General features: G+C 36.5%; 10 protein-coding genes and 4 pseudogenes across 11 annotated transcripts; 11 read left to right on the top strand and 3 right to left on the bottom strand.

The window, feature by feature from the left end:
• The first annotated feature begins 11,387 nt into the window (after positions 1–11,387).
• Positions 11,388–14,261, top strand: LOC116133547 (receptor-like kinase TMK2). Its single transcript, XM_031419235.1, is given in 4 exon segments — positions 11,388–12,170; positions 12,172–13,002; positions 13,004–13,412; positions 13,876–14,261. Coding segments are annotated over 4 exon segments (2,409 nt in total).
• Positions 14,262–33,880: 19,619 nt separating this feature from the next.
• LOC116133546 (secreted RxLR effector protein 161-like) lies at positions 33,881–34,306 on the bottom strand. The gene has a single exon (XM_031419234.1). The coding sequence runs from the start codon at positions 34,304–34,306 to the stop codon at positions 33,881–33,883; it is 426 nt and encodes a 141-aa protein (XP_031275094.1).
• Positions 34,307–38,591: 4,285 nt separating this feature from the next.
• LOC116133544 lies at positions 38,592–48,271 on the top strand (annotated as a pseudogene).
• A 9,804-nt stretch (positions 48,272–58,075) lies between these two features.
• Positions 58,076–61,089, top strand: LOC116133552 (receptor protein kinase TMK1-like). The gene is made up of 2 exons (XM_031419241.1): positions 58,076–60,425; positions 60,566–61,089. Exons 1-2 carry the CDS (start codon positions 58,178–58,180, stop codon positions 61,012–61,014), a joined length of 2,697 nt encoding a protein of 898 aa, XP_031275101.1. The 5' UTR covers positions 58,076–58,177; the 3' UTR covers positions 61,015–61,089.
• A 6,033-nt stretch (positions 61,090–67,122) lies between these two features.
• LOC116133542 (receptor-like kinase TMK3) lies at positions 67,123–71,657 on the top strand. The gene is made up of 3 exons (XM_031419232.1): positions 67,123–67,168; positions 70,352–71,068; positions 71,182–71,657. The coding sequence occupies exons 1-3, from the start codon at positions 67,123–67,125 to the stop codon at positions 71,655–71,657; spliced, it is 1,239 nt and encodes a 412-aa protein (XP_031275092.1).
• Positions 71,658–72,336: 679 nt separating this feature from the next.
• On the top strand, positions 72,337–75,661 carry LOC116133541 (receptor protein kinase TMK1-like). Its single transcript, XM_031419231.1, is given in 4 exon segments — positions 72,337–73,402; positions 73,405–73,589; positions 74,312–75,200; positions 75,282–75,661. Coding segments are annotated over 4 exon segments (2,520 nt in total).
• Positions 75,662–76,437: 776 nt separating this feature from the next.
• On the top strand, positions 76,438–78,997 carry LOC116133540 (receptor-like kinase TMK3). The gene is given in 3 exon segments (XM_031419230.1): positions 76,438–77,742; positions 77,745–78,531; positions 78,615–78,997. Coding segments are annotated over 3 exon segments (2,475 nt in total).
• A 682-nt stretch (positions 78,998–79,679) lies between these two features.
• Positions 79,680–81,007, top strand: LOC116133539 (annotated as a pseudogene).
• Positions 81,008–82,359: 1,352 nt separating this feature from the next.
• On the top strand, positions 82,360–82,847 carry LOC116133538 (receptor-like kinase TMK3). The gene is made up of 2 exons (XM_031419228.1): positions 82,360–82,554; positions 82,611–82,847. Exons 1-2 carry the CDS (start codon positions 82,360–82,362, stop codon positions 82,845–82,847), a joined length of 432 nt encoding a protein of 143 aa, XP_031275088.1.
• A 2,688-nt stretch (positions 82,848–85,535) lies between these two features.
• On the top strand, positions 85,536–87,051 carry LOC116133557 (U-box domain-containing protein 21-like). The gene has a single exon (XM_031419248.1). The coding sequence runs from the start codon at positions 85,650–85,652 to the stop codon at positions 86,976–86,978; it is 1,329 nt and encodes a 442-aa protein (XP_031275108.1). The 5' UTR covers positions 85,536–85,649; the 3' UTR covers positions 86,979–87,051.
• A 3,266-nt stretch (positions 87,052–90,317) lies between these two features.
• On the bottom strand, positions 90,318–98,089 carry LOC116133574 (phosphatidylinositol glycan anchor biosynthesis class U protein-like). 2 transcript variants are annotated; one of them, XM_031419270.1, is made up of 14 exons: positions 97,466–98,089; positions 97,325–97,372; positions 97,190–97,250; positions 96,838–96,870; positions 95,706–95,830; positions 95,015–95,149; positions 94,051–94,127; positions 93,681–93,922; positions 92,638–92,694; positions 92,369–92,537; positions 91,664–91,721; positions 91,494–91,579; positions 91,346–91,402; positions 90,318–90,738 (listed from the first exon to the last, which is right to left on the bottom strand). In XM_031419270.1, the coding sequence occupies exons 1-14, from the start codon at positions 97,632–97,634 to the stop codon at positions 90,664–90,666; spliced, it is 1,392 nt and encodes a 463-aa protein (XP_031275130.1). In that variant the 5' UTR covers positions 97,635–98,089; the 3' UTR covers positions 90,318–90,663. The 2 variants fall into 2 exon arrangements, with proteins under 2 accessions (XP_031275130.1, XP_031275131.1); XM_031419271.1 differs by having other exon boundaries at positions 95,706–95,810; positions 97,466–97,559.
• Positions 98,090–107,653: 9,564 nt separating this feature from the next.
• On the bottom strand, positions 107,654–119,139 carry LOC116133537 (annotated as a pseudogene).
• A 14,510-nt stretch (positions 119,140–133,649) lies between these two features.
• Positions 133,650–137,252, top strand: LOC116133489 ((+)-neomenthol dehydrogenase-like). Its single transcript, XM_031419190.1, has 5 exons — positions 133,650–133,892; positions 133,985–134,240; positions 135,411–135,488; positions 135,579–135,764; positions 136,671–137,252. Exons 1-5 carry the CDS (start codon positions 133,858–133,860, stop codon positions 137,046–137,048), a joined length of 933 nt encoding a protein of 310 aa, XP_031275050.1. The 5' UTR covers positions 133,650–133,857; the 3' UTR covers positions 137,049–137,252.
• On the top strand, positions 137,238–139,306 carry LOC116133536 (annotated as a pseudogene).
• Positions 139,307–144,179: the final 4,873 nt, after the last annotated feature.

Here is a 144,179-nt window from a genome sequence, read left to right as displayed (position 1 = left end):
CACTTGATCATGACACGAGATTCTGCTTCTTGCTCTTCCATGATATTAAATTTCCTCCGACAAAGACACAATAGGCTGATGTGGATCTTCTATCTACCTTGGAACCTGCCCAATCTGCATCTGAGAAACATTCAATATGAGAGTGACTATGATTGGCATATAATATAACGTGTCTAGGGGCTCTTTTCAAATAACACAAGATCTGCTCCACAGCCACCCAATGATGAACTGTTGGGGAGGCCATAAACTGACTGACAACATTTACTGAATATGCAATATCTGGACGAGTCACTGTAAGATAGTTCAACTTCCCAACCAATCTTCTATATTTCTCAGGATCTCTAAATAGTTCACCATCTTTCGTAAGCTGCACATTAGGAACCATCGAAACACTACATGGCTTTGCCCCCAATTTCCCTATCTCAGTTAATAAGTCGAGCACATATTTCCTCTGAGAGAGGAATATACCTCGTTTGCTCCTTGTAACTTCAACCCTCAAGAAATACTTCAATATCCCTAAGTCTTTTGTGTGGAACTGGGTATGGAGAAAAGACTTAAGAGATGTGATGCCCACACTGTCACTCCCAGTAATAACAATATCATCCACATACACAACTAGAAGAATGATGCTATTTTCAGACTTTTTGTAGAAAATAGAATGGTCAGTTTTACATTTCAGCATACCAAATCTCTCAACAGCCTGACTAAACTTTCCAAACCAAGCACGAGGACTCTGTTTTAAACCATACATAGATTTGCGAAGATAACATACTTTCCCATACTCCCCCTGAGCAATAAACCCAGGAGGTTGCTCCATATATACCTCTTCCTGAAGATCGCCGTGAAGAAAATCATTCTTGATGTCTAGCTGATGCAAAGGCCAATCATAAGTAGCTGCCATAGAGAAAAACAGCCAAATAGAGGTAAACTTAGCCACAGGGGAAAAAACAGCCGAATAGAGGTAAACTTAGCCACAGGGGAAAAAGTATCAGAATAATTAACTCCGTAAGTCTAAGCATATCCTTTAGCAACCAAACGAGCTTTTAGTCAAGCAACTGATCCATCTGGATTAACTTTAACTGTAAACACCCATTTGCATCCAATTGCCTGTTTCCCTGAAGGTAAATCTACCAATTTCCAAGTACTATTGTCATCTAAGGCATTCATTTCCTCTATCATTGCATTACGCCAACCAGGATGAGAAAGGGCTTCATGAACAGTTTTAGGGATAGTAATAGAATCAAGAGAAACAATAAAGGAGCATGATGAATGTGACAAATGATCATAAGAAACACAAGAAGAAACAAGATAAGGACACTGTCGTTTACCTTTTCGCAATGCAATAGGAAGATCATCACTTGAAACTGGATCGGATGATGAAAAAGTTAGTGCCGGACATGAAACAAGAGGAGGTGGACGACGAGAGTAGACTTTGACAAAAGCAGGATCAGAGATAGGAGCCCATGTAGGAAGCGTAGGAATAGTGACAGGGTCAAAGACAGGAGCTAGTTCAGATATTGGTGCAGGGGAAGTGAAGGTATAAACTAACAAATCATCATTGTCATCATCCTTCGGACGATCTGCAGGAGAAGAGGGAAAGTATGGTGTTTCTTCTAGAAAGGTAACATCAATGGAAACAAGATACTTATTAAGACTTGGACAATAACACCGATATCCTTTCTGAAGTTGAGAATAACCAAGAAAGACACATTTTAATGACTTGGGATCTAATTTAGTGACTGATGGTCGAACATCCCGAACAAAGCAAGTGCTACCAAATACCCTAGGTTCAAGAGGAAATAATGCTTTGTTAGGAAAAAGAATATTGTACGGGGTCTCACCATAAAGGACAGAAGACGACATGCGATTAATCAAAAAACAGGCGGTGGAAACGGCATCAGCCCAGAATGGTTTAGGAACATTCATTTGGAATAATAAGGCTTTGGCAGTTTCAAGAAGATGTCTGTTTTTCTGTTCTGCTATTCCGTTTTGAGATGGAGTATCAACACATGAAGTTTGATGAAGAATGCCATTCTGGGTCATGTAATTTTGAAAAGAAACTGACAAATATTCTTTTGCATTATCACTGCGCAATGTATGAACAAAAACATTGAATTGAGTTTTAATCTCAGTACAAAAAGCACAGAAATAAGAAAAAAAATTAGAACGATTTTTCATTAAGAATAACCAAGTCATACGAGAATAATCGTCCACAAATGTAACAAAATATCTAAAACCAATTTTAGACAGAAGTGGACAGGGACCCCAAACATCAGAGTGAACTAATTCAAAAGGAGAATTAGCTCTTTTATTGACTCTAGGACTAAAACTGACACGATGATGTTTAGCAAACTGACATGACTCGCACTCTAATGTAGACACTTCATTAAACTGAGGACACAATCTCTTCAGTGAAGGAAGAGATGGATGGCCCAAATGACAATGTGCTAGAAACGGGGATGCAACACTAGAACAAGCGACATGTGTAGATTTTGGTCTGTCGAGAATGTATAAACCTCTAGATTCATGTCCTTTACCAATAATCTTCTTCGTCGTAAGATCCTGAAACAAGCAATAATCAGGAAAGAATAAAACACAACAGTTAAGAGCATGAGTAAGTTGGCTAACAGAAATCAAATTGAAAGAAAAATCTGGTAAATGTAAGACATTTGACAAGGGAAGCTATGGAGTAGGGGTAACTGTGCCAGACCTAAGAACGTAGGATGGTGACCCATCTGCTAAAGTCACATTCAAAAGGGTTTTTGATTGATAAGTAGCAAAGAGACTGGGATTACCTGAGATGTGATCTGTTGCACCAGAGTCAATGATGAATTTATAGGATGAGGAAATGAGACATGTATTTGGCTTACCTGAGTCAGCCATAGCCGTGACAGGAGTAGGTGAAGCCTTTAATGATTCTTGGTACAATGAAAACTTGGCAAATTCATCTACAAAGATAAGAATTGACTGATCCGAAGTATCATTGGTGGATGCAACATGGGCAGAGGGATTTCTTCTATTTCTGTTCTGAAGCTTTCTACAATCACGCTTCATGTGTCCTGGCTTATGGCAATAGTGACACACAATTCCTCCCATATTACTATTTGACCCTCCTTCTTTGTTGCCACTTCCAAATTGTGATCGTCCAGATTCATAGTCATTCTTTTGACTGACGAGAACACTACTAAACTGAACGAGTGGGGTACCTTTTGCGCGAAGTACCCTACTAAAGACATCCTGCAATGAAGAGATCTCTGGACTGGCTAGAACTTGAGACTAAGCAGTCTCAAATTCAGAAGGAAGACTTGCAAGAAAACTCATGACTGCCATTTGCTCTCGTTGTTTTTGATGAACTTTGATGTCAGCACTGAAGGGTAACAATATGTTCAACACTTCATAAGTCTTCTTAAGCTCCATAAAATAAGCTGTAAGAGACTTATCTTGTTTCTCTGCATGGTAGAATGCCTTACACACTTCATAAATATGAGAAACATTCCCTTTTCCAGAATACAGAAACTCCAAATAATCCATCAGTTCTTTAATAAACTCACAATGATTAATTAGGCCAAGTACCTCACCATCAATAGAGTTTTGTATTTTTAGAATCAACCGAGCATCATCCTGGAGCCATGTCTTTTTCGAATCATCCTCAGGTGGATCATCAGTCATATGATCATCTTTATCAATACTCCGCAAATATAGTATAATAGTTTTACGCCAATCATGGTAATTAGTTATACCAATGAGCTTATGTTCTGTAATTTTCGATATCGTCGGTATCATTTCCATCACTGGCTTTGTATCAGACATGTCTTAAATAGATGATAATCCCAATGCACACCAACAAACGGTTAAAACAAAGCAAACTAACTAAATTTCAGTGACACACCAAATCAATCAACAGTCACCACCAACCAAAGGCCACAGCAAGTAAAAAACCAATAACCAAACGAAAACAAAGTGCCAAAAGATCACAACTAAGTCCTCAGAAATATCCAAACAAAGAACAACAGTGAACCAGTAAGAGATTACCCAATCCAGCATGAAAATGTGCTGTACAAGTACCGGTGAAGCAAACAAAGAGAATCAGAGGAGAAGTCAGCTGTGCACATGCTCTCACGTGCCGGCACGTGGTACTGTTCACTGGAGTTTTGGGTGGCACATGGAGCTCATGCGCTGTGATTCTGATGGTCGGAACTCAGGGTTTTGTCGATCGACGGCTTCTGAATCTCCCTTGGGTGGCGGTGTTGAACAAATCTCAGCCTAAACAGGTTTTCCCAATTTGAAACCCAAACCCTAATTTCACAATTTTGAGACCCAAACCCTAATTATCTTTTAAGGCTCTGATACCATGTAAATAAACATAATGAATTGTCACACTTTACATTCATAGCTTAAAAGGATACATATTTATATACACTTGTAGTGTTCTAAACTAGGTAGGTGACCAATCTAAATTAGGATAGAAGTGATCCCTACAATCAAGGATTTTAATGTGATCCCTATAATCTAGGAAGTCATATACATCTGTAACAAATCCAAACCTAAGGACTCCATAAATGTGAGTCCCCTCAGGGCTAATGAGCAGAAGACTAGCTCTGGCTCTTCTTCTGTTTGAAGACTCATCAACATAGAGACTCTAGGTTGACAAGTTTCGAACAGTTTCCTAGACAACTTCACTAGCTGGCTGTTCAGATTCTTGATCTGGCTGATGAGAGAACTCCGAAATAAAGTTAGCAACAACTTGCCCTTTAATTCCTGCTTTCGATCTGTAATGCAGATTGAACTGGCTTAGTTCAATAGCCCAGTTAAGCAACTTGCCTGAAGCCTCTGGCTTCTGAAGGACCTGCCTGATTGGGTAGTTGGTTAATACATGAATGGTGTGAGCATGGAAGTAAGGTCGCAGCTTCCTGGAAGCGATCAGCAAGGCCTAAGCTAATCATTCCATCTCTGGATACTGTGTTTCAACGTCTAGTAGCCGTTTGCTCGTGTAATACACTAGTCACTAAATTTTACCCTCTTCCCAAATAAGAGCTATGTTGATCGCATACCGAGAGACGAACAAGTAGAAAAATAATATTTCCTTGAGAATAGGCTTGGACAGAAGATGTGGTTTTCTGAGATGGTCTTTTATGCTTTGGAATGCTCGCTCACGCTCTAGAGTTTATTCAAATCTCTTGTTGGCCCTGAGTATATTGAAGAACGGCAAACAATGATCTATTGCTTTCGATATGAAGCGATTGAGAGTTGTTATTCTCCCATTCAAGCTCTAAACTTGCTTTCGATTAGTGGGACTTTTCATATCTAGGAGAGCTTGGATCTTCTCAAGGTTGAGTTCAATTCCCTGATGGTTAACCATATACCCTAGGAATTTCCCTGAGGATACTTCAAAAGAACACTTAAGAGGATTAAGTTTCATTCTATATCTCCAGAGTATATCAAATATTTCCGTGAGGTTAGCTATGTGATTTGAAGCGAAATGCGATTTGACCAACATGTCATCGACATAAACCTCCATTGATTTTCTAATATGCTAGGAAAACAGACGGTTAACTAAACACTGGTAGGTCACCCTGATAATCCGTAAATTATACAGTTTTCATTTGATCTTTTTGTCGGATTTCAGGTACTTTCCAGTGCATTTTTACCTGAATTGGTGCTTAATTCTTTACTTTTCGTGTTTCAGGTTAAAATGGACTTTTTGAGCGAATAAAGACAAAATTTGATAGTTTTGACTCAGAATTGAGCGGATTTCAGAAGATAGGAGAGTTCCGGAGCAGGACAACGCACGATGAAGCTTGTTTCCAAGGAAGAGAGCCGAAAATCGAAGAATCGAACGAAGAAGCAAGCAGAGTGGCAGTTCTGTAAATTTCAGAACCTTTGAAGGAGCTTCGCCCCGGCGAAGAAATTGTCTTCGCCGCGGCGAAGTAAGACAGAGACGATGTGGGATTTCTTCATTCTTCGCCGCGGCGAAGAATTCTTCTTCACCGCGGCGACAGTCAACTTATTCAGTTTTGTAAACGCACAGTTTCGTGTTGTGCGTGTTTTTGGCTGGGTTTTTGGACTAAGTATAAAAGAAAAACTTAACCTTTTGGCAAAGGATCTTCAGCTTTTTAGGTTTAGCCGTTTTTACACTTTTCTTAGAGTAAAGCTTTTAGTTTTTCGGATTGTTGAAGGGAAGATTCAGATTTTGACTGGAAGATTCATCTTTTGGGGAGATTTCTTATCTTTCATCTCAGTTTCATTATGTTTAACTTGTTTATTTCTATTTTTCGTTTTTGTATTGTTAATTTAGCTATGAACTAATCTTCTATGGGTTAGGGTTTTGATTGTAGTTTGGATTTTATATGGGTTAAGTATTTGATTGTGTTATTTCCATGTGAATAAGCTTTGGTTGTGTGTTACTCTGAAATTAAATGCTGTATGTGATGAACATGATGAGATTGAGAAATAATTCATGTTAGGCTTCTTGGGTAATCACCATTATAGTATTGGATGCTAGAGATAGATTCAAGAATTAATGAAATCAATTTAGGATTCTTGTGCTTAATGAATTTAGAATTATTAACCTTCAATTTGTTAGGTGCGGATTGTTAATAAGGATGAATAGGAAAACATAGCCCGAGAGGGTATGTTGACATAGTAGTGAATCCGATTTACAACCATTGCATGTGAATGTGAAAATAGTGTAACTCTTAGGTTTAACCCATAAAAATCCAAACGAAGTCAAAACCCTACCCGTTTTACTTAATTTGATATTCTGTGTTTCATTTGCTTTCCTTGTTAAAAATTAATTCTTTGTTAAATTTGATTTTTGTTTTCTTTCAATTACAATTTGCTCCCACCAATCCAAGATTTTTGATTGCTTCAACTTGTTAACGTTAGGAACTTAGTGCCTTGCTACTAGTCCTCGTGGGAACGATATCCTACCCATCACTCTATTACTTGAGCGACTAGTGCACTTGCTAATTTTGCATGTTGTAGTAAACATGCATCACACCCCAGCGTTTTTCAGATCGAAGGGCATGACTTTGTAGCAGTACAATCCTCAATCTATAATATATGAGGTATGCTCCTTGTCAAGCATGTACATCAGGATTTGATTATATACCGAGTAAGCATCTATGAAACTTAACAACTCATGCCCGGAAGTGGTATCAACGAGCTGATCTATTCTGGGCAAAGGGAAACTATCCTTCGGACAAGCTTTATTGAGATCCGTGAAAGCAAAATAGGTTCGCCACTTCCCGTAAGATTTCTTCACCAAAATAGGATTGGCGACTCAAGTCGGGTAATGAGCCTCCCGAATAAATCCGATTGAGAGGAGCTTATCCACCTCAACTTTAAGAGCAGCATAACTCTCTAGGTCCATAGGTCTTCTTTTCTGGAAAACTGTCCTGACCTCATTATCGATGTTGAGTACATGACATATTACATTCGAGCTGATCCCGATCATGTTAGCATAAGTCCATGCAAAAACATCTATATTCTGACTGAGGAAGCTCGTTAGCAAGCTGAGAGTTAAGATTGCTTCCGATTCTCAATGCATGAGTCAGCTCGTTCTGGTTGACTAGTACCTTATATAGAGTCTCAACAAGCCCACTGTGGGAATACTCCTCCTGAACATGAGGATCTATGCTATCTTCCACTAGACTTGGCTATGGTTCGATCCTACTGATCGGTATAGCCTGCTTAGGAATGCCTATTGGCTTTCCTTTCCCTTTGCATGCCATCTGCAATGCTTTTACATAGTAGTCGCAAAATTCACACCGAGACCTTTTAACTTCCCCACACCCTATTAAAGTGAGAAATTTCATCTTCAAATGATAGATGGAGGTGACAGCTTTGAAGTTCGGTACAGAGGTCGTCTCAATATGCCATTAAAAGCAGACAAACAGTCTACCACAATAAATTTTTTCATCTTAGTCATTTCGTGGGTCTCACCCAAAGTGATAGGAAGTGCAATCATTCCCTTGGGAATCAGATGATCTCTAGTAAAGTCATAGAGGGAGATAAAGGCAGGCTTCAAATCTACCTCTTCTAATTGCATTTCCTCGAATGCTCGCAGGAATAGGATGTTCACGATGCTCCCATCATCCACCAATATTCTGTGGACTTCGCACCGACATATTTCAACCGCAATGATGAGTGCATCCTCATGAGGGTGATGCATTCGTACTACTTCTTTCTCCGAGAAGGTAATCTCCTCCTCTCTGTGCACCTTAGCAGGTCGTGGTGTTGTATTTAATACACTCACGAGATCATGACAAGCCTTTCAAGCATACTTCTCCTGAGCACCTCGAGAATTCCCCATGAGGTGAGGTCCTCCAAATTAATACCAACGAAATTAAGACCCTTACGATCACGATGCTTCTTCCCATTGTCCTTTTGATCCTTCTCCCGAGTAGGAGTAGGACTATCAACATACTCCAATGAGGTCTTCAATAGCCTGCTTAAGAGCTCAACATTTATCGGTATGATGCCTATTATTTCGATGATAACGGCAATACTTCTTGTTGTTTCTTATTGGATGAGGATTTTCCATGGGCTTTGGCTCTCCGAGCAGACTACCTTTTTTTGATTTATCCAGAATAGCTGATACCGATGCATTTAATGGAGTGAACAAATTCTTATTACTATCGCGACAAGGGACCTATGCATAAGATTTCTTGGGCTTAAACCACCATTTCTTTCCCTTTCCTAATCGTCATTAGCCTATTTTCAATCAAGTCTTTTACTACTCTCTCTCTAGCTTTCCTCCCTCCGATTAGGAGCGCTGGTCGAAGGACCGGGGTCGTGGCGATGCAAAGTAGCCATTGAATTTTCAATCCTGATATATTTCTTAGTGAGGTTGTTAAAGCAAGTGAGGGAAATATCATCGTCAGATTGTAATTTCTTCCATATGTCGGTTTGTGGGCGAACTCCTATAATAATAAGAGTTCGAACTAAATCTTCGGGTGTATTAGCCACCTTATCTAGCTCCTTGTGGAACCTGTCAATATAGGACTATAGGGATTCATTCCTCTTCTGTTGTATGTTGCTAAAAATAGCTCAACAACATTGAGAACTTTCTATTAGCCTAGAAGTGTCTCAAAATAACGAACTCATCGAGTTGATAGATTCTGGTGGAAGCAATCTAAACCAGCGCTTAGCATGGGCAGTCAGAGTCACTACTAAGCAGCGACATTTCGCCAAGTTAGAAACTTGGTGAAGCTCCATGAGGTCGTTAAACTCATAGAAATGATCCTGCGGATCAGAATTCCCATCGAATGCTTGCATATCGAGCATTCTAAATCTTGACAAGAGAAGAGCGATCAAAACCACTGGGGAAAAGGGAGACGCCTTAGCGACCTACCCCCGCTTGTTCTGTTGAGCTCTAAGCTGATCTAAAGCTCGTTGTAACTCCTCAATCTGAGGAAGCGAAGCCACTTGGGGATCACTTTCTGCAATATGGGTTTGCTCCTCATGATTGTGATTAAGGAAAGACCACAGATCAGACTCTTCCATGCCTCGGTCGAAGCCTTCGGCATACCTTGGCACATGCTAGCTGGAGCCATGTGAAGGCACTAAATGGCTTGGGGAGTTATCCCGACCTCCGCGGTGGTCAGAATCAACTCACGGATGGTAGGTATCTCCCTCGCGGTGATGGTCGGAACCATCATTCCAGTGATAATAGGAATCTTCATGCCATACACTCTTGTGGGGGTGCCCATGCGATGTGGCGTGAGATGGCTCATGATGTGACATACCGCCAAGTACGACCGATATTCACTGGCCCCTTCGAGCCTTTTGGCCCATTATCAGCCACCTACTTTCCCTTGCTCTTATGCATTGTAGTGCGCGTGGTATGAGCTTTTGGCCATTTCCATGCCTTAGTGCGACCTACAGGTGTTTTTGGAGGTGGTACCGCCTTGTCAAAATTGGGCGGTATGACTTGATCCAAACGATCTAACATTCGATTAACCGTTTGGAGAGTATTATTAAACCTCTCCAAGTAATTCATCACAGTTGGATTGAGCTAGGAGGTCAAGGGAATGTCTGCGGCGGTACCTTGGGGAACTAGCTAGAGGTATTTCGGGAGAAGTAATACCCTGTACTTGGGGGATCTCCTCATTGTTGATGCTAATGTTCTCGGTTTCGAGACCATGAGTCATTTGTTCACAAGTGGAACTGAGTGATCAGAAAGTTTGAATGAGAGCGGATATAAAATCTGGAGCACTTCCTCTAGCGTCAAACTGTTAATGCGTGATTTTGACACCAACAACTCGCACATGCAAAGTGTTAAGAAAGTCTTAGAAATTATACGTGATTGATTATGAGAGTTGATCAATGTAATTGAATGCAAAGACTGAATAATGAATGAGAAATGATTTTTAAAGTAGTTCGGATGTTTAAAGTGATTCCTACGTCCACTGTTTCTTTTATATATGAGAGATTACAAGAGGTCGCGTATAGTGAACAGCGAGCATAGGTATAATAACTGAGTATTCAGAGAGAATATCAAGTCAGTTTCTTTCTCGTAGGTTATCTTTGCTCTGAAAATAAAGATTACAATCAGAATCAAAATGAGGGTTCACGATCCCAAAAATGAGAGGGGGAGTCCTCTATTTATAGTAATGAGATTCAAGGTAATGATTACAAATCTGTAAGTTGGTTGATGCCGTGCAAGTCATTCCTTACCTCCCATTGGCTAATAACTTAGGAAATATCCTCAAATTATCTAAGGCTTGGACAGGTGTGCAATCCTTAGTCACTTATAGACAAAACCTGAATATGATAAGTTGATGATAGTCGTATTTTTTTCTGTCTTGGGGCAACGCGGCAGCTTTTGGATGGTGCAAAACCTTCATGAACTCTAATTGGTGCTTGCTGGTGTAAACTTATGTCAACCCTGATTTTTTAGGTATAATACTTAGTATTCTACTTTATTATATATATTTCGCTAGATGACGTTAGTGATTGTGTTTCCGCTACATAACCGTTGAGAATGAGAAATAATCCAATTGATAGTTTTGTACACTAGTGAACAGGACAAACACGTATGCAATTTATTCAACCCTGTCACAATGCTATTGTACCCACAGTGTCCTGGAATTTCAATTCGGCAATGGTTTATTATCGGATTCTTGAGTGGCTAAAAGAATATATTATCAGCTATACTTAGGTAACTAAGTTCAGAATCTTGGAACACCTTGTATTTGGAGGAAACCTAAGCCAAATAATTTATCTCGAATTTTCCAACCTTAAATTTTAAAAACTTATGAATGCTTTCCACTTCTAAATTTCCCGAGAAAATGAAAGAAAGCTATATGTTTATTTCCCTCCTCCTCTGTCTTCTTTCTTTCAATCTCTCAGTTCACACAGAGTCCAACCGAGACTCCATACACATGGAAGCACTAAAGGCCAGCCTGGGAAACTCGAGCATTTTGAAGTGGTTCGACCCGGAACCGTGTAAATGGAATTACATTACATGCAGGCAAAACCGAGTGATTAGGATCCAAATTAACTACTTAAGCCTGGGAGGAAGCCTTCCTCAAGACCTCCAGTACCTTGACGCTTTGGAAATTCTTGAGGTGGCGAGCAACCGACTCAGTGGGCCAATCCCAAGTCTTGCTGGTTTAAGTTATCTTAAACATGCGCAGTTTGACAAAAACTTCTTTTCACATGTGCCCTTTGATTTCTTTAGAGGATTAACGTCATTACGATCTATAAGTTTTGATTTTAATCCAAATATCTCTTCCTGGGAGATACCTGAGAGTTTGAAAGATGCCAGAGGTTTGAAGAGCTTTTCTGCAAATGTTGCTTGTATTTCTGGGACAATTCCGGACTTCTTTTGGGCGGATACATTTCCTCGTTTAAGGCACTTGCATTTGGCTATGAACAATCTCCATGGGAAAATTTCATCGAGTTTTGCCAAGTCTTCGATTCAAACCCTTTGGTTACATGACCAAAATAGCGATTTCAAGCTCCATGGATCAGTTGCAGTGTTGCGAAACATGACTTCTTTGACTCAAGTTCGGCTTGCTGGTAATTCTTTTACTGGTCCTTTGCCAGATTTATCTAAGCTCATTAGTTTGGAAGAATTGAATTTGAGATATAATTGGCTGACGGGTGTTGTTCCTTTGTCTTTGGCTAACCTTCCTAAGCTTAGTAATCTCGATCTATCTGGCTCATAATTTGCTTCAAGGTCCAACTCCAGCCTTTGTTAATTCTAAACTTGATTCGGATATAGGAAAAGACGCAAATGGATTTAACAGTTTTTGCTTAGATGATCCTGGTGTTGCTTGTGACAGTGGGGTCGAAGTTTTGTTGTCCATTGCAGAGTCTATGGGTTATCCACTGGTGTTTGCAAAGAGTTGGAAAGGAAATGACCCTTGTGATTCCTCTCGGATATGGAAAGGGATCTCATGTGATGATAAAGGAAACATTAAGGTTGTTAATTTAAAAAATTTGGGGCTTTCAAGTAAAATTTCTTCCAATTTTGCTATTCTTGCATCATTGGAACAATTGATACTTTCCAATAATTCACTTACAGGTCCTATACCAAATGAACTTACAGGTTTGCCGAATCTTGTTAAGTTAGATGTGTCTAATAATCATCTTTCTGGTGAAGTGCCATCTTTTAGACTAAATGTGAACGTTAACACTGATGGGAACCCTGATATAGAAAATTATAGACATGTCCCTCATCCGGAATCACCTGAGAAACCTCCCAGTGAAGTTGGTTCGAGTGGAAGTTTGAATACTAGAATGATTGTTTGTTTTGTAATTGTTGCCGTTTGTGTTGTGATTATTTTTAGTTTAGGTGTCTTGTTTACCAGAAAAAGAAAGCATTCCAGGTTCTGGAAATATTTGAAGAGTGCAACTAACAATTTTAGTGAAAAAAATATATTGGGAAGAGGTGGTTTTGGAATTGTTTATAAAGGCGAAATGAGTGATGGGACAAAGATTGCAGTAAAAAGGATGAAATTCGGAGTGGTAAGTGAACAAGGCTTGACAGAGTTTTAAGTCTGAGATTGAAGTTCTTACCAAGGTTCGACATTGCCATTTGGTGGCACTGCTTGGATATTGTTTGGAAGGAAATGAGAGGATTCTTGTTTATGAATTCATGCCCCAAGGAAGCCTTAGCAGGCATCTGTTCAATTGGAAAGAAGAGGGACTGGAACCACTTGAGTGGAGTAGAAGGCTAAGCATTGCTTTGGATGTTGATAGAGGTCTTGAATATTTACATAGTTTAGCAAATGATGGTTTCATTCATAGAGATCTTAAACCATCCAACATTCTTCTTAGAGATGATATGCATGCTAAGGTTGCAGATTTTGGATTGGCTCTTCTTGTTCCAGATAAAGGAAAGGATTCAATTGAAACAAGATTAGTTGGAACTCCTGGGTATATTGCTCCAGAGTATATAGGTAAATAGTTTTTTGTTTTTGTTTTTATCCAATAGAATTGATAAGTGGCGTAGCATTTTCTTACATATTTTGCAACTATTTTGTTTTCTTATACTGTTATGCAAGTTCCTAATGAGTAAATTGTTTCTTGTAGTCAATTTTATTAAATGCTTTTCAGAAACATGTAATTGTTTTTGAAAATTTATAAACGGTTCCACAAACTTGAAACTCAATTTTTCTTTGTGCTTTAGAATTCGATTGGAAACTTTCTGAAAACCGCTCTATGTCTGTGAACTAAGAATTCCCTTGCATCATCTCTGTTCTTTGATCACTCAACCACTAGGTCCAAAACTGCTCTCAATTTAAAAACCAAACGTTTCCAACAAGTCACCTCTCAAATAATTCTTCATGGTCTAATTTCACTTAATTTTTAATATTTCATAAAATATGTTTTCACAGTTTTTAGTTCCATATGATTTAACAGTGACAGGACGAGTTACTACGAAGGCTGATGTGTTCAGCTTTGGAGTAATCTTGATGGAGTTAATCACAGGTAGGAAAGCCATTGAAACGTCTCATCCAAAGGATATTGTTGTTCCATGGTTCCGCAGAATGCATACTAACAAGTCTACTTTTCCAAATGCCATCGATGAAACTGTCGCGTTAGATGAGGAAACTCTTGCAAGTGTAAGCACAGTGGCTGAGTTGGCTGACCATTGTTGCACAGGCGAGCCCTGCCAAAGGCCTGACATGAATCACATCGTTAACGTACTCTCATGTCTAATCGAGCCGTGGAGGCCAGTCAAACCTGTTTATGATGACATTTATGGAATTGACATTCACAGGGACAGATCGCAATGCCCCTACTAAACAGAGACTAGATGCTTATGGAATTTTTTGAAAATAAAGAAAAAAAGTCAATTTTGTTGCAGTGCAAATCTTTTGCGGCCTGCATATGTATTGTCCAGAAGTTCAGTCTCTTATAAAGAAGCAATAAATTGGCTTTATACTTCTCCTGAGGATATGGTGTACATATCGCACGGTTCCGCAAAATAAATGCATTCGACAAGCGCACATGTATTGTGAATGACGACCATTGATCAAACGATTGAGGAGAAAACTCATGCAAGTGTGAGCAGGCCGAGATTAATTGCTCCACAAATTAGCCCTACAAAGGGCTTGGCATGAATCATGTCGTCAACATTATTTGATCTCTAGTCTGAGTTGTGAAGGCAAGTAGAACCAATTTATAATGACATGTATGGAATTGACCTTCAATGCTAAGGGTGGACCTCACTGACCCACAAATTAAAATATAAAATAGAAAATTGTTCCAATTCATACTCTTTTAATTTCAGTAAAACAATCTTCACAAAACTTCAAAAAAAAATATTTCTTCACTAATTAAGCAGTTAATATCATTTAATTTGATGGTTCAGCCTCTCTTTATTATCTTTCTTTGTGATAATTCAGCATCAAGTTGGGAGACAATTCAATTGAAGGGCTTGTACTGGAGTGGACGAACAACATGTGAATCTACACATACCGCCGGCTATATCTCAGCATTGTAATTTCCTCTCCAATCTAACGCTATAGCTTGTTTTTTTGTATGGAATATCTAAGCTTAGCGGCTGAATTAACTTTTCTGAGCTAACTAGAAAAGTGTAAGAGTCTTGGAACTCCTCGGATTCGGAGATTAAGTGAGCCAAATAACTAAATTATGCTAACTTGAGTTTTCCATATGTTTGCATTTAAAAAATAAAAACTTTAGATTTCTACAACTTCCTTCCAGTTTTCCCAAGAAAATGAATGAGGGCTATCTCAGTATTAATCTCCTCCTACTGTGTTTCCTTCCTTATACTCTCCAAGTTTAGTCCTAGTCGAGCCAGACGCCTTTTCCATGGAAACACTAAAAGCCAGCCTAGGAAATCCGAAAAACCTGGGATGGCCCGACCCGAATCCATGTAAATGGAGATACATTACGTGCTGGAATAACCGTGACAAGTGAAATTGGAGGGCAATCTTTTTTCATATTTCCTGATAAATAAGACACGAGGAATTTATGTATTGTAGAGTTGTGGTGCTGTTATAGTAATTCTTTCATCGAAGTGGGTTAGTGTTCTGTGTATGGTACAAGATCTCGTTCAGTGCACAAGGTGGGTGACTCCGTTCACGAGCAATGACAAGATGCGAAGGATCTGTCCTTCATTCGATCTTTTGGGTTCTAAAGACGTATGGTTACAACTCACTTTTAAATTTTTTTTTAAAGAGGAGGGAGTCCAACTATTTATTTACACCATAACAACCAACTAAATTGATGATACCGGACAAATAAACTTCTAACATTTAAGATGATATTCAATTCTTCTCTCCTCGGGAGATACCTGAAAGTTTGAAACTTGCAAAGAATTTGCCGAGTTTCTCTGCAAATTATCAAAAATTATGGGGACTATTCGAACCATTTTTGGGGGAGATACATTTCCTGTGTGTAACGATTCTTTGATCAGAAACATGCTTTAAATCTAATCAATCAAACACAAAGGCTAAACCAAGCAACCACAAAGAAATCAGACACACAATATACCATGGTTCACCTATTCAAGAATGAATCGGGTACGTCCACGTTGAGCTCCACAACTGATGGGGCTCTCTGCACTAATTGATTCCACAGATCCAATTACAAACACAATCAAGATTCACTCACTCCTTACTTCACTCAAACTCCCTTAGTAAATCTAAACAGAACTGCAATCTTCACCCTAGGAGAAACTCTATCTTGGTATCCCTAGCCCGAGAGTAAACAGACGCTCTATGAGTGATTTACAAAGAAATCCTCACTTGGTTACAGCAGATTTTACAGAGAAGTATATCAAAGAATCTTAGCTCTAACAATGGCTAAAGTCGAATACAGGAGAGAGAATAAGTGTTGTGTGATCTGTTGACCAAACCCAATTTTTAGACTGTTTTATATGGTTGGATGTGTGGCTTAATAATAGGCGTTGGATCAGCTTTATAATCAATGGCTCGGATCTTGGATGGTTGAATAGTGCGGTACCATTTGGATAAGTGAATTAGCTAAAGCACAAGACGTCACCGTTTCTGGCTTCATCATCAACAAGCCATTTGCATTCCGACCAAGTGTGTGTATGTGTTTATGTTATAAGGACCCAAAGACCATTGCCTGTATAGTATCGGGCTCGCTGGGCGGAAGGATGGGATATGAAAGGTGCTGCCAGGTTGAGGTTCCCAAATTTCTTAGATCCTTTGCCAGGAATTGGTGGTCCAATGACTAGGGCAAAGACCAAGAGGATGAAAGAGGCTTTGCAAGGCTTGATCATGGAAGTGCAATACGAGGTCTGTACTAGAAGACTCTAAAATAAATTCGAAGATTTCAAAGCCACACCAAGGATGGTCTATTATCTTTTTATGCAAGGGGTAGATTCGAACGCGAGTTGATGCAAGGATTATTATGGAATTATTTTCATTTTAATCGTAGGCTTTTTATGTTTAATATCATTAGATTCTTGGTCCTTATATTAAGGTTTATTGAGCCCAATGCTTGTACTGAGCCCAACCCTTCAATATGGGTTCTTTACGTTTTGTTGCTATAACAAGCAGCCATGTTATTTGGGACATATTTCATTCAAGTTATTCACAAAGCATTGCTTGCCTTGTGTTCTTGAATCTCGACTTACAAAGAGTGATCAACCTTGAGGCTCTCAAGATTAGGGTTAAAGACTTAGTTCCAGGGTTCTAACGACACCCAACACTTTTTTTTTTTTTTTTTTGGGAAAAGGAGTATTTTAGAAGAGACAAAAAGTGTACAAAAGCGAGGGGCTAACCCCAAGAGGATACTGATAATCTCAGTCAAAAAAATACATGGAAAACCCACAAAGCCACAAACGGCTTAAAAAGAGCACGCAGGCTCCCTAAAACACAAAACAGAAGATGCCATAAATCACAGAGCCACAATTGGCATAAAAGAGCACGCAAGCTCCTTGCAAAGCTAAACAGGAAGATGCCACACCATCGCACAGCTGGGTCGAGATCTCGTACTTAGGTGTTAACCCAAAATCTTGCTTGGACTAGATCACAAATAGCTAAAGTAGATCTCTGCGAGAGCTACAGTGCTAATGAACACTATTTCCGTTCAAATCATAGGAAATAAATTGTGGCTGAGAGGACCAACCGGGAAAGAAGGTGTCTGAAGTCACCTTGTGTTCTAAGTGCAAGCTAATCCACTGGAGCAAAGGGAGCCAAGAGAGAGTAGGCCATGTAGTGAGCATCCTAGTAGTGACCTCCCACCAAACATAACTTGAGAATTCACAGCTGAAAAAAAAATGGTCATGGGTCTTGTAGCTGAACTCACAAACACACAGGGAGTCGTAATGACACCATGAGAGCTGAGCCGATCCATGGTGTGAAGCCGACCAAGAGAAGTAAGCCAGAAATGAAAGAGTGGCGTGGAATTGCCATGAACCCACAAGAGATATGAATTCGAGTTCACATCCTATTTGTCTCGCAACACATTCCAGGCTGAATCAATAGAGATGCCCAGAGTGGGTGGCCCTTCTACACAAGATGGTCAGGAAGACTCGCTGAAGGCTACATTGTAATGAGTCCCAGATATGCTGAAGTCGGCACTGCCTAAAGGAAAATCCACAAACCATCTCGATAATGTTTGAAACCTGAGCATCCCATGGCAAACCAGTGGAAGTCAAAGTTCTAAAAGGGAGTAGTCACACAAAGGTCCCTGCAGCAGCCAGTAATCTCGCCATAACATGGTGTCCCCACCACACCGTACAAGTCACAATAAACCCCGGCACCAAACCCCGCTAAGTAAAATCTTCCTCCAGCCCATAAAGCCCTAGATTAACTTGAATATGCCAAAAAAACTGACCATGGAGGAGAACCAAACGGGCCCAAGAGGACCATACAGAAGACCTATCATTAAGTATGTCTCTACATGTTTTAAGAATAGCTGCTCTATTCTAATCTTGATCCTCTTAATCCCCAGCCTACCCTCTCTCAATGGATAGCAAACAGAAGACCATGCAACCTTGGCACCAAAAAGGGACAAAGAAGTACCCCTCCAAGAAATGATGCCAAAATACTCTCAATCCGTCTAACAGTAGCTGCTGGCAAAAGAAACATTGATGACCAATATACCTGTATGAGAATAGCACCGACTTGATCAGTTGTTAGTCGACCTGCGTAGGTCAAGGATGTAGACGTCCATAGCCTAATCCGGAACAAAATTCGCTGTATAGAGGCCTACAATCAGAACGTCGAAGCCAGAGTAGAGATCAGAGGAACCCCTAGATATCTAACCTGTAACTAGCCCAACTGGAAACCCATGATAGACTGTAACCCAATCTGCTCCTCATCTGTAACCCCAGAAGAAACAACTGACTCTTCTCTGCATTAGTCACCAACCCAAGACCTTGGCAAAATAATCCGAGCCGATTTGATCAAGCATAGAGGAGCATCTGCCGAAAAAATACCATCAAACATCCACAAAACACAATGAGTAATAGACCGCTCCATGATATAAACCTAGGCTGTGAGGTTCATCCTCCACACGTTCCAGAAACACTGTGCATCCCAGAATTCCTTGAGTTATCCGGTTGGTTGCCTGATACAATGCGTCAACCTCCAGTACAGAGTTCAATTACATATTGGTTCATACGCTTTTGGTTGGCGGAAACAGTTATTTATCTCCCCTCTTGTTTTCGGTTCTTGATTCGAAGAACAAAAAATTTGAATTCATCCTAGTCATAGTCTTCTGCGTCTTGTGATACGTTCTTGTCTTTGTGATTTGTTGTTCTTAGTCTCCTTGAACTTCCTTCTTTTAATTTTTCGTGCTTTAGTGTCTGTGCAATCCACTGTTCTCAAACAAAAAAAAAAAAAAAAGAACAGTGGCAATCAGTTTATAGTTTCCCACTTGTTTCTTGCAAGACAGTAATCAGCAAGTCTTGTGTGGCTTCATCAGCTTAGACATTCTGATCCAGCCCTTTATTGTGTTCTAGTGCTTGTCAGCTGAGGTAACAGCGTGTTTGTGTATTTGCCTCAATCAATTAGCATCAACTAGACTTTCACAGTCGAGCTTCCTTGAGAGTCTATTGAATCACTGATCTAACGAAGAAAGCTCATTGGAGTCACATCACCGTTGCTCGGAAGTGGTGAACTTGCTTTGTGCAGAACATGGCTGGGGCTGGATGTAAAGGCAAGATAGATCATCAGCAGAAACCAAAATGTGTGAAACACGAGTGATAACAATCTGATTGAGTGCAAAACCGGAGGGAGTGTGTGAGGAACAACACCTTTTATTTTATTTTATTTAAGGTCGAAACCATGAGTAAGGAAGGAGGAGACCACAAGAGGTCGACATGAAATCTTCATCAAGGCTGTTATGACCAATTAAATTGAGATGGAGATGAATGATTTGGAGTCCTTTTTGATTCTAAATCACATAGAAGACATGAGTTCAACAAAGAAGACAAAGCTGATTCCGAAGTGGAGAGAACAAGTTAAAACGGGACAAGAAGGTTGAATCCAAAGGAGATAACAATATAGGCAGTATAAAGATGGCAATTCTGACTTTTCAAGGAAAGAATGATCCTGAGCTATACTTGGAGTGGGAAAGAAAGGTTGAGCACGTATTGATTGTCATAATTACTCTGAGGAGAAGAAAGTAAAGCTAGCAGTCGTAGAGTTTACAGATTATGCAGGTATATGGTGGGATCAATTGGTGATCAATAGGCGCATGAATGGTGAGAGGCCTATTCGGTCATGGGAAGAGATGAAGTTGGTAAGGCGCAAGAGATTTATACCTAGCCATTACTATAAGATTTGTATAGGAAGTTGCAAGGGCTGGTTCAAGGTTCCATGAGTGTAGAGGATATTATAAGGAGATTGAAATCGCCATGATTAGAGCAAACTAGAGGAAGACAGAGAAGCAACAATGGCTAGATTCATTGTTGGATGAACAAGGAGATTGTTGACGTCGTTGAGTTGCAACATTACATAGAGATAGAGGAGCTACTGCACAAAGCCTTAAAGTGGAGAAGTAATCAAGTCCAAGAGGTTCAGATATGGTTCATCCTCTAGCTCTCCGTGGAGATCAAATTGAAAGGACAACAAAGCTGTCTTTAGAACAAAAGAAGAAGCAAAGTCAAAGAATTCGGTTGCTGTTCCTAAGGAAACCAAAACTGAAACTCTTACTAAGTTACATGATATTAAGTGTTTTAGGTGCCAAGGATTCGGACATATTGCTTTCGAATGCCCAAACAAAAAGGTTATGGTTGTACGGGCAAATGGAGAAGTCAAAAGTACTAGCTCAAGTGACGATGAGATGCCACCTGGAGGATTGTTCTGATGTTGAAGTGGAAGAACCTGTGCTTGGTGATTTACTTGTTACAAGGAGAGCCCTGAGTATATAGCCTAAGATGAAGGACATGAGGAGCAACGTGAGCATATTTTTCAACACAAGATGCCCGTGAAGGATAAGGTATGTACGTTGATTATTGATAGTGGGAGTTGTACTAATGTGCTAGGATTTGTTGGTATAAAAGTTGAATTTGAAGTGGAAAAACATCCTAAATCGTACAAGCTACAATGGTTGAATGACTGTGGAGAAGTGAAGGTAAATAAGCAAGTTCGGGTTCCTTTTTCAATTCGCAAGTATGAGATAAGGTTCTTGTGATGTGGCACCGATGTATGCTGGTCATATATTGCTTGGCCGACCGTGGCAGTTTACAGGAAGGTGTCGCATGATAGGTACAAATCGTTATTCTTTTGTAATAACAACCGAAAAGTTGTATTAGCCCCTCTCAAACCTTTGCAAGCTTATGAGACCAGATTAGAATAGCAAGAGAGTGCAAAATGAGAGAGAGACAAAAGTGTGAGCAAGAGGAAATAGAAAGAGAGCAAGTGAGGTCGAGAGGAAAAATGAGAGAAAAGTGAGCTAAAAGGAAGAAAAATAAAAGAATGAGTGTACTTGCTGAAAAAACTGAGTTGAGAGTGTAATGATGGCGACGCAACAAGTACTTGATCTTATGTACAAGATGTTTATTTTTCTACTAACGACCTTAACTCATCTTTGCCTATTGTTGTCCTGCTTTATTGCAAGAATTTGAGGACCTATTTCCTAAGGAGATTCCCCATGGATTACCTCCTTTAAGAGGAATTGAGCATCAAATAGACTTCATACCTGGTTCCACCATACCAAAGCACCTGCTTGTAGAGCAATCCCAAGAAAACGAAGGAGATACAAAGGCAAGTAGATGAGCTATTGCAAAAGGGATAGTAGGGAGAGTCTCAATCCATGTTGCGATCCTGTTCTCTTAGTCCCAAAGAAGATGGAACATGGCGCATGTGTGTGGATTGCCCAACTATTAACAAATAACGGTAAAGTATATACATCTTATCGCTAGATTAGATGATATGCTTGATGAATTGCATGGCTCTCAATTGTTTTCTAAAATTGATTTAAAGAAGGACTGTTATCAAATTCGTATGAAAGAGGAGATGAATGGAAAACTGCATTTAAAACTAAATATGGATTGTATGAGTGGTTAGTATGCCTTTCGGTTTAACTAATGCACCTAGTACATTCATGAGGTTATGACCATGTCTTGCATGCTTTCATGGGAAAATTTGTGGTAGTTACTTTGATGATATTTAGTTTATGCAAAAATTTGGATGAACATGTGAACACCTGCATGCTAGGTTTATGTGTTGAGGAGCACCAATTGATGCTAATTTTAAGAAGTCCACGTTTTGCATGAAATCTGTTTTTTTTCTTGGATTTGTTATTAGTTCGCAGGGTATTAGTTTTGATGAAGAAAAGGTAAGGGCAATAAGGGACTGGCCTACACCAAGAATGCAAACGAGGTGAGAAGTTTCCATGTTTAGCAAGTTTTTATCGAAGGTTTGTTAAAGATTTTCGTTCTATTGCTACACCTTTGAATAAACTTATTAAAAAGAATGTTGTTTTTAAGTGGGATGATGTGCATGACTGGCTTTCAAAATTTGAAAGATAGCTAACAATGCACCTTTGTTGTGTTTACCTAACTTTGATAAAGCTTTTGAGATAGATGTTGATACATCCGAGATTGGAATAGGAGCTGTTTTGATGCAATTCCAAACCAATTGCTTATTTTAGTAAAGCTAAGTGGGGCAGCGTTGAATTATCCTACTTATGATAAGGAGCTTTAGCATTAGTGAAACTCTTCAACATGCAGCATTACTTGTGGCCAAGGGAATTCATCATTCATTCCGATCATGAGAGCTTGAAGTTCTTGAAGACCCAAGGTAAGCTTAATAAAAGACATGCTAAGTGGTGGAGGTTCATAGACACGTTTCCTTATGTAATCAAATTCAAGCATGGGAAGGAAAACTTTGTGGCTGATGCTTTTCTAGGAGGTACGTATTACTACTTCATGCAAACTAAATTACTTGGTTTTGAATTGCTTAAGGATTTATATGCCAAGATTTTGATTTCAACCAAGTATGGAATGCATGTCATAAGTATGCGTTTGGTGATTTTTATAGGCATGAAGGATTCTATTCAGAAAGATAAATTATTTGTTCCTATTTGTTCTATTCGTGAGTTGCTTGCTAGGGAAAGTCATGGGGGAGGTTTGATGGGTCACTTAGGTGTTCTAAAACTTTAGATATATTACGTGAGCATTTTTTGCTAATATGAGCATGATGTGCAATCTTTTTGTGATAAGTGCATTACATGTAGGCAAGCAAAATCTAAAGTTAGACCATATGGCTTGTATACCTCTTTACCTGTGCCTAATCAACCTTGGTGATATATCTTAGATTTTATTTAAGTGTAACCAAAGACTCAAAGTGGTAAGGATAGCATATTTGTGGAAATACCCCCAACTAAGATTTGCTCGTCCTCGAGCAAAAAGGAATAAAACTCAAAGACAAAAAAGCAACAACAACCCAAAAACACAAAACACAAAACAACAAAACTAAAATGACCAAACAAAACTTAGACTCAAACTCAACACAAGAATTGCCTGAATTTATGCAAGTCTCTAAGGTTTTGAAAAATTATTACGAAAATGTTCACCACTCCAAGAAGTTATAGTTGCATCGACTATCTTTCTCTATTAGCCCCCCGAGTAGGTGATCCCCACTTCAGTCACGTTCCGACTCCCGGATTATTTTATGCAGAAATGTAAAGTTTTCAAATGGTGGTAGACTTCATAAGCCTAAGTATGGAACTACTCTCCACTAATGTAGACTAGACATCACTAAGGATCAAAGGTCTTTGCAAGCTTGTAACTTTAGGCTAGGGTAGTGGGCTCCAAGGAAATGATAGGATAAACAAAGTAAGAGAACTCGGTTTTCCTCATGCAACACTAAGAGCACATCAATCTCCACTTTCTTTCTCAACCACTAATCAAAGTGTCAACCATTTTACAACTCTCACTTGTGCATTTCTTATTTTTGAGTTTGAATCGAACCAAGAAAATTTTTTTCTTCATTTTTTTTTTTTTTTTAATTAACAAATATTTACAACACCATTGAGGTCTCTTGCCCCTTCTTCGTGCCATTTTTGCAACCCCCAAACTTAAATTTTGGTCCATCACTTTTCACACACCTCTCAAAGCTCTTGTGTGTCATACTTAGGTCCATAATTCTCCTAAGGAATGATAAAGTGTTTAGGGTATAGGGATTGGACAATTTTTTTGGTTTGCAAGGAAAATAAGGCAATGATGATCTCATAAGGCTCAAATGGGTGACTAGGAAAGATTCATTCATGGGTCGGCTGGAAACTCAAACGTTCCGAAAAATACCTAAATCTTTTCCTCAACAATGTCTAATCCTAGAATTTCGCCTCAGGCACATCTTAACTAGTTCTAGATGTCACCAACATATCAACTTTACCTACCACATAAAATGAATCTAAGCATGCCGAATAATGAAAATGGTTTGAACCACTTAACAAACTTCAATCAAAATTCAGTCAATAACAAAACTTGAAGCAATGCTTAACTTTTTCCAAAATAATATCCCAACAATTCTAGTTTCATCATGACTTATGCAATTCATCTAGGCAACAACAACACAACACACACTAAACTTAACAATCAAAGAACTTAAAACAAAAAGAAACACACAAACAAACTAGACACACAAATTCTCAAAATTTCCCATACCCCCAAACTTAAAATGACATTGTCCCCAATGTCACATCATGCACATCCAAGGATAGAAAAAACAAAAGTAAAGGTTACGAGATACTCCCCTGATTAATCTGTAAAGGCCGATTCTTTGCAAATCCTGGCATCCATTCCTGGCTTCCTCATCATCATCATCTGTCAAACAATTGAAGGTCTATGGTGCCAAATTGTTTAATACCCTCACCGATTATATGAAAGAATTACATCCTAATCTCACCCTTATTGAACTAACCTAAAATCTAAACAAAAACAAAAGAGCTAAAACCAAGAAATCAACATCAATTCCTACTTACAAAACATAAGAAATAAAAAAAAGAAAAAGTGCTTCAGGCTTCAATCTTCTTCTACTTCTTCCCCTTCACACAACTCCCAAATTTGCTAAACACTTCAACACAACAAACCCAACTTCCTCAACACTAAATTAAATCAAAATCAACAATTTCTACCCCACAATCAACTCAATCCTCAAGTTCTCAACCAACATCCACAATCAACAATTCAAACATTTTTCAACAGAAACAATCCACATTGAAAGTGAACAAATAAATTGCATAAAAACTCTTAACCTTACCAAGTCCAAGCTTTCCACCTTCAATTCGCTCCAATTTCATTGAAAATCACAAAGAAAGCTCCAAATTTTCAAAACCTAGGTTGCTAAAAATTTCTTCAAAATGGGTTAAACTGGGGCAATTGAGAGGTGCATGATTGTTTAAAGAGGTAAGCGAGTGGAATGGTGCAAGATTTTGAGGAAAAAGTGAGAAATTGAAGAAGAGACGAGAGAATTCTTTGGAGGCTAGGGTTTGAAATCACAAAATGGAGAGATGAAGGTGGGTTAAAAAAATTCTCAGTTTTGCCGCGGCAAAGTTCTTCGTTCAACATAAATTAAACCCTAGGTTTTGCCGCGGTGAAGACAAATTCTTCGCCGAGGCGAAAAAATAGAGTTGTATCATTTTTTAGGTTACTTCGCCCCGGCGAAGTCTAGGACTTTTCAACTTCATTTCATACGACGTGCTTCACCACGGCAAAGAATACTTCTTCGCCCTGACGAAGTCTAAGCATTTTCTTTCCTTTTCCTTAGCTTCAAACTTCCCCTCCCAAGAGTGCTTGTATAGTCAAAAGCTCGACTTTCCCATGGTCCTTCATCAATCTGAATCCTTGGGGGTGCTTCACTTCCCATTGCCACCTCTTGGTTTTCCTTTGGAATTTCGGACATTATTATAAGCTCTTTTCGGAACTTCAAGTTCGTAAATGCGTACTGAGATGAGATGGTGATTGGTTGAGTCCAATGTTTGGAGTCTCTTCCAACACCAATTTGACTTGTGCGCATTTACACCAATTCCTCAAATTGTTCCTTGTGAAGTGAGTTGCTTGGTTGAAATTCCCCTAAGTATCTTGCACACCATTTGCTTTGAGATTTTCCTCTTCATTAGTCTTGTCTTCATGTTCTTCCAACTTCTTTATTGTGAGGTTGCTCCAACATTATACTCTCCTCAATGTTATGACATTTAATTGTTCTTCAGGATTTGTGACCATGTGTGCTCGGCAAAAACCTTGAGATCTCTCTGTCAATTGTTCAACCAATTGCCCCACTTGAACCTCCAATTTCGAATGGAGACTCCTTGATTTCTGAAGTTTGAGCATGTCTCATTCTAAAACTTGTGGTTTCTTGCATAAACTATTCGAACATATCTTACAATTTGACACTCTTTGCTCACATGGTTGATGATTCACCATTGGTTGATGGTTTGGCACTGTCCTTTGATTTGATTGACTGCTTTGATTGCTCCAGGACAAATTTGGGTGATTCTCCCAACCAAGATTGTAGGTATTGGCGAAGGGTCATTTTGCAGCCTTTGCGAACTAACCATGTAATTCACTTGCTCGGTTGTTGAAAGACTAACTGGTTTCCATCTTGGTATTCCCCTCCCTTGGATTCCTGCACAAAATCAGAATTATAAAAGGTGAGTGAATAGAATTTACTTCATACCTCCCAATTGGTTTCAAGTGATGCAATTTGTGCAGATAATATGGCACACATCGACTTCATGTAGACCCATTGTTCTTTTCGGCATTGCTCTCTCATTAGGTCTTTGGTAGTTTTGTTGACCATCAGCTCAAGCATTTCATAAGCATCTTCTGGGTCTTGTTATTTAAGGCTCCGCCTGCTACCACATCTACCATCGTTTGAATTGTGATAGCAACCCATTGTAAATGTTTGGATTTGTCTCCAAAACGGTAGACCATTAGTGGACAATTCCTTACAACTCCGTGTACCTCTCTGAAGCTTCATATATTGATTCATCGTTCCTGCACAAAAGAGGTATGTCATTTCTCATACTTAATACTATACAATATTACGATAACTAGAAATGAAATAAAAGCTTCAATTTACCACTACACTAGATACTATCAATATTAATAATCAACTGTCCCCGACAACGGCGCCAAAAACTTGATGCTGATTTCATAACCATGCAATGTACAAGTATACTATCGCACAAAGTAATAAAGTGATGAGTGAGTATCGTCCACGAGGATAGTGTTACTAATACCGATTTCTCTAATTTAAGTCTTAATTGAAGCAACAATAAATTGGATTGATAGAAAATTAAAATATAAATAGAAATAAAAATAGAAATGAATGATAATGAAATAAAAACAAACCCAACAACTAACTACTTAAACAATGCTAAAAAATGCTAGGTGTTGATTTCACCTAGATATGCTAACCCAATTCATAGAATCTATTACCCAAGTTCTAATTCCTAATTGAAAATCGAATTCCCTAAGTTGTAAAATTACCATCTCAGCTACATTCCCTACTTATCCCTATTAAGCTTCCACTCCCACAAAATGAAGATTAATAGTTCAAAGTCTTTTAAGCTTTATGGAATTCTATCCAAATTTCATAGATCGCTAAACCTATCTCTAGCGTTTGCTTATCTACGGTATTTATCCCAGAGGCACAATCACAATCCTTCTCCAGTCTCATTGTGAACAACACACATTTAATGGTGATCAGCATCCAAAAGTCATTAAGCAAAGAGATAAACACTCAATCTTGAAATTAAAATTCAAAGTAAATCAATTCATAATTGAATAATTGTATCAAGATTACATCAAACCCTAGCTAAACCCTCAGTTCATACTTAAAATGAAATAAAATTACAAAACAAACTGAATCAAGATTTATCATTGAAAAACAAGCAAAAGATGAGAAATCTTCTCTAATTTGAAGCCCAAATCTTCAATAATCTTCTCCTTCCATGAGTTGCCTCCCAAATGACAACCAAGACCCTTTTCCTCTCTTTTCACACTCAATTTAACCTCTCTCACTTAAGTCAAGCTCTCAAGCCAAAACGTCGTCTTTTATTTTACATCGATGTAGGTTTCACCGCGGCGAATATTTTCAGGCCAAATTTGAGCCTATAGAGTCTGAATCTGGAAAAGTGTTAAACATATGAATTGTAGCCCTTTCAATTTATTTCTGGTAGTTCAAGAATCAGAAGAATAAAGGTCTACGCTCAAGTTATGGCAGAAATACTGAAGCACGTCTAAGACGTTTTTCTCATTTCCCAGCGTACTTTTCACAATTTCAAGCCACGTTTTCACCCTTTTCCAGTAAGAATTAGGAAAAACCCAAAACATGAAAGTTATAGATCTTCTTCTTACTTTCCAAACTTCTAAATTCAGGTCATCCGAGTTTCCAAACTCAAGTTACACAATTTACGCTCAAACTGTCATTTATGCTAAAAATCATCGTTTAGGCCTGCAAAGACAAATTAATGAATTAGGTAGCAATTATGGCCCAAATTATATAAAAGTATCCTAAATCCTATCAAAATTCAATGCAAATCATAGTGTAAAATATGATTATCAATTGTTGATAGGTTTAGTAAAATGGCTCATTTATTGCATGTTCTAAAACCAATGACGTAACACATATTGCTGATTTGTTCTTTAAAGAAGTGGTTTTGTTTGCATGTTTGCCTAAGACAATTGTTAGTGATAGAGTGTTAAGTTCCTAGTCATTTTTGGCGCACTTTTGGAATAAATTAGGAACCAAACTGTTATTTCTACTATTGCACATCCTCAAACGATGGTCAAACTGAAGTAGTTAATAGACACTCACTACTTGTTGCGTGCTATCATTCAAAAGAACTTAAAGCAGTGGGAGAAAGTGTTTGCCACAATTGAGTTTGCATATAAATACTGTTCATTCCACTTCTTCATTTGCTCCTTTGAAATTGTTTATGGCTTTAACCTTTAACACCTATGGATATTTTACCTTTGCCTATAATGAGCATGCTAATCTTATGGTAAGAAAAGGAAATTTTGTGAAAGATTTACATGCCAGATTTCGGGCCAACTGTGAAAGGGAATAGCAATATGCTAAGCAAGCCAATAAGGGGTGTTCGAAGGTTGTCTTCCAACCTGGAGATTGGGTTTGGGTGCACATGCGAAGGAGAGGTTTCCCACACAAAGGAAATCAAAATTGCGCCTTGAGGAGATGGACCTTTTCAAGTCTTGGAGCGGATCAATAATGCATATACTGATTTGCCATCGACTATGGTAATGTTAGTGCACTTTTAATGTTGCTGATTTCTTTGTTTGATGTAGTGGATTCGAGGACAAATCCTTTCGAAAAGAGGGGAATAATGGAGATCGAGTGCTGACCAAGTTGATGTTCCCAAATATTCTCAAGATCCTTTGCAAAGAATTGGCGATCCAATGATAGGGCAAAGACAAAGAGTATGAAGAGGCTTTGCAAGGCTTGATCATAGAGTGCAATACAAAGAGGCTATACTAAAATACTCTAAGACTAAATTTGAAGATTTCAAAGCTTCACCAAGAATGGTCTATTAACTTTTATGCAAGGAGTAGATTCGGAAGATCAAGTTGGATGCAAGGATTAATTTAGGAATTAATTTTTGTTTATTTATCGTGGGCTTTTTTTGTTTTAATTATCATTAGATTCTTTAGTCTTTTATTTATTTAAGGTTTATTTAGGTCCAATTCACTTGTACTTAGGCCCAACCCATTTTTCAATTAGCTAGGGTTTTCTTTTACGGTTTTTGCTTATAAAAAGGGTGGCCATGTTATTTTTGGACAGATTATTATCAATTGAAGTTTATTTCAAAAAGCTATTTGCTTTGCCTTCTTATGTTCTTGATTAAATGCTTGAATCTCGACTTATCAAAGGGTGATCAACCTTTGGGGCGTCTCAAGATTAGGGTTTAAGGACTTAGTTTCCTTAGGGTTCTAATTCGTCATCCTCACACGTTCCTAGCAAACCAACTTATTCCTATTCCATTGATTCAGGGTTCCTAGAGTAATTTCGCCTAGAGGGTCTTCATCAACCATTTACCTTTAGGGATTGCATCTCCTCCTCTTTGCATTTCCATTTCTCTTTCTCTTTGGATCTTATGGCCTCATCATATGTTTCTGAATCAGATCTCTAGACTTCTGTACCTGCAAGCAAAGTTGTGTAGGTTAAGTCTACATATGAAAACCTAGCAGGGGTTCTAATTTCCCTTCTATGACTGTCTTTTGCTAGTTGGTAATGGGTAGATCTTCTTGTTGAGGTCTTCTCATCTTCAGCTTGTACTGGTCATGTGAAGTGATTTCTGCTTCTGTTCGGTTCTAAACCCTGGTGGATGGTTCAGTTGCTGTGGTGTTGGCTCCACCTCAAGTGAGTAACATCAAGTTGATTTTGACTAAGGACATTGTCATTTGGATCAGTTCTAGCCCTATTATTAGACTTCCATGGAAAACATTCTCGTTAACACTACATCTCTACTAAATGACATTAACCCCTAGTGTATCTCATCCTACAGCCTATAACCCTTGGTCCCTCTTGGTATCCTAGGAATACACACTTATAGACCTAGGTTCTAACTTCCCATCACTATGTGGTGCATAAGCTGCACACCCAAATACCCTTAGATGACTTAGGCTTAGTTCTCTCCCTGACCACTTCGTTGGGCATTTAAAACTCTATAGCAATTGAAGGGCTTATGTTTATTAGGTATGCTGTAGTTGTTAGGGCTTCTCCCCATAAGGATTGGCAGTCCAGATGTAAACATGAGACTCTCACCTTTTCCAGAGGGGTTCTATTCATCCTCTCAGCAACTCCATTTTGTTGAGGGGTTCTCCTTACAGTCCTATGTCATGGATCCCTAGTCACTACAGAACTTATCAAATTCTACATTACAAAATTCCAACCCATTGTCTGTTCTAAGAGCCTTGACCTTCCTATCAATTGGTTTTCCACTACAATTTCCAGCTTTTGAATTATTTAGGCCTCATCTTTTGATTTTAGAAGGTATACCCAGACTTTTCCTAAAATCATCCACTTGGAGAGAAAGTAGCTATTCCTCCATGGGACCTAACCTATTCAAGTCCCCATAAGCCAGCATGAAGGTAATCTAGGAAGTTTGTAGCTAGGTGAACCCCTTTTGTGAAACTGCCCCTGTTGCTTACCTAACACACATGTTTCACAAAAGTCCAAAGGTGTTATATTGTCCTACCAAAAGTCCCAGTTGACCTAAGATGTTTAGGCCTTTTTGACTCTGTGCCAACCTCATATGCCATTTTTGTGTCACACTTAATTCTGATGATTAGTTACTATTGTTCCTATCACAGTAATAGTTCCCACACAAATACAAACCATTTCTTTTTAGACCTCTCAGCACTATGTTGTTATTCCTATATACATTGATGCAAACATTTTCTGCCTTATACAACAGCCAGCTCACTCTAAAGTTCCTAAGGATTTAGTTTTCTTTTTAGTTCAGGAATGAACCAACCTTAGACAGCATTATCAGTTTACCATCTTCCATTTTAAGGTTATGTTACCTATTCCTCTAACCTTACAAGCATTTTTGTTCCCCATAAAGACAGTCTCATGCTCGATCTCTAACCTTGAAACCACTCCTTATTGGGGCTCATATGGAAGGACAACCAAATCTATGACCCACTCTTGGATCAGGTCTGACTTAGACACTGTAGGACATCTGAGACAACATGCTATCACTAGTGAAGCTACATTACTCTTAGTGTTTCCCTGTTTTTGCTTCTTAATCCACTCGAAACATTTTCTTTAAATGTCCAGTCTTATTGTAGTGAAAACACTTTCTAGTCTCCCCTCTTGTGTTACCAGAACCCTTCCCCTTTTTCTATTCTTTGGGCCATTACTACGATGCATACCATTTACAGATTGACCTAAGTCTGATCTACCCTTTACAAACAATTATTTCCATTTCTCTTTTGGGCCTTTAATTCTAACTCCGTAGCCTTTAATCCAGCAATTATCAGGTCAAGACTAGGCATAGTCCTATTATATTGAAGTGCATTTTTGACAACTTGTGTACTCATCAGTTAAGGAATTAAGCAGATCATAGCAAAGCTATGTCCCCTAATTCTTGGTCTTGTTCCTTTTAGAATCAAAGTCATCTTCAAAAATTTCTCCAGATTACTTCTAAAGACTTAGAGTTATCCATTTTGTAAGAAAACACGCACCCTTTAAGAAAACTAAGTTTGGAGCAGACTGTAATGAATAAAGTGTTTCGAGTTTCCCCACGGTGAGAGGTGTCCATGCCATCTACCTTCCTCAGCACGTTGTCAAACAGGTTCATCCACGATAGGTTGTGCGCTTCCTCATCCCTTCAACCTTTTCTTCATTTCTTCTGCCCACTTGGTAACATCCTTTTGCAAAGCAATCGCAACTTGTTATGGGATAGCAATGCTTTCACTTCTTTTTCCAACTACTGAAGTCGATTTTCCCATGATATTGGGAAATCTCCATTTGTGTGGTACTCATGGTGTAGTGTTGGGACTTGATAAGGTATTTGAATGGAATACGGACCCTAGATATCTAGAATAGACAGATTAAAGAATCCCCAAAAAATAGATTTCGACGAAATCTTGACTTAAATCAAGATCTAACTATCCTTAAGTACTAGGAACACAAGGTGCAAGAAACCCCCAATTTTCTACGAACCCTAGATCAAGAAAATCAATTTGATCGACACGAAACCTTAGAAATTAAGGCTCTGATACTACTGTTCCTTCATTCGATCTTTTGGGTTCTAAAGACGTATGGTTACAACTCACTTTTAAATTTTTTTTTAAAGAGGAGGGAGTCCAACTATTTATTTACACCATAACAACCAACCAAATTGATGATACCGGACAAATAAACTTCTAACATTTAAGATGATATTCAATACTTCTCTCCTCGGGAGATACCTGAAAGTTTGAAACGTGCAAAGAATTTGCCGAGTTTCTCTGCAAATTATCAAAAATTATGGGGACTATTCGAACCATTTTTGGGGGAGATACATTTCCTGTGTGCAACGAATCTTTAATCAGAAACATGCTTTAAATCTAATCAATCAAACACAAAGATCAAACCAAGCAACCACAAAGAAATCAAACAAACAATATACCATGGTTCACCTATTCAAGAATGAATTGGGTACGTCCACGTTGAGCTCCACAACTGATGGTGCTCTCTGCACTAATTGATTCCACAGATCCAATTACAAACACAATCAAGATTCACTCACTCCTTACTTCACTCAAACTCCCTTAGTAAATCTAAACAGAACTGCAATCTTCACCCTAGGAGAAACTCTATCTTGGTATCCCTAGCCCGAGAGTAAACAGACGCTCTATGAGTGATTTACAAAGAAATCCTCACTTGGTTACAGCAGATTTTACAGAGAAGTATATCAAAGAATCTTAGCTCTAACAATGGCTAAAGTCGAATACAGGAGAGAGAATAAGTGTTGTGTGATCTGTTGACCAAACCCAATTTTTAGACTGTTTTATATGGTTGGATGTGTGGCTTAATAATAGGCGTTGGATCAGCTTTATAATCAATGGCTCGGATCTTGGATGGTTGAATAGTGCGGTACCATTTGGATAAGTGAATTAGCTAAAGCACAAGACGTCACCGTTTCTGGCTTCATCATCAACAATCTCCACCTTTAAGTCAGAACTTGCTAAGGAATTTCTTCCAGGTGTGTAGAGAACCTTCCATCAATATGCTTCTTAGCTCTACAAGGCTCTTTATGTTATATTCAACAAATCCAAGCAGTGCTTAAATTTTGTGGTTGTCACTACTTTGGTGCCCATATTAGCAAGGTCGTCTTCTATCGGAATCTTCTTGAGTTTAATCAATCCTTTTGTGATCAGGTCCTTCGCAAAATGAAATCTGACATCCTCATGTTTTGTTCTCTCATGGTAGATAGGGTTCTTGCTCAAATGGATGGCACTCTAGCTATCTGAATACACAATTGTCATGCTGTCTACTAACTTGGCTTCCTTCAAGATTCCTTGGAGCCATAGCGCCTCTTTGAAGATATTAGTCACTGCCACATATTCAGCTTCTGTTGTGGACAGTGCTACAAGTTGCTGCAATTGAGACTTCCAACTAACACAATTTTCCGTAAGGGTAAAATAGTAGGATGTTGTAGACTTCCTTGTGTCCCTGTCACCTGCAAAATTAGAGTCTACAAATCCCACCAGATCAAGTGAATTATTTCCTTTTGAATAGTTTAAGCCAACATGTAGTGAACTATTTATATATCTCAACAACCATTTCAAAGCAGCCCAATGTTCACTACCAGGATTTGACATAAATCGACTAAGTAAAGAGATTGCAAATGATAAATCAGGTCTAGTGCTAATCATGGCATACATTATAGACCCTATAACATTAGAATATGATACATTTTCCATCCTAATTATCTCAATATCAGTCTTGGGGCATTGTAATTTGCTTAAGATGAAATGGTTTGCTAAAGGCATGCTCACGGTTTAGCATCAGCCATTTCATACTTCATGACCAAGTTTTTCAGGTATAACAATTGGTGAATTCTTAATTCATGGCTACTTCTATTTCTATCTATTGTCATTCCTAGAATTTTCTTAGCACTCCCTAGATCTTTCATATCAAATTCAGAATTCAGCTTTAATTTCAATTCTCTAATCTTGGATTTAGACTTACTAATTAGGAGCATGTCATCAACATATAAAAGCAAGTAAATAGGCATATCATCAGTGGAAGCAAAGTAAAAACAGCTATCATATTTACTCCTAGAGAAACCAATGCTCAATATAAAGGTGTCAAACCTTTTATACCATTGCATAGGTGATTGTTTAAGGCCATATAGTGATTTATGCAACGTACAAACATGATTGGGTAGGTTATTATAAATGAATCCCATAGGTTGTGTTATATAAATTTTCTCCTCTAACTCACCATGTAAGAATGCAGTTTTGAAATCTCATCGCTCTACTTCTAAGTCATGGTGAGCTACTATAGAAAGCATTAGCTTAATCGTTTTAAATTAAACAACTGGTGAAAAAATCTCATTAAAGTCTATACCTGCCCTCTGTGTATAGCCCTTAGCCACCAAACGAGCCTTATACCTAGGGGGATTAGTAAGAGACATACCTTCTTTGAGTTTAAATAGCCATTTGCATTCCACAAGTTTATGTTGTTTAGGTTTAGGGACCAAAGACCATGTGCCATTAATGGAGATCGAGGTGCTGACCAAGTTGATGTTCCCAAATATTCTTAAGATCCTTTGCCAGGAATTGGTGGTCCAATGACTAGGGCAAAGACCAAGAGGATGAAAGAGGCTTTGCAAGGCTTGATCATGGAAGTGCAATACAAAGAGGCTGTACTAGAAGACTCTAAGACTAAATTCGAAGATTTCAAAGCTTCACCAAGGATGGTCTATTATCTTTTTATGCAAGGGGTAGATTCGGAAGATCAAGTTGGATGCAAGGATTAATTTAGGAATTAATTTTCATTTATTTAATCGTAGGCTTTTTATGTTTTAATTATCATTAGATTCTTTGGTCCTTTATTTATTTAAGGTTTATTTAGGCCCAATTCGCTTGTACTTAGGCCCAACCCTTTTTTCAATTAGCTAGGGTTTTCTTTTACGGTTTGTTGCTTATAACAAAGGGCAGCCATGTTATTTTTGGGACAGATTATTATCAATTCAAGTTTATTTCACAAAGCTATTTGCTTTGCCTTCTTGTGTTCTTGAATCTCGACTTATCAAAGAGAGTGATCAACCTTTGAGGCGTCTCAAGATTAGGGTTTAAGGACTTAGTTTCCTTAGGGTTCTAATTCGATCATCCTCAACACTTTTTTTTTTTTTTTTTTTTGGGAAAAGGTAAGTATTTTATAGAAGAGACAAAAAGTGTACAAAAGCGAGGGGCATACCCCAAGAGGATGACTGATAATTCTCAGTCAAAAAAAATACATGGGAAAACCCACAAAGCCACAAACGGCTTAAAAAGAGCACGCAGGCTCCCTAAAACACAAAACAAGAAGATGCCATAAATCACAGAGCCACAAATTGGCATAAAAGAGCACGCAAGCTCCTTGCAAAGCTAAACAGGAAGATGCCACATCGCACGGAGCTGGGTCGAGATCTCGTACTTAGGTGTTAAACCCAAAATCTTGGCTTGGACTAGATCACAAATAGCTAAAGTAGTATCTCTGCGAGAGCTACAGTGCTAATGAAACACTATTATTCCGTTCAAATCATAGGAAATAAATTGTGGCTGAGAGGACCAACCGGGAAAGAAGGTGTCTGAAGTCACCTTTGTGTCTAAGATGCAAGCTAATCCACTGGAGCAAAGGGAGCCAAGAGAGAGTAGGCCATGTAGTGAGCATCCTAGTAGTGACCTCCCACCAAACATAACTTGAGAATTCACAGCTGAAAAAAAAATGGTCATGGGTCTTTGTAGCTGAACTCACAAAACACACAGGGAGTACGTAATGACACCATGAGAGCTGAGCCGATCCATGGTGTGAAGCCGACCAAGAGAAGTAAGCCAGAGAATGAAAGAGTGGCGTGGAATATGCCATGGAAACCACAAGAGATGATGAATCGAGTTCACATCCTATTTGTCTCGCAACACATTCCAGGCTGAATCAATAGAGAAATGCCCAGATGGGTGGCCCTTCTACACAAGATGGTCAGGAAGACTCGCTGAAGGCTACATTGTAATGGAGTCCCAGATATGCTGAAGGTCGGCACTGCCTAAAGGAAAATCCCACAAACCATCTCGAATAATGTTTGAAACCTGAGCATCCCATGGCAAACCAGTGGAAGTCAAAGTTCTAAAAGGGAGTAAGTCACACAAAGGTCCCTGCAGCAGCCAGTAATCTCGCCATAACATGGTGTCCCCACCATCACCGATACAAGTCACAATAAGACCCCGGCACCAAACCCCGCTAAGTAAAATCTTCCTCCAGGCCCATAAAGCCCTAGATATAACTTGAATATGCCAAAAAAACTGACCATGGAGGAGAACCAAACGGGCCCAAGAGGACCATACAGAAGACCTATCATTAAGTAGTCTCTACATGTGTTTAAGAATAGCTGCTCTATTCTAATCTTGGATCCTCTTAATCCCCAGCCTACCCTCTCTCAATGGATAGCAAACAGAAGACCATGCAACCTTGGCACCAAAAAGGGACAAAGAAGTACCCCTCCAAAGAAATGATGCCAAAATACTCTCAATCCGTCTAACAGTAGCTGCTGGCAAAAGAAACATTGATGACCAATATACCTGTATGGAGAATAGCACCGACTTGATCAGTTGTAGTCGACCTGCGTAGGTCAAGGATGTAGACGTCCATAGCCTAATCCGAGACAAAATTCGCTGTAATAGAGGCCTACAATCAGAACGTCGAAGCCAGGTAGAGATCAGAGGAACCCCTAGATATCTAACCTGTAACTAGCCCAACTGGAAACCCATGATAGACTGTAACCCAATCTGCTCCTCATCTGTAACCCCAGAAAGAAACAACTGACTCTTCTCTGCATTAGTCACCAACCCAGAAACCTTGGCAAAATAATCCAAGGCCGATTTGATCAAGCTAATAGAGGAAGCATCTGCTCGAAAAAATACCATCAAATCATCCACAAAACACAAATGAGTAATAGATGCCTGCCTACACCTCCAATGATAATGAAAACTAGGGCTGTGAGAGGTATCATCCTCAACACGTTCCTAGCAAATCAACTTGTTCCCATTCCATTGAGTTCGAGGGTTCCTAGGGTAATTCGCCTAAAGGGTCTTCATCATTTGGTATCATAGCTTTGGTTGCTGGAAACAGGTTATTTATCTCCAACACTCTTTGTTTTCGTTCTTGATTCGAAGAAAAAAAAAATTTGAATTCATCCTTTCATAGTTCTTCTGCGTTTTCTTTGGATTTCGTTTCGTAGTTGTCTTTGGATTTTGTTTCGTAGTTCTCTTTGAATTCTTCCTTTCTTTTTAATTTTTCTTGTGCTTTATTTTTCTGTGTTCAATCCATCTTTGTTCTTCAAAAAAAAAAAAAAAAAAAAAAAGAACAAAGTGGCAATTTCGAGTTTTTAAGTTTCCCATTCTTGTTCTCTTTGCTAAGTATCCTATTTTTGTTTAATTAAGTTTCCAATTCTTGTTTTCTTGCTTGAGTTTCTTATTCTTATTGAATTAGTTTCCTTTATTCTGTTCTAGTTTCCCTTTATTTTTGTTCTAGTGATTGTTTCAAGTATATACAAGGTTGTTTTGTGTATTTTGCCTTCTTAATCAATTAGCATCAATTCTAGTGATTTCTTTCACATGTCTTTTGCTTCCTTTTAGAGTTTTCTTATTTTTCTTGGTTCTTTAGAGTCATCTTGGGTCTTTCTTTCTGTTCACCGTTTGTCTCAACTAAGTTTTTAAAGTTCTAATTTTTGAGATTGTCACCATCTAACCGATTGCTTCTTGAGATTTGTTGAATTCTTTGATTTTGTTAAGAACATAAATGGGGCTGGCTTGGCTTTGAGTGGTAAAAGGCAAGATAGATCATCATCAAGAAAAAGCCAAAATTGTGTGAAACACGAGTGATAACAATCTGATTTGAGTGCAAACACGTGAGGGAGTGTGTGAGGAACAACACCTTTTATTTTATTTTATTTTATAGGTCGAAACCATGAGTAAGGAAGGAGGAGAACCACAAGAGGTCGACATGAAATTCTTCATCAAGGCTGTTAATGACCAATTTAAATTGATGAATGTGAGATTGAATGATTTGGAGTCCTTTTTTGATTCTAAATCACATAGAAGACATGAGTTCAACAAAGAAGACAAAGCTGATTCCGAAGTGGAGAGAACAAGTTATAAACGGGACAAGAAGGTTGAATCCAAAGGAGATAACAATATAGGCAGTATAAAGATGGCAATTCTGACTTTTCAAGGAAAGAATGATCCTGAGCTATACTTGGAGTGGGAAAGAAAGGTTGAGCACGTATTTGATTGTCATAATTACTCTGAGGAGAAGAAAGTAAAGCTAGCAGTCGTAGAGTTTACAGATTATGCAGGTATATGGTGGGATCAATTGGTGATCAATAGGCGCATGAATGGTGAGAGGCCTATTCGGTCATGGGAAGAGATGAAGTTGGTAAGGCGCAAGAGATTTATACCTAGCCATTACTATAAAGATTTGTATAGGAAGTTGCAAGGGCTGGTTCAAGGTTCCATGAGTGTAGAGGATTATTATAAGGAGATTGAAATCGCCATGATTAGAGCAAACATAGAGGAAGACAGAGAAGCAACAATGGCTAGATTCATTGTTGGATTGAACAAGGAGATTGTTGACGTCGTTGAGTTGCAACATTACATAGAGATAGAGGAGCTACTGCACAAAGCCGTTAAAGTGGAGAAGTAAATCAAGTCCAAGAGGTTCAGATATGGTTCATCCTCTAGCTCTCCGTGGAGATCAAATTGAAAGGACAACAAAGCTGTCTTTAGAACAAAAGAAGAAGCAAAGTCAAAGAATTCGGTTGCTGTTCCTAAGGTAAAACCAAAACTGAAACTCTTACTAAGTTACATGATATTAAGTGTTTTAGGTGCCAAGGATTCGGACATATTGCTTTCGAATGCCCAAACAAAAAGGTTATGGTTGTACGGGCAAATGGAGAAGTCAAAAGTACTAGCTCAAGTGACGATGAGATGCCACCATTGGAGGATTGTTCTGATGTTGAAGTGGAAGAACCTGTGCTTGGTGATTTACTTGTTACAAGGAGAGCCCTGAGTATATAGCCTAAGGATGAAGGACATGAGGAGCAACGTGAGCATATTTTTCACACAAGATGCCACGTGAAGGATAAGGTATGTACGTTGATTATTGATAGTGGGAGTTGTACTAATGATGCTAGGACTTTGTTGGTATAAAAGTTGAATTTGAAGTGGAAAAAGCATCCTAAATCGTACAAGCTACAATGGTTGAATGACTGTGGAGAAGTGAAGGTAAATAAGCAAGTTCGGGTTCCTTTTTCAATTCGCAAGTATGAGGATAAGGTTCTTTGTGATGTGGCACCGATGTATGCTGGTCATATATTGCTTGGCCGACCGTGGCAGTTTGACAGGAAGGTGTCGCATGATAGGTACAAAAATCGTTATTCTTTTGTAATAAACAACCGAAAAGTTGTATTAGCCCCTCTCAAACCTTTGCAAGCTTATGAGGACCAGATTAGAATAGCAAGAGAGTGCAAAATGAGAGAGAGACAAAAGTGTGAGCAAGAGGAAAATAGAAAGAGAGCAAGTGAGGTCGAGAGGAAAAATGGAGAGAAAAGTGAGCTAAAAGGAGAGAAAAATAAAAGAATGAGTGTACTTGCTGAAAAACATGAGGTTAAGAGTGTAATGATGGCGACGCAACAAGTACTTGTACTTATGTACAAGGATGTTTATTTTTCTACTAACGACCTTAACTCATCTTTGCCTATTGTTGTCCTGTCTTTATTGCAAGAATTTGAGGACCTATTTCCTAAGGAGATTCCCCATGGATTACCTCCTTTAAGAGGAATTGAGCATCAAATAGACTTCATACCTGGTTCCACCATACCAAATCGACCTGCTTGTAGAGCTAATCCCAAGAAAACGAAGGAGATACAAAGGCAAGTAGATGAGCTATTGCAAAAGGGATTAGTAAGGGAGAGTCTCAATCCATGTTCGGATCCTGTTCTCTTAGTCCCAAAGAAAGATGGAACATGGCGCATGTGTGTGGATTGCCCAACTATTAACAAGATAACGGTAAAGTATATACATCTTATCGCTAGATTAGATGATATGCTTGATGAATTGCATGGCTCTCAATTGTTTTCTAAAATTGATTTAAAGAATGACTGTTATCAAATTCGTATGAAAGAGGGAGATGAATGGAAAACTGCATTTAAAACTAAATATGGATTGTATGAGTGGTTAGTAATGCCTTTCGGTTTAACTAATGCACCTAGTACATTCATGAGGTTAATGAACCATGTCTTGCATGCTTTCGTAGGAAAATTTGTGGTAGTTTACTTTGATGATATTTTAGTTTATAGCAAAAATTTGGATGAACATGTGAAAAACTTGCATGCTATGTTTAGTGTGTTGAGAGAGCACCAATTGTATGCTAAATTTTAAGAAGTCCACGTTTTGCATGAAATCTGTTTTGTTTCTTGGATTTGTTATTAGTTCGCAGGGTATTAGTTTTGATGAAGAAAAGGTAAGGGCAATAAGGGACTGGCCTACACCTAAGAATGCAAACGAGGTGAGAAGTTTCCATGGTTTAGCAAGTTTTTATCGAAGGTTTGTTAAAGATTTTCGTTCTATTGCTACACCTTTGAATAAACTTATTAAAAAGAATGTTGTTTTTAAGTGGGATGATGTGCATGACTGGGCTTTCAAAACTTTGAAAGATAAGCTAACTAATGCACCTTTGTTGTGTTTACCTAACTTTGATAAAGCTTTTGAGATAGAATGTGATACATCCGAGATTGGAATAGGAGCTGTTTTGATGCAGGATTCCAAACCAATTGCTTATTTTAGTGAAAAGCTAAGTGGGGCAGCGTTGAATTATCCTACTTATGATAAGGAGCTTTATGCATTAGTGAGAACTCTTCAAACATGGCAGCATTACTTGTGGCCAAGGGAATTCATCATTCATTCCGATCATGAGAGCTTGAAGTTCTTGAAGACCCAAGGTAAGCTTAATAAAAGACATGCTAAGTGGTTGGAGTTCATAGACACGTTTCCTTATGTAATCAAATTCAAGCATGGGAAGGAAAACGTTGTGGCTGATGCATTGTCTAGGAGGTACGTATTACTTACTTCATTGCAAACTAAATTACTTGGTTTTGAATTGCTTAAGGATTTATATGCCAATGATTTTGATTTCAACCAAGTATGGAATGCATGTCATAAGTATGCGTTTGGTGATTTTTATAGGCATGAAGGATTTCTATTCAAGAAAGATAAATTATGTGTGCCTATTTGTTCTATTCGTGAGTTGCTTGCTAGGGAAAGTCATGGGGGAGGTTTGATGGGTCACTTAGGTGTTCTAAAAACTTTAGATATATTACGTGAGCATTTTTATTGGCCTAATATGAAGCATGATGTGCAATCTGTTTGTGATAAGTGCATTACATGTAGGCAAGCAAAATCTAAAGTTAGACCATATGGCTTGTATACCTCTTTACCTGTGCCTAATCAACCTTGGATTGATATATCTATAGATTTTATTTTAGGATTACCAAAGACTCAAAGTGGTAAGGATAGCATATTTGTGGAAATACCCCCAAACTTAAGATTTGCTCGTCCTCGAGCAAAAAGGAATAAAAACTCAAAGACAAAAAAGCAACAAACAACCCAAAAACACAAAACACAAAACAACAAAACTAAAAATGACCAAACAAAACTTAGACTCAAACTCAACACAAGAATTGCCTAGAATTTATGCAAGTCTCTAAGGTTGTTGAAAAATTATTACTAGAAAATGTTCAACACTCCAAGAAGTTATAAGTTGCATCGACTATCTTTCTCTATTAGCCCCCCGAGTAGGTGATCCCCACTTCAGTCTACGTTCCGACTTCCCGGATTATTTTATGCAGAAATGTAAAGTTTATCAAATGGTGGTAGACTTCATAAGCCTAAGTATGGAACTACTCTCCACTAATGTAGACTAGACATCACTAAGGATCAAAAGGTCTTTGCAAGCTTGTAACGTTAGGCTAGGGTAGTGGGCTCCAAGGAAAATGATAGGATAAACAAAGTAAGAGAACTCGGTTTTCCTCATGCAAACACTAAGAGCTACATCAATCTCCACTTTCTTTCTCAACCACTAATCAAAGTGTCAACCATTTTACAACTCTCAAACTTGTGCATTTCTTATTTTTGAGTTTGAATCGAACCAAAGAAATTTTTTTCTTCTTCATTTTTTTTTTTTTTTAATTAACAAATATTTACAACACCATTGAGGTCTCTTGCCCCTTCTTCGTGCCATTTTTGCAACCCCCAAACTTAAGATTTTGGTCCATCACTTATTCACACACCTCTCAAAGCTCTTTTGTGTCATACATTAGGTCCATAATTCTCCTAAAGGGTATGATAAAGTGTTTAGGGTATAGGGATTGGACAATTTTTTGGTTTGCAAGGAAAATAAGGCAATGATGATCTCATAAGGCTCAATGGGTGACTAGGGAAAGATCATCATGGGTCGGCTGGAAAGGCTCAAACGTTCCGAAAAATACCTAAATCGTTTCCTCAACAATGTCTAATCCTAGAATTTCGCCTCAGGCACATCTAACTAGGTTCTAGAGTTCACCAACATTATCAAACTTTACCTAACCACAAAAATGAATCTAAGCATGCCGAAATAAATGAAAATGGTGGTTGAACCACTCAACAAACTTCAATCAAAATTCAGTCAATAAACATAAACTTGAAGCAATGCTTAACATTTTCCAAAAATAATATCCCAACAATTCTAGTTTCATCATAGACTTATGCAATTCATCTAGGCAACAACAACACAACACACACTAAACATTTAACAATCAAAGAACTTAAAACAAAAAGAAACACACAAACAAACTAGACACACAAATTCTCAAAATTTCCCTACCCCCAAACTTAAAATGACATTGTCCCCAATGTCACATCATGCACATCCAAGGAATAGAAAAAACAAAAGTAAAGGTTACGAGATACTCCCCTGATTAATCTGTAAAGGCCGATTCTTGTGCTAAATCCTGGCATCCATTCCTTGGCTTCCTCATCATCATCATCTGTCAAACAATTGAAGGTCTATGGTGCCAAATGTGTTAGATACCCTCACCGATTAATATGAAAGAATTACATCCTAATCTCAACCTTATTGAACTAAACCTAAAATCTAAACAAAAACAAAAAAAGAGCTAAAAACCAAGAAATCAACATCAATTCCTACTTACAAAACATAAAGAAATAAAAAAAAAGAAAAGTGCTTCAGGCTTCAATCTTCTTCTACTTCTTCCCCTTCACACAACTCCCAAATTTGCTAAAAGCACTTCAACACAACAAACCCAACTTCCTCAACACTAAATTAAATCAAAATCAACAATTTCTACACTCCACAATCAACTCAATCCTCAAGTTCTCAACCAACATCCACAATCAACAAATTCAAACAATTTTTCAACAGAAACAAATCCACAATTGAAAGTGAACAAATAAATTGCATAAAAACTCTTAACCTTACCAAGTCCAAGCTTTCCAACCTTCAATTGCTCCAATTTCATTGAAAATCACAAAGAAAGCTCCAAATTTTCAAAACCTAGGGGTTGCTAAAAATTTCTTCAAAATGGGTTAAACTGGGGCAATTGAGAGGTGCATGATTGTTTAAAGAGGTAAGCGAGTGGAATGGTGCAAGAATTTTGAGGGAAAAAGGTGAGAAATTGAAGAAGAGACAGAGAAATTCTTTGGAGGCTAGGGTTTGAAATCACAAAAATGGAGAGAATGAAGGTGGGTTAAAAAAAATTCTCAAGTTTTGCCGCGGCAAAGTTCTTCGTTCAACATAAATTAAAACCTAGGTTTTGCCGCGGTGAAGACAAATTCTTCGCCGAGGCGAAAAAATACAGAAGTTGTATCATTTTTTAGGTTACTTCGCCCCGGCGAAGTCTAGGACTTTTCAACTTCATTTTCATACGACGTGCTTCACCACGGCAAAGAATACTTCTTCGCCCTGACGAAGTCTAGAGCATTTTCTTTCCTTTTCCTTAGCTTCAAACTTCACCTCCCAAGAAGTGCTTGTTTATAGTCAAAAGCTCGACTTTCCCATGGTCCTTCATCAATCTGAATCCTTGTGGGGTGCTTCACTTCCCATTGCCACCTCTTGGTTTTTCCTTTGGAATTTCGGACATTATTATAAGCATCTTTTCGGAACTTCAAGTTCGTAAATGCGTACTTGAGATGAGATGGTGATTGGTTGAGTCCAATGTTTGGAGTCTCTTCCAACACCAATTTTGACTTGTGCGCATTTACACCAAATTCCTCAAATTGTTCCTTGTGAAGTGAGTTGCTTGGTTGAAATTCCCCTAAGTATCTTGCACACCATTTTGCTTTGAGATTTTCCTCTTCATTAGTCTTGTCTTCATGTTCTTCCAACTTTTCTTTATTGTGAGGTTGCTCCAACATTATACCTCTCCTCAATGTTATGACATTTAATTGTTCTTCAGGATTTGTGACTTTTGTGCTCGGCAAAGAACCTTGAGATCTCTCTGTCAATTGTTCAACCAATTGCCCCACTTGAACCTCCAAATTTCGAATGGAGACTCCTTGATTTCTGAAGTTTGAGCATGTCTCATTCATAAAACTTGTGGTTTCTTGCATAAACTATTCGAACATATCTTACAATTTTGACACTCTTTGCTCACATGGTTGATGATTCACCATTGGTTGATGGTTTGGCACTGTCCTTTGATTTGATTGACTGCTTTGATTGCTCCAGGACAAATTTGGGTGATTCTCCCAACCAAGATTGTAGGTATTGGCGAAGGGTCATTTTGCAGCCTTTGCGAACTAACCATGTAATTCACTTGCTCGGTTGTTGAGAAGACTAACTGGTTTCCATCTTGGTATTCCACACTCCCATGGATTCCTGCACAAAATTCAGAAGTTATAAAAGGTGAGTGAATAGAATTTACATTCATACCTCCCAATTGGCTTTCAAGTGATGCAATTTGTGCAGATAATATGGCGAACACATCGACTTCATGTAGACCCATTGTTCTTTTCGGCATTGCTCTCTCATTAGGTCTTTGGTAGTTATTGTTGACCATCAGCTCAAGCAATTCATAAGCATCTTCTGGGGTCTTGTTATTTAAGGCTCCGCCTGCTACCACATCTACCATCGTTTGAATATGTGATAGCAACCCATTGTAAAATGTTTGGATTTGTCTCCAAAACGGTAGACCATTATGTGGACAATTCCTTAACAACTCCGTGTACCTCTCTGAAGCTTCATATAGTGATTCATCGTTGCCTTGCACAAAAGAGGTAATGTCATTTCTCATACTTAATACTATACAATATTTACGATTAACTAGAAAAATGAAATAAAAGCTTCAATTTACCACTACACTAGATACTATCAATATTAATAATCAACTGTCCCCGACAACGGCGCCAAAAACTTGATGCGTGATTTCATAAACATGCAAATGTAGCAAGTATACTAGTCGCACAAAGTAATAAAGTGATGAGTGAGTATCGTTCCCACGAGGATAGTGTTACTAAATACCGATTTCTCTAATTTAAGTCTTAATTGAAGCAACAATAAATTGGATTGATAGAAAATTAACAAATTAAATAGAAATTAACAAAATAGAAATGAATGATAATGAAATTAAAACAAAACCCAACAACTTAACTACTTAAACAATGCTAAAAAAATGCTAGGGTGTTGATTTCACCTAGATATGCTAACCCAATTCATAGAATCTATTACCCAAGTTCTAATTCCTTAATTGAAAATCGAATTCCCTAAGTTGTAAAATATACCATCTCAGGCTACATTTCCCTACTTATCCCTATTAAGCTTCCACTCCCAACAAAATGAAGATTAATAGTTCAAAGTCTTTTAAGCTTTATGGAATTCTATCCAAATTTCATAGATCGCTAAACCTATCTCTAGCGTTTGCTTAATCTACGGTATTTATCCCAAGAGGCACAATCACAAATCACTTCTCAGTCTCATTGTGAACAACACACATTTAAATGGTGATCAAGCATCCAAAAGTCATTAAGCAAAGAGATAAACACTCAATCATGAAATTAAAACTCAAAGTAAATCAATTCATATAAATTTGAATCATTGTATCAAGATTACATCAAACCCTAGCTAAACAACTCAGTTCATACTTAAAAATGAAATAAAATTACAAAAACAAACTGAATCAAGATTTATCATTGAAAAACAAGCAAAAGATGGAGAAATCTTCTCTAATTTGAAGCCCAAATCTTCAATAATCTTCTCCTTCCATGAGTTGCCTCCCAAATGACAAACCAAGACCCTTTTCTCTTCTTTTTCACTCTAATTTATACCTCTCTCACTTAAGGGTCAAGCTCTAGCAAGCCAAAACGCGTCGTTTTATTTTTACATCTGATGTAGGTTTCACCGCGGCGAATATTTTCAGGCCAAATTTGAGCCTGATAGAGTCTGAATCTGGAAAAGTGTTAAACATATGAATTGTAGCCCTTTCAATTATATTTCTGGTAGTTCAAGAATCAGAAGAATAAAAGGTCTACAGCTCAAGTTATGGCAGAAATACTGAAGCACGTCTAAAGACGTTTTTCTTCAGTTCCCAGCGTACTTTTCACAATTTCAAGCCACGTTTTCACCCTTTTCCAGTAAGAATTAGGAAAAACCCAAAACATGAAAGTTATAGATCTTCTTCTTAGCTTTCCAAAGCTTCTAAATTCAGGTCATTCCGAGTTTCCAAACTCAAGTTACACAATTTACGCTCAAAACTGTCATTTATGCTAAAAATCATCGTTTAGGCCTGCAAAGACAAATTAATAGAATTAGGTAGCAATTATGGCCCAAATTATATGAAAAGTATCCTAAATCCTATCAAAATTCAATGCAAAATCATAGTGTAAAATATGATTATCAATTGTTGATAGGTTTAGTAAAATGGCTCATTTTATTGCATGTTCTAAAACCAATGACGTAACACATATTGCTGATTTGTTCTTTAAAGAAGTGGTTTGTTTGCATGGGTTGCCTAAGACAATTGTTAGTGATAGAGATGTTAAGTTCCTAAGTCATTTTTGGCGCACTTTATGGAATAAATTAGGAACCAAACTGTTATTTTCTACTATTGCACATCCTCAAACGGATGGTCAAACTGAAGTAGTTAATAGGACACTCACTACTTTGTTGCGTGCTATCATTCAAAAGAACTTAAAGCAGTGGGAGAAGTGTTTGCCACATATTGAGTTTGCATATAATAGGACTGTTCATTCCACTTCTTCATTTGCTCCTTTGAAATTGTTTATGGCTTTAATCCTTTAACACCTATGGATATTTTACCTTTGCCTATTAATGAGCATGCTAATCTTGATGGTAAGAAAAAGGAAAATTTTGTGAAAGATTTACATGCCAGAGTTCGGGCCAACGTTGAAAGGAAGAATGAGCAATATGCTAAGCAAGCCAATAAGGGGTGTTCGAAGGTTGTCTTCCAACCTGGAGATTGGGTTTGGGTGCACATGCGTAAGGAGAGGTTTCCCACACAAAGGAAATCAAAATTGCAGCCTTGAGGAGATGGACCTTTTCAAGTCTTGGAGCGGATCAATGATAATGCATATAGCTAGATTTGCCAATCGACTATGGTAATGTTAGTGCAACTTTTAATGTTGCTGATTTATCTTTGTTTGATGTAGGTGATTCGAGGACAAATCCTTTCGAAAAGGAGGGGAATAATGGAGATCGAGGTGCTGACCAAGTTGATGTTCCCAAATATTCTCAAGATCCTTTGCAAAGAATTGGCGATCCAATGATTAGGGCAAAGACAAAGAGTATGAAAGAGGCTTTGCAAGGCTTGATCATAGAAGTGCAATACAAAGAGGCTATACTAAAATACTCTAAGACTAAATTTGAAGATTTCAAAGCTTCACCAAGAATGGTCTATTAACTTTTTATGCAAGGAGTAGATTCGGAAGATCAAGTTGGATGCAAGGATTAATTTAGGAATTAATTTTTGTTTATTTAATCGTGGGCTTTTTTTGTTTTAATTATCATTAGATTCTTTAGTCTTTTATTTATTTAAGGTTTATTTAGGTCCAATTCACTTGTACTTAGGCCCAACCCATTTTTCAATTAGCTAGGGTTTTCTTTTACGGTTTGTTGCTTATAAAAAAGGGTGGCCATGTTATTTTTGGGACAGATTATTATCAATTGAAGTTTATTTCAAAAAGCTATTTGCTTTGCCTTCTTATGTTCTTGATTAAATGCTTGAATCTCGACTTATCAAAGGGAGTGATCAACCTTTGGGGCGTCTCAAGATTAGGGTTTAAGGACTTAGTTTCCTTAGGGTTCTAATTCGATCATCCTCAACACGTTCCTAGCAAACCAACTTATTCCTATTCCATTGAGTTCGAGGGTTCCTAGAGTAATTCGCCTAGAGGGTCTTCATCAACCATTTACCTTTAGGGATTGCATCTCCTCCTCTATTGCTGATTTCCATTTCTCTTTCTCTTTGGATCTTATGGCCTCATCATATGTTTCTGAATCAGATCTCTAGACTTCTGTACCTGCAAGCAAAGTTGTGTAGGTTAAGTCTACATATGAAAACCTAGCAGGGGTTCTAATTTCCCTTCTAGATCTGTCTTTTGCTAGTTGGTAATGGGATAGATCTTCTTGTTGAGGCTCTTCTACATCTTCAGCTTGTACATGGTCATGTGAAGTGATTTCTGCTTCTGGTTCAGGTTCTAAACCCTGGTGAGATGGTTCAGTTTGCTGTGGTGTTGGCTCCACCTCAATTGGAGTAACATCAAGTTGATTTTGACTAAGGACATTGTCATTTGGATCAGTTCTAGCCCTATTATTAGACTTACATGGAAAAACATTCTCGTTAAACACTACATCTCTACTAATAATGACATTAACCCCTAGTGTATCTCTATCCTACAGCCTATAACCCTTGGTCCCTTCTTGGTATCCTAGGAATACACACCTTATAGACCTAGGTTCTAACTTCCCATCACTAGTGTGTGCATAAGCTGCACACCCAAATACCCTTAGATGACTTAGGCTTAGTTCTCTCCCTGACCACTTCGATTCTGGGCATTTAAACTCTATAGCAATTGAAGGGCTTATGTTTATTAGGTATGCTGTAGTTGTTAGGGCTTCTCCCCATAAGGATTTAGGCAGTCCAGATGTAAACATGAGACATCTCACCTTTTCCAAGAGGGTTCTATTCATCCTCTCAGCAACTCCATTTTGTTGAGGGGTTCTCCTTACAGTCCTATGTCATAGGATTCCCTAGTCACTACAGAACTTATCAAATTCTACATTACAAAATTCCAACCCATTGTCTGTTCTAAGAGCCTTGACCTTCCTATCAATTTGGTTTTCCACTAACAATTTCCAGCTTTTGAATTTAGTTAGGGCCTCATCTTTTGATTTTAGAAGGTATACCCAGACTTTTCTACTAAAATCATCCACTATGGAGAGAAAGTAGCTATTTCCTCCATGGGACCTAACCTATTCAAGTCCCCATAAGCCAGCATGAAGGTAATCTAGGCAGTTTGTAGCTAGGTGAACCCCTTTTGTGAAACTGCCCCTGTGTTGCTTACCTAACACACATGTTTCACAAAAGTCCAAAGGTGTTATATTGTCTCTACCAAATAGTCCCAGTTGACCTAAGATGTTTAGGCCTTTTTGACTCATGTGTCCTAACCTCATATGCCATTTTTGTGTCACACTTAATTCTGATGAAATTAGTTTACTATTGTTCCTATCACAGTAATAGTTCCCACACAAAATATACAAACCATTTCTTTTTAGACCTCTCAGCACTATGTTGTTATTCCTATATACATTGATGCAAACATTTTCTGCCTTATAACAACAGCCAGCTTCATCTAAAGTTCCTAAGGATATTAGGTTTCTTTTTAGTTCAGGAATGAACCTAACCTTAGACAGCATTATCAGTTTACCATCTTCCAATTTTAAGGTTATGTTACCTATTCCTCTAACCTTACAAGCATTTTTGTTCCCCATAAAGACAGTCTCATGCTCGTCATCTCTAAACTCTTGAAACCACTCCTTATTTGGGCTCATATGGAAGGAACAACCTAAATCTATGACCCACTCTTGGATCAGGTCTGACTTAGACACTGTGAGGACATCTGAGACAACAATGCTATCACTAGTGGAAGCTACATTACTCTTAGTGTTTCCCTGTTTTTGCTTCTTAATCCACTCGAAACAATTTTTCTTTAAATGTCCAGTCTTATTGTAGTGAAAACACTTTCTAGTCTCCCCTCTTGTGTTACCAGAACCCTTCCCCTTTTTCTTATTCTTTGGGCCATTACTACGATGCATACCATTTACAGATTGACCTAAGTCTGATCTACCCTTTACAAACAAATTATTTCCATTTCTCTTTTGGGCCTTTAATTCTAACTCCGTAGCCTTTAATCCAGCAATTATCAGGTCAAGACTAGGCATAGTACTAGTATATTGAAGTGCATTTTTGACAACTTGGTACTCATCAGTTAAGGAATTAAGCAGGATCATAGCAAAGCTAGTGTCCCCTAATTCTTGGTCTGTTCCTTTTAGAATCAAAGTCATCTTCAAAAATTCGTCCAGATTATCTTCTAAAGACTTAGAGTTATCCATTTTGTAAGAAAACAATGCACCCTTTAAGAAAACTAAGTTTGGAGCAGACTGTAATGAATAAAGTGTTTCGAGTTTACCCCACAAGGTGAGAGGTGTATCCATGCCATCTACCTTCCTCAGCACGTTGTCAAACAGGTTCATCACGATAAGGTTGTGCGCTTCCTCATCAACTTCAACCTTTTTCTTCAATTTTTCTTCTGCCCACTTGGTAACATCCTTTTGCAAAGCAATCGCAACTTTGTTATGGGATAGCAATGCTTTCATCTTCTTTTTCCAACTACTGAAGTCGATTTTCCCATGATATTGGGAAATCTCCATTTGTGTGGTACTCATGGTGTAGTGTTTGGGACTTGATAAGGTATTTGAATGGAATACGGACCCTAGATTATCTAGGAATAGACAGATTAAAGAATCCCCCAAAAAATAGATTTCGACGAAATCTTGACTTAAATTCAAGATCTAACTATCCTTAAGTACTAAGGAACACAAAGGTCAAGAAACCCCCAATTTTCTACGAACCCTAGATTCCAAGAAAATCAATTTGATCGACACGAAACCTTAGAAATTAAGGCTCTGATACTACTGTTACGATTCTTTAATCAGAAATCTGCTTTAAATCTAATCAATCAAACACAAAGATCAAACCAAGCAACCACAAAGAAATCAGACACATAATATACCGTGGTTCACCTATTCAAGAATGAATCGGGTACGTTCACGTTGAGCTCCACAATTGATGGGGCTCTCTGCACTAATTGATTCCATAGATCCAATTACAAACACAATCAAGATTCACTCACTCCTTACTTCACTCAAACTCTCTTAGTAAATCCAAACAGAACTGCAATCTTCACCCTAGGAGAAACTCTATCTTGGTATCCCTAGCCCAAGAGTAAACAGACCCTCTATGAGTGATTTACAAAGAAATCCTCACCTAATTACAGCAGATTTTACTGAAAAGTATAGCAAAGAATCTTAGCTCTAACAATGGCTAAAGTCGAATACAGGAGAGAGAATAAGTGTTGTGTGATCTGTTGACCAAACCCAATTTTTAGACTGTTTTATATGGCTGGATGTGTGGCTTAATAATAGGCGTTGGATCAGCTTTATAATCAATGGCTCAGATCTTGGATGGTTGAATAATGCGGTACCGTTTGGATAAGTGAATTAGCTGAAGCACAAGACGTCACCGTTTCTGGCTTCATCATCAACACTGCGATTAAGGCATTTGCATTTGTAAGGGAACAATCTCCAGGGACAGATTCGTTCGAGTTTTGCCAAGTCTTCAATTCAAACGCTTTGTTTGGACAGCCAAAACAGTAACTCCAAGCTCAAAGGATCAATTGCAGTGTTAAAAAACATGATTTCTTTGACTCAGGTTTCGGTTCATTTTAATCTTTTCACTGGTCCTTTCCAGATTTATCCAGGCATAGTGATTTGGAACTATGAGCTTGAGAGATAATCAGTTAACGGGTATTATTCCTTCGTCTTTGTTTAGCCTTCCTAACCTCACTACTGTTTTTGTGGCTAATAATTTGCTTCAAGGTCCAACTCCAGGATTTGATAATTCTAAAATAGGAGTTTATGATTTAGCATCGGGATCCTATCATACCTATCAAGTGTGGTATTTATGCTTGGGGGTTCTCCCATCTATCAAGCTAGTTTTTTGGGTTGGACTCTCTCTTGGGCTTGAATTCTAACAGTATATGGTCTAACAATTTTTGCATACCTGAGTTTGGTGTTGCTTGTAACAGTCGGGTTAATATTTCGTAGACAATTGCCGAGTCTGTGCGTTACCCAGTGGTGTTGCACAAAGCTGGATAGGAAATAATCCTTGTAATGCCTCTCTGAAATGGAAAGGGATCACATGTGATGGTAAAGGCAACATTGTGATCATTAATTTCTTCGACTTGGAGCTTCAAGGTACAATTTCTTCTAATTTCTCTATGCTTACATCGCTGAAAATGTTGATACTGTCGCGCAATGCGCTTACGGGTACTCTACCAAATGAGCTTACAACTCAACCTGATCTTGTTAAATTGGATGTGTCGCATGATCATCTTTACGGTAAAGTGCCAAAGTTCAGAAAAAATGTTGCAGTTAACTAATGCAGCGGGTTAGCGGAAGCTTATAGAATTACACTCATCCTGATGTCGAGGTAGACTCAACTATCAGTTGACAAGGTGAAAACAAAGGAAATGGGCTAGATATCGTTCTAGAGACGTTGAATAAACACTCACACAGGGCAAATAATTCCACTCAAGAAAGAAGACAAGGGGATGACATGATCTCCCAATTCAACTTCATGTTTATCTTGAATTGCAACTTCATCTGAAATCTCTTGTACCATTTCAGCAGTTTCTTCTCAAATTGACCACGTGTTGTCACCTTGAATTTTTTGCGTGCTCACACTTTCTTCTTTAGGGGATGGTGTGGCGGGACCTTCTTGAGTGGGCAGAAATTTGCTCTTCCATGACAATAGATGAAGTAGGGTGGGCTAGAGCTTGACATCTCTCTTCCAGCTTCATTTCAACTTGTGTAGCTAGTCGAACAACTTCGCCTAATGTATGAGCAACATGTACATGAATTTGACCTCGTACTTCAGGACATTATCCAATCCAATCCAAAATCTTACAAAAAATATAATGTTGGATATCTACAAAAAACAGATCTCGTGCCTTGATCACAATCTCGGTACTGTTGAAACAACAAATCTGTGTACTTGAAGGAAATGAATCGGACTTTTATCAAATGCTTTATACGGTTGTAGAGGCCTTTTTCCAAACCTCTGTCTATCAGTCGGCAAGCATCCCCACCAGTAAAATGCATCATCCTTCAATAGAGGAACGACATACTTTACTTGTTTCTCCGTAGATGTCAAAATCTGCAAAGAATTGCTCAACTCTAACCATCCAATCAATCAACTTTTATGGATGAACATGCCCATTAAAATATGGAAGACAACAATATGCACATTTCCGTGGCTCATACTTGGAAGATATCATATCAATTAGCTCATAATTATTTTTCCTTTTTTTCACTTTTTTTTTTTTTTAACTCACAGTCTCTTTTTTTTCTCCTCACTCTCTTTTATTTTTATTTGTTTATTTATTTTGTCTCACTTTTTTTTTCTTTAATATAAATTACAAAAAAAAAAAAAAAAAGGACTAAAGTAAAAAAGGACAGAACAATAAAAAACTAAACAAACTAGATTGGAATGAAAAAAGCTAAACTATATGGACCTATAAATTCCACTCAGGAAAGAAGAAAAGAAATGAGAATTACAACCCTATTTATAATAAATTCTAAGTTATGTGATAAAGATAAAATCCTATAATATCCTAAGATAAATAAGGAAAATAATATAAAACCTAAACATTAATCTAATAATCATAAAGGTAACCATAAAATTAATCATAATCCTATTATCAAATTAATATAAGAAAACTTAAATGATATGGAAAAACAAAGTAATAGCACTCCTGCTGAAACACCTTTTATGACATTACCTGGGATACCTCCAATGGCGCATTTGATTCAGAGAATATTGGATTACTGAGAATGTTGTATCACTAGAAAGTTAAATTACTTTTAAGATTACTGAGAATCTTTAAGAAAATGTGTTTGGTTAGTTTGAATAAATTGGTGAATATGTTATATCAATATGTTTGGTTGGGAGGAATAAATTAGTGGATATGTTATATCAATATGTTTGGTTGGGAGGAATAAATTAGTGGATATGTTATTTAAATTACTAAATTGCCCCCTTTTTAAATATTAATATAATATTATTTTTATTATTGATTTTTGAATATATTTTTTTAACCCCCAACATTTCAGATTTAGCTAAGACACCCTAGCTTATATAAAACTTTAATTTATAACAAAATAACCCCCACCACCCCAAGCCACTGCCAACCACCATCGGCGCCACCGGAAAGTCGTCAAAGTCGCTAAAAATGGTCGAGAGTCACTGGGAGGCTCCGATATGGCCGTTTCTAGTTATATTGATGGCCAAAAATGGCCATATCAAAGTAGATCTGGTCGGAAATGGCCAGATCTATTTTGGCCATTTCCAACCAGATCGATGAATCTGACCGTTAACGGCTATATCTCACCCAGATCTGGCCGAAAATAGCCATGGTCTAGCCGTTAACGACCAGATCTACTTTATATGGCCCTTTTCGGCCATCAATATGGCAAAAAACGGCCATATCAAAGTTTCTCAGAGACTCTCGGTCATTTTTAGCGACTTTGGCGACTTTTCGGCAGCGATCAGTGGTGGTTGGCTTGCTGTCGGCGATGGTGGCTTGGTGGTAGTAGTGGTCTACAATTTGTTTTAAATATAAGGGCATTATTGTCCAAAAACTTAATCAAATAAGGGTAAAATTGTAATAGTGGATTAATGTAAATTGATTTTAAAACAAGGGCATTATTGTCCAAAATTGTTATTAATAACTGATAGAATTATAACAAAAATAAGATTACCTTAATAATTTTACAATACCTAAGAAAATGAAGGTAATCAGATTACCTCCAATATTACTAATAGTAACTACTATTGGTATTGGAAGATTATCAGAATCTTATATTACTTGACAATCAAACGTGATAATCAAATAATATAGGATGACTTAACCCAATAATCTTATATTACTTCTAACCAAACACCCCCCAAGAAGTAAATGAAAGTGGACCCCAAGAAGTAAATGAAAGTGGAGATAAAAGTAACTCAAATGGTTGGAATAGAAATTCAAATACTAGAAAACTTGCAGAAACTCAAATGTCCTCTTGAATGCTTACGGTAGATGATTATAGCAAATTGTTTCAGTTTTCCATAAGAGCATCTATAATGGTGTTCTTTATTTTAAAAAACATCTTTCATATAAATAAAGAGCATCTTCATTAATTTTTAAATATAAAGAACAAAATTTTTATTCAAATCCAATAGACTTTTAAATTTAATGAAAATACTCTGTATTTTCAAAAAAGATACTTAATAGGAGAAAGAATTAATAAATAAAATGCATAAAAACTTGTAATTTATTAATTAAAATTAGAATAGAAAACGAAATTTGACTCTCTAACTATAAAAAGTCAAACTCACTCTTTAATTTATTTTTAAACGATAAAGAGTCTACTTTAAATATAAATTAAAGAGTGAGTTTGACTCTCCAAGAGTCAAATTTCACTCTTTATCCTAATTTTAATTAATAAATTACAAATTTCTATGTATTTTATTTATTAATTCTTGAAACTTAATAGGAGAGAAAATTAAAATTTAAAGAGCCTATTGGATTTGAATAAAAATTTTGTTATTTATATTTAGAAATTAATGAAGATGCTTTTTACTTATATAAAAGATGCTTTGAGATGTTCTAAGAGCACCTCCAATGGTACTCTTTATTTTGAAGAGCATCTTTCATATAAATAAAGAGCATCTTTGTTAATTTTTAAATATAAAGAAAATATTTTTTATTCAAATCTAATAGACTCTTTAAATTTAATGAAGATGCTCTTTATTTTAAAGAAATAGACTTAATGGGAGAGAGAATTAATAAATAAAATGCATAGAAACTTGTAGTTTATTAATTAAAATTAGGATAGAGAATGAAATTTAACTCTCTAAATGTGGAGAGTCAAACTCACTCTCTAATTTATAGTTGAAAGATAAAGAGCTTGTTGGACTCTTATTTTTATGGATAGATTCTTTATAATAAAGAGTTTGAGTCTTATAAAGAGACATTTGGAGATGCTCTAATACAATAAACAGTGTCGTCTGTTTACTTTATTCACCTTACTAACATATAATCTTTACAGGCCCAAAACTAAAGCCCATGGGCTTGTGATAGCCCACCAATTTACTAATGCGAGCTGCCTCTTATTAAATTTACACAATAGGCTAAATAATTAAAGTTCTATAAATGGGAAAGAGGAGAAGAACACAGGGAGCAGGATTACAATTTCTATATTGGAGAAGATAACAAGATACAGCTTCTTAATAATCCAGGCCCAACGTTTCAAGTCTAAGAGATCATAACAACATCCAGCTTAACTTACTGGCTTTTTTACAATTTTATATGCATGCCCAACATCATCGAAGGTCCAAAAGATCATGATCCAGTATCTTGATTCTTTTCCATTTCAAGACGAGGAAATCCAAATGACGGTGAGGAAATTCAGTTTGTGTTTTTTACTTTGCAGGTCAAGATGTTCAAGGATAAGAGGTTATCAGACTACACAGCAGACATAATTATCATTGTAAAAACAGTTGCCAATTTTTTAACACAAAATCAAAATGAAATCAGAGGAAAATGTTGTTGAGGTACAAAATATTCAAATGGAAAACATATTGAAATAGAAGTTTTGGATGATACTAAAGGCGTACATAAACTAAGTGTTGAAATAGAAAATCTGAATGAAGAATCCCTGTCCTTAACGTTTACCATTATACAGAGTTCACACTTCACAGTCACTTCACCTTTAAGTCTAAATGCTCTGTAGATGGTCCAGGCGTTGGAATTCCACAACGCGTTTTCGACAATGTGGCCTGCCACCTAATTTCAATTTCCGCCTTTAATTCCTCAATTTTTACCCCAACAAATTCCCTTCACCTCAACCCCGTCTTTCTCAGTTATCTTTTTATTTACCTTATTTACTTGTGATTATTATGTGGTATTTTACATCTTTTTCCTTCATGTAACTAATACAATTTTCCGAAACATAAAAGGAACAGGTTGCAACTTTCTCCTAACTTTTCTCGAGTACTTTTTTACTCCATTTAAGAAAATGCAGAAACACTATCTGGACTTTCCCTCCTCTTCTCCCTTCTCTTTACGGCTCATTCTCTCTTCCTAATCATTTTTCTCCCGAAAATGAAGAATGCCCATTTCGCTGTTTTTATTTTCCTGCTCTCTCTTCTCTCTTTAATTCTCTCAGTTCACTCTCAGTCCAGTCCAGATGCTGCAGCAATGCAAGCTCTCAAAACCAGCTTAGGCAACCCGGCAAGCTTGGGCTGGACCGATCCTAACCCGTGTAAGTGGGAATACGTTGCCTGTTGGGAGGACCATCGGGTCTACGTGATCCGAATCGGGTCACAGAGCCTGAAAGGAACTCTCCCACCGGACCTCAGGAACTTAACTTCTCTGACTACACTTGATGTGATGAAGAACGAACTGAGTGGGCCTATCCCAAGTCTTGCTGGGTTGAGTTCTCTTCAAGAAGTGCTTTTTAATGACAACAATTTTACATATTTCCCCCCGGATTTCTTTTCTGGGTTAACTTCTTTGCAAAATATAAGCCTTGATTATAACTCCTTTGAGGCTTGGGAGATTCCTGTGAGTTTAACAAATGCAACGACTTTGCAGCAATTTTCTGCAAACGGGGCTAATGTTACAGGAGCTATTCCTGGGTTTCTTGGGGGAGATGTATTTCCAGAATTAAAGAGTTTGAATTTAGCCATGAACAACCTCCATGGGCAACTTCCGGAGAGTTTTGCTGGGTCAGCAATTGAGACACTTTGGTTGAATGGCCAAATCAGTGACACTAAGCTAAATGGATCAGTTTCTCTGCTACAAAACATGACTTCTTTGACTCAGGTTTGGCTTTATTCGAACCAATTTACGGGTCCTTTGCCAGATTTATCAGGGCTTACTGGCTTGAAGGACTTCAGCTTGAGAGATAATCAGTTGACGGGTATTGTTCCTTCATCTTTGGTTAATCTTCCTGGACTTTCTACGGTCAATTTGACTAATAATTTGCTTCAGGGTCCGACTCCAAAGTTTGATACTTCTAAAATTAGGGTGGATATGAGAACTGGGTCTAATAGCTTTTGTTTAGACGATCCTGGTTTTCCTTGTGCTAGTCAGGTTAATATTTTGTTATCAATTGCCGAATCTGTGGGTTATCCTGTGGTGTTTGCACAGAGTTGGAAAGGAAATAATCCTTGTGATGCCTCTCAGATATGGAAGGGGATTTCGTGTGATAGTGGTGGAAGCATCACGGTTGTTAATTTCCAAAATTTGGGGCTCACCGGCACTATTTCTTCGAATTTCTCTCAGCTTACATCGTTGAGACATTTGTTACTATCTGGTAATTCACTTACTGGTACTATACCTACTGAGCTTACAACTTTGTCTAAACTTGAGAAATTAGATGTGTCAAATAATCATATTTTTGGTAAAGTGCCGAAGTTTAGACAGAACGTGATTGTTAACATTCATGGGAACCCTGATATTGGAAAAGATAACAGTAGTTTCACGCCGGGAACACCACCAGGGGGTTCATCTGGAACTCCTGGTACTCATAGCGGAGAAACCAGTTCCCCAGGTGGTGGGAGCAAGAATACTGGAAAAATTGTTGGTTCTGTGATCGGTGCTGTTTGTGGTGCGTTTATTGTTGGATTAGGTGTCTGTTTGTATACCAGGAAACGAAAGCGTTCCAGTAGAGTACAGAGTCCGAATACTGTGGTGATACATCCTCAGAATGCAGGGGATGGAAATGCAGTCCTGACTGCAGCTTCAAGGTGGAGTATTAATGGAGATGAGTTTGCAACCATTCAAGTTCTGAGAAATGTAACTAATAACTTCAGTGAGGAAAATATATTGGGAAAAGGAGGTTTCGGGACTGTTTACCGAGGGGAATTGCACGAAGGGAAGAAAATTGCAGTCAAACGGATGGAATCCGGAGTGGTGAGTGAGCAGGGCTTGGCAGAGTTTAAGTCTGAGATTGAAGTTCTTACTAAAGTTCGACATCGCCATTTGTTGGCACTCCTTGGTTTTTGCTTGGATGAAAATGAGAGGCTTCTTATTTATGAATACATGCCTATGGGAACCCTCAGCAAGCATCTGTTCAAGTGGAAGGAGGAAGGTTTGAAACCACTCGAGTGGCCAAGAAGATTGACCATTGCCCTGGATGTCGCCAGAGGTGTTGAGTATTTACATGGTTTAGCACATCAAAGTTTTATTCATAGGGACCTTAAACCATCTAACATTCTTCTCGGAGATGATATGAAGGCTAAGGTTGCAGATTTTGGATTGGTCCGACTTGTTCCAGATAATGGAAAACATTCAATTGAGACAAGAGTAGCTGGCACTTTTGGGTATCTTGCTCCAGAGTATGTAGGTAATGACTGTTCTTTACATTTTTATTTGTCATATTGAATAACAAAAAATATGTCTACATTACACACTGTAATAGTTACAGTTAATAATTGTGTATTCTTTTTGTTCCTGAAGTTGAATGTTATGTATATGACTTGACAGAGACTGGACGAGCGACTATTAAGGTTGATGTATATAGCTTTGGAGTAATCTTGATGGAGTTAATCACAGGTAGAAAAGCCGTTGATGCATCTGACCCAGAAAATGTTGTGCATCTGGTTACATGGTTCCGCGAAATGTGTAGTAACAAGAACACATTCCAGAAGGCCATTGATCAGAGTATTGAACTCAATGAGGAAGCGCTAGCCAGTATAACCACAGTTGCTGAGTTGGCTGACCACTGCTGCGAAAAAAACCCGTACAAAAGGCCTGGAATGGGTCATGTTGTACAAGTTCTATCATCTTCAGCTGAATTGTGGAAACCAACAGAAACAATTTCTTATGACATGCATGAAATGGAACTTGACATAGCCTTACCTAAATCCCATTCATTGCAGCCAGAATCACTTTCGCCTCTGTCTGAGGTGCAGGTGTCGCACCATTCTTTATAAATTTATTGTACCAACTCTGAGTTCAGTTGCCACTTGTAAATTAGACCTGATTTTAGGTTGCAATAATAAACTTTCAATAATCTTGAATGCATGTTGGACTCTTTAGGGTGCAGAATTAGTTGTACACACAAAAAGTCCTTTAGCCCTGTGACCTGCAAAATGCTAAAAGAACAGAATAAATAGTAATAATGATAACCTTTATCAATGTACCGTTAATATGTGATATGCCCTTTCTTTAATATCCTGTGCGTAATTCAATCTTGTTATACTTGGGAAAACAAGGGATGACGTGGAAAGTCACGTGATACAGTGTGATCTGCTCCCGTCAGAACGGTAAGTATACGTCAGGCCTGTCAAACGCTATGGAGCTCCCACGTGTCCATTTCCCTGCAATAAATCGCGTGAAATCAGCTTGGGAAGGGGGCAATGGGACGTAAAGCTGGATTATGTCCTGACACTCACACCAACCCATGGATTTAATGATAATTACACGCCCTCATCTGGTTATAAAAGGGAGAAGACCCCTTCATTAAAAGGATTCGGCCATTTTTACACTTGAACTCTCTCTCTTGCAAACTTTGTATTTACTTTTCCTAATCATTTTGTAAGTCAGTCCGCTGTTGCGACCTGACCCACAATACTAATACAAATCAGTGGACGTAGGACTTGCTACCTTAGCATCCGAACCACTTTAAAAAGCTCCCATTGCATTTGTTTCACATTTTCTATACATAATCACGTGTGTCTCTTGACCAATCAACGTTACACACGTGTCGATTAGTTGGTGTTAGAATCACGCATCAACAGTTTGGCGCTAGAAGGAGGGCCTGATTTAGTGTTCATCCTTCATCAGGAGAATCTTTAACCTACTGGTCCTACAGCAACAAATGGCCTGCCAATCTGAACCTGAGCAAGCTAACCAGCGCGCTGAAGGAGTCCCCTTGACCCAAGGGGATACCCCCTCCAGGGTACTTCCAGTTTCACAAAATGCTGCGGGGGATATCCCGGCAGCTTCGCAGCTTGACCTCGCCATCAGAAGCTACCTGGAGAAGTTCGATAATACTCTCCAGATGGTCAACTAGAGGCTGGACCGTTTGGACCAATGAATGTCATCTACAACAGCTGGGGCGGTGCAACCGCCAAAAACGCCTGCAGGTCGCGCGAAAGCATGGCAAAGGGAAATAGCCTGTGCCGCGAGCACTGCAGCGCGTAGACGTAAGGGTAAGCAAGTGGCAAAAAGTAAGCCTACGGGCTCCCAAGGACCAGCGAACACAAACCATGCCCCGAGCAGGGTGCCGGCAAAGCTGAGACTCGGCGAAAAAGTGAATCTCGAGCTGTCCCATGCCACGTCGCAGGTGAACCCAAGCAAAGGTGCCCTGCACGACGATTCCTGTCACCGCCAGCAGAACGATCCTGATCGCTATCATGCGGGTGGTCCCCACACCTCGCGGGGCGGTTCGTACCACCGCGAGGGTCGTAAAAATGGCCCGCACAATCTTTCGCCTTCACACACCTCTAGTCAGCGTGTGTCGAGTGCGGCCGGAAATGCCGGCTGAGGCGAAGAGGAGTCCGACCTCCGGACTTTCCTGAACCGTAATCACGAAGGCCGGACTCGCATGGGTGAAAGCAATCCCCAATTGGCTTCGTTACCACAAATTGAGGAGCTACAGCGAGCTCTGGAGAGGTTAAGGGAGCAGCAAAACGAACAGGCCCAGGTCGCCTCTGCATCCCCTTTCTCCCCCGAAGTGCTAGCTGCTCTACTCCTTGTAAGCCCCGAGGGGGCTCGAATTCATGGTATTCTCCGGTTCGGGTTTAAGACGACCAACAATGAGGCTGAGTATGAAGCCCTGCTTGCCGGGTTGCGACTTGCCAAAGAAATGGGTGCAACCGCGATCAGCATTTACAGCGACTCCATGCTGGTCGTCAACCAAATTTTAGGGGAATACCAAGCCAAGGAAGAGAACATGGTCCGCTACCTGAAAGAAGCTAAGACCGCTCTCAGGTCGTTCAAGCACTTTGAAATCACTCAGATCCCCAGAGATAGCAATTCTATAGCGGACGCCCTAGCAAAGATAGCCTCGTCGTTGGATTCAAAGGCTCCAAATAACATTCCTGTTCGTTTCGTCGATGCTCCAACTATCAGCTCAACCGAACAGGCCGTAAATGTGACTCAACCGAATTCCTGGATGATTCCCATTGTCCAGTACCTCAAGGATGGGACCTTGCCGAGCGACAAGGTCGAGGCAAGGGTCCTGCGAGCAAGATCTGCTCGTTACACACTCATCGGGGACCAGCTGTACAGGAGAGGATTCAGTGCCCCTCTCCTCCGATGTGTAACCAGTGAAGAAGCAGACTACGTCATGAGGGAAATTCACGAAGGGATCTACGAAAATCACACAGCTGCTCGATCTCTCGTGAACAAGGTTGTTCGTCAGGGATATTATTGGCCTCGAATCCAAGAAGATACGCACAATTTTGTCAAGAAATGTGACAAGTGCCAGCGGTTCGCGAACATTCCGCGAGCCCCCTCGCACGAGCTGATAACGATGTCTAGCCCCTAGCCATTTTCCATGTGGGGGATCGACCTTATCGGTCCCATGCCAGTTGGAAAGGGAGGGGTCAAATATGCCGTGGTCGCGGTAGATTATTTCACAAAATCGGTGGAAGCTGAACCGCTAGCCGCGATCACGACCAGAAAGCTGAAAGACTTCGTTTTCAAGAACATAGTGTGCCGCTACGGAATTCCCCACACCCTCATCTCGGATAATGGAAAGCAATTCGATAACGAGGAGTTCAAGCAGTTCTGCGACGAGCTGGGCATCCATAAAAAATTCGCCTCAATCGCCAGACCGCAAGTGAATGGCCAAGTTGAAGCTGTTAACAAGACCATCAAGCACACTCTGAAGGCCAAGCTTGGGGCAGCCAAAGGAAATTGGGCTGACGATCTCCCCGAAGTCTGCTGACGATCTCCCCGAAGTCTTATGGGCGTACAGGACAACTCCAAGAACCTCCACCTCAAAAACCCCCTTTTCGCTAGCCTATGGCTGCGAAGCAATGATTCCTGTGGAGGTGGGAACTGGTTCTCTTCAGAGAGACTTGTACGATGAGGTTGAAAACGAAGCACTTATGAGGGCAAGTCTGGATCTCGTTGAAGAGCACCGCAGCAAGGCTTCGCTAAGGATAGCAGCCTACCAGCAACGTGCGAAAAGGTTCTTCGATTCAAAGGTCAAGCGAAGAGACTTACAGGTCGGAGACCTTGTATTAAAAGAAGTTCTCCTTGGAAGCAGGGAGCCAAGTGCGGGGGTACTAGGACCTATCTGGGAAGGACCGTACCGGGTCGACAAGGTGATCAGACCGGGGACTTACCATCTCAAAAGATTGAACGGTTCCAAAGTACCCCGAGCTTGGAATGTCGAGCACCTCCGGCCATACTATCAGTAATCCCGAACTCAGCTCTCATTATAGATCAGTTTTTTATTTTGTTAGTTCCCCCTTTGTTGTAAAGTATTATTCTGTTCGCTTAAACAGTTCGCGTTTATTCTATTCGCTTAAGCAGTTCGCATTTATTCTGTTCGCTTGTAACGATTCACATGTAATATTGCCTATGTAAAACTGAATTGTAAACTGCACTCATATATGATAAAGCGAACAGCAATTGAAAGCAAAATGTATTTTCATTTATTTACAACAAAAATTAAGATCCTATTTTAATGGAGTCAGACCCATTGCACTATGGCTGGTCGAGGGGATCCTTCGAAGCAGGACCAGAACCCTATGCCTGGTCAGATCTTCGGGTGGCCGCTGCTGCCTGATCATCTTCCTCCGCCAGAATCCGCAAGGTCTCTTACCACCCCTCTGGGAGGTCGGAAATATCCAGATCTGGGTTCTTCGGTTGTAAGGCATAGATGGACCCGATTGCCCAGTCGGCGGCCTTATCCTCGATCTCCTCTGACTGGATACGCATTTCTTCAGTCAGTGAAGCAATTCTTTCCCGACTCTCCTGAAGTTCGGCCTCCAGAGCAAGCCTTTCCTTTTCGGAAACCTCCCTTTCTTGTTCAGCTCGCTGAGCCCATATGGAGGTCGTCTGGAGCTTCTGGTCCTTCTCTCCGACCTCCTTGGAGAGCCCAGCAATTGTCCTCTGAAGCTCATTTACTTCCTCCGCACGTCGTTCAAGCTCCGCCTTTTGGAAGTCCACTATTCGCAGAGCGGCATCCTTTTGGTTCAGGTACCTGTTCACCGCTTCGAATGCTTGCATTCTTTCCGCTTCGACGGACTCCAGGTTCTATTTGAGCTTCGCGACCTCCTCCTTTAGGTCGCTTGCCCCCTTTGCGGCCCCCAGCCGAGTCTTCTCCATAGACATCCTCATCGCAAGCAAAGCCTGCGAGCAAGAAGTGAATTAGAATAAAAACGGCAGACAAACTTTAAGAGCAGTTCGTTTACATTGCTTAGATGTTGAAACGACGTGGTCATCAGGTCGTCGCCCGTATCGGCGAACTCATCATATGACTACGATAGCCCACACTCGAGCAGAGAATAGACTATCGGCTGCAAGTATTTGGGCAGGCTCCCCAACGAGTCCAGCACTGGCGTGCCCTTCACCTTGTTGGCAGCGATCGTCTCGTCCGCGGGTTCCTTGCCTGACCTCCTTCTTGAGTCCTGTTGCGACCTCAAGGGTTCTTCCTCAGATTCGGTCTCTGACTCGTCGACCTAAATCTGCTTCCTCTTCTTCGACCTCTGGGTCGGAGCCTTTCGCCTTGGGCGAGCAGGTGGTGTCTGAGCGACCTGTTCTGTCCTGGTTGCTTCTTGCACAGGACGGGACTGGGAAGGCGTGGCTGTTCGCACCGGTTGTGCTGTAATGGGATGAGCAGCTTCGATCGCTCTCTCTCTCCTCGATTGAGGGAAGACAAACGGTGCTCGGCGAGGTTGCTCAGACTCTTTCGGAGGCATAGTCGTTGTATGCAAGTACATTAGTAAGCAAAAGTTATTCTGCGACCAGAAGGGAATCAGTGTAACTTACCTTCTAGGGGTTCCAAAGACGCGTTGTTATTGATGAAACCGTACTTCCGCAAGTTCGTGGTTGTCACGAGCTTCCTCGTGTCCCGGCTTTCCTCGGGAAGGACTCCAAAAGACACGAGCCTGTCTGGGTCATCAAGCAGGTCTTGGCTGGTCGTCTTATTAACTGCAAAAGAAGGCAGGTCGTTATGATAAAGCAGACGAACAGACAATGAACCTAGCGAAAAAGAACCTACTTAGTTCCTGAAAACGGCAGTGGCCGTCATAGCAGAAAAAGAAGAATTTTGTCTCGTAGGCCCCCGCGTTGCTGGGATAGCTATGTATCCCTTCGGCGATGGTAGGTCGCCGGGACAAGTAATAGGAATCCTTGTCCTTACTCTTTTTGAGATAGTAAGCGATACCGAGCTCCACTGCCGTTGGCTCGCCCAAGCCACTCTCGCGGCATGCGATGTACATCGCGACGGCGATGACATACGCGTTTGGCGTCAACTGCATCGGTGCGATCCCGAAGTGATCCAGGACCAACCTGATGAAAGGATGGAAGGGAATCATCCCTCCACCCTTGAAGATCTCTTCAGAGATCGCAGCAAGGCCTTCGAAAGGATGCTGTGACGATCGGGTGTGGTCGAGGAACACCTCTGCGCGGACGTCAAACTGTCTTTTTATCCTATTGAACTCTTCTTGGGTGAGAACCGAGAAGACATCAAGGGATGCATCAGCGGGAACGTCCCGCGAGGACGAACTGGTCGCTTCCTCGGGTCTGGACGTTGACAGTTCCATTACAGAGTCTGCAACACTGATAGACAGGTCATTTTAGCCATCGCATGTTGTCCCGCACGGCGGCATGGGACAAATCCCTTAAACCCTAACAGTAACTCGAGCCGCCATCCATGGCTCGAATCCGACGACAACGTCGCGTCTCTGGTGAAACACCGGGAGACCCAACGCCATTGCCCACCAACCAAACACAAAAAAAAGAGGGAGGAAGAAAGAAGGAGACCTTACCTTTTGGGGGGCGTGACCAAGAACATATCTTATTTCAGATATCTGAGAAGCGCCAATTATTCAATCTTGTTATACTTGGGAAAACAAGGGATGACGTGGAAGTCACGTGATACATGTGATCTGCTCCGTCAGAACGGTAAGTATACGTCAGGCCTCAAACGCTATGAGCTCCCACGTGTCCATTTCCCTGCAATAAATCGCGTGAAATCAGCTTGGAGGGGGCAATGGACGTAAAGCTGGATTATGTCCTGAACTCACACCAACCATGGATTTAATGATAATTACACCCCTCATCTGGTTATAAAAGAGAGACCCCTTCATTAAAAGGATTCGGCCATTTTTACACTTGAACTCTCTCTCTTGCAAACTTTGTATTTACTTTTCCTAATCATTTTGTAAGTCGTCCCTGTTGCGACCTGACCACAATACTAATACAAATCATGGACGTAGGACTTGCTACCTTAGCATCCGAACCACTTTAAAAGCTCCCATTGCATTTGTTTCACATTTTCTATACATAATCGTGTGTCTCTTCCCAATCAACGTTACACACGTGTCGATAGTTGGTGTTAGAATCACGCATCAACAGTTTGGCGCTAGAAGGAGGGCCTGATTTAGTGTTCATCCTTCATCAGGAGAATCTTTAACCTACTGGTCCTACAGCAACAATGCCTGCCAATCTGAACCTGAGCAAGCTAACCACGCGCTGAGGAGTCCCCTTGACCCAAGGGATACCCCCTCCAGGGTACTTCCATTTTTCACAAAATGCTGCGGGGATATCCGGCAGCTTCGAAGCTTGACCTCGCCATCAGAAGCTACCTGGAAAGTTCGATAATACTCTCCAGATGGTCAACTAGAGGCTGGACCGTTTGGACCAATGATGTCATCTACAACAGCTGGGGCGGTGCAACCGCCAAAAACGCCTGCAGGTCGCGCGAAAGCAGGCAAAGGGAAATAGCCTGTGCCGCGAGCACTGCAGCGCGTAGACGTAAGGGTAAGCATGGCAAAAGTAAGCCTACGGGCTCCCAAGGACCAGCGAACACAAACCATGCCCCGAGCAGGGTGCCGGCAAAGCTGAGACTCGGCGAAAAAGTGATCTCGAGCTGTCCCATGCCATCGCAGGTGAACCCAAGCAAAGGTGCCCTGCACGACGATTCCTGTCACCGCCAGCAGAACGATCCTGTCGCTATCATGCGGGGTCCCCACACCTCGCGGGGCGGTTCGTACCACCGCGAGGGTCGTAAAATGGCCCGCACAATCTTTCGCCTTCACACACCTCTAGTCAGCGTTGGTCGAGTGCGGCCGGAAATGCCGGCTGAGGCGAAAGAGGATTCCGACCTCCGGACTTTCCTGAACCGTAATCACGAAGGCCGGACTCGCATGGTGAAAGCAATCCCCAATTGGCTTCGTTACCCAAAATTGAGGAGCTACAGCGAGCTCTGGAGAGGTTAAGGGAGCAGCAAAACGAACAGGCCCAGGTCGCCTCTGCATCCCCTTTCTCCCCGAGTGCTAGCTGCTCTACTCCTTGTAACCCCCGAGGGGGCTCGAATTCATGGTATTCTCCGTTCGGGTTTAAGACGACAACAATGAGCTGAGTATGAAGCCCTGCTTGCCGGTTGCGACTTGCCAAAGAAATGGTGCAACCGCGATCAGCATTTACAGCGACTCCATGCTGGTCGTCAACCAAATTTTAGGGGAATACCAAGCCAAGAAGAGAACATGGTCCGCTACCTGAAAGAAGCTAGAACCGCTCTCAGGTCGTTCAAGCACTTTGAAATCACTCAGATCCCCAGAGATAGCAATTCTATAGCGGACGCCCTAGCAAAGATAGCCTCGTCTTTGGATTCAAAGGCTCCAAATAACATTCCTGTTCGTTTCGTCGATGCTCCAACTATGCTCAACCGAACAGGCCGTAAATGTGACTCAACCGAATTCCTGTGATTCCCATTGTCCAGTACCTCAAGGATGGGACCTTGCCGAGCGACAAGGTCGAGGCAAGGTCCTGCGAGCAAGATCTGCTCGTTACACACTCTCGGGCCAGCTGTACAGGAGAGGATTCAGTGCCCCTCTCCTCGATTGTAACCAGTGAAGAAGCAGACTACGCATAGGGAAATTCACGAAGGGATCTACGAAAATCACACAGCTGCTCGATCTCTCGTGAACAAGGTTGTTCGTCAGGATATTATTGGCCTCGAATCCAAGAAGATACGCACAATTTTGTCAAGAAATGTGACAAGTGCCAGCGGTTCGCGAACATTCCGCGAGCCCCCTCGCACGAGCTGATAACGATGTCTAGCCCCTAGCCTTTTCCATGTGGGGGATCGACCTTATCGGTCCCATGCCAGTTGGAAGGAGGGGTCAAATATGCCGTGGTCGCGGTAGATTATTTCACAAAATCGTGGAAGCTGAACCGCTAGCCGCGATCACGACCAGAAAGCTGAAGACTTCGTTTTCAAGAACATAGTGTGCCGCTACGGAATTCCCCACACCCTCTCTCGGATATGGAAAGCAATTCGATAACGAGGAGTTCACAGTTCTGCGACGAGCTGGGCATCCATAAAAAATTCGCCTCAATCGCCAGACCGCAAGTGAATGGCCAAGTTGAAGCTGTTAACAAGACCATCAAGCACACTCTGAAGGCCAGCTTGGGGCAGCCAAAGGAAATTGGGCTGACGATCTCCCCGAAGTCTGCTGACGATCTCCCCGAAGTCTTATGGCGACAGGACAACTCCAAGAACCTCCACCTCAAAAACCCCCTTTTCGCTAGCCTATGGCTGCGAAGCAATGATTCCTGTGGTGGGAACTGGTTCTCTTCAGAAGACTTGATGAGGTTGAAAACGAAGCACTTATGAGGCAAGTCTGGATCTCGTTGAAGAGCACCGCAGCAAGGCTTCGCTAAGATAGCAGCCTACCAGCAACGTGCGAAAAGGTTCTTCGATTCAAAGGTCAAGCGAAGAGACTTACAGTCGGAGACCTTGATTAAAAAGTTCTCCTTGAAGCAGGGACCCAGTGCGGGGTACTAGACCTATCTGGGAAGGACCGTACCGGGTCGACAAGGTGATCAGACCGGGGACTTACCACTCAAAAGATTGAACGGTTCCAAAGTCCCCGACTTGGAATGTCGAGCACCTCCGGCCATACTATCAGTAATCCCGAACTCAGCTCTCATTATAGATCGTTTTTTATTTTGTTAGTTCCCCCTTTGTTGTAAAGTATTATTCTGTTCGCTTAAACGTTCGCGTTTATTCTATTCGCTTTAAGCAGTTTCGCTTATATTCCTGTTCGCATGCTGTTTGTGGTGCGTTTATTGTTGGATTAGGTGTCTGTTTGTATACCAGGAAACGAAAGCGTTCCAGTAGAGTACAGAGTCCGAATACTGTGGTGATACATCCTCAGAATGCAGGGGATGGAAATGCAGTCCTGACTGCAGCTTCAAGGTGGAGTATTAATGGAGATGAGTTTGCAACCATTCAAGTTCTGAGAAATGTAACTAATAACTTCAGTGAGGAAAATATATTGGGAAAAGGAGGTTTCGGGACTGTTTACCGAGGGGAATTGCACGAAGGGAAGAAAATTGCAGTCAAACGGATGGAATCCGGAGTGGTGAGTGAGCAGGGCTTGGCAGAGTTTAAGTCTGAGATTGAAGTTCTTACTAAAGTTCGACATCGCCATTTGTTGGCACTCCTTGGTTTTTGCTTGGATGAAAATGAGAGGCTTCTTATTTATGAATACATGCCTATGGGAACCCTCAGCAAGCATCTGTTCAAGTGGAAGGAGGAAGGTTTGAAACCACTCGAGTGGCCAAGAAGATTGACCATTGCCCTGGATGTCGCCAGAGGTGTTGAGTATTTACATGGTTTAGCACATCAAAGTTTTATTCATAGGGACCTTAAACCATCTAACATTCTTCTCGGAGATGATATGAAGGCTAAGGTTGCAGATTTTGGATTGGTCCGACTTGTTCCAGATAATGGAAAACATTCAATTGAGACAAGAGTAGCTGGCACTTTTGGGTATCTTGCTCCAGAGTATGTAGGTAATGACTGTTCTTTACATTTTTATTTGTCATATTGAATAACAAAAAATATGTCTACATTACACACTGTAATAGTTACAGTTAATAATTGTGTATTCTTTTTGTTCCTGAAGTTGAATGTTATGTATATGACTTGACAGAGACTGGACGAGCGACTATTAAGGTTGATGTATATAGCTTTGGAGTAATCTTGATGGAGTTAATCACAGGTAGAAAAGCCGTTGATGCATCTGACCCAGAAAATGTTGTGCATCTGGTTACATGGTTCCGCGAAATGTGTAGTAACAAGAACACATTCCAGAAGGCCATTGATCAGAGTATTGAACTCAATGAGGAAGCGCTAGCCAGTATAACCACAGTTGCTGAGTTGGCTGACCACTGCTGCGAAAAAAACCCGTACAAAAGGCCTGGAATGGGTCATGTTGTACAAGTTCTATCATCTTCAGCTGAATTGTGGAAACCAACAGAAACAATTTCTTATGACATGCATGAAATGGAACTTGACATAGCCTTACCTAAATCCCATTCATTGCAGCCAGAATCACTTTCGCCTCTGTCTGAGGTGCAGGCGTCGCACCATTCTTTATAAATTTATTGTACCAACTCTGAGTTCTGTTGCCACTTGTAAATTAGACCTGATTTTAGGTTGCAATGATAAACTTTCAATAATCTTGAATGCATGTTGGACTCTTTAGGGTGCAGAATTAGTTGTACACACAAAAAGTCTTTTAGCCCTGTGACCTGCAAACTGCTAAAAGAACAGAATAAATAGTAATAATGATAACCTTTATCAATGTACCGTTAATACGTGATATGCCCTTTCTTTAATATCCTGTGCCTACTTGGCTACTTCAATCTATATATTTTTTTCAATAAGTACATGTTAGTACTCTGAACACAATTTAATTTGATGGATCCGCCACTTAACCTTACCGTTAGCGTTAAGACACAAATATTTCAGTCTTATAGCCAATTAAATTGTTGGGATTGTACACTGTCAACGAGAAATTAAATTGGGTAGGACTATAAAATTTTGTCTCAGCATTGTAATTTCCTCCCTCAAACTGTCAAACATTAACTCTAAACTTCTTGTTTTTTTTCCTAAGCGGCAATATCAACTTTTCTGTAGCTTACTGGCTAAGTGAGAATCCTGGAAGGCTGGAACACCTTGAATTTGGAGATTAAATGAGCCAATCCCAAAATAACTAAATTTAATTCTTAAAAAACTTCATAATTTTTACAGAACACTTCCAATTTTCCCGAGAAAAATGAATACAAGCCATCTGGGTATTTCCCTTCTCCTACTGCTCTGTCTCCTTTCTTCCACTCTCCAAGTTCACTCCCAGTCCAGCCCAGATGCATTATCCATGAAAGCACTGAAAGCTAGCCTAGGAAACCCGGAAAACCTGGGATGGTTCGACCCAGACCCGTGTAAATGGAAATACATTACGTGCTGGAATAGCCGGGTTACCAAGATCCAAATCAGCTCCCATAATCTGACAGGAAGCCTTCCTGTAGATCTAAAGAACCTCTCTTCGTTGATCGTGCTGGAGGTGGCTTATAACCAACTGAAAGGGCCGATCCCGAGTCTTGCCGGGCTAACTTCTCTTCTAATAGTGCACTTGAACAACAATCTTTTCTCATACATACACTCCGATTTCTTTACAGGTTTAACCTCTTTACGATCTATAAGTTTGGATTATAATCCATACATTTCTTCTTGGGAGATACCTGAAAGTATAAAAGATGCCACGGCTTTGCAGATTTTTACTGCAGATGTGGCTAATATCTGGGGTACTATTCCGGACTTCTTTGGGAGAGATACATTTCCTGTTTTAAAGGTTTTGCGTTTGGCCATGAACAATCTAGAGGGATCAATTCCATCTAGTTTTGCTAAATCTTCAATTGAAACTCTTGTGTTGAGTGATCAAAACAGTATCTCGAAGCTCAACGGATCAGTTGCAGTGTTACAAAACATGACTTCTTTAACACTAGTTTCGCTTTATGCCAATAATTTTACAGGTCCTTTGCCAGATTTTTCCAGGCTAAATAGTTTGGAATATTTGGACTTGAAAGGTAATCAGTTAACAGGTATTGTTCCTTTCTCTCTGGTTAACCTTCCTAAGCTTTCTACTGTTTATTTGAGTAATAATTTTCTTCAAGGTCCGACTCCGGAGTTCGATAAGTCTAAAGTTGATTCGGATATAGGAGATGGGTTTAACAGTTTTTGCTTAGATGATCCAGGTGTTGCTTGTGATAGTCGGGTTAATGTTTTGTTATCAATTGTGGGGTCTATGGATTATCCAGTGGTGTTTGCACAGAGCTGGGTAGCAAATGACCTTGCAGTAACTCTCAACAGTGGAAGGGAATCGCATGTGACGGTAACAACATTACGACTGTTAATTTCCATAATTTGGGATTGTCAGGTACAATTTCTTCGAATTTTTCTATGCTTAAATCGTTGAAAACAACGATTCTTTCGGAAAATTCACTTTCCGGTACTATACCTAATGAGCTAATTGTTAGAGTCAAAAAATGTCGTTGGCCTAAATAGGCCCAAAGACAAAGACACATTCATCTAAGCTGGAAGCTTGGGCCCAACTCCGATGGAGCCCAAATCAGAGTTTGCAGATGAGGCCCATTCAGTATACTTTCTCATCTTCTCACCGTTTAGACCCAAGCCTCCTAATCCTTGAACACCTATTGGGCTCACGATCAACTCGGAGCCCACAGTCGCCTACGAAGTACATTCCCACTTGAACTCTGCTGACGAAGTCAATTACTAACCTAACCCCTCCAAGGTCCGTACTCGGGGCACATTCGAACTCCCTTTCTTGCTGAGATAAGGGCGCCAAAGGCTACACCTTTGGAGAAGACTACCATCCCAAGGACTCCCAGTCCTACCAAGACTCGGAGATCATGTATTCACTATTTAAACAGAGGTCAACCCTCTCACAGGGGACATAAACATTACACCTTCAGACCCTGAAGTTCCTACTCTTGAGAACTTCGCATTACAGCCGTAGTCACAATCCCCAACTAGACTCCCGGTAACCTTTCTTCTCCCTAACCTTCACTAAATTAGCCTCATTCAGTCTTGCTGACTTGAGCGTCAGAGTGCCTACGGCAAACACCACCCTGGTGTTTTCCGTCGCTTCACGTTTGTTTCCTTACGTGTGCAGGTGCAGCAGATCGCTAATAACCTCAACCTCACGGGATCAGTCCCCATTTCCATACAGGTAGATTTTTATGTCTACGCTAACAACTCTGCCTAATCTTCTAAGGTTAGATGTATCAAACAACCATCTTTATGGTAAAGTGCCAAATTTTAGACCATCTGTAAGTGTTGAAACTACTGGGAACCCTGATGTGCAAAATTACACAAAAGTCAGTCCTGCGGAAGCACCTCATTTGAGTTTACCTAGGATACCTCCTAGCACTGATGACTTTGACAGAAATTCAAATGCTAGTTACAATTTGGGTTACGTAATTGTTGCTGTTTGTGGTCTGATTATTATTATTGGATTAGGCGTGTTCATGTATGTCAGAAAAGGAAAGCATTCCAGGTACTGGAAACTTTTGAGATTTGCAACTAATAATTTCAGTGACAGAAAGATATTGGGAAGAGGTGGTTTGGGTACTGTTTACGAAGGTGAACTGCCTGATGGATCGAAAATTGCAGTAAAAAAGGCTGGAGCCGTAAATGAACAGGGATTGAAAGAGTTTAAGTCTGAGATTGAAGTTCTTACCAAGGTTCGCCATTGTCATTTGGTGGCACTTCTTGGTTATTGCCTTGAAGGAAATGAGGGGCTCCTTCTTTATGAATACATGTCCCAGGGGAGCCTGAGCAGGCATCTGTTCAATTGGAAAGAGGAAGGGCTGAAACCACTTGAATGGAGTCAAAGGCTGAGAATCGCCCTGTATGTTGCTAGAGGTCTTGAATATCTACATGGTTTAGCAAATCAAAGTTTTATACATAGAGATCTTAAACCATCCAACATTCTTCTTGGAGATGACATGCACGCTAAGATTGCAGATTTTGGATTGGCTCGCCTCGTTCCACATAAAGGAAAACATTCAATTGAAACCAGACTAGTCGGAACTTTGGGTTATATTGCTCCAGAGTGTATAGGTAAACATTATTTTGCTATGTAGCATGCCATAATTGTGTAAAAGTAATATGTTATAATATGTGATTGTTTCTTCTTGGCAGTGACTGGACGTGTTACTACGAAGGTTGATGTGTTTAGCTTCAGAGTAATCTTAATGGAGTTAATTACAGGTAAGAAAGCCATTGATGCAACTCTTCCTGAGGATATGGTGCACCTTATCCCATGGTTTCGCAGAATGCATACTAACAAGGATACATTTCGTACGGCCATTTATGAAACATTTGGGGTAGACGAGGAAACTCTTGCAGGTGTGAGCAAAGCGGCAGAGCTAGCTGACCACTGCTGCACCGGAGAACCTTCCCAAAGGCCTGACATGAATCATGTAGTGAATGTACTCTCATCTCTAGTTGAGGTGTGGAGGCCTGTAGAACTAGTTTATGATGATATATATGGAATTAACCTTAACAGTGATGAACCCTAATGCCCCCATAGAATATAAAAGTTTACCTTTGTCTCGCAAAAACAGCTCAGACTTACTCATGTCTTTGCTGCAAAAACCTAACGTTATAACCATCATATAACAATTTTATCTTGCAGATCTTAACAATGTTTTTTTTTTTTTTTAACTGAAATCTACTCAATAGATTTTCAAGCATCCAATTATAAAGTTCTATGTCAGCTCGAGTGAAGTACACTCGCCCTATAATTGGTGGTTGTACAAACATCCATTGTAGGGAAAAAAACTTTCTGATGGTAGTTAATAGGAGTTGTTGCTTTTACTAAAATGAGACAATCTTTTGCAATCTCTGATAGACCATTTCTTTTGAAATTTAACTCATAATGCCAGGATTAAAATGTGGATTTAAAGAAAGAAAAAAGAAGTGGAGACGTCTATATGCAAGAGAGAAGGATATATAACTGCTTCTTCCATTTGTTGAAGGAATAAACAATGAAGGATTTTTAACAAGGTCGACAACATTATGTTACCAAGAAATTTCATCATTGTGATAACCTCTACTAAATGCCGTCTTGTTTCTTAGCAGATTCCTGAGCGGCTAAAATAACTTTTTGCAGCTGGAAAGTTGCTAAGTTCAGAATAAATACTACACCTTGAATTCGGAGGTGATGCCCAACCCAGAATCAAATAAATGAAGCTTTTTCAAAGTATAAGATAATTCAGTCCATATCTTCAACTGTTTTCGTTCTAAGCGCTTCCGGTTCTTTTCTTTTAAACTCACTATCAATTTTCCCGAGAAAATGAAACAAAACTTTCTGCCTTCTTTCAGTCTCTTCTCTCTTTCAACTTTTCTGCTTTCCTTCATTCTTACGGTTCACTCTCAGTCTAGCCCAGATGCCTTACCCATGGAAGCACTGAGAGCCAGCCTAGGAAACCCAAAATCATTGGGATGGTCGGACCCTGATCCGTGCAAATGGCGTCTCATTACATGCCGGAATAACCGGGTGACCAAGATCCAAATCAGCGAGCAAAACCTGAGAAATAAAAAACTTCCTCCAGACCTCAAGCATCTCTCTTCTTTGACTGTGCTGGAGGTGGCCCGCAACTTCCTCTTAGGGCCCATTCCAAGCCTCGCTGGGTTAAGTTCTCTTCAACATGTGGACTTTAGCACCAATATTTTCACATATATGCACTCCGATTTCTTTTATGGATTAACCTCTTTAAAATCTATATCTTTTGATTGTAATATATTAATCTCTCCTTGGGAGATACCTGAAAGTTTGAAAGACGCCCAAAATTTGCAGAGTTTTTCTGCAAATATGGCTAGCATTTCCGGTTTTATTCCAGATTTTCTCGGGGGAGATACATTTCCACAAATGAGACATTTGGATTTGTCTTCTAACAATCTCCAAGGACGAATTCCCGCGAGTTTCGCCTCGTCTTCAATTCAGACCCTTTGGTTCAGCGGCCTTATGAGTGAGCCAAACCTCACTGGATCACTGGAAGTGATACAAAACATGACTTCTTTGACTCAAGTCAGGCTGGATAGTAATCATTTCACAGGTATCGTTAATCTGTCTCTGGATCACCTTCCAAAGCTTGCAGCTATCTATTTGAATGGTAATTTACTCCAAGGTCCAGCTTCGAGCATCATTAATGATTCCAAGGTTGATTCTGATATAGGATCGAACAGTTTTTGCTCATATACTCCTGGAGTTTCTTGTGATAATCGGGTTACTATTTTGTTGTCGATCGCAGAGTCTATGAGGTATCCACTAGTATTTGCACAGAGCTGGACAGGAAATGATCCCTGTGATCCCTATCAAAAATGGAAAGGGATCTCATGTAATGTTGAAGGAAATATTACTGGTATTAAGTTCACAAATTTGGGGCTTTCAGGTACAATTTCTAGAAGTTTTTCTCAGCTTAAATGGTTGAAGCAATTGACTCTTTCCAACAATGCACTTACAGGCACCATACCACATGAGCTCACAAATTTGCCTCATCTTGTCAAGTTAGATGTGTCAAATAATTGTCTTTCAGGTAAAGTACCTAATTTCAGAACAAATGTAAAAGTTAACACTGATGGGAACCCTGATATTGCAGGAAGCCAGGAAATAATAGTTTGAGTCCTCCAGGAAAACCAACTTTTAGTACTCCACCTAGTGAATCTCCCAGTAGTAATGGGGGCGGTATAGGTTCCACTGGTAAAAGAGGTAAGAATACAAATATTAGAATGATTGTGGGTTCTGTAATTGGAGCTGTTTGTGGTGTCTTTATTGTGGGATTAGGTGTTATTGTCTACACCAGAAAACCAAAGCATTCAAAAGGCTGGAAAATTTTGAGGAATGTGACTAATAATTTCAGTGACAGAAACATATTGGGAAGAGGTGGTTTTGGGACTGTTTACAAAGGTGAATTTCTGGATGGGACGAAAATCGCCATTAAAAAGATGAAACCTGGATATGAGCAGGGATTCAAAGAATTCAAGTCTGAAATTGAAGTTCTTACTAAAGTTCGGCATTGCCATTTGGTGGCACTTCTTGGTTATTGCCTGGATGGAAATGAAAGGCTTCTTGCTTATGAATACATGTCTCAGGGGAGCCTTAGCCGGCATCTTTTCAATTGGAAAGAAAAGAGACAGAGACCGCTTGAGTGGAGCAGAAGGCTAAGCATCGCCTTGGATGTTGCTAGAGGTCTTGAATATCTACATGGTTTAGCAAATCAAAGTTTTATACATAGAGATCTTAAACCATCCAACATTCTACTTGGAGATGATATGCAGGCGAAGATTGCAGATTTCGGATTGGCTTGCCTTGTTCCAGGAAAAGGAAAACATTCAGTTGAGACAAGACTAGTGGGAACTTTTGGGTATATTGCTCCAGAGTATATAGGTAAGTAAAATTTAAATTTTCTAATCTTGAATTTCCATATTATATCAAGAAATTGCCATGAATGTTTACATCTGAATTGGCAGTAACTGGACGAGTGACAACAAAGGTTGACGTGTTTAGCTTTGGAGTAATGTTAATGGAGCTAATCACAGGTAAGAAAGCCGTTCATGCAATCAATTCTGAGGAGACTGTGCACCTTGTCCCATGGTTTCGCAGAATGCATAGTAACAAGGACACATTTCGGGAGGCCATTGACCAAACTATTGAGCTAGACGAGGAAACCGTTGCTAGTGTAAGCAAAGTAGCTGAGCTGGCTGACACCTGCTGCACAAGTGAGCCTCACCAGAGGCCTGACATGAATCATGTTGTCAATGTTCTCTCATCTCTAGTCGAGTCGTGGAGGCCAACAGTACCGGTTTATAATGACATATATGGAATCGAGATTGATAAGTTACAAACGTGCTGATCTTTAAAGTAAAGTGGAAGATTCGTATCAACTTTAATTTTTACATTTAGTTAATCACTAGTCTTTGGTTCTCACTTAAAAAATATATGTACATTAACTGTTCATAACATAGCTAAGGCTACAAGGAGTGGCCGGCCCGGCCCTTCATTGTATATTGTGCTCACTATTTTAATTAAAGGGTGTTGTATGATGAAATGGAAAACCCTCGGATATGCAGGATGATATCTTTTATGAAATTACTTTTTATTAACAATTAATCAAATTATTTATTTATTCAAGTAAAAACTTACAGAGAGAGAAGTGTTAGCAGTAAAATTTGTCTAGCATTGTAATTTCCTCCAAATGCCAGAGGTTGTCTTTTATAAGATTGCTAAGCAGCTCAAATACAATTATGCATGTAAGCAGCCAGTATTCAGAATCATGGAACACCATGGATTTCTTGGATTCAGAGATTACAGCCGAATATCAATTTTCTTAAAAGAATAATAAAGCTATTCCTCTTGAGTTTTCCAACTGTTTACCTTTTAAGAAATTTGGATTCTTTTTTTTTTTTTCTTTTTTTTTCTAACTAATAAATTTTCCCCAGAAAATGAAGAAGAACTATGTAGTTATCTCTCTCCTACTCTGCTTCCTATCTTTCGCTGTTAAACTTCACAACCAGTCCACCCCAGACGCCTTATCCATGGAAGCACTAAAAGCCAGCATTAAAAACTCGGACTCCTTGGGGTGGTCTGGCTCCGACCCGTGCAAATGGCCTCACATTACATGCTTGAATAACCGGCTCACCGGGATCCAAATCAGCAACAAAAATCTAACAGGAAACCTTCCTCCAGACCTCAAGAATCTCTCTTCATTGTTTGTTCTTGACGTCTCAAACAACCTTCTCAAAGGGCCGAACCCAAGTCTTGCTGGTTTGAGTTTTCTTGAAGTTCTGCAATTCAACAGCAATTTTTTCCATATTTGCCCCCTGATTTCTTTACAGGAGTAACATCTTTACAATCTATAAGTTTTGATGTTAATCCATTCATCTTTCATTTGGAGATTCCTGAAAGTTTGAAAGATGCCTCTGGTTTGAAGAGTTTTTCCGCAAAATTGGCTACTATTACAGGGACTATTCCGGACTTTCTCGGAGGACAAACATTTCCTCGTTTAACACACCTGGATTTGTCTATGAACTATCTCCAAGGATAAATTCCATTGGATGGCCAAGCCGGTGTCTCCAAGCTCAATGGATCAATTGATTTCTTAAAAAACTTCACTTCTTTTACTCAAGTTTGGCTTGATTTTAATAATTTGACAGGAACTTTACTAGACTTATGCGGCTGAGTGGTTTGAAGATATTGAGCTTGACAAATAATCACTTAACGGGTATTGTTCCATTGTCTTTGAGCAAACTTCCTAGTCATACTGATCTTTATCTGGGTGGTAATTTGCTTCAAGGTCCAGTTCCAGAATTTGATAATCCTAAAGTTCATTCTGATATAAAATTTGGGTTCAACAATTTTTGCTTAGATGCCCCTGGTGTCTCCTGTGACACGGGTTACTATTTTGTTGTCCATTGTGGAGTCTATGGGTTATCCACTGGTGTTTGTAGAGACCTGGAAAGATCAGTATGACTAGGAAGTTTGCCCAAAGACATCTCATTTGATATCGAAGATATCGTCCATATGGAAAGGCATCTCATGTGATAATAAAGGAAATATTACAGCAGTTAATTTCCAAATTTGGAGCTTTCAGGTACAATCTCTTGAAGTTTTCTATGCTTACATCGCTGAAACAATTAATTCTGTCGAACTATTCACTTACCAGCACAATTCCGAATGAGCTCACAGCTCTGCCTAATCTTGTCTAGTAGATGTATCGAATAATCATCTTTCTGGTAAAGTGCCAAATTTTAGGCCATATGTGATTGTTAACTCTAATGGGAATCCTGATATTGTAAGAGATTTTTGTTTAACTCCTCCTATGAGTGCTTTACCTTGGAAAAGTTCTTCTGATAATAAGAGTTAGAATTCAAGTAATAGAATGCTTTTGGCTTCTGCAATTGGAGCTATTTGTGGTGTGTTTTATTAAGTGAAGCTTTAGAGCGATGCCGCTTTGCTACTGTCTATACGCTGCCGTTTTGGAATTCACTTAAGTAAGTAATCTCTTCCATTATTCCTGCATTATCCAACGGCTTTCAGCAGTCCAACAAGTCAAACTATATAAGGTAGCATATTTGGAGATCTGCACAATAGAATAACACTCTTCCTCTCTCGTGATATTAGGCTTTGTTAGGGTTCTTCAGTTTCTAGGGTTCCTTCTCAGATCTTGTAATCAGGTCACAATTGTTGTAAATTGTAGGTAGAAGAATAGGGCTCTTCTTCGGGTAGAGATATTGTGTATAGGTATCCTCTTGAGTTTGCGATTACAAGTTGATTTGAGGGTATATTGTGTAAGTGAGAGATTTGGGACCCCTTTGGTATACAATTTTTCACTACTCTATTCTCTATTCTTTCCAAAATACACATTTATTTCCTTATTCTCAAAATATTATTCTATATTATTTAATTTTTTTTAAACCCCCTAGATTTGTTAATTTAACTAAACACCCTCCAAAATTTTTTTTAGAAATTGACAAAAACACCCCAACAACCCAAATTTCGCCCACCACCGTCAGAAGCCGACCGGAATCTGGTATAATGGCGCACTGACGGCTGGATCTGGCCAATAGTGCGCCGAAAAAGACCAGATCTACGGCCAAAGATCTGGCCACCCAGATCTTTGGCCGTAGCCAGTCGTCAACGACAGCCATATCTTTGGTCATCGTTGACGACCAAATGCAGCCAAATCTAGCCGTAGATCTGACCGAAAAATGCCATATCGGCGTACGACCAGCTAGATCCAGCCAGTCATGCACCGATACAACGACTGCGGCCACTCTCTGGCAATGGTGGCCGGCTATCAGTATTTAATGGGTGGCTGTTTTTGTTAATTTTTAATATTTTATTATAGAGGTGTTTAGTAAATAAACAAACCTAGGGGGTATTTTTGTTAATTTTTAAATCCTACATCATAATAACCACCCAATTTTACTTTTTTCAAAATATTATTCTAAAAAGTATCAGAATAATGAACCAAGTATACCCTTGGGTATTCTTGTATTGATTGGTTTGTAAGTTATACGATCTTGATCCTTATAGTACAATGAACCCTAAATTACTTGAAGCTCAACGTGGATGTAGCTTATTCCATTAAAATAAGTGAACTACGGTAAAAATCTTTGTGTTCTTGGTTTTTCTTTTCTGTTTGATTCGTGTGTTGTGTGTGTTGGTGAGTTTGATAGTAGAACTAGTTAGGATTGAGTTCGATTTAAACATATCATGTTTATTGTCGTAGTAGGAGTTACTGTCTATATCAGAAAACGAAAGAATTTGAAGTACTGGAAATTTTTGAGAAATGTGACTAATAATTTCAGTGAGAAAAACATATTGGGAAGAGGTGGCTTCGGAACTGCTTACAAAGGCGAATTGCTTGATGGGACGAAAATGACTGTAAAAAGGATGAAACCTGGTGCGGTAAGCGAGCAAGGATTGACATAGTTTAAAAGTCTGAAATTGAAGTTCTTACCAAGGTTAGACATTGTCATTTGGTGGCACTTCTTGATGGAAATGCGAGGCTTCTTGTCTATGAATACATGCCACAGGGAAGCCTCATTGAGCATCCATTCAATTGGAAAGAGGGAGGATTGAAACCACTTCAATGGAGTCAAAGGCTAGGCATTGCCATGGATGTTGCTAGAGGTCTTGATTATTTGCATGGTTTAGCACATCAGAGTTTTATACAAAATCGAAATCTTATTCATTCTTGAGCACTAGGCCCAAATTTGATTGAGACCTTAGAAAGGCCTTAATGGACCCAGAGCCAATGAATAGTGGAATATTTCAAAACTTGCAAACTCTTGGCCCAATTCAGAAATTGTGTTTATGACTTCAGAATCTCCCCCACAATTAGATTTATTATCAAAAGAGCAATATTTTTTATATCTTAAGTTAACACACACAATCACAGCCCATTTTAAGAGTAAAAAATATGAAGTTTTAGTTGTGACTTGATCTCCCGTTATTGATCCACCAAATTGGAGGATTTTAAAATAATGTTTGGACTCAAAATTGGTAGGCACCGAGCCACCAACCATGGTCTATATATAAGAATAAATCTTTCCATGTTCCTCTTTGGAAGAGTACTAAATATAAAGCAGCATACAGTGTGAGTAATAGTATTCTAGTAAAAGTCATGGCTAGCAGGAGAGGTTGAATTTTCAATCTTATTTTAATTACATAATATTCACCTTTTCTAGATACCCAATACCATTTTGACACCACATTACTATCTTTTTAAAATTTTACGAGTCCTGGGCATTTTTTTATTATAAATAGTCTCAAATCTTCATGCTCATCTTGGCTTGATTTTATTAATGTCTACATTTCCCTCTTTCTTTTTTTCAAAAATGGTCTAAAACGAACAACTCTGCTGTGTGACTGTGTCCCTTACCTTTAATTATCGTCACTTGTTTTTTTTTTCTTACTGACGTTATCAGGCGGTTTTCACTATTTTGAAGTTATAGCAAGAGTTGCTCAACTTCTCTTTAATTTCTCCTTCAACTTTACACTAATGTTTATTTATTGACCTCAAATAGTTATAGCAGTACAAAACTAAATTGAATTCTTTACCCAGATAAGAGCGATCCTGGTCTGGTCATCATTTTAAATGAAGGAAATGTGCATACTTTACGTAGAGAGATTAATTTTACGTGTGGGGAAATGCAATTATGGTTCATTGCAAACTCAACGTATGGGTTTTCTTGTAAAACACAAACACTCTAGACACGTTTTTAACACTTGGACCATCATCATACCCGCCAAAACGGTGGCCCGGGTGCGCGTTTGCTACGCGTATGGTATAAATGTGAAATTATGAACAACTATTATATTAAATACAATATTCCTTCAAATAAACGACTACACATACTATCACTTTCAAAAGTTGAACATTTTTTAGGCCTATTTCGGATGGGTAATTTTTTAAGTGTTTATGTATATCATAAAACATATATAAAAATGATTTGGTATGCTTTTTCTACTCAAAACTAACTCTTTTTTCTTTTTCTTTTTTTAATGATTAGGGTGTTAGAACCAACTTACGCATATCTTAATTAATCTCGGGACTCATTAAACACCCTACAAACCCAATAGTCCAAGGCTTTTTTTTTTTTTTTTTAATGATCAAGGTGTCTGAGTCAACTTACATGCATCTTAATTAATCCTTAGAGTCCATTGAACGGCCCCTAATAAATCCAATGGTTAAAGATAAGCCCATACTCATAAATGTGGTAGGTGACCCCAAGGTAGTTTGAACCTAGAAAGTCAATGAAGGAAGCAAACCTTCTTGATGTTAGGACAACCCCTTGGGGTTAAAATAACTCTTTTCTTCCATGCAAATCTTAAAATGGTAAGAAAATGAGAAAAAGTTTAATAAATCTTCTTGTATATCAAATATATTACGATTCACTTATAAAACGATAAAAATTTAATAAATTTTTCAATAGAATAATTATATAATTTTTCATAAATTACCCCTCCCTCTCTATAAATATATATAATGAGTTAGGTTATTCTAACACAAATTTGTGATAGAAATCCATAACCATTGATTTATGATAGTTCAATGGCTTTGGATTAAAAATTAGAGTTAATTATATTTTTATGTCAATTAAGCAATTTCTAAGTCATTGGATTACCATAAATCAACAATAGCTTGACTCATATATACTACACAGTAATTCTATAATTAGGATTTCTTGATATTGGTTTTGTTAAGCCTATGCTTAAATACAATTAAATTCATCGGTAAAATATTATTTCAACTTAATAATGATGAATTCAATTATATTTAAATATGATTATAGTAAAATTAATATTAAAATTTTAATAAAGATAATTATATTTTTTTCCTAAAATACCCCTCTCTCTCTCTCTCTCTCTCTTGGTAATTGGAAATGAGTAATTCTACAGTTATTAATGGTTGTGCATCGAATTTGTGTACCGAATGACGTGACAAAATCATAACCGTTCATTCATTATCAGTTAATATTAATCAACAGTCAATATTTTGTTACATCATTCAACGTACAAATTCGATATGCAGCCTTCGGTGGCTCTATCATTTTCCATTGGAAATTAAGTGGACTAGTGCGTAATTAAGCAAAATACGTAAGAGAAGCAAGTTGTGGCTGTCGTATTAAGTTAAGGTCAGCCAGTCCACCGACCTGTGCGTTGATGCCCCGTTTCAAAACTTTGATTCATTCTAAATAAAACCCACCTCACCCACCTTGACCTTTCATTTTACCATTTCAAACTTTCAACGGTCAAACTTTCATCTTCTTCTTTATTTTATTCAAATATTTAATCCACCTTTGAATGTTGAACACAACCCCAGCCGCGTACACACACACACATATATATATATATATATATATATATTCCCATCTTCCCATCTTCAAAAACAAAGAACACAATTCACAAACGCAAAACAAAACCATCTTCTCATCTTAAAACATACCTTGAATCATATATTCTTAGCATAACACATATATCTTTTTCTAACTTTGCTTATGATCATGATTTCTACATGGAAAAGGCGTAGGGCTGCACGGCGGGCGGCCAAGGAGCTGCTCGGTGGAGAGGGCTCCGAGATGGAGCTTACGACACCAAATCATTTCCGTTGTCCGATATCGCTGGACTTGATGAAAGATCCGGTCACGTTATCGACTGGGATCACGTATGATCGCGAGAACATTGAGAAGTGGATTGAGACCGGTAACGTTACGTGCCCCATTACTAATCAGGTTTTAACGAGTCTTGAGGCGATACCGAATCATACCATAAGGAAAATGATTCAGGATTGGTGCGTTGAGAATCGGTCTCACGGCATTGAGAGAATCCCCACGCCGAGAATTCCCGTGAGTTCCATGGAGGTTTCTGAGATTCTTTCAAAGATTACAATGGCGAGTAAAAAGGAGGATCAAGTTAAGTGTAGAGATTTGGTGATGAAGATCAAGACTTTGGTGAAGGAGAGTGAACGAAATAAGAGGTGCATTGCCGGGAATGGGACGGGAAGTGTTTTATCAGCAGCGTTTGAAGGGTTTTCGAAAACATGTTTCGAAGAAAACGTTCCCATTTTGGAGGAAATATTGTCAGCTTTAACGTTAGTGTTTCCACTCGACGGAGAGGCAGTGTCTCATTTGGGATCATCTTCATCTCTGCATTGCATTGTTTGGTTTCTCAAGAGCGGGGATTTATCCCGGAGAAGAAACGCCGTTTTTGTGCTGAAACAGATCGTTTCTTCGGAGCAAAGAAAAGTAAACGTATTATTAGAAATCGAAGGCGTCATGGAAGCATTATTCAAGCTGATCCAAGAGCCCATTTGCCCGACTTCCACAAAAGCCTCATTGATCGTCATCCATCACATGGTCACATTTTCTACTACAAATGAGAAAATCGTATCGAAACTTGTTGATAGTGGGCTAGTCTCAGTACTCCTAGAAATTCTCCTGGACGCTCAAAGAAGCTTATGCGAAAAGGCGCTATGTGTTCTCGATGGAATTCTCAGCTTCGAAAATGGAAGAGAAGAGGCCTACAATCATGCCTTAACAGTGCCGGTTATAGTGAAGAAAATACTGCGTATTTCGGATATGGCGACGGAGGCCTCGGTCTCCATCTTATGGAAGCTGTGCATGAATGAGAAGAGGGAGGAGAAATTCGCCCTTGCGGAGACGCTTCAAGTGGGGGCTTTTCAGAAACTCTTGTTGCTTTTGCAATTGGGTTGTGGCGAGAAAACGAAGGAGAAAGTGACTGAATTGCTGAAGCTGTTGAATCTTTATAGGGATAGATTGGAGTGTATTGATTCCATGGATTTCAAGGACCTGAAGAGGCCTTTTTGAAGTGATGATCTTTGAGATAATTTTACAGTTCAGTTATTGTACAAAAACACAAATCAATCATACAACTTATACATAGTTATTCGCAAAAAATATTGTCCAAGTTTTGTTATGTTCTAAATTTGAGTGTGAAGTGTGCTTGATGACGTTCCATGAAGTCTTTGCAATGAAATAAAATTCATAATTTTGTATTGATAATTAAATGACATAAATATATCATCTATTCAAAGATTTACAGTCTTTAACAAGACTTTGAGCAATCTTAGAGGCGTGATTTTCGAGTAATAATGTGAGATAATATAATTAGAGTTAGTCAAGGTTATGATAAGATGACATAATTTTGTATATATTTTCCTCTAAACAAAATTATTTAGAGTGTTTAACTGGTTATTAAGTTTCAAAAATAAGCAGTGGGGTTGTTATCAGAAATCAATAATTGAATTATAAGTTCATCTCATGTATTGAATTAATCCCTTAAAACCTTTCATATAAAATTCTTTAGCTTATCTGAGAGGATATATACAAGAGTAAGCCACTTTTTCCCACCACGGTTTGCCTTAATGACACTTTTCTACCTAAAAAGTTTCAAAATACCATTTTCCCAACCAAAGTTTATATTTCGTTACTACCCAAAGCCAACTCCGACCGATTCAGGAGGCAAAAATTCTCTCCATCACCGTCATTTGAACGTCCAGTCTTCTCTCTACAAAAACCCTCTCATTCTGACACATAATTTCTCATCGATTGTCAATCATTGCAAAGTTATGAGTCACCATCATTTGATCCACCAGGCTTCTACTCTACAAATTTTCTCTTACCTTGGCTCTTGGTAACTTTCCGAACACCAGCTAAGAAAATGAAATGTATACTGGGTATTAACGGAATATAAACTTTGGGTGAGAAAGTGATATTTTAAAACTTTTTGGGTGGAAGAGTGATTAAGGCAAACCTTGGGTGGGAAAAAGTTATTTAGTCTATGTACAAATACAACCAGAAAGGACCGGCAAGTGCTACTTGGCAGCAATAATAAACTGTGTCTTGGATTTGTTTATATAAACAGTTGATCTTTTTGGGATACGATAAATTAAGTGAAAGAGTAAGTGCAGGTTGCGGAGCTGTAACTGAGGCATGAAGGAAGCTAATGCATTAATTTCATACGTAATTTTATATTCAAATAGTTACCGGTTTTACCAGTTTGAATTCAATGAGTTAATCAAGTAAAGAATTGACCAAGTTTAAACATTTTCTAAATTAACAGCTATAAAGCAGTCAAATGTACTGATTGCTGACCGTTTCAGTTTCAATCCAACGGATTTTAACATTTAATTTGTCATGAAAATCGACTTAAGTAGCTACAAATTTTCTTTGTTCAAAAATCAAGGTTTGGACTTGGAACCTTTCACGTGGAGGAATTTGTTTACCATCTTGTCTTTAGACTCTAAATCAACATAGAATTTAGATAAAGTTTTTTTGTTTTGAAAAACAACATACAAGACATTTTTCATTAAAATGTTTTTTTTTTTTTTTTAATTTTAATATGAAAGCAATTTTTAAATATTATATCAATCAGATTTCAAATATTAAGATGCAAAATTTTGAAAAATAAATCAGAATTAAGTTTGATCATTAGCTTGATCAGAATTAAGTTTTGGTTATTAAAATTTAGAGTCAGCGACTTTTTTTCACCAAAATAATGACTTAATGACATTTTTTCACTTATAGACTTTTAAAATAATACTTTAAAATCTAAATTTATATTTCGTTTCATTGATCCGGCATTATTGTGACCCCACACCATCACTATTTTCTTTGCTAATCATCACTCACCAAAACCTCTCAAACCCTACTTCCGTCGACCTTGTCAATCGCCAACAATCGAGTGATAAGAATTTATGCAACTGCTCTTCCTAAGTCAAATTTCAATCAATCTTAATTACCAAAATCCAACTTTCCACCACCAAAAAACCCATCAACCTCCCCTTTTTTAAAATCTGAATAACTTGAACTGAATTTTCTCTTTGTTCGCTACAAAAATATAAATTTAAATAGTAAAATAGTATTTTAAAAATCTGGAGCAGGAAAGTGTCATTAAACCATTATTTGGGTGGGAAAAAGTGTTAACTCTCAAAATTTAGTTTAATCCAATCTAATCTAAAAAATTTGAACTAAATCAATTAAAATATTAAGTAAAAATTAAATTGAGTGTCAAAATCAAATTAAAATAGAAGGGAATGGGGGCGGTGAGAAAGTTCTATTATTAATTATTGTATTAAATATAATTTTGTTGACTGAAGAGTTTAACGTTAGACGACTATATAGAAATGTCCTCTTTACGCTATCAATTTTCAGGCCACAAGATTTTCTAGAACTAAATTATGAATGTTTTTATAATGAAATTATTTTATTTTAAATTGTCTATTCTTCAGTAATATTATTTATTGGTAAACAAAATCCAGCGCTGGCTGATTAATTATTATTTATATCATGTTCTTATTCAAATAAATATTTTTCGTATGTCATTGAAAATTTTACAGAAGATTCTAATAGAGGGACTGAGAATTAAATAAACTTTAAAGAAGAGGAATAGTAGTTTAATTTAGTTGATGAGTTATGTTATAGATTAAAATGGTAGGACTTTAAACTAAGCTATATTACTTTAATAATCTTATATTTTGTTATATCCTTGATGAGGTTAGCAGATTAATCTCAAATTAGACTTTAAGTTTAACGAAGGATTAAGAATATTTATATTTTTTAATTTTAGTATTTTGACAGAAACAGGTAAAACGTTTGTTAGGTTTGACAGGTACCCACATTATGAATTACTTTTGACTCTATAAAACTGAAAAAAAAAAAACAAAAATGGTCAAACAGTATAATTAAAGCCTAATTTTATCCATACTTACTGTCCAATTGGAAATAAAAACAAAAATGTTTGTTAGTTGGTTAAAAAGCATACGTTAATGGGCTTGGGCCCCTCTTGTTACCGGAACTTGGGCTTGGCCGTCAGAAAACCAAATACGGAAAGATGGGAGGCAATCGAATGTCAGCAATGACCAAGTATTTATATTCACACAAGAAACCATACTCAAATGCATGTGAACCACACAAAAACAATTTAATAAACTATAATGATTTTGCTACTTTCTGGCAGGCAATTCACACTTATAATTTGTCATGTATGAATTTCACTTACATAATTTCACAAATTCTTGAACCGAAAACGAACCAGTTAAGAGAAAAACCGGTTTTGAAACGGTTTTAATTTAATATTTAATACTTTTATATTTTTTTAATTTAATATTTTTATAGTAAATCGGTTTCCATATTCTCATAAACCAGTAATCAAAAGAAAACCAGTTTTTATATTTCTTTGAACTAAAACCAAATAGGTTTTTCGGATAACCGATTAACCAGTTTCAGCATTTTTTTGGACACCCATAACAAGAAGTACAGCAAATCAAAACTGTAAAGCACTACTGTTAACTGACAATTGATAATCGATTATGTTGAGCGTTACATAAAAAACGTACAAACAGGTTTTTCAAGGGGATGAGTTAATTAACTTTCCGTTTGAAAGTAAGAATGGTAACACCCCGTGGCTTGACGTTGTTGAGGATCTCTGATGAGTGGTAAGAACTATACCAGGTATAGTAGCAAGAACTAATAAAAATTCAACATCTCAAGATTACGTGACGGACAACTTTCTCAATGTCCTGTCGTGCTTGAGTATTGCACTTACACTCTCGACCACCAGAATAATCTGAAATGGGAGGTCAATGTATGCATTACGAGACAGAAAATTGAAAAATAAAATCGTAATTATCTTTAGAATACATCGACCGGTTAAAATACTAGCATATAAATCCTGCTCTGGTTTCACTGTGTTATCTAGAAATTCAAAACACTGGCCAATTTGACTTACATTCAATAAAACAACAATTTGGAAGACATACTCGTATTAGAATATAGGAAAAGAGATTCAGAAACAAAAACATATTGAAATCACAAAAAGCTTACAGGATTTCTTAATTTGGTTCAAAATGTATAGAATAAGTTAACAAAAAATATTTTTTTTCTCTTCCTCAGAGTTTAATTATGAATCAGAAATTCAATTGAAATTAAAATAGAAGCCAAGAAAAATTAGAGAGAAAACCATACATCCTTGAATTGCCAAAATCAGCAGAAATTAGCAAAACGGTAACTGTTAGGAACCTAAATGTCAATATCATCATGTGATAATAATTTAGCAATTTCTGTTATAAAATTAACTATATATAAAAAGAAACTACATTATCCTCATATAGACTTTCCTTTTGAACTATTTGATGCAACAAAAAATAAGTAGCTGTTAGGCAGTTGTAACGAACCTGAAAGCAAGCAAAAGCCATACCAGTTGCATAATAGAAGTTTGCATTGCCAGTACCCTATAAATTTCATTAAGTCAAGATCTAAATTTATGCCTTAATTTATTTAGTCATTTAATCCAATTATATGAAATCCAAGGAAAAGGCATACCCTCCATATCCATAGATTGTGCATAACAGGGCTGAGAAGGGAAACTCCGACATATCCGCAAAAGAGGAAGAAGGAGAATTGCATATCTGTATAGGCATGGAAGATAGAGGGTTTTAAAATGCTAGACCAAGTCAGAATTCACCAGTAACAAAAGAGTCATGTTCACTTGCCTGCTAATTCAAAAACAAACCAACCTAGCAAACCCAAATATAAAGCTGAATCGCCAACCTAATCAAAACCAAACCACAGAGGATGAACAAATTAGATAACAACATCAAACAAATTCAGAAACAAAATCCACAATATAAGTATAAAACTCATCAATTATCTGTTATCACAGCAACTGGGATGATTATCCTCAGGGAGAAACTTTTGGCCGGGAGCAAATCTGAAGGTGAATTCTGAAACTTAATATTTATGAAAGGGGAAGCACAGAAATAGCATACAGCTAGTATAAAAGATATGTTTCACAGATTGTACCAAAGACTTCAATTGTTCCAGTATAAAGAACAAAAGATAAAAGCTTTGCCAAAAACTTCCATAGGAGCAACTAGTCATCCCTACTCCGGTATGTTTTTTCAATAAAGTTTGATGGTTTTTTTTTTTTTTTTTTCCCAAAAGGGTTGGGAGGGAATAGAAAACTCATAGACAGCACCAAGTCTACAAAATGTAACTCTTTAAAACAGGAAAGTAATAGCTTCTAGTATCCCACAAAGACTTGTGTATTTTGAACGAGTTGTACACTAGTTTTTCTCAACGAGCACATTAAGTTCGCATCAGAGTTTGTTACATACAATCTCAAGTGCAATATATTGGGACAGATTAGCAAAACCAACCTAAATTGGGGTAAAACAAGCAAATAACTGTAGACTTACTGAAGGATAAGATTTAAGCATCGATGAGATAGCAATGTACACAAAAGCCAAGAAGCAAGGTCGGTGGTTCAGCCGTATGGCCAATGGCAATACCATGAATAGAATATTCACATGGAATACTATCAAAAAGAAATTTCTGAAAAATTCAAAAACTTCAGCAAAGAAGTACCTGCCAAAAGAAAAATCAGGTGCACAAGATATAATGAAACACCTCACATATAGGATAAAATTTCTCAATTCTACATAAAACAAAAATCAATTTGCCTCACCACAAAACACCCATGTTTGGAGACAAATCTTCCACAGTGAGGATGAACCCGTATGTACTACAGAAACAAGCCACATGTACGAAGAGTAAGCTTTTATATGGCCATGAAAGGAAAAATGAAGAGCTCTCTTACTTGATATACCACAGCATTGTATATCTTAATATTATAATTATAAAGATGAATTAATAAGACATCAAAATTAATGACAATGCTGAAATCAAAAACCATTCTATCTGATTAACCATGATGCTAAATGTACTTGAGCAGTGTGACCAAGGAAAGCCAAAAGGATGAACTTCAACCAAACTGGTTTACATTAAGCTAGTATTCCATAAAAAGAATTGATTCTCACATCTTGGCAGATAATGCTCATGTACAAAGTTGGTGGTAGAATGTATAGCAAAGAGGATCACTTAACCTAAGGAACTTCTGTATTAAATCTTCTGAATATATGAAGGTGAGAACTCTGTAATAGTATCAGTTTTCCAATTTTGTTCTTTTATTAGTAACAAAACTACAACCCAAATAAACAGGACATATACAAGAAAGGCACCAACAAGCCAATAAGAAAATGGAAAAGGTAGATAGACAACTTAAATCTAATACGAAGAAATCCTGAAAGGGAACCAGAAAATCTAAGTAGAGGTAGACAGCCATGAGAAATAACTTTTCAGCATTTAGGCTTCCAAATATTAGGGTCTTGAACTCAGAACTGAATGCATCAGATTTGAGTACAGAACTACTTGACATATAATCAATCATTAACCCAAAATATCCACATGGATTATATGAACTTCAGGAAGAAACCTCCAACCAGTTTTATTATTATGCAGTTTCAAATTCTTTTGATAACTCAAGCAGTGATACTGACCACTATCTAATCAAACTCCTGTTCCATAAAAGTTAATTACAAGTATCATGCCTTATAAGCAGGACATTGTTTGGCATGCAGAAGGGTACGAATAGAGAAGATTAGCTCTAAAAAATAGTTTTCCGATTTAACATACAGATGACAAGTACAGAATGGAGTTTATAAAGAATACCTTTTAAACATCTCCAGCAGACCACCATTCTGTTGAACCGATATGCCACAAAGAATAAGCACATAGACAGACCAGACAGAAATCCACAACAAAAAATGAATGACTGGTTTCCCTGAGAAGGTCAGTTCCTCCTGTTGACAAGATGTACTACTTAAGGGATTATCTCCACCTTTGCTGCATCTACTTTGAAGGAACAATTTACTAGGAGGAGCATCTGGACCATATCCTAGTAAAATAATCAACTGGAAAAAAAATTAACAATAGTTACTATATGCAGAGTCGATAAAAAAAAGCACTAAGGAATTTCACATAAGTTCTTCGTATGTTTCTTATTAGACTTTAACTAATTCATAAAGACAAAAAGACATACCGGAATAATTAAAATTGCAGGATAAAGAGATAGATGAGTAGCCTTAACCCACCCAAAAGCAGCCAAGGGAGGCAGTCCTACATTCCATCCAACAAATGATATTTAATAAATTAGTCCCTACATTCCATCCAACAAACGATATTAATAAATTGCAATTACATTTTTTTTTTGGGGGGGAGGGGGTTGTGGTAATAGGAAACGATAAAACTATATATTAAAAAGAGAGATTGAGGCAGGTACATTAGTGGATTAGAGATCCACAAAAATATCAAAAAACCAATGAGGGAGACAAATCTATACAAGATACTAAGATAGTGACTGATGTTCCTTTCCCTCCATGAAAACAAGCAACCCCCACCCAAATCAAGATGAATAAAGAAAAAAAAAGTCCATAAATTCTTTTGAAACTAAAGCCCAAATAGAAACAAAAAGTCTAACCCTATCCCCTAAGACCTCACAGTTTTAACCAAGTGTGCCTTAATCAATTAAAATTCCAAATAATCTTACTGTGAAGCAGACTTATAGTGTCAATATTTATGAAATGGCAACCTGAAAATAATTTTTCATGACTGGTACAATACACACAAAGCAGCGGTTCTTTGTCAAACTAGGCATATATATTAACAAAAAACCTATGAGCCTCTACCCATAAATTGTTCCAAATATTTTAAAAAAGCCAGGAACTGAAACATCAAAAGTGTGCATGAAACATATACTCTTTAAAAATATTTTTAAGATATTCATATCTTTACAACCCCAAAATAAATAAATAAATACGCATATGGGAAAAGAAAGGTGGAAACATTAGAAAGGACTATCAATGCCTTGGTAAACCTCTAAAAATGTAGACCTTATTCTTTAAATTTCACAAGCATTCAACCAAAAAGTACCCAAGTACTGACAAAGAATTGAAAGGCACAGACAACAAGTACCCAAGTACTGACAAAGAATTGAAATTTCTTACTTTTACATGCTCCATAGAGAGATGATATGATGGCCAGGTTTTCAATTGGTGATGTGGACAAACCTACACAGGCTACTATTGTGAAAGGATTCCACAAGTACACAAGAGCGGCAATATCTCCAGAAGAAAAAATCTCTGCAAGTAACGCTGATACTTGTGAGGAAAGGGGAAGGAAGGACAAGCAGGAAATATGTAAGAATTGGCACCTGAACACAAAGATTTAAGCATCTTGAAGCAAAATTTACCATTGTGATCTCTGTAAGTTTATCAAAAAAATTAACTTGGAATCTTACTGAATTCATTAAAAAATTCAAATTAAGTTTCTCAAGGTTCCATGCTATCATTTATTTTTATCCAAACTTCTCAGCAATTTAATAAGACATTCATAAAAGAGAAGAAAGACTAGGCGGCAATAAGCAGAGCTCCATGAAGAATTGCAGCACCAGAACCAAACTAATCCTCTAAAAGGACAATGATGATCTTACCACACACTAAAGCACAATATATTATAGATGACAATCAAGAAACTAAAGCCATCTCTCATTCACAAGTTTTCAATCTTCTAATCATTTTATCCAGGGTCACATTTAAGAAATTAAATAAATGATCAATGAAAACTGAAATAATCCTATAATATCCTCTGCACAACAGAATTTGAAAGAAGCAGTTTGCTCTGAACAAATAAAATTACCTGAATTTTTTGACAGTTCATGAAGTTCTAGGGATTTCAATCTTTGAGTATATGCTGCCTGAAGATTCTGACCGGTAGCACGAAGAAGCATAGCACTCATGACATCTGCAAGCACAAAAAGCAAACTGTATCCAAATATGTGTTGATATCAACTAAATAACTAAATGGAGAAAAGATTTTAAAAGGAATGGAAGAAGAAAAAAAGAACCAAAAGACTAAATGAATTATGTTAAGCATAAGAAGGAAAGAAGAATGGAATGGAAATCCCAGATTATCAGAATGAGTAATGGACGGCAGATATCCTACCATTAACACCAACAAAAGATATTTGATTTCAACAGACTAACAGAAAGTGCTATATACCTCAGCTAGGGCGTAGAATCATCACTCACATAATAATTGTGTTCAGGATTAAAACATTTTTATGATAATTTAATTATTATGAATATTATACATAAAAAAGTACAGAACAAAGAAATAGCAGAGGCATAAGTTTACTTTTACAATGTCCAAACTCTTGTTTGCTACTTTCAAGAGCTTTTTCTTCATTTTTAATTTTTTTTATCTGAAAAGGTTTCTGTAAATAAGTACGTGCCGTTTTTTTTCTCTCGTTTGTGTGTCTCTGCAATCAAATGGTAGAAGAGCCAAAGTTGCACCACATGAGTAGTGGAACAACTCAGCCACTTGAACTAAGAGAGCCTCACACAAAAGTATATGAGAATTGTGCATTTAACATCCATTCCATATGTTACCACATACTTGATATATGAACAAAAACCAGGTCTATTCATCCAGGTTATACGCAAAACTTCTATCACTTAAAAAAACTAAGTCTCAAATTGTCACATAAAACTGTTAGCATACTAAAATACTACCAAACACCTAAAATGAATAATCCATTCACTTTATAAAAGTGACAATTATCGCCAATAGACTTGTAAGTAAAATCAAATTCCATTTGCCAAGTTGGAACTGGACATAGAATTTGGATTGGCCAGAATGAATAGTCATCTTCTTCCAAAAATTAGGGGTTGGCATTGCCAATTCAATTCAACTCCAATTCCATGATACCAAACACGGCCATAACCATAACATTTGAATAACTAAGAGTCTAAGACCTAATATTTAGTACCTGCATAGAAGCTGATCGGGTTGCCTTTCAATTCTGCACCAACAAATTAAAATACATATCAAACAAGTATCAGAAACCAATAACAATTCATCTGCCTAAAGTATTTAAATTTAAACACATTTCAAAAAGAAACTAAAAATTGCACCTCTAAACGCTTGAGTGCTCTTTGCTCTGAAAACTGATTTAGCACATTTCAGCAAATACTAACAAAACATAACATTAGTGTTTTGGGTTATTTGAACGCGTTTTTAAATCAGTAGCAAAAAGCACACAAACGCCACCTTTAACCAAATAAACAATTCATCATTTCTTTAATGTAATTGTTATAACTTTAATTGAGCTCAATTAGCACCTTTTAACGGTAAGCGGCCCAAGCACAGAAAGTAACAGAGGAGAACCATGATACATTGAACCTGCAAGTTAGAAAACCAATGTTTACAAACAACATCTCATAAATCGAAAAGAACGAAACAAAGAAATAGCAAACCTGCATATGGAGACATTGATGATTGCTTTAGCCAGTATCCCTCCGCCACTGGAAAAAATTAAAACAAAAAAAGGTCAAAAATTCAGATCATGAATTGATTTTAGTTCAGCGCGTAGAGAGAGTGATAGGAAGAGACAGTACGACGACGTATGCTGGTGAGAGGAGTGGAGACTTCGGGACGAGAAGATAAGTTGAGATTTTTTGGGAAGTAAATTAAAATTAGCCTGAAAATCACTGAAGCTATGACCCAAACTAAAAACGACGACATTTTGTAGATTTTGTTGCGCTTCTCTTCTACCTTCGTCTCCATTGTTGAAATGTACTAAATCAGTTGTTTGTGGGTGTTATGGTGAGGGTTTTTAGTGTGTGGTTTCTGGAGAATTGAGGTTCCAGGAGCTGTGGAAAACAGCTTGAAGATGAGAATAAAATTAACGCAAAACCGGGTGGTGTTGCGTTAATAGCTATGGTGTAGGTTTATTGGTGTATGTATCTCTTGCTTGCCATTGTTGTGCGTTGTGTTGTGTCCTCCTTTCCCTCTCATGAACGATTTCCTTTACACCAAGGAGTTGATCAAGATAAAATTCATGAAGAATAATCAGTTCAAATATTAAGTAAAAATTAAATTAAAAGTGTCAAAACTCAAAACCATCAAAATTAAATTAAATAAAAAAAATTATTTTTAAATTATCTACTCTTCTAGATTTTTCAGTAATATTATTTATTATTTTTCATTTTGTAACACATAGAATTGTTTCATTTTAACACAAAGGATTTGTGGTTGTCATATGGTTAAATTTTATTGGTGATGATGTAAAAAGAGATTAATTGTTGTATTGGTATTCCAAATCCAAAAGTAAAAGCATACCTACTTGAGTGATAAGGACAATTTTTTCTCTTCTTTTCTTTTTTTCTGAGCTCTAAAATTACTTTATTTTGAAGCTCTAGCATTGTTCTCTATTGCCACATTGGATGTGTGGTTTAATGAGATATTTTTAGCTCTAAGATTCATGAATACCCATGCGGGTTGTTCGTCATATGGCACATATTGGAAGCTCTAGAATTGTTCTATTTTGACACATTGGATTGACAAGCCAATCAAATTGCTCCATCTTGACACGTTAGATTGATATTTATTGATCCATCTATAATTATTAATTAATTAAAAAAAGAATATGTATTAATAATAATAATAATAACACAGGTGTATTGCATTGACATTCCAAAGATGTGCATTAATAACAAGTATACAAGTGTATTGGATTGCTATTACTAATCGTGGTTTAATGACATTTGTTTAGGATTGTTATCTATAATTATATGGTGCATTGTACTGATACTGGAAAACTTTATTCGTATTAAAATCGTATTTAATTGTGTTGGTATTCAGAAGGTCTAAATAAGAGGTTATAAAAGGGGCTCACGTTCAGTTGTGTATCATCGCAATTTGTTAGTTGGCATCAACAATATGTCTGGTCTTTTATTAATTGTCTATATGTTATTTTAGTTTGTGAAAATAATATGCATGTTCTTCACGTGCATTTTGATCAATAGTTTTTTATTTATGTATGTTTTTGTTGTTGTTTATAGGTCAGAGATTCATGAATTGGCATGGAATAAAGGTAAGATGTCGGATTGATACTGTTAGATGAGTTGTTATTTTGATTTGTTCTTATGAACTGAAAGTATATCTTCTAAGTATTTTAATACGAAACTGTAATTACGTCTCCTAACTATTTTAACGGTTATTGTTAGATTTAATGATTATTTTTGTTCAGTCAATTTATTTGAATGATTGATTGTGTTATTCCTTCCGAACGGTGAGTGTGCTCCTTGATAATTTTAATATGAATTTTAATTAACTTTTGTTGTTTCCGTTTTTTAGGTACTAGTTTTTATACAAATGGATAATAGTTCTTTAACAATGTTAACACAAAGATCGATTACATTTTGTTATGTTTGTTTTCAAGAAAATGAGGATTTGTGTTTATTATTTTTTTGGTAGAGTCATTGATCTAGTGCGTCTCTTCTGCCGATCGATCGACATAAAATGTGAATTCATTGATTTTGTTGGTTTCATTTTCAAGTTACAGTGAAAAAAGTTGATGTGTTTATACAATGGCCAGCGTGTTCCGTACCAAGTTGTGTTTATTAAGTCTTCAGTAAGGTCATTGATTTGGTATGTCTGTGGTTGCAATCGATTAGCATGAATTATATGGTCACTGATGTTTGCTGATTTTATTTTCAGCTTATAATTTTGGCCGAACAGTGAGTATTTGTTGTCGGTATGTTCATGTGAGGGGCAATTAGTTTTTCCTTGTATTGTTGACGCTGAGTAACATTAAATGTTCATGATTTGTACTTTGTCTAAAGATTAAGCATTTTTTTTTGGCCATGCTATCTGATTGTTCCGGCCGATATGTAAGCATTTGTTTTGGGACGAAGCTACATGAAACATTTATGGATTGTTTTATGTTAACAAGACTTGTGTGAGTATTGTTTTTGCTAACTCTATTCTCAGGTGACACGATCGGTCCTCAACTATTATTGAATTGTGATGCTCGATGCATTGTTGTCATAGGGTGGCAAAATTCGATAGTAGTTGAGGTTCAATTTTGTGATTTATGAATGGAATGTTATTGTATCGAATTTGGTCATTGCGGATGTCAACTTTTTGTGCTATGGGAGTGTCATGGTTAGTATCTCGGTATGATGGTGATGGTGATTCAAAGATTTGGTTATTCCGGGTTCGGTGTTACTGGATTATGATAGTTGTTATTGTGCAAGTTATTTTGCCTGCATGAACATTTGCGGTTTGACGTTTGATGATGTAAAGATTTGTTGGTTGTAGTCAATATACGGTGGTTTTGATGCATTCAACTGTATGTGTCACAATCATCTATGTATTTATTAATACTCAATCAATATATCAAAGGTGTGCTTTCTGGATCATGATATCTTATGCAATGAATTATAAGAAACAAATTGCTAAGCAAATCATGCCGCCCAATTATGAATGACAATCTTTTACTTCTTTTCTTAGTATGTGTGCATTGCATTGGCATCTGGAAGGTCTAACCATCTTGACGTTCTTATAATGTTTTCTAAGTAGTAGGTTTAACAAAATCTTTACTATCCTTTCCTTTGGTCTTGCGCCAACGAAATATTCCTAAAGTGACCAATATAGGAACATATGGGATTGTATCAAGGTATCCAAATTCCGATCAAATTCATGGTTTGGCAGTGTTCCTAGAAAAGTTATAGCAACTTATAAACGCAACCAATCATATCTTGATAATTGTTTGACAACGAAATGTAGACCTCAATGATACCTCATGGATAAATTGTGGATCGGTATTTCCTCTATTACCATTCTATAGCTAAATTGATGGTTTGATAGTGAAGTTATCAACTGTAGTAGACTTTGAAGAATCATAATTATGGACAATGGTTAGGCAACAGATTCCACACTAGTTGTTAGACAATTTTTTAAAGATGCCAAACTACAATATCAATAAAAAATTAAGTGGCTTAACGTCTCTTTAAGTTGGCATCAGGCAAGCTGCCTAATACTTGGTCTGACTATAAAAAATAAGCTAGGACTGACTAATATAGGAACAGATGGAATTGTTTTATCTTTCTGATATATCAAGCTATCCAAATTTCGGCCATCCTTAGATCATGGACAAGTATTCAAATTTATGGTTTAGCAGTGTTCCTATAAAAGTTATAACAAATTATAAACGCAATTAATTACATCTTGGTTATGGCTTGGCAATGGCATGTAGACCTCGATGATACATTTTTCTGTCCAAATTCCAAGCATTCTTAAATCATGATATCATAATCGATATTTGCCCTATTACCATTCTATAGACAAATTGATGGTTTGACAGTGAAGTTATTGATCACAGTGGGCTTTGAACAATCAGAATTATGGACAATGGTTAGGCAACAGATTCCATACAATATATATACAGTAAAACCTCTCTATAGTCATAATGGCAGGACTAACTAATTTTATTACTATAAGGAGGTTATAACTTAATGGAGGTGTAGTTACAAAAATTATAGTTTTGATTTCTTATTTTATAATTCATGTTTTAGTAGTACAATATTAGGATTTTAATTCAACGCTTCAATTGCCTACTTTTGAAATGGATAAAAGTTCATTTCTTAGAACCAGGAAAAATAAGTGTCATTGATGGAACTGTAAATGCAGTTGATGCATGGTCAATTGATGTGAAGCCATAGACAATTGTCAATGGTTTTAAGTGTTGCAAAATTAGGACCACTAATGTCAATGAATTATAAGTTACAAATGAATTGGATGAGGAGAATAAAAGAGTCACTATAGAATTGAGTGATCAGATTTGACAACTTCACTACACTACACTAATCGAATGAATATTAATGTCTTCTTCGATTATCCAAATGAGCAACAAATCATGTATGTTTTAACCAAAGGAGAAATCATTGTTGCAATTAGACAAGAAGAGAAAAGAAATAATTCTAAAGATAATAGTACGGAAATACAAAAAGTCATGTGCCATGAAGTTCTAAACATGCTTGAGAAACTAAAAATATTTTAGCTTCAACAAGAAGGTATCTATACTAACGAGCTATTACATACTCGTAAGGTAAAAGATGTGATAACAACTCTAAAGTATAAATTATTGTCCCAAACAATTTTAAATAAATATTTTATTTCATTTTAAACCTTTAATTTTACATAACGTATATTTTTTTGTAATATACAGATAATTATTACTATATAGAGGCAATTTTCCTTAAGGCAGGAATTAGAAAAATTATAACTTATTACAATATAGAGTTTATTCTTATTTATAGCTATCCCAAATTGGGACAAGAATTTTTTATGATTATATAGAGTTTATTCCTATATAGAGTATCACTATAGAGAGGTTTTACTGTATAAAGCTGAATATCCATACAGGTTGTTCGCCATGTGACACATTTTAGAAGCTCTAGAATTGCCCTATTTTGACATATTGGATTGACAAGCCAATCAAATTACTCTATCTTGACATGTTGGATTGGTATTTATTGTTTCATCTATAATTATTAATTAATTAAAAAATGTGATCTGTATTAATAATTAATAATAATAATAATACAAGTGTATTGCATTGGTATTCCAAAGATGTGCATTAATAAGGTGAATACCCATGCAGAGTGTTCGCCATGTGGCACATTTTGGAAGCTCTATAATTGCTCCATTTTGACACATTGGATTGACAAACCAATCAAATTGCTCTATATTGACACGTTGGATTGTTATTTATTACTCCATCTATAATTATTAATTAGTTAAACATTTTTTAATAATTAATAATAATAATGTAGGTGCATTGTATTGGCATTCCAAAGATGAGCATTAATAACAAGTATACAGGTGTATTGAATTGTTATTACTAATTATTGTGGTCTAATAACATTTGTCTAGGATTGCTATCTATAATTATATAGGTGCGTTATATTGAAATTGGAAAACTTTCTTCGTATTGAATTCGTATTTAGTTGCATTGTTATTCAAAAGGTCCAAATAAGAGAGAAAAAAGGGTGCATGTTCAGTTGTGTATCATCGTTATTTGTTAGTACAATTTTTTAAAGATGTCGAACTACAATATCAATACAGAATGAAGTGGCTTAATTTCTCTTTGAGTTTATATTAGCAAATTTGCCGAACTATAATATTAAAAAAAAAACTTGAAGTGGTCAATGTCTCTCTCAGTTGAAAATTTTAGTATCAGTCTATAAATGATAAATGTTATGATTTCCATTGTAATAAACCATTTGCTGTGTTGTAATTGTACTGTTATGTGATACTTTCAATGTGAAATTACTATTAATGGTTAGGATATCAGAATTTTGGTTTAATTATGGGTTAATGCACTTCCTTTTTGATTGATGTGTTCATAATTATGATGATATTTGGTATTCTGATATTTAATGTAGTGTTTTTGTTAAAGTGTTGATGAAATAAATGGTATTGTTTATGTCACATAATAATATAAGTTTGTATCAAATGCAACTTAAATAAGAATTACGGCTGTCCACGTAAAAAAATTATAAAAGTAAAAAAATCTCAGTATTTATCTGAATGTGACCAATATAGGGACAAATAGAATCGTGTCAAGGTATTCAAATTCCGATCAAATTCATGGTTTACCAGTATTCCTATAAAAGTTATAAAAAATTATAAACGCAACCAATCATATCGTGATAATGGTTCGGCAATGGAATGTAAACCTCAATGATACCTTATGGATAAATTGTGGATCATATATTGACTACAATCAACAAATCACCGTATATTGACTACAACGAATTCGATCTAATACATCAACTGTTTGATGATGTAAAGATTTGGATATCTTGAACAATCATAGTTATGGACAATGGTTCGGCAATGGATTCCATACTATTTATTAGGCAATTTTTTAAAGTTGCCAAACAATAATATCAATAAAAAATTAAGTGGCTTAACGTCTCTCTAAGTTGGTATCAGGCAAGTTGCCTAATACTTGGTCTGACTATAAAAAATAACCTAGGAGTGACTAACATAGGAACGAATGTAATTGTTTATCTTTCTAATATATCGAGCTATCCAAATTTCGGCCATCCTTAAATCATGGATAAGTATTCAAATTCATGGTTGAGCAGTGTTCCTAGAAAAGTTTAACAAATTATAAATACAATTAATTACGTCCTAGCTATGGTTTGGCAATGGAATGTAGACCTCGATGATACCTTGATCTGTTGAAATTCCAAGCATTCTTAAATCATGATATCACAACTGATATTTGCCCTATCACCATTTTATAGCCAAATTGATGATTAACGTAAGTTTTACTAAAACCATCGTATTTCATTAATCTATTGATTTCATTACTTTCTTAGTCATACAGAAAATGATATTATACAAAATGGTTAAACATACAACTAATAACAATAAGATAGTGGTTTATTCCGCAACAATCTTATAACAATAATGGTTAACCATACAAATAACTCTGTCGAACCATGTGTATCTTTAGTTGTTAATAGTTTTCTAATACATAAAAAACAAAATGCATTTTAGGATCCATATTTAACTGAGTCATATTTGACACACTTATTTATTCTTAATTGTTTAATCATAAGGTAATGGTATTGTGATTCCCAACTATGGATTTTTTTTTAAGTATTACGAATCTTGTGCTTCGAAACCATTATTACCATACAATTTACAGGTGCAAATCTCTGAACAAGCTAGCAAACATAAAACAAATATTACAAAGAATAGACATTTCGAAACAACAACATAAACTGCCAACAATAACAACAGCGGGACTTTCAATTCTGAAGACACTTGCAAAAGCAGAAAATAAACAAACTTTGCTACTGCTGGGAACACATTTGTCCTTCATCGAACATGATACATATATGGGATTAAAACTACTGATTGCAATTTTCAAAAAATATAAAATGTAAGCAATATATCACACTGTCATTGCTCTGCTTATTATACATGACAACAGAGGTATACAAATTCTAATGAAATTAGTAAAACTACCTAATCATTTCTACAAACTGAAATATTGCAGGGAAGAATTCAAGTCCCTGACTCCAACTGCAACAATTCTCATTAAAAGACCAATATTTGGGACTTGCAACAAGGAGAATCAAAATCGTATAGACTGGGACAGATCAACGTCACCAGAAAATATCACATGTCATAGATGTAATGTGGATTACCAAATAGTCTATATGAAATTTAATTTTTAGTAAGTTTCTTATGTAATTTCTTGCACATGTACAAATTTAAATGTTTTTTAGTTTAATCTGAAAGTAGAAGCTAAAACTCACTCAGTTATCTATAATTGATCTAAATATTTAATAACTTATAAAGAAAAACTGATCACAAAATTACAATGATCAGTAAAACGTAAACAATATTTAATAAAAATATTAAACACTAATGATTATGACAATTTCAAATAATTAAACATGTTCGACAAACAGCGATCTAAATACTGTTCCTATAACATCTAAAAATAAGTTTTCATTCCATTATTCATTAAATTAAATTTTACACCGAACCACAACATATTTTGGAAACCCGCCTGCCGAACCATTGTTAACTATTTATTATGCTCTCCTTTAATGCGCCCCAAACAGTTTTGCTACTATTTCATATCTCATTGCGCAATAAGTTGTCAACATTTTTTCAATCAACGTGTCTATCTGTTACTAAATGTCTGTTTATTTTCCCGGAGCAACTTTTTTATTGTGTGATACAGTACCTCGGAAATTGTTCAAACATTCTCGCATAAAAGATGAGTTCAAATTTATTCCCTCTATTTGTTTCCTATTTCTATTTACATAAAACAAGTCAAGATATATTCTAATGTGAAGTAACAAAATTTTAATTACAAGACTAAAATTCTGGATAAAACATAAACAATATTTAATATTTTAATAGATATTTAATAACAATATTAAATAAAATTGTTTATAAAAATGTTAAAAAATTGAACATATTCAACAAACATCAATCTAAATATATTATAATCTTAATTAAAAAAAAAAAACTAGAAATAATCATTTCTATTACAGATTTAAAACAACTTTTGTAGCATTATTGATCAAACAAATCGAAGTCGAACTATATGCATGTTTCATAACCATATTGTCGAACCACTATTAAAAAATTAATAAATATACTATGACATCATCATATCATCTTTGACTTTGATGCTTGACAAAATATTTATTGTTCACCCTTTAAAAATGTATCAATAAAATTTTATTATTAGTAAATCACAGTGTTTATTTATCATAATAACTCAACATCTTGTCGAATCATCATTAACTACCTAACTAATATGTTGCACACTTAACAAAATATTTATTACAGTTTTTTTTTAATATTATATAGATAGTCTACTAACGTTTTGTATAACCTTATCCAAATAATTATTGACACTTTTTCGATCGATACGTTTATTTATTACCAAATGTCTGTTCATATTCCACCTTTTCGTATCCTATTTTTTTATAAATATTGCTTTGACATCAATTATCCATCAAACAAACTTCATCACCAATAATCCCAACAAATTTAACACACCACCAACAATCCCAAAAAATTTCGACTAATGACGTACAACAACACGATGACGGGGCTGGAGTCATCCTTGGAGTCCATTAGCACGAATCAATTACACCTCACAGATCAAATCCCTTTAACATTCAAATTACCAGAAATAAAATTTCTGCTCATGATTGGACTGACGTTCATAAGCTCTAGAGAAGCTTTTTTTTTTTTTTTTTTCAGGAACTACTAACAAAAAAGAATAAATAAAATTACACAGTAACAGCACAAGTTCTTTGGACAACTTGCTCATAAGAGAGACAATCTGAGAGTGATAGTCACGCGCCTGATTGACGGCCTCTACTTCAAGTTCACCTAGCTATGAACATAGCATTTCTTCAGCTTCCTCTGCCAAACGCAGCCGTTCCAGAACTTTCTGAAGCTCAACTCTCGTTTGTTCTTCTCTTCAACTCTCTTTCGAGCTCTTCGTTTCTCTTCTTTAGATCTTCTTCTTCTCTTTCTTTAATATATATAACAAATTATTATCTTGTATTAACAAAATTTCTAATCTACATGTTCGTAAATTGCCTTATATATTTTATTTAGATCTTCTTCTTCTCTTTCTTTAGAGAAATCAGCAGAGGCATAAGTTTACTTTTACAATGTCCAAACTCTTGTTTGCTACTTTCAAGAGCTTTTTCTTCATTTTAATTTTTTTATCTGAAAAGGTTTCGGTAAAAAGTACGTGCCGTTTTTTTTCTCTCGTTTGTGTGTCTCGCAATCAAATGGTAGAAGAGCCAAAGTTGCACCACATGATAGTGGAACAACTCAGCCACTTGAACTAAGAGAGCCTCACACAAAAGTATATGAGAATTGTGCATTCCATATATGTTACCACATACTTGATATATGAACAAAAACCAGGTCTATTCATCCAGGTTATACGCAAAACTTCTATCACTTAAAAAAACTAAGTCTCAAATTGTCACATAAAACTGTTAGCAACTAAATACTACCAAACACCTAAAATGAATAATCCATTCACTTTATAAAGTGACAATTATCGCCAATAGACTTGTAAGTAAATCAAATTCCATTTGCCAAGTTGGAACTGGACATAGAATTTGATATATGATGTCATCTTCTTCCAAAAATTAGGGTTGGCATTGCCAATTCAATTCAACTCCAATTCCATGATACCAAACACGGCCATAACCATAACATTTGAATAACTAAGAGCTAAGACCTAATATTAGTACCTCATAGAAGTGATCGGTTGCCTTCAATTCTGCACCAACAAATTAAAATACATACAAACAAGTATCAGAAACCAATAACAATTCTCTGCTAAAGTATTTATTTAAACACATTTCAAAAAGAACCTAAAATTGCACCTCTAAACGCTTGAGTGCTCTTTGCTCTGAAAACTGATTAGCACATTTCAGCAAATACTAACAAAACTACATTAGTGTTTTGGTTATTTGAACGCGTTTTAATCAGTAGCAAAAAGCACACAAACGCCACCTTTAACCAAATAAACATTCATCATTTCTTTAATGTAATTGTTATACTTTAAATGCTCAATTAGCACCTTTTAACGTAAGCGGCCCAAGCACAGAAAGTAACAGAGGAGAACCATGATACATTGAACCTGCAAGTTAGAAAACCAATGTTTACAAACAACATCTCATAAATCGAAAAGAACGAAACAAGAAATAGCAAACCTGCATATGGAGACATTGATGATTGCTTAGCCAGTATCCCTCCGCCACTGGAAAAAAATAAAACAAAAAAGTCAAAAATTCAGATCATGAATTGATTTTAGTTCAGCGCGTAGAGAGAGTGATAGGAAGAGACAGTACGACGACGTATGCTGTGAGAGGAGTGGAGACTTGGGACGAGAAGATAAGTTGAGATTTTTGGGAAGTAAATTAAAATTAGCCTGAAAATCACTGAAGCTATGACCAAAACTAAAACACGACATTTTGTAGATTTTTGCGCTTCTCTTCTACCTTCGTCTCCATGTTGAAATGTACTAAATCAGTTGTTGTGGGTGTTATGGTGAGGGTTTTTAGTGTGTGGTTTCTGGAGAATTGAGGTTCCAGGAGCTGTGGAAAACAGCTTAAGATGAGAATAAAATTAACGCAAAACCGGGTGGTGTTGCGTTAATAGCTATGGTGTAGGTTTTTGGTGTTGTATCTCTTGCTTGCCATTGTTGTGCGTTGTGTTGTGTCCTCCTTTCCCTCTCATGAACGATTTCCTTTACACAAGGAGTTGATCAAGATAAAATTCATGAAGAATAATCAGTTCAAATATTAAGTAAAAATTAAATTAAAAGTGTCAAAACTCAAAACCATCAAAATTAAATTAAATAAAAAAAAATTTTTATTATCTACGCTTCTAGATTTTTCAGTAATTTATTTATATTTTTTTCATTTGTAACACATGAATGTTTCATTTTAACACAAAGATTTGTGGTTGTCATATGGTTAAATTTTATTGTGATGATGTAAAAGAGAAATTAATTGTTGTATTGGTATTCCAAATCCAAAGTAAAAGCACCTACTTGATGATAGGACAATTTTTTCTCTTTTTTTTTTTCTGAGCTCTAAAATTACTTTATTTGAAGCTTAGATTGTCTCTATTGCCACATTGGATTGTGGTTTATGAATATTTTTGCTCTAAGATTCAGAATACCCATCGGTTGTTGTCCAATGGCACATTTGGAAGCTCTAGAATTGTCTATTTTGACACATTGGATTGACAAGCCAATCAAATTGCTCATCTTGACACTTGTTGTATTTATTGATCCATCTATATTATTAATTAATTAAAAAAAAGAATTGTATTAATTAATAATAATAACACATGTGTTGCATTGACATTCCAAGATGTGCATAACAAGTATACAAGTGTATTGATTGCTATTACTAATCGTGGTTTAATGACATTTGTTTAGTTGTTATCTATATATTGGTGCTTGTACTGATACTGGAAAACTTTATTCTATTAAATCGTATTTAATTGTGTTGGATTCAAAGGTCTAAATAAGGGTTTATAAAAGGGGCTCACGTTCAGTTGTGTATCATCGCAATTTGTTAGTTGGCATCACAATATGTCTGGTTTTTTAATTGTCTATATGTTATTTTAGTTTGTGAATATAGATGTTTTCTTCACGTGCATTTTGATCATAGTTTTTTTATTTAGTATGTTTTTGTTGTTGTTTATAGTAGAGATTCATGAATTGGCATGGAATAAAGGTAGGATGTCGGATTGATACTGTTAGATGAGTTGTTATTTTGATTTGTTCTTTGAACGAAAGTATATTCTAAGTATTTAATACGAAACTGTAATTACTCTCCAACTATTTAACGGTTATTGTTAGATTTAATATTATTTTTGTTCAGTCAATTTATTTGAATGATTGATTGTGTTTATCCTTCGAACGTGAGTGTGCTCCTTGATAATTTTAATATGAAATTTAATTAACTTTTGTGTTTTCCGTTTTTAGGTACAGTTTTTATACAAATGGATAATGTTCTTTACAATGTTAACACAAGATCGATTACATTTTGTTATGTTTGTTTTCAAGAAAATGGGATTTGTGTTTATTATTTTTTTGGTAGTCATTGATTGTGCGTCTCTTCTGCCGACGATCGACATAAAATGTGAATGTTGATTTTGTTGGTTTCTTTTCAAGTTACAGGAAAAAAGTTGATGTTTTATACAATGGCCAGCGTGTTCGTACCAAGTTGTGTTTATTAAGTCTTCAGTAAGGTCATTGATTTGGTATGTCTGTGGTGCAATCGATTAGCAGAATTATATGGTCACTGATGTTTGCTATTTTATTTTCAGCTTATAATTTTGGCCGAACAGTGAGTATTTGTTGTCGGTATGTTCATGTGAGGGGCAATTAGTTTTTCCTGTATTGTTGACGCTGAGTAACATTAAATGTTCATGATTTGTACTTTGTCTAAGATTAAGCATTTTTTTTGGCCATGCTATCTGATTGTTCCGGCCGATATGTAAGCATTTGTTTTGGACGAGCTACATGAAACATTTATGGATTGTTTTATGTTAACAAGACTTGTGTGAGTATTGTTTTGCTAACTCTATTCTCAGGTGACACGATCGTCCTCAACTTTATTGAATTGTGATGCTCGATGCATTGTTGTCATAGGGTGGCAAAATTCGATGTAGTTGAGGTTCATTTTGTGATTTATGAATGGAATGTTATTGTATCGAATTTGGTCATTGCGGATGTCAACTTTTTTGTGCTATGGGATGTCATGGTTAGTATCTCGGTATGATGGTGAGGGTGATTCAAAGATTTGGTTATTCGGGTTCGGTGTTCTGGATTATGATAGTTGTTATTGTGCAAGTTTTTTGCCTGCATGAACATTTGCGGTTTGACTTTTGATGATGTAAAGATTTGTTGGTTGTAGTCAATATACGGTGGTTTTGATGCATTCAACTGTATGTGTCCACAATCATCTATGTATTTATTAATACTCATCATATCAAAGGGTGCTTTGGATCATGATTCTTATGCAATGAATTATAAGAACAAATTGCTAAGCAAATCATGCCGCCCAATTATGAATGACAATCTTTTACTTCTTTTCTTAGTATGTTGCATTGCATTGGCATCTGGAAGGTCTAACCACTTGACGTTCTTATAATGTTTTCTAATAGTAGGTTAACAAAATCTTACTATCCTTTCCTTTGGTCTTGCGCCAACGAAATATTCCTAAAGTGACCAAATATGAACATATGGGATTGTATCAAGGTATCCAAATTCCGATCAAATTCATGGTTTGGCAGTGTTCCTAGAAAAGTTATAGCAACTTAAAACGCAACCATCTATCTTGTATTGTTTGACAACGAAAGTAGACCTCAATGATACCTCATGGATAATTTGTGATCGGTATTTCCCTATTACCATTCTATAGCTAAATTGATGGTTTGATATGAAGTTATCAACTGTAGTAGACTTTGAAGAATCATAATTATGGACAATGGTTAGGCAACAGATTCCACACTATTTGTTAGACAATTTTTTAAAGATGCCAAACACAATATCAATAAATTAAGTGGCTTAACGTCCTTAAGTTGGCATCAGGCAAGCTCCTAATACTTGGTCTGACTATAAAATAAGTAGGACTACTAATATAGAACAGATGAATTGTTTTATCTTTCTGATATATCAAGCTATCCAATTTCGCCCATCCTTAGATCATGGACAGTATTCAAATTTATGGTTTAGCATGTTCCTATAAAGTTATAACAAATTATAAACGCAATTAATTACATCTTGGTTATGGCTTGGCAATGGCATTTAGACCTCGATGATACATTTTTCTGTCCAAATTCCAAGCATTCTTAAATCATGATATCATAACGATATTTGCCCTATTACCATTCTATAGCAAATGATGGTTTTGACAGTGAGTTATTGATCACAGTGGGCTTTGAACAATCAGAATTATGGACAATGGTTAGGCAACAGATTCCATACAATATATATACAGTAAAACCTCTCTATAGTCATAATGGCAGGATCCTAATTTTATTACTATAAGGAGGTTATAACTTAATGGAGTGTAGTTACAAAATTATAGTTTTGATTTCTATTTTATAATTCTGTTTTAGTATACAAATTAGGATTTTAATTCAACGCTTCAATTGCCTACTTTTGAAATGGATAAAAGTTCATTTCTTAGAACCAGGAAAAATAAGTGTCATTGATGAACTGTAAGCAGTTGATGCAGGTCATTGATGTGAAGCCATAGACAATTGTCAATGGTTTTAAGTGTTCAAAATTAGGACACTATGTCAATGAATTATAGTTCAAATGATTGGATGAGGAAATAAAAAGTCACTATAGAATTGAGTATCAGATTTGACAACTTCACTACACTACACTAATCGAATGAATTAATTCTCTCGATTATCCAAATGAGCAACAAATCATGTATGTTTTAACCAAAGGAGAAATCATTGTTGCAATTAGACAAGAAGAGAAAGAAATAATTCTAAAGATAATAGTACGGAAATACAAAAGTCATGTGCCTGAAGTTCTAAACATGCTTGAGAAACTAAAATATTTAGCTTCAACAAGAAGGATCTATACTAACGAGCTATAACAACTCGTGTAAAAGATGTGATAACAACTCTAAAGTATAAATTATTGCCCAAACAATTTAAATAAATATTATTTCATTTTAAACCTTTAATTTTACATAACGTATATTTTTTTGTAATATACAATAATTATTACTATATAGAGGCAATTTCCTTAAGGCAATTAGAAAAATTATAACTTATTACAATATAGAGTTTTATTCTTATTTATAGCTATCCCAAATTGGGACAAATTTTTTTATGATTATATAGAGTTTATTCCTATATAGAGTATCACTATAGAGAGGTTTTACTGTATAAAGCTGAATATCCATACAGGTTGTTCGCCATGTGACACATTTTAGAAGCTCTAGAATTGCCCTATTTTGACATATTGGATTGACAAGCCAATCAAATTACTCTATCTTGACATGTTGGATTGGTATTATTGTTTCATCTATAATTATTATTAATTAAAAAATGTGATCTGTATTAATAATTAATAATAATAATATACAAGTGATTGCATTGGTATTCCAAAGATGTATAATAAGGTGAATACCCATGCAGAGTGTTCGCCATGGGGCACATTTTGGAAGCTCTATAATTGCTCCATTTTGACACATTGGATTGACAAACAATCAAATTGCTCTATATTGACACGTTGGATTTTTATTTATTACTCCATCATAATTATTAATTAGTTAACATTTTAATAATTAATATATAATGTATGGCATTGTATTGGCATTCCAGAGAGCATTAATAACAAGTTACAGTGTATTGATTTGTTATTACTATTATTGTGGTCTAATAACATTTGTCTAGGATTGCTATCTATAATTATATAGGTGCGTTATATTGAAATTGGAAAACTTTCTTCGTATTGAATTCGTATTTAGTTGCATTGTTATTCAAAGGTCCAAATAGAGAGAAAAAAGGGTGCATGTTCAGTTGTGTTCATCGTTATTTGTTAGTACAATTTTTTAAAGATGTCGAACTACAATATCAATACAGAATAAGTGGCTTAATTTCTCTTTGAGTTTTATTAGCAAATTGTCCGACCTATAATATTAAAAAAAAACTTGAAGTGGTCAATGTCTCTCCAGTTGAAAATTTTAGTATCAGTCTATAAATGATAAATGTTATGATTTCCATTGTAATAAACCATTTGCTGTTTGTATTGTACTGTATGTGATACTTTCAATGTGAAATTACTATTAATGGTTGGATATCAGAATTTTGGTTTAATTATGGGTTTAATGCACTTCCTTTTTGATTGATGTGTTCATAATTATGATGATATTTGGTATTCTATATTTAATGTAGTGTTTTTGTTAAAGTGTTGATGAAATAAATGTATTGTTTATGTCACATAATAATTAAAGTTTGTATCAAATGCACTTAAATAAGAATTACGGCTGTCCAGTAAAAAATTATAAAAGTAAAAAAATCTCAGTATTTATCTGAATGTGACCAATATAGGACAATAGAACGTGTCAGTGTATTCAATTCCGATCAAATCATGGTTTACCAGTATTCCTATAAAAGTTATAAAAAATTAAACGCAACCAATCATATCGTGATAATGTTTTCGGCAATGGAATGTAAACCTAATGATACCTTATGGATAATTGTGGATCATATATTGACACAATCAACAAATCCACCGTATATTGACTACAACGAATTCGATCTAATCACATCAACTGTTTGATGATGTAAAGATTTGGATATCTTGAACAATCAAGTTATGGACAATGGTTCGGCAATGGATTCCATACTATTATTAGGCAATTTTTTAAAGTTGCCAACAATATATCAATAAAAATTAGTGCTTAACGTCTCTCTAAGTTGGTATCAGCAAGTTGCCTAATACTTGGTCTGACTATAAAAATAACCTAGGAGTGACTAACATAGGAACTCGAATGTAATTGTTTATCTTTATATATCGAGCTATCCAATTTCGGCCATCCTTAATCATGGATAGTATTCAAATTCATGTTTGAGCATGTTCCTAGAAAGTAAACAAATTATAAATACCATTATTACGTCCTAGCTATGGTTTGGCAATGGAATGTAGACCTCGATGATACCTTGATCTTTGAAATTCCAAGCATTCTTAAATCATATATCACAACTGATATTTGCCCTATCACCATTTTATAGCCAAATTGATGATTACGTAAGTTTTACTAAAACCATCGTATTTCATTATCTATTGATTTCATTACTTTCTTAGTCATACGAAATATATTATACAAAATGGTTAAACATACAACTAATAACAGATAGTAGGTTTATTCCGCACACTCTTATAACAATAATGGTTACCATACAAATAACTCTGTCGAACCATGTTGTCCTTTAGTTGTTAATAGTTTTCTAATACATAAAAAACAAAAGCATTTTAGGATCCATATTATGAGTCATATTTGACACACTTATTTATCTTAATTGTTTAATCATAAGGTAATGGTATTGTGATCCCAACTATGGATTTTTTTTTTAATATTACGAATCTTGTGCTTCGAAACCATCACCATTCTGTTGAACCGATATGCCACAAAGAATAAGCACATAGACAGACCAGACAGAAATCCACAACAAAAAATGAATGACTGGTTTCCCTGAGAAGGTCAGTTCCTCCTGTTGACAAGATGTACTACTTAAGGGATTATCTCCACCTTTGCTGCATCTACTTTGAAGGAACAATTTACTAGGAGGAGCATCTGGACCATATCCTAGTAAAATAATCAACTGGAAAAGAAATTAACAATAGTTACTATATGCAGAGTCGATAAAAAAAAGCACTAAGGAATTTCACATAAGTTCTTCGTTTGTTTCTTATTAGACTTTAACTAATTCATAAAGACAAAAAGACATACCGGAATAATTAAAATTGCAGGATAAAGAGATAGATGAGTAGCCTTAACCCACCCAAAAGCAGCCAAGGGAGGCAGTCCTACATTCCATCCAACAAATGATATTTAATAAATTAGTCCCTACATTCCATCCAACAAACGATATTAATAAATTGCAATTACATTTTTTTTTTGGGGGGGAGGGGGTTGTGGTAATAGGAAACGATAAAACTATATATTAAAAAGAGAGATTGAGGCAGGTACATTAGTGGATTAGAGATCCACAAAAATATCAAAAAACCAATGAGGGAGACAAATCTATACAAGATACTAAGATAGTGACTAATGTTCCTTTCCCTCTGTGAAAACAAGCAACCCCCACCCAAATCAAGATGAATAAAGAAAAAAAAAGTCCTTAAATTCTTTTGAAACTGAAGCCCAAATAGAAACAAAAAGTCTAACCCTATCCCCTAAGACCTCACAGTTTTAACCAAGTGTGCCTTAATCAATTAAAATTCCAAATAATCTTACTGTGAAGCATACTTATAGTGTCAATATTTATGAAATGGCAACCTGAAAATAATTTTTCATGACTGGTACAATACACACAAAGCAGCGGTTCTTTGTCAAACTAGGCATATATATTAACAAAAAACCTATGAGCCTCTACCCATAAATTGTTCCAAATATTTTAAAAAAGCCAGGAACTGAAACATCAAAAGTGTGCATGAAACATATACTCTTTAAAAATATTTTTAAGATATTCATATCTTTACAACCCCAAAATAAATAAATAAATACGCATATGGGAAAAGAAAGGTGGAAACATTAGAAAGGACTATCAATGCCTTGGTAAACCTCTAAAAATGTAGACCTTATTCTTTAAATTTCACAAGCATTCAACCAAAAAGTACCCAAGTACTGACAAAGAATTGAAAGGCACAGACAACAAGTACCCAAGTACTGACAAAGAATTGAAATTTCTTACTTTTACATGCTCCATAGAGAGATGATATGATGGCCAGGTTTTCAATTGGTGATGTGGACAAACCTACACAGGCTACTATTGTGAAAGGATTCCACAAGTACACAAGAGCGGCAATATCTCCAGAAGAAATAATCTCTGCAAGTAACGTTGATACTTGTGAGGAAAGGGGAAGGAAGGACAAGCAGGAAATATGTAAGAATTGGCACCTGAACACAAAGAATTAAGCATCTTGAAGCAAATTTTACCATTGTGATCTCTGTAAGTTTATCAAAAAAATTAACTTGGAATCTTACTGAATTCATTAAAAAATTCAAATTAAGTTTCTCAAGGTTCCATGCTGTCATTTATTTTTATCCAAACTTCTCAGCAATTTAATAAGACATTCGTAAAAGAGAAGAAAGACTAAGCAGCAATAAGCAGAGCTCCATTAAGAATTGCAGCACCAGAACCAAACTAATCCTCTAAAAGGACAATGATGATCTTACCACACACTAAAGCACAATATATTATAGATAACAATCACGAAACTAAAGCCATCTCTCATTCACAAGTTTTCAATCTTCTAATCTTTTTATCCAGGGTCCTTACATTTAAGAAATTAAATAAATGATCAATGAAAACTGAAATAATCCTATAATATCATCTGCACAACAGAACTTGAAAGAAGCATTTTGCTCTGAACAAATAAAATTACCTGAATTTTTTGACAGTTCATGAAGTTCTAGGGATTTCAATCTTTGAGTATATGCTGCCTGAAGATTCTTACCGGTAGCACGAAGAAGGATAGCACTCATGACATCTGCAAGCACAAAAAGCAAACTGTATCCAAATATGTGTTGATATCAACTAAATAACTAAATGGAGAAAAGATTTTAAAAGGAATGGAAGAAGGAAAAAAGAACCAAAAGACTAAATGAATTATATTAAGTATAAGAAGGAAAGAAGAATGGAATGGAAATCCCAGATTATCAGAATGAGCAATGTACGGCAGCTATCCTACCATTAACATCAACAAAAGATATTTGATTTCAACAGACTAACAGAAAGTGCTATATACCTCAGCTAGGGCGTAGAATCATCACTCACATAATAATAGTGTTCAGGATTAAACATTTTTATGATAATTTAATTATTATGAATATTATACATAAAAAGGTACAGAACAAAGAAACAGCAGAGGCATAAGCTTACTTTTACAATGTCCAAACTCTTGTTTGCTACTTTCAAGAGCTTTTTCTTCATTTTTAATTTTTATTATCTGAAAAGGTTTCTGTAAACAAGTACGCGCTGTTTTTTTTCTCTCGTTTGTGTGTCTCTGCAATCAAATGGTAGAAGAGCCAAAGTTGCACTACATAAGTAGTGGAACAACTCAGCCACTTGAACTAAGAGAGCCTCACACAAAAGTATATGAGAATTGTGCATTCCATATGTTACCACATACTTGATATATGAACAAAAACTAGGTCTATTCATCCAGGTTATACGCAAAACTTCTATCACTTAAAAAAAACTAAGTCTCAAATTGTCACATAAAACTGTTAGCACACTAAAATCCTACCAAACACCTAAAATGAATAATCCATTCACTTTATAAAAGTGACAATTATCGCCGATAGACATGTAAGTAAAGTCAAATTCCATTTGCCAAGTTGGAACTGGACATAGAATTTGAATAGTCATCTTCTTCCAAAAATTAGGGGTTGGCATTGCCAATTCAATTCAACTCCAATTCCATGATACCAAACACGGCCATAACCATAACATTTGAATAACTAAGACCTAATATTTAGTACCTGCATAGAAGATGATCGGTTGCCCTTCAATTCTGCACCAACAAATTAAAATACATATCAAACAAGTATCAGAAACCAATAACAAATCATCTGCCTAAAGTATTTAAATTTAAACACATTTCAAAAAGAACCTAAAAATTGCACCTCTAAACGCTTGAGTGCTCTTTGCTCTGAAAACTGATCTAGTACATTTCAGCAAATACTAACAAAACATAGCATTAGTGTTTTTGGTTATTTGAACGCGTCTTTAAATCAGTAGCAAAAAGCACACAAACGCCACCTTTAACCAAATAAACAGTTCATCATTTCTTTAATGTAATTGTTATAGCTTTAATGGAGCTCAATTAGCACCTTTTAACAGTAAGCGGCCCAAGCACAGAAAGTAACAGAGGAGAACCATGATACATTGAACCTGCAAGTTAGAAAACCAATGTTTACAAACAACATCTCATAAATCGAAAAGAACGAAACAAAGAAATAGCAAACCTGCATATGGAGACATTGATGATTGCTTTAGCCAGTATCCCTCCGCCACTGGAAAAAAATTAAAACAAAAAAAGGTCAAAAATTCAGATCATGAATTGATTTTAGTTCAGCGCGTAGAGAGAGGAATAGGAAGGGACAGTACGACGACGTATGCTGGTGAGAGGAGTGGAGACTTTGGGACGAGAAGATAAGTTGAGATTTTTTGGGAAGTAAATTAAAATTAGCCTGAAAATCACTGAAGCTATGACCCAAACTAAAAACAACGACATTTTGTAGATTTTGTTGCGCTTCTCTTCTACCTTCGTCTCCATTGTTGAAATGTACTAAATCAGTTGTTTGTGGGTGTTATGGTGAGGGTTTTTAGTGTGTGGTTTCTGGAGAATTGAGGTTCCAGGAGCTGTGGAAAACAGCTTGAAGATGAGAATAAAATTAACGCAAAACCGGGTGGTGTTGCGTTAATAGCTATGGTGCAGGTTTCTTGGCGTGTGTATCTCTTGCTTGCCATTGTTGTGTGTTGTGTTGTGTCCTCCTTTCCCTCTCATGAACGATTTCCTTTACACTAAGGAGTTGATCAAGATAAAATTCATGAAGAATAATCAGTTCAAATATTAAGTAAAAATTAAATTAAAAGTGTCAAAACTCAAAACCATCAAAATTAAATTAAATTAAAAAAATTATTTTTAAATTATCTACGCTTCTAGATTTTTCAGTAATATTATTTATTATTTTTCAGTTAACATTTTGTAACTTTCGAGTGGTTGTCAAAGGATTCGTGGTTGTCATGGAGTTAAATTTTATTAGTGATGATGTAAAGAATAGATTAATTGTTGAATTAGTATTCCAAATCCAAAGGTAAAAGTATACCTATTTAAGTGATAGGACAATTTTTTCTCTTTTTTTTTTTTTTTCTAGCTCTAAAATTACTTTATTTTGGAGCTTTAGAATTGCTCTCTCTTGTCACGTTGGATGTGTGGTTTAGTGAGATATTTTTGGCTCTAAGATTTATGAATACCCATGCAGGTTGTTTGCCATGTGATACATTTTGGAAGCTTTAGAATTGCTCCATTTTGACACATTGGATTGACAAGTCAATCAAATTGCTCTATCTTGACACGCTAGATTGATATTTATTGATCCATCTATAATTATTAATTAATTAAAAAAATGGGATATGTATTAATAATTAATAATAATAATAATAATAATAATACAGGTGTATTGCATTGACATTCCAAAGATGTGCATTAATAACAAGTATACAGGTGTATTGGATTGTTATTACTAATCGTGGTTTAATGACATTTGTCTAGGATTGCTATCTATAATTATATGGTGCATTGTACTGACATTGGAAAACTTTCTTGGTATTAAAATCGTATTTAATTGTGTTGGTATTCGGAAGGTCTAAATAAGGGGTTATAAAAGGGACTCATGTTCAGTTGTGTATCATTGCAATTTGTTAGTTGACGTCAACAATACGTCTGGTTTTTTGTTAATTGTCTATATGTTATTTTAGTTTGTGAAAATAATATGTTTGTTCTTCACGTGCATTTTGATCGATAGTTTTTTTATTTATGTATGTTTTTGTTGTTGTTTACAGGTAAGAGATTCATGAATTGGCATGGAATAAAGGTAGGATGTCGGATTGATACTGTTAGATGAGTTGTTATTTTGATTTGTTCTTGTGAACTGAAAGTATATATTCTAAGTATTTTAATGCGAAACTGTAAGTATGTCTCCCAACCATTTTAACGGTTATTGTTAGATTTAATTATTATTTTTGTTCAGTCAATTTATTTAAATGATTGATTGTGTTATTCCTTCTAAACGGTAAGTGTCTTCCTTGATAATTTTAATATGAATACTAATTAACTTTTGTTGTTTCCGTTTTTTAGGTACTAGTTTTTATACAAATGGATAATTGTTCCATAACAATGTTAACTTGAAGATCGATTACATTTTGTTATGTTTGTTTTCAAGGAAATAAGGATTTGTGTTTATTATTTTTTTGGTACAGTCATTGATTTGGTGCGTCTCTTCTGCCGATCGATCGACATAAAATGTGAATTTGTTGATTTTGTTGGTTTCGTTTTCAAGTTACAGGGAAAAAAGTTGACGTGTTTATACAATGGCCAGCGTGTTCCGTACCAAGTTGTGTTTATTAAGTCTTCAGTAAGGTCATTGATTTGGTATGTCTGTGGTTGCAATCGATTAGCGTTAATTATATGCTCACTGATGTTTGCTAATTTTATTTTCAGCTTATAGTTTTGGCCGAATAGTGAGTATTTGTTGTCGGTATGTTCATGTGAGGCGCAATTAGTTTTTCCCTGTATTGTTGACGCTGAGTAACATTAAACGTTCATGATTTGTACTTTGTCTAACGATTAAGCATTTTTTTCGGCCATGCTATCTGATTTTTCCGACTGATATGTAAGCATTTGTTTTGGGACTGAGCTACATGATACATTTATGGATTGTTTTATGTTAACAAGACTTGTGTGAGTATTGTTTTTGCTAACTCTATTCTCAGGTGACACGATCGATCCTCAACTATTATTGAATTGTGATGCTCAGTGCATTGTTGTCATAGGGTGGCAAAATCCGATAGTAGTTGAGGTTCGATTTTGTGATTTATGAATGGAATGTTATTGTATTGGATTTGGTCATTGTGGATGTCAATGTTTTGTGCTATGGGAGTGTCATGGTTACTATCCCGGTATGATGGTGATGGTGATTCAGAGATTTGGTTATTTCGGGTTCGGTGTTGCTGGATTATGATAGTTGTTATTGTGCAAGTTATTTTGCATGCATGAACATTTGCGGTTTGACTTTTGATGATGTAAAGATTTGTTGGTTGTAGTCAATATACGATGATTTTGATGCATTCAACTGTATGTGTCCCAATCATCTATGTATTTATTAATACTCAGGCAATATATCAAAGGTGTACTTTATGGATCATGATATCTTATGCAATGAATTATAAGAAACAAATTGCCAAGCAAATCATGCTGCCCAATTATGGATGACAATCTTTTACTTCTTTTCTCAGTATGTATGCATTGCATTGGCATCTGGAATGTCTAACCAGCTTGACGTTCTTATAATGTTTTCTAAGTAGTAGATTTAACAAAAATTTTACTATCCTTTCCTTTGGTCTTGCGCCAATGAAATATTCCTAAAGTGGCCAATATATGAACTTATGGGATTGTATAAAGGTATCCAAATTCCGATCAAATTCATGGTTTGGCAGTGTTCATAGAAAAGTTATAACAACTTATAAACGCAACCAATCATATCCTAATAATTGTTCGACAATGAAATGTAGACCTCAATGACACCTTATGGATAAATTGTGGATCAGTATTTGCTCTATTACCATTCTATAGCCAAATTGATGGTTTGGCGGTGAAGTTATCAACCGTAGTCGACTTTGAAGAATCATAATTATGGACAATGGTTAGGCAACAGATTCTACACTATTTGTTAGACAATTTTTTAAAGATGTCGAACTACAATATCAAAAAAATTAAGTGGCTTAACGTCTCTCTAAGTTGGTATCAGGCAAGCTACCTAATACTTGGTATGACTATAAAAAATAAGTTGGGACTGACTAATATAGGAACAGATGGAATTGTTTATCTTTCTGATATATCAAGCTATCCAAATTTCGGCCATCCTTAGATCATGGACAAGTATTCAAATTTATGGTTTAGCAGTGTTCCTAGAAAAGTTATAACAAATTATAAACGCAATTAATCACATCTTGGTTATGGTTTGGCAATGACATGTAGACCTCGATGATACATTTTTCTGTCCAAATTCCAAGCATTCTTAAATCATGATATCACAATCGGTATTTGCCTTTTTATCATTCTATAGCCAAATTGATGGTTTGACAGTGAAGTTATTGATCACGGTAGGCTTTGAACAATCATAATTATGGACAATGGTTAGGCAACGGATTCCACACAATATGTATATATATCTATATATATATATATATATATATATATATATATATATATATATATATATATATATATATATATATATATTATATATATAAAGTTGAATACCCATGCAGGTTATATAAAGTTGAATACCCATGTAGGTTGTTCGCCATGTGACACATTTTAGAAGCTCTAAAATTGCTCTATTTGACACATGGATGACAAGCAATCAAATTGCTTATCTTGACATGTTGGATTGATATTTATTACTCCCTCTATAATTATTAATTAATTAAAAAAATGGGATCTGTATTAATAATTAATAATAATAATAATAATACAAGTGTATTGCATTGGTATTCGAAAGATGTGCATTAATAAGGTGAATACCCATGCGGGTTGTTCGCCATGTGACACATTTTGGAAGCTCTAGAATTGCTCCATTTTGACACATTGGATTGACAAGCCAATCAAATTACTCTATATTGACACGTTGGATTGTTACTTATTGCTCCATCTATAATTATTAATTAGTTAAAAAAAATGGGATCTGTATTACTAATAATAATAATAATACAGGTGCATTGCATTGGCATTCCAAGGATGTGCATTAGTAACAAGCATGGTTATCAAATTGTGTATCGTATCGTGTATCGAAAACCTAATTTTTTGAATCGTGTATCGCATATCGTATCGTATCGTAAGATACGTCTTTTTCAAAAAAATTAATAAAATAATCAAAATTTTCTAAAAATTAATATAATCCCCGAGATTAATTAAAGAATTTTGTGGCATTACTGACTTTAAATTACAGTATTACATAATTAAAATTAATCACAAAATTCCAAGATCAATGTCAATATCTATATCTCCACTTATATTATTATTATCATGTAAAATGGGCAATACATATTCCTCTTTACTTTCTCTATGCAAAATAGGTAAATTTGGACAAGTTTTAGTGAATCAGGTTGGGTGACCCGGTTTCGACCCGATTTTTTTTTTTGACATTTGACCCAAATTAATAAAGTCATATCGATTTATATCGATATTTTTAAGGATACGAACGGATACGTATAGTATCATAGGATACATATCAACATATCGAATGGTTTAGGATACACCCTCTGATACGTATCGTTGGCGACCTGTATCAAATCGTATCGTATAATACGTATCGGGTATCATAAGATACTAACAACCATGATAACAAGTATACATGTGTATTAGATTGTTATTACTAATTATTGTGGTTTAATGACATTTGTCTAGGATTTCTATCTATAATTATATGGTGCATTGTATTGACATTGGAAAACTTTCTTCGTATTGAATTCGTATTTAGTTGCATTGGTATTCGGAAGGTCTAAATAAAAAGGAAAAAGGGGCGCATGTTCAGTTGTGTATCATCGCTATTTGTTAGTACAATTTTTTAAAGATGCTGAACTATAATATTAATACATAATGAAATGGCTTAATTTCTCTTTGAGTTTATATCAGCAAATCTGGCGAACTATAATATTAATAAAAAAACTTGAAGTAGTCAATGTCTCTCTCAGTTGAAAATTTTAGTATCAGTCTATAAATGATAAAGGTTATGATTTCCATTGTAATAAACCATTTGCTGTGTTGTAATTGTACTGTTATGTGATACTTTCAATGTGATATTACTATTAATGGTTAGGATATCAGAATTTTGGTTTAATTATGGGTTAATGCACTTCCTTTTTTATTGTTGTGTTCAGAATTATGATGATGTTTGGTATTCTGATGTTTAATGTTGTTCTTAATGTAGTGTTTTTGTTAAAGTGTTGATGAAATAAATGGTATTGTTTATGTCACATAATAATATAAGTTTGCATCAAATGCAACTTAAATAAGAATTACGGTTGTCCACGTAAAAAAATTATAAAAGTAAAAAAATCTCAGTATTTATCTGAATGTGACCAATATAGAGGCATATGGAATTGTGTCAAGGTATTAAAATTCCGATCAAATTCATGGTTTACCAGTATTCCTATAAAAGTCATAACAAATTATAAACGCAACCAATCATATCGTGATAATGGTTCGGCAATGGAATGTAGACCTTAATGATACCTTATGGATAAATTGTGGATCATATATTGACTATAACCAACAAATCACCGTATATTGACTACAACTAATTCGATCTGATACATAACTGTTTGATGATGTAAAGATTTGGATATCTTGAACAATCATAGTTATGGACAATGGTTAGGCAATGGATTCCATACTATTTATTAGGCAATTTTTTAAAGTTGTCGAACAACAATATCAATAAAAAATTAAGTGGCTTAACGTCTCTCTAAGTTGGTATTAGGCAAGTTGTCTAATACTTGGTCTGACTATAAAAAATAACTTGGGAGTGACTAACATAGGAACGGATGGAAATGTTTATCTTTATGATATATCGAGCTATCCAAATTTCGATCATCCTTAAATCATGGATAAGTATTCAAATTCATGGTTTGCTAGTGTTCCTAGAAAAGTTTAACAAATTATAAGTACAATTAATTACATCCTGACTATGGTTTGGCTGCAATGGAATGTAAACCTCGATGATACCTTGATCTGTCGAAATTCCAAGCATTCTTAAATCATGATATCACAATTGGTATTTGCCCTATCACCATTTTATAGCCAAATTGATGGTTAACGTAAGTTTTACTAAAACCATCGTATTTCATTAATCTATTGATTTAACTACTTTCTTAGTCATACAGAAAATGATATTATACAAAATGGTTAAACATACAATTAATAACAATAAGATAGTGGTGTATTCCACAGCAGTCTTATAACAATAATGGTTAACCGTACAAATAACTCTGTCGAACCATATGCATCTTTAGGTGTTAATAGTTTTCTAATACATAAAAAACAAAATGCATTTTAGAATCCATATTTAACTGAGTCATATTTGACACACTTATTTATTCTTAACTGCTTAATCACAAGGTAATGGTATTGTGATTCCCAACTATAGATTTTTTTTTTTTTTTTAACTATTATGAATCTTGTGCTTTAAAACCATTATTTACCATACAATTTACAAGTGCAAATCTCTAAACAAGCAAGCAAACATAAAACAAATATTACAAAGAATAGACATTTCGAAACAACGACATAAACTGCCAACAATGACAACAACGGGACTTTCAATTCTGAAGACACTTGCAAAAGCAGAAAATAAACAAACTTTGCTACTGCTGGGAACACATTTGTTCTTCATCGAACATGATACATATATGGGATTAAAACTACTGATTGCAGTTTGCAAAAAATATAACATGCAAGCAATATATCACACTGCCGTTGCTCTGCTTATTTTACATGACAACAGAGGTATACAAATTCTAATGAAATTAGTAAAACTACCTAATCATTTCTACAAACTGAAATATTGCAGGGAAGAATTCAAGTCCCTGACTCCAACTGCAACAATTCTCATTAAAAGACCAATATTTGCGACTTGCAACAAGGAGAATCAAAATCGTATACACTAGGACAGATCAATGTCACCAGAAAATATCACATGTCATAGATGTAACGTGGATTACCAAATAGTCTATACAAAATTTAATTTTTAGTAAGTTTCTTATGTAATTTCTTGCACATGTACAAATTTAAATGTTTTTTAGTTTAATCTGAAAGTAAAAGTTAAAACTCACTCAATTATCTATAATTGATCTAAATATTTAAAAACTTATAAAGAAAAACTAATCACAAAATTACAATGATCAGTAAAACGTAAACAATATTTAATAAAAATATTAAACACCAATGATTATAACAATTTCAAATAATTAAACATGTTTGACAAACAACGATCTAAATACTGTTCCTATAACATATAAAAATAAATTTCCATTCCATTATTCATTAGATTAAATTTTACGCCAAACCACAACATATTTTGGAAACCTGCCTGTCGAACCGTTGTTAACTATTTATTACGCTCTCCCTTAATGTGCCACAAACAGTTTTGCTACCGTTTCATATCTTATTACGCAATAAGTTGTCAACACTTTTTTAATCAACATGTCTATCTGTTACTAAATGTTTGTTAAGTTTCCTGGAGCAACTTTTTTATTGTGTGATACAATACCCCAGAAATTGTTCAAACATTCTCGCATAAAAGATGAGTTCAAATTTATTCCCTCTGTTTGTTTCCTATTTCTATTTAGATAAAACAAGTCAAGATATATTCTAATGTAAAGTAACAAAATTTTAATTACAAGAATAAAATACTAGATAAAACATAAACATAAACAATATTTAATATTTTAATAGATATTTAATAACAATATTAAATAAAACTGTTTATAAAAATGTTAAAAAATTGAACATATTCAACAAACATCAATCTAAATATATTATAATCTTAATTAAAAAAAAAAAAAACTAGAAATAACCATTTCTATTACAGATTTAAAAAAAACTTTTGTAGCATTATTGATCGAACAAATCGAAGTCGAACTATATGCATGTTTCATAACCATATTGCCGAACCACAATTAAAAAATTAATAAATATATTATGACATCATCATATCATCTCTAACTTTGATACTTGACAAAATATTTATTATCCATCCTTTAAAAATGTATTAATAAAATTTTATTATTAGTAAATCACAGTGTTTATTTATCATAATAACTCAACATCTTGCCGAACCATTATTAACTACCTAACTAATATGTTGCACACCTAACAAAATATTTATTACGATTTTCTTTAATATTGTATAGATAATCTACTAACGTTTCGTATAACCTTATCCAAATAATTATTAACACTTTTTCGATCAACACGTTTATTTATTACCAGTTGTCTGTTCATATCCCACCTTTTCGTATCCTATTCTCCTATAAATATTGCTTTGACATCAATCACCCATTTAACTTTCTTCAGATACTATACACTTTAATTGTTCATTTCTTCTCCATAACTTAATTTGAAAATGGTTGACAAAACATCGCAACCAAAAGAATTTGCAACGAATACCAACAACGACCTCAACAACAATAATTCTTCACCGAGGCAACCATAAGGTATGAATGTTGCACATCTTTTGTATCATAAATTACAAAATGTCAAACAAAACAATGATACATATTTGCGGGAATATAAAAACCATTAAATTTTTTTTTTTTGATATATCGGGAGTTCATCTCATAATTATATTTACACATTCATGTTACCATTTCCATATATTTATAAAATTTGATTGTATATTGTTTCTGCAATTGATTTAGATATTTTTCAGGGAATGTCAGAATTGAGGGAGATTTTCAAAAAAGTTGAAACCAATCTGGATGATCTACATACTACAAGAGACAAATTTAGAGAAGTCATTGACCAGATGTTACAAATCATGGAATCTGCCATGGATATTATTTATAACATAAACAAAAGAGAGTATGCATCTGCACTAGAGGAACTGAACAACTATAAGAAAAATAGAAAATAAAAGTCTACATCATCCAAACCCACTTCACAGTAGGAGAAAGCGATATACTTATTTCTTTTATAATAAAAGTATTATTCTCTATATTCAATTTTATGTTGTTTTTGGTGTTACTCATTAATTGATTGAAAATTGTTCTCCATCATAACACGTTACTTTTGATTTAATTCTTCCATCTTCACACATTGGATGAATATTAATAATAATTATATAAGTACATTACATAGGTATTCCAAAAATCTAACCATTTTAAAGAAAAAAAAATATAAAGATGGAAGTTAGTCTGTTTTCAAACTTTGGCTGGAGAGAATCATATACTGTGAGAAAAAAATTTACTAGTCAATGTCAAACTTGAAAATGAACTCAATATAAATGTTAAGTTTAAACAATTGATCTTCATAATATTAATTGATATTAATAATTATAAAGGTATAATTATTAATTTTATCTTAACACAACTCTGTACATATATAGAAGTTATATTTACTATAAAACTTGTATAATTTAACAATTATCATCTCTTAATCTAATTACTTTATTATGTTAGAATAAATTTGTTTACAACCTATTTCAAAAATATTAAATAAACATACCCGCACAACGCGCGGGCCTCATGTCTAGTAACACTATATATTTGAATTCTATGTACACAATAATTTCATATAAACTATTAGGTGGGAATTTGGGCCTAGACCCAAAAAACTCATCCAAAAAACCAGGCCTAGGACCAGTCCTCACAAGGATCGGTCCTATAAGGTTCGGTCCCAAAACTGAACCAGGCCCATGGAGGAGGGCCCGAGCCCAGGTTTGATCCCTCCTCCAAGGGTCGGGCCCGATCCCAAACCCTTCTGCTTAATTTCATTTAAGCCCCTAGTGTATATTCAAAATCCCCCTATTTAATACAAAATAGATAATAAATATAATGGTTAAACTGAAATTTTATGTATTAGGGGGCATATTAAAATTTTCCAGGCCCATAGGACCGGGACTGGTCCTATGGGTCCATGATCGACCCTAGGGACCGGTCTGGGCCCTGAAAATTTTCATGGGCCTAGAAGCGGTCTCGAGACTGATTGAGCTCAGTCTTAATGGGACTAGTCCCAATTTGGGACCGGACCCATTGGGCCCAAACCCGGGACCAATTGGGCACCTCTTACTAACCTAATAAACACAACAAAACAAGGTTAAATATGTAAAATAACCTAATGGTTCAAAAGTATAAAATGGTTGTTTGTACCAATTATCTCTTGTTAACGGTTGTTGACCACAAAATGACAATCATTAAAGTTGAAATGTCCCAATCTACGCAATGAACTAGATTTTACGCTAAACTATATTGTTGTTGAAATCGTGGCATTACGATTAACAACCATTAATGTAACATCATTCAAAATTTGTGATGATGGAACCCGTTGCTATTTGAATTGGCATGAGGAGCTTGTGCAGGTTTGGTGATCTCAACAGTGCGCCCTCAATTGTTCCCTATCAACGATGACTCTAATCTCGTTCACAGGTTGTGGTGGTGTCACATGTAGAATTTCTTAGCATCTTTTATTACTGAAAAGTTGTTTTTTTTCTAAGTTTTCGATATGTTACTTATCCAATCATAATTGTGATGTGTATAGTTAGGGGTTTCTATCACACAAAAACGCAGGTCTTTATTTGTTATTTTCACGGTTCGATTCCCATTCAATCCACCCAAATTCAAACCATTATACTAGGGGTGGAAAAAAAAGACCGAAAACCGAACCGAACCAAAAACCGGACCGAAAACCGAACCGAAAATTCGGTTTTTCTAAAATCTGGTTCGGTTTTCGGTTTAAAAAATTCATAAACCGATTAATCGGTTCGGTTTTCGGTTTACACGTATTTTTAAACCGGTTAACCGAAACCGAAATATAAAACCGGTCTCAAAAATAAATAATACATATTATTATAATTAAGCCCACCGCCACTTTCTCTTTCATCTATCTTTTCCATCATTTTCAATCTTCTCCTCACTTTTCTCTTTCATCTTTCTCCTCACTTCTCTCTTTCAACTTCCTTTTTCATCATCATCTTCTCCTTTACTTTTCTCTTTCGTTTTCATCTTCTTCTTCTCCCTTTATTCTTTTCACTTTTCACCTTTTTTTTTCGTCTTCTTCTCCATCTCTTCTCCTTCAGTTTTCTCAGTCTCATTCTCTCTTAGTCTCTGTCTCTCACTCTCACTCTCTGCCTCTCACTCTCTGTCAGACTCTCATTGTCTCTTCTTTTTTCAGATCTGCGTTCTCACGTCGTCGTCGCTCAGCTGCAGTCGCCGTCGTCGTCTGTTGCCGGTGGGTTTTCAGATCTGTGTTGTCACGTTTTCAGATCTGGGGTTTGACATTGAAGATTTTGGTTTTAATTCTTGTATATGTACTGATGGCTGTGTATTTGTTAGTTAGAACTTAGAATGAATGATTTAGAACTACAAGTTTTTTGTGTTACTTCATCAATCAATGAATAATGATTTTGGAGTTGAGAATCAATTGTTATTTGGTTAGAAATGACTCAGTTGTTTGATTTTGGATCTTGGTGTTTCAAGTTTCAACGTTGTTAAACCTGGAAAAAAAAAATAAAAGGGACTGAATTGGGCCAAAAAATGCAGCCCATAATGGTGACCGAATTGGGCCGAAAAAGGCAGCCCATCATAAATTTTAATTAACCGGTTTAAAAACCGGTTAACCGATTAACCGAACCGAATTTTCGGTTCGGTTTATAACCGGTTTATAATCGAAATCGGACCGGTTTCGGTTCAATTTATTTTTAAAACCGAAAACCGGTTCGGTTCAAACAACAGGTTAACCGGTCCGGTTAACCGGATTTTTCCACCCCGACATTATACAACAATCAAGTCAATTTATCATTCTAAACCAAAAACTCAATCATATTGTAAAACAAAACTCAATAAAAAACTCAAAGTCTCAAACTAAACCCTAAAGACTCTTTATACTTTAAACCCATCATCAACACACTTCTCAATTATCTATAAGCAACACAACAATATTTCACAATAAGTTAATTGAACAAATTAGGAGAAGAATCATATTACACACCTTAAATTCGAAACCAGTGAATGTAGATAGTTTCCTTTGCCAAAATTGATAATAAAGTAATAAACATGATCAATCCGCCCAAACCTAACACAAAATCAGCATTTTCTTTTCGAAATAAGACGAAGGAGGGAACTCTTAAGATTTGCTTCAATGGAGTTGAAGAAGTGAGGGTTAATATTTATATAGGGGTATTTAGTATTTTCATCTATGAAATTAGTGGAAAATGAAAAAAGTGTTGTTTCCTGAGAAAAAAAAAAAAAGTAAAATGTGCTGCTTTTCAATTCCACTTCCAAAATAAAAGCATTAAATATAATTTCTCTGATGTGTTTGGTAAATTAGAATATGTGTAATAACAAAGCATATTTTTATAATACTATATTTGTATTTTGATAAGAATTTAATAAATATTTAAAAATATATTAAATAATTTATCAATTAATTAATAATTCAAAAATAATTTGAAGATATTGGATGTGGCCATTGATGGTCAATGTTGGTCACCAATGATGCATTGGTATCACATTTGATCCTTTTGAGACCGACAAATTTGAATATGGTGATTCCACTCTGGCAGATTTTGGCACATAAGGCGATTGTCTTCGAAAATATCACTATATTCTTGTAGATCCAGATTTATAATTTTTATTAAAGTAAACGACATGATCCCACCAAGGTTTAGCCAAATAACAAGTTCTCATCCCTGTTTTTATAAATTTTAAATTAACATTGTTAACAAATTTTAGGTTTAAATACAGGTCAAACGGGCTATTACCATACTGCCCTTGACCAATACGTTACTTTCAAATTTATTTTAGTAACACCCTTTTCTTCGACCTTCACATTCTCCAACCACTCAGCCACTGTCACTACCGCCATCCACCACCGCCACCTAGCTACTATCACCATCTAACCGAATTAATAAAATTTCAGAAAAATCCTATACATCTCAAATTCATTCACCAACACCCTTTTGAATCCAAACCCACCCAACTCTCTAAATTTTCTTTCAATCCAAACAAACTTCATCACCAACAATCCCAACAACACATCACCAACAATCCCAACAAATTTCTACTAATGACGTACGACAACACGATGACGGGGCTGGAGTCATCTTTGGCTTCAAGTCCGGTGAGCACGAATCAATTACGCCTCACAGATCAAATCCCTTTAACATTCAAATTACCAGAAATAAAATTTCTGCTCATGATTGGACTGACGTTCATAAGCTCTAGAGAAGCTTATTTTTTTTTTCAGGAACTAGTAACAAAAAAGGATAAATAAAATTACACAGTAATAGCACAAGTTCTTTGGACAGCTTGCTCATAAGAGAGACAATCTGAGAGTGATACCACGCGCCTGATTGACGGCCTCTACTTCAAGTTCACCTAGCTATGAACATAGCATTTCTTCAGCTTCCTCTACCAAACGCAGCCGTTCCAGAACTTTCTGAAGCTCAACTCTCATTTGTTCTTCTCTTCAACTCTCTTTCGAGCTCTTCGTTTCTCTTCTTTAGATCTTCTTCTTCTCTTTCTTTAATATATATAACAAATTATTATCTTGTATTAACAAAATTTCTTATCTACATGTTCGTAAATTGCCTTATATATTTTATTTAGATCTTCTTCTTCTCTTTCTTTAATGTTGTTGTTATTCTTCTTCTCGACTCCTAGTGCCACTGCCATTGCTGGAGCCATTTTTTATTGGTGAATTAAAAATTGAATGATTTCTTTTCTTTTGATTTGGTGCTCCAATGAAGATGAAGTGCTCTTTTATTTATAGCCTTCGGTTCACTTTGCTTTGTTATGTCCGGTCGGTGGCGACTTCCCATCATTTTCAACCTTCTCACAGCCAACCTGACCACCACCTGTTTGACAAAATTCCTCACCCAAAGCCACCATCCAGCCACTTTACCCTTCGAGATGTGAAGGACTATTTTGAAATTTTATTTTTATTTCAATTTAATTTAAGATTTAATGTAGAGCAAAAGACTATTTTACCCTTTTAACGCTTACATTAAATGATGTTTTGTTAATTCAAGGTGGGATCTGAGATTTATGAAAACAGGTGGGAACTTGTGATTTCCCTAAACCTTGGGCGGGAACATCTCAATTACTCTTTTTATTATTTATATTTTATAAGAAATTTTGAATTTTTTTATTAATTATATTTAATTAAATATTTTAAAGCATGTTGTTGAAGTCTGTAGTGCTTGACGCTTGTGCAGTGGAACCAGGCCGAGTTACAGGTTTATGAAACCTGAAATTATGAAACCAGGGGTGGGAATTTGTCATTTCTCTAAACCTTGGGCGGGAACATGTCGATTACTCTTTTTATTATTTATATTTTATAAGAAATTTTGAATTTTTTTATTAATTATATTTAATTAAATATTTTAAAGCATGTTGTTGAAGTCTGTAGTGCTTGACTCTTGTGCAGTGGAACCAGGCCGAGTTACAGGTTTGTTTTTCACTATTTAATGGCTAGTGGCCTTTTTATACCGTCTAATGAATTAAGTCTTCTGATTGATTGTCATCTAAAAACTCTGCATTGAGCTTTCCGAGTGGCGAGTTTAACTGATTCCTCTTGCAGGCAGGCCACAGCAAGCCAAATGCAAAAATTAAAAATCTATTAGAAACTCATCTTGAAACCACTCCAATGGATCCAGCAGTAGAAGCCAATGGAAAGCAAGGGTAAGAATCTATTTAGTTTAAGGTTATTTGAGTGAGTTAATTAACAAGGGTAAATTAAAAATGGTGGTTGTTTCTTGTTTTTTTTTTGACAGAGAGAGTCAGAGATATGCGGTGGTTACCGGCGCAAACAAAGGCATCGGGCTTGAAACTGTGCGGCAGCTTGCGTGTCATGGCGTCAAAGTCATTTTAACCGCTAGAGACTCAAGTAGAGGACTCAAAGCTGTATCTTCGCTTCATCAAATGGGATTAAGTTCTGTCGTTTTCCACCAGCTTGATGTTTTGGACCCCCTCAGCGTTGTCTCTTTGGCCAACTTTATAAGGGAAAATTTTGGAAGGCTTGACATCTTGGTAAGAAAATTAAGCTTTTTCTTTATTTACAACTTTAATTCATGCAATATACTGCTGAATCTGTCATAAAGATTTGAAATCTTAGCGCTAATTAACGAAGTAATTTGAAGTCTAGGATATATATTATATAGTAAAGAAATATGCGTGAATCCCAGATGAAAATCAAGGGAGCAATAAAACAAGTATATATAGATTACTGTTATAAGGAGCATTTGATTCATTATGGATGATCCAATATTTCCCCAATATTTACTGTAGAGAGAACCAGCAATTTGTTTCAGTGTTTTTTTTTTTCTTACTACTTGCTAGATCCATGGTTTTGGGCCAAATTGCATACACCAAAGTTGCTTTTTTAGGTGGCCACTTAATAAGAAGAGAGAAACCACGATTCTCAGGAAGAATAGTGAATTTATTTGTTCTTTTGCTAAATGGGGCATAAAGGCTAAATTAGTCAGATGTCTCTAGCAAGGGGCAATAAGCATTGGGATGACTGTTAGTCTCCACTCGTTAATAGTATTACCAAGTGTGTCATGCACTGGCCGATTTTTAGTCAGGAATTTTTGTTTCGTCACTAGAAATTGTGTCCAAAAATCAATTTTCTGGCGCCCACATTCCTCTTAGGATGAAATTTCTGTCCTTTCTTGAGGCCATTAAATGCCCTTCTTCAATATAAGGTCTACCATTTAGTGCTCTTAATGTAGGCCCATCCTTGCAGACATTCATTAACAGGATTTATTTATAAAGTGTCCTTGAAGAAAAGTGTAGTAGAGCTCATCTATATTTCCTTTGCTATGCATTAATGTTTTCGTTAATAAGCATTATAATTGTTCTTTCGTTTCCCTCCTACTTCCCTGGATCTATGCAGAATATTACACAAGAACAAGAAATCAGTGCACAAATACCATAAACTTTTTAGCCCCATGAGTAAAATGTTTACTTTGATCTTCTGAAATAAGAATTAATTTATGTGTGCTGTCACATTGTCTTTTGAGCATGTATATTTAGCCAAGAAAAACTGCACAATCTTTGTTCACTTCATGTATTAGTCTGAATTTAAACCAATGCCATGGCTTCCTTCAGTTCCATATGTTAATATCTTTTGGATATGCATATAGTATACACCTTACCCAGTCCCATATAATGAGTGAATTAATTATCTAATTTGTGCAGGTTAATAATGCTGCTGCTAGTGGAGTTATAGTGGATGAAGATGGCTTAAGGGCCTTAAATATAGATCCAGCATCTTGGGTCAGTTCAACTTAAGTCATACATTCTTTATGATTATGAATAGACACTTGCCATAAACAGTCACTGGTAACAAATTGTTGAAGCATGCAGCTCTCAGGCAAGGTGACCAACATAATTCAAGATGTGATTAAACACACATATGAAAAGGCTGAAGAATGCCTGAATACTAATTACTATGGTCTCAGAAGAGTAACAGAAGCACTCCTTCCACTCTTACAGCAATCCACTTCAGGAGCAAAAATAGTTAACGTCTCCTCCCTCAGGAGTGAGTTAAGAGTAAGCACACCCTTTATCCCTTCTCTGCTCAAGTTTTAGTGCTTCATACTTGTTGCTATTATCATCTAGCTTTTTATCAACTGCATTGCATATATATAATATACTCTTATCAGTAATATTCTCAGCGACATTCTCAACTGACATGGTTAATACTGTAACAACAACACATTAATTATAGAAAAGTAACATAGCTTATCACATATCTTACTATTAAAACGTTGTTGTCACATATCTGAATTGAGATTCAAACTTGGGTTCCAACTTTGTAAGCATAAAAGAACTTATAGTCTACTTGATACTCAATACTTTCTAGGTGAAAATAAAAAAAACCTCCCCACTTGCATGGTTGCACCTAGGCGTTTCACATTTCGTCTTTAGATTACAATTTAATGGGCACAGGAGGAGTTTCTCATACTTTTAATGGTATTTGTGTACTATGGTCTATATATGGAGTTTATTGCGCCTTGGCTTTTCACATGTGTTCTCTTGCCACAAAAGTAATGTATGAATGTGGAGTTTCTCATAATAATAATTGTGTTTGTATACTATAGTTTATATATGGAGTTTGCTTGATGCATATTATGAATTGAACAAACTACGCTGCATCCAGCCAAAAATTTAGGGACCCCCTGAAAATAATGATCTGAACTTCCATCATCTGCTGTAAATGCACCATCTCCTGCATTTAATGTTGGGTGAGGCTACACTACTCTTTATTGAACATGTGGTCAACCTAATTGATACATATTTGTCTTGAACCCATCAGAGTTGAGCTTACTCTAGTTTTATGCATTGTTGTTTGCCAAAATAAGCAGGGGATATATGACAAAACTTAAAGGAAAATTTACCATAATCACATATTATATAGTTAGGTATACTTGTCAACGGATACATTATTGTATGCAGAGGATTCCTAGTGAGTCCACAAGAAATGAACTTGGGAGTGCAGAAACCCTGAGTGAAGAGAAATTGGATGCTGTAGTGAAAAGATTTTTGCATGACTTCAAGGAAAATGCACTTGAAGCCAATGGATGGTCCACAATGCTTCCTGCTTATAGCATCTCCAAGGCCATTGTCAACGCATACACAAGAGTTCTTGCAAGGAAGTACCCCGAAATGTGTATAAATTGTGTTCACCCTGGCTATGTTGATACAGACCTGAATTGGCATACAGGGTCGATGACTGTGGAAGAGGGAGCTAGAGGTCCAGTGATGTGTGCTCTATTGCCCAGAGGAGGCTGTACAGGCTGCTATTTTGATCAAACCCAAGTAGCTGATTTCTAACCTGTTTCATCTATCATAAACGTCAACGTGATAATGATGTTTTAAATAAATATCTACATGACTGATTTTTACAAGTTTGAATTACTGTCTACGGATGATGTATCACGTTCCTGGTCCCAAAAACTCTTTTAATTTATTGGATGATGTTGGACCTTTGTTTCATTGAAGACAAATTCATAGAAGAGTGCAATGGGGAACGTCTCAGCATTTATCCACTATCAGTTGCTTGAAAGTATATATGTGGGTTGATATGTAAATATAAAACATATATTGTTTTTTTGTAATTATCCACGCACATATATGAATCACATATATAATTGTGGGGAGCCAATCAGAATGTGCAGTCTCTTACAATTAGCCGCATAAAATCACTATCTATAAAGCTGGAAACAGATTTGGCTTTGATGAGCATCTTGGTATGAATCCGAGCATCTTCTATATGCTTGATATTCTCAAGATGTTTGGAACAAAATTGTAGATTATCACCATGTATCTTACCACTTAGATTTGTGCTATATCTCTTCATGAGGTGAAAAAGGTTCGGCTGAAAAGCTACACCACAAGCCAGGGAAGTAAGCAATCCATCATAGAATCATAGGGGCAGTATGGCAATGGAAATCAACGAAAACCATGGAGCTGAGAGGTAAGCATTTTGCAGGTCTTCGTTGTTACACAGTTAAACCATTTTGTTTTATGGTTAGTGTTCAATTTGTGGAGTGTTGTTTCGGGTGCAAACAAAGGCATTGGCTTCGAAATTGTGCGGCAGCTTGCATCTCAAAGTCAACATGTAGTGGTTGTGTTAACAGCAAGAGATGAAAATAAAGGAAAGGATGCAACATCAACGCTCCATGAGATGGGTTTAACGAACGTAATTTTTCATCACCTTGATGTTCTGGATCCTGTCATGATCGACTCCTTGACCAAATTCATCCAAGACAACTTTGGACGGCTTGACATCTTGGTAAGGGAATTTTGCCGCTGTGAATTATCATTCCAAGAGAAAAAAGTCCACTGTCTAGTGCAGCGCCTGCAATTATGCATCTTTAACCAAAAGAAGAAATTTCATAATCTTATGCAATCCTGATCATAATTTATTAATACAAAAGTGAAAATCATACCAAGTTACTACATTCTTGGTTTGTACCTGAAAACTGATTATATGTTTTATGCAGGTTAATAATGCTGGAGTTTCTTCAGTTAAAATCAATGAAGAAGGTCTAAGGGCCTTAAATATAGATCCCACTTCTTGGGTAAGTTTAAGTTTTTAAAAATTTGCAAGCTTTATCAATCACCAACAATCACACCAGAAACAGGAGCTTCTAACTACAATTTTATACACCTCTCAGACCAAGCAGCCAAAATGGTTCAAGGTCTTATTGAACAGACCTATGAGAAGTCAGATGAATGCTTGAATACCAATTATTATGGAGTTAAAAAGAGTTACAGAAGCTCTCCTCCCACTCTTGAAGCTTTCCACTTCAGGAGCAAGGATAGTTAACATCTCCTCCATTAGAGGAGAGCTAAGAGTAAGCACGGCCTATTCTCTCAATAACCATCATCCTCGTGATCACTCAAGCATTGCACTGTTTTTATTTTTTTATTGTTTACTGTTGGATGTGGTTCATACACTTTGCATGAGGCTAACGGATTATCGGCGAACACTAACGCACTCGGGGGGTCTCGCTTCAATATTTTGTGTGATTTGATGATAGTTTCAACATTTACTACCCTATATTCCTCGGATATTCTCACATGTTCATTTAGTTCTAAAGTGAAATCTTTGAATATAATATCATAAGTAACCCTTGGAAATAATTGTTTAATAAAAGCACCATTCTGTACAGAGAATTCCAAGCAAGAGCGTAAGAGATGAACTGGGGGATGTAGAAACATTGCACGAAGATAAACTGGATGCTTTGATAAGAAATTTTTTGCAAGATTTGAAAGAAAATACTATTGAAGCCAACGGGTGGCCAGAAATGGTACCTGCATACAGCATTTCTAAGGCCATCCTCAATGCCTACACCAGAATTCTGGCAAAGAAGCACCCAAGTATGTGCATAAATTGCGTTCATCCCCGGCTTCGTCAAGACAGATCTAAATATGCATACCGGAACAATGAGTGTGCAAGAGGGGGCTACAGGATGCTATTTTGATGAAACCCAATTGGCTGAATTCTAAGCTTACACTTTATCACTGTTAGCTTCTTGTAAACTTGTATACCCATCTGGGTTTTCCCATAAAATTCATGAGAATAGTTCTTAGATTAATCAGAATATTTGGGTGTGATTTTTTATGAATATTATGCTACTTTTTTTTTTTTAATATTGAAAATGTTAAAAAAAATGTGAAAAATAAAAATGCATTGGACATGTTTGTTTGAAAATCATGGTTGTTAGTATCCTACGATACCCGATACGTATCATACGATAAGATTCGATACAGGTCGCCAACGATACGTATCAGAGAATGTATCATAAATNTATTCTCACATGTTCATTTAGTTCTAAAGTGAAATCTTTGAATATAATATCATAAGTAACCCTTAGAAATTATTGTTTAATAAAAGCACCATTCTGTACAGAGAATTCCAAGCAAAAGCGTAAGAGATGAACTCGGGGATGCAGAAACATTGCACGAAGATAAACTGGATGATTTGATATGAAAATCTTTGCAAGATTTGAAAGAAAATACGATTGAAGCCAACGGGTGGCCAGAAATGGTACCTGCATACAGCATTTCCAAGGCCATCCTCAATGCCTACACCAGAATTCTGGCAAAGAAGCACCCAAGTATGTGCATAAATTGCGTTCATCCCCGGCTTCGTCAAGACAGATCTAAATATGCATACCGGAACAATGAGTGTGCAAGAGGGGGCTACAGGATGCTATTTTGATGAAACCCAATTGGCTGAATTCTAAGCTTACACTTTATCACTGTTAGCTTCTTGTAAACTTGTATACCCATCTGGGTTTTCCCATAAAATTCATGAGAATAGTTCTTAGATTAATCAGAATATTTGGGTGTGATTTTTTATGAATATTATGCTACTTTTTTTTTTTTAATATTGAAAATGTTAAAAAAAATGTGAAAAATAAAAATGCATTGGACATGTTTGTTTGAAAATCATGGTTGTTAGTATCCTACGATACCCGATACGTATCATACGATAAGATTCGATACAGGTCGCCAACGATACGTATCAGAGAATGTATCATAAATTTTTCGATACGTTGATATGTATCCTACGATACAATATGTATCCGTTCATATCCTTAAAAATATCGATATAAATTGATATGACTTTATTAATTTGGGCCAAAGGTCCAAAAAAAATTTCGGGTCACCCAACCCGATTCACTAAAACCTGTCCAAATTTACCTATTTTGCATGGAGAAAGTGAAGAGGAATATATATTGCCCATTTTACATGATAATAATAATATAAGTAGAGATATAATTATTGACATTGATCTTGAAAATGATATGAATGGTTAAGAGAAAATAATATAGATTCTTAATTTGTTGATTAATTTTGATTATGTAATACCATAATTTAAAGCCAATAATATCACAAAATTCTTTAATTAATCATGGGGATGATATTAATTTTTAAAAAATTTTGATTATTTTATTAATTTTTTTGAAAAAGGCATATCTACGATACGATACGATACGCGATACACGATTCAAAAAATTAGGTTTTCGATACACGATACAATACCCGATTTGATAACCATGCTGAAAATGTTATTTGAAAACGAGAAAAATGAAAATTTGTTTGACATAAAAGATGGAAAAGACAAAATTTATCACCTACACACTTGAAGAAACCTCTTTGAATTATCACTTTTTTGTTTGTTTGGAAATGTTTGTCTCAAATATGTCAATGGTTCCAATGTTTTGTTCAAAATTTTGATTTGAAGTTTTTGTTTTAAAAAAGAGAAGAAAAAAATATAAAAAAGAATGAGAATAAATGAATTGTTTATTTAACTTTAAATTTTTTATATTAAAGAGATATGCATCTCTCTACGCCTCCTCTCTTTTCTCTAATCCAATTCTTTCAAAACGTTGATCGAATGCAAATTTCTATGAAAAAATGAAAAAAGAACATGCAAAACGGTAACCGGTCATACCCTAATTCTTTTAAGGGTGCGTTTGGTTCACATTTATATATACATAAACAATAATACTAGGGACACCGAAAATGTGTACCGGCCTACGTGTAACACACATATGTTTTGTTTAACAATTTTTTTCTAGTGAACGGCCGTCCATTAAATTTGAACGGTCGTTCACTCACATGGACGCCCGTCCATATTATATGGACGGGCGTCCATATACAAGGGACGGGCGTCCCCATTTAAAGGACGCCCGTCCATAAATAAAATATGAAAATAAAAAAAAAAACTTTGGGGACGGCCGTCCAAAATTTCTGGACGGCCGTCCCTTATGTTTGGACGGGCGTCCATGAGGAATGGACGCCCGTCCATACTTAAAAAAAAAAAAAAAAACATTTGGACGGGCGTCCATTAGGAATGGACCCCGTCCATACTTTAAAAAAAATATTATAATTTTCGTCTCTTCCTCATTCCCCAGCGCCTATGTTCTCATGTACCCACATAAATTGCATCAAATTTCATACCTTAGAATTCGTCTTCTTCCTCTTCATTCCCCAGCGCCTATGTTCTCATGTACCCACATAATTGCATCAAAATTTCATACCTTAGAAAGCACCTTTCCAAGATACTCAGAACCCATCCTGTTACTAAGATGCCTGTATTCTGGGCTGTTTGCAAAGTACTCCCGCTCTCTACATCAAGCAGTAACATATCAACACTTTTGTTATATCAGCTGGAGAGCATATAACTACGCCATCCAAAGATACTGTAGCTTATTGATCTTCCTTCAAGGATCTGAAATCCCACATAATAGGAGCAAGTCCTAAATTTGCAGAAATGTTGATACGATTTCAAAAGACAAGAAATGAAACCCCCGTGCCACAGTGGGATGTGTTCTTTTCACCTTAGTTTTACAACAAATTTCTTGTACAACAAAATGTTCAGACGAAGAACTAACAGGAGAACGAGCTGGGAATGAAGAGGAAGAAGACATTTTTTTTTTTTTTTAAAGTATGGACGGCATCCATTCCTATGGACGCCCGTCCAAACGTTTTTTTTTTTTTTTTTTTTTTTAAGTATGACGGGCGTCCATTCCTAATGGACGCCGTCCACATAAGGGACGGCCGTCCAAAATTTATGGACGGCCGTCCCCAAAGTTTTTTTTTTATTTTCATATTTTATTTATGGACGGGCGTCCTTAAATGGGGACGCCCGTCCCTTGTATATGGACGCCCGTCCATATAATATGGACGGGCGTCCATGCGAGTGAACGACCGTCCAAATTTAATGGACGGCCGTTCACTAGAAAAAAATTATTAAACAAAACAGATGCGTGTTACACGTAGGCCGGTACACATTTTCGGTGTAAAATTTTCGGTGTCCCTAGCATTATCATACATAATCTAACACCACTTTTAAAATGTATCATCCACATCCACTCAAAAATCACACCAACTAACTTATAAAAAAAATTATGCTAAACATACAAAATTTATAAAATCAACAATTTTACTTGAATATAGTGTTTACACATTTCAAATGGATTTTTTTTTTTTTAACTAATTTTAAGTGATTTTTATGGATTAGAATATAGAGAAATTTGTATGAAAATGTGTTAAATAAATAAATAGTTTAAATAGTCAAAACTCAATGGTTGGAGGTAAGGGTATTTTGCCCATTATTTGGACGATTCGGACTCCAAGGTATAGCTTTCAAAAAATTGGTTAATTCTTGGAGCTCCCTCAACTTTTGCTTACGTCTTTAATAACCCATTTTTTATTTTTTATGTATTGTGTATTTTTTAGGGTTATTAAATAATAACCAAAATTTTCGAGAGCCTACATAATTAACTAAAACAAACTTTAAACCGTTTACCCATATAAACACCAAAAGCCATTTTCTCGAAATTGCCCTCATATATAAGCAAATCTTTCTTCACTGTTCTCCCATTTAAAAAAGGTTTTGGAGCTGATTTTTATTTTCAAATTTTCACTCCCTTATTGTATTAATTATTTTGATTACACTTTGATTGTTTTTTGGGTTATTTTGGTGGTGAGAACGAAGTTAATTGCAACACTTTGAAGGACGTTATTGGATTTATTAGTTTATATAAGATTTTTGGGTTTCAATTAAGGTTTTTGGATTTTAATTAAATTTATAGGGTATTCTGGTTGATGTGATTATTGTTGTGGAAGTTGTAGTTTTTATGAATGTTGATGTTGTGAGTGTTGGTGGTGTGGGTGTTGTTGTGTTTTATGCGAATAAAAGTATATTGGTTTTGTTTGTGTTAGATTTGTGGAATTATAGCCGTTTTGACACTTGACGTTATTTTTCCAGTTGGCTTGGGATATAACAAAACACAATCATTTTAAGTTAACATACAAATTGAAAAATTGCAAGGATATAACTATTTTAAGTTAAAGATCAATCTTATTACTTGCATGTTGTGATTTTACTTGCTTGATATTGGGTTTTTGGTGTGAGAGGTTGCAACTGAAAATTTGAAAATGATAGGGTTTTGCTTAAGTATTGGGATAATAGGGCTGAGGGTATAATGGTATTTTCAAAATTCGGTTAATTACCTATTGTTAGGCAAAAAATCGTCCTTGGCCCAAATAAGAGAATGGGACTGAATGAGGAAGAGACCAGGCCCAATCCCGATGCAGTCCCATCCGGATTAGGCCCATTTTATACGAGATACAGTCGGCCCAAACTATCGGGTCCAGGCCTCCAAATCCCAATTCACTTCCTGGACTTATGAGCAAGTCCAGAGCCCACGGCACCCACATATCACTTTCCTATTCCAGATCAGTCTCCTATTCGAGGCCACCTTTCTGTTCAGGTCACTTTCCTACTCGAGGTTACTTTCCTGTTCGGGATCACCTTCCTATTCGAACACTGGTAAGACAGCTCACCACCGCCCTAATTCATCTAGGGTTTGTATCAGAGTCACACTAGGACTCCTACTCCCACTAGGACTGAGAGACCAGACAGTCACTATATAAGTAGAG

Source organism: Pistacia vera, unplaced genomic scaffold, assembly GCF_008641045.1.
Source record: "Pistacia vera cultivar Batoury unplaced genomic scaffold, PisVer_v2 Contig270, whole genome shotgun sequence".
NCBI classification, from domain to species: domain Eukaryota; kingdom Viridiplantae; phylum Streptophyta; class Magnoliopsida; order Sapindales; family Anacardiaceae; genus Pistacia; species Pistacia vera.
This window is presented reverse-complemented; position numbering and strand designations above follow the sequence as displayed.

Coding starts and splice junctions, on each gene's coding strand:
- LOC116133489 (XM_031419190.1), top strand. CDS start 133,858: ATGGATCCAGCAGTAGAAGCCAATGGAAAGCAAGG. Junction 133,893..133,984: donor GAAGCCAATGGAAAGCAAGG/GTAAGAATCTAT, acceptor TTTTTTTGACAG/AGAGAGTCAGAGATATGCGG. Junction 134,241..135,410: donor TTGGAAGGCTTGACATCTTG/GTAAGAAAATTA, acceptor TAATTTGTGCAG/GTTAATAATGCTGCTGCTAG.
- LOC116133538 (XM_031419228.1), top strand. CDS start 82,360: ATGTTTATTGTCGTAGTAGGAGTTACTGTCTATATCAGAAAACGAAAG. Junction 82,555..82,610: donor AAAGGATGAAACCTGGTGCG/GTAAGCGAGCAA, acceptor GTTCTTACCAAG/GTTAGACATTGTCATTTGGT.
- LOC116133552 (XM_031419241.1), top strand. CDS start 58,178: ATGAAGAATGCCCATTTCGCTGTTTTTATTTTCCTGCTCTCTCTTCTC. Junction 60,426..60,565: donor TCTTGCTCCAGAGTATGTAG/GTAATGACTGTT, acceptor ATGACTTGACAG/AGACTGGACGAGCGACTATT.
- LOC116133542 (XM_031419232.1), top strand. CDS start 67,123: ATGACGTGGAAGTCACGTGATACATGTGATCTGCTCCGTCAGAACG. Junction 67,169..70,351: donor TGATCTGCTCCGTCAGAACG/GTAAGTATACGT, acceptor TTGTTGGATTAG/GTGTCTGTTTGTATACCAGG. Junction 71,069..71,181: donor TCTTGCTCCAGAGTATGTAG/GTAATGACTGTT, acceptor TTGTTCCTGAAG/TTGAATGTTATGTATATGAC.
- LOC116133574 (XM_031419270.1), bottom strand. CDS start 97,634: ATGGAGACGAAGGTAGAAGAGAAGCGCAACAAAATCTACAAAATGTCG. Junction 97,373..97,465: donor TCTCACCAGCATACGTCGTC/GTACTGTCTCTT, acceptor AATTTTTTCCAG/TGGCGGAGGGATACTGGCTA. Junction 91,580..91,663: donor GTTTGTTTTTGAATTAGCAG/GCAAGTGAACAT, acceptor ATGCCTATACAG/ATATGCAATTCTCCTTCTTC.
- LOC116133557 (XM_031419248.1), top strand. CDS start 85,650: ATGATCATGATTTCTACATGGAAAAGGCGTAGGGCTGCACGGCGGGCG.
- LOC116133546 (XM_031419234.1), bottom strand. CDS start 34,306: ATGTATGCCATGATTAGCACTAGACCTGATTTATCATTTGCAATCTCT.